Raw genomic sequence first — 144,179 nt, 5'->3', positions numbered from 1 at the left:
AATTGCACATCGCTTGTCCTCTCACGCCACCACATAGTTTGGATCACTTGACAGTGTAAGGTCCAGTCCGGGCATTGATCTCGATCTGCCTCACAAGGACCAGCAGTAACATCTCTTACTCTTCTTTTGAGGATATGACCGTGGCCTCTCTATCACATACTATTTTATTTTTCTTTAAATCTGTGGTATATTTTGAAAGGCATGAGCGTAGCTTACTTCTCTTTCGAGGCGGAAATACCTAAACACTGGCACATAATTAGAACCCCACTTGAGAATGTGGTGAGCGCCCCCTGAGACACCCATATTTCACAGATATTCATCGGGCTTAGGCTCATCTGTATGAGGCCCCACTTAGAGGTTGGGGCCGCAGCGCTGCAGGGACCTGCGTTACGCCCTGCCGTAGCAGTTTTCTCTGCGAGACACATTGGAAAGTGGGTATAGTTTCGTTTTCATTTTCAGTATGCCAACGAATCAGGAGAAAACAAGTTCCGTTTTCAGTTTCAAATGCTGCTTGGACTACTTCCAGCATGTGTTACATACCAACTATTTTCAACTGTGTTTTATTGTACTTTGATGTCATGCATGCAGAGATAACAGCTGTCGTCAGGTTATCTAAAGACTGGATCCCTGCGATGTATAGCGCTACACAGAGACACACACTCATATATACAAAACCTTCTAACTTTTTCTTTTAGCCTCTTTTTGTCATTGAGGGATCATATTTGCTAAGATAACAAGGGGCTAAGAACAACAGCTCCTTCTTTAATGTAGTCAGACAAATTCCAAATTTGTGAGAGCGAGGTGGATGGTGGTTGCAGTTTGCACACCATCGAGTGGCTTCAATAAATCAAACATTTTAATCATGATGATTGTCACGGTGACAATCACCTGTTATGATTACATTTGTGATTTATTGCAGCCACGTAACGGGGCGCAAACCTCAACCACCATCCAACTCGCTCTCGCAAACTGGGGCAATCATCGTCATGATCTCCACTGCGGTGCGCAGTGCCCTGGCAGAACTGTGCCGGCCGGCCCGGGGACTGTTTACATACTTCTACTTTAATCCACGGTCGCGTGGCTGCAATAAGTGAACATTTTTATTCATGATGATTGTCACGGTCACAGTGACAATCATCATTATTAAAAATGTTGATTTATTGCAGTCAGCCATGGCCGCAACGGTGCGCAGCCGCAGCTGTAGTGTTTGCGCCTGTGACGCAACAGGCGTCCTGTCGTGGCGCAAGGGTCAGGTGACCCGCGCACGAGAATAAAAGCTGGCAGCGTGCGTGCGTACACCAGTAGGGCTACGACCACGCGACCAGAGTAACTCACTAGCCCCGGCTCCGAGTGTTATTTACAGGCTCTACTCCGGGGCACGTGTCACACTGTGTTGTGGGCTCCCGCTCAGCGGTAGCAGCCCGGCAACACCACAAAGTGGCGACGAGGGTGGGTGTGCCCGTTCGCACAACGCGCTGGTGAGGCGGCCACGAGCGCTGCCATTGGCTCGCGGCGCTCGTGCCCCAGTGCGCGTGGGTGGCGTCTCGATCCCCGGCGGTGGAACGCGACACCCTCCCGGTGCCGGCGTCACGCATTTGACGGGCAAATCCTATCGGACGCGGAGTGGGTGATCAGCAGAGCGATGCGTCAGCGCCCACGTGGTCGGGGCCTCCCTGCTGGTTTCACATCTAAGCTACCCAGGCCCGGTGGGCCGTGAACACGTGGCGGGCCTGACAGGATCCCCACAGACGGCCGGACACTGCCTGTGAGTACACCCCTGGTTGCAGGGTGGTGGGGAGTGAGGCCTTGGAAGCAGTCTTACCCACAAAGGAGGGACTAATAGTGGGCACACATTGCCCTGTGCAGCAGCACTCAGAACTACCAAGAGGCGGAACAGCAGAGGGGGCGCAGTGTAGCTCATGAGTAAGGGCCCAGCACTGAAGGGGAAGAAGCAGGTGCCCCACTAAGAAGGCCAGCTCACGGACATCCGACCGGCCGGGTCGCACCACACAAAAGAGGGGTGTAGGGATCCTGTGAGCAACGTCGGAGAGGCCAAGAGGGACTGGGAGGACAGGACACGACAGGAAGATGTCTACCGTTCCCCCCATTGAGCCATTTACAGTGGAAGGGCCGCCTTCCTCATTAGCAGCCAGATGGAAGGCCTGGGCAGACCGCCTGCGCATCTTCTTTGAGGCCACCAAGGTCCACAAGTACCAGAAGCGAACAATGCTCATCCATTTGGGAGGCAAAGACATACACAACATCGTAAAAACACTGGCCGAAGCTACCCCCAATACCCACCACACGTTGATACAGTCCCTCAACGAACATTTTGAACCGATGGCCAACCAGGACTATGAATGGTTCATATTCCGGCAAGCGCGCCAGCTCCCGGGAGAGTCATTAGACACGTACCACGCACGATTAAAAAACCTGGTGTCCACGTGTGGGTTTCGCGATGAAAATCAGAGGACAGATAATGCACACGGCCAGACCAGGCGAGTGATTGAGAGGACGTTTGGACTCCTGAAGAGCCGATTCCGGTGCCTGGACAAGACAGGCGGGTCCCTCCCTTATGCCCCGGAGAAGGTCTGCAAAAACTTCTTTGTGTGCTGCATGCTGCACAACATGGAAGTTGAGAAGGCAGTGCCACTCATCCTGGATCCAGATGAGCAGGATCATCCACCCGTGGAGGATCAAGGGCTTGGTCACGAGGCTAGTGATGATGAGGAGGAGGGGGATGATATCCGGAGTCAGCTCATACGCAACTTCTTCTCATAATGGTGAGTCCCTGGCTATGAGTGTGCAAGCTTGTAGCATTGATTGTCATGTGTTGCAATGTGTGTGTCCAGCTGACTGAATGCAAAGTGACTTGGATGTGTGTTCTGATGTGTCACTCGAGTGATGATGTCATGCAACACAGTTTTGCGGAGAGACTTGATTGGCAATTTACATGTGTCCAACATTGTTCATGTTTTGTACACTTCCATGTGTGCGTTGAGAATTGTTTTAGGTGACTTCTCGTGTGTCTGTCATTCCCAGGTATTTTGCACCTGTTGTCTGGTCGTGTCATCGTTGTCCTCCTGCTATTCCTCGTGTGGATTGCAACGTGTGCTGAATCAGCGTTCCATGCACGGACATTTGGAAATGTCAGTTTGGGTAAGTATTGCAGCAAGGCTTTTTGGTGGTGGTACAGGTTGGGAATGTGTGGTGACTGCTTCTGTGCATGTTGTGGTACCATGCATACATGTCTTCTCACCATGGAGCATATGACATGTAGCATCACTCCCATGACATGATAGTCAGCCTTCTTGACAGTCATCTGTAGTGGAATATGGCGTCTGATGAAGGCATCAATGTGTGTGTACCTTGGCTCTGAAACATTGCAGATGCTACGGGTGGACATAGTGGGGGACATCACAACAACATGCTCTATGGGGAATTGCAGCCTCTCCGTGTGCAGCAGGATGTCTTTTGCTCATCCCCTTACCTTGTGTGCCAGTTCATTGGGATTGACATCATCCGTGTTGTGAAGGGGGTGTCCAGCGTATGTCCCACATGTTCTGTCACCTGACCTGTAAGTCTGTTAATATGGAGGCATATCCCTTTGTGTATGTATGTGGAATAAAGGTGTTCAGCACAATCCAAAGTGCCTCTTCTCGGTCACTGCAGATCTTTTACCAGTTTGCAAGCATCATCTATGGCATAATTGACAAAGATTGAGCATATGAGTGTATGTGTACTTTGGCAACATGCAAGCAGTGCTTCATGGCTAATGATCTCTATTGTGCATGAAGTACCTGGTTGTGTATGTATTTGTGCAGGTTGCTGCCCACAACGGGACGTGAATGCCTGTTGATGGTGTGTCTCCTTTGCGCATCTCCGCATTTTGTTGTCTGACACAGTGGCTGTAATTTATGGTGATTGCTCATACACTTTCTGGGAGTGACCCATGAGTGAGCTGACACTCCTTCCTTGACATACACCTGTTGCACTGTGCCTTGCAGACCTCCTTGTCTTTGTGTGTTGATTTTTGCATGATTTCTAACCCCTTCCGCCTGCTGCTGCCTCACCTGCGGCCCCGCCACTCCGAATGCCCTGATTCTGCAACCCCCACACCTCAAAAATGCTCAGCCCTTCCCCCTCCACCCATTTGAAGTGCAGCCAGCAGCTTTTCTCTGCCACTGTAGCCCCAGCGCCATGCCAAAGGCCGGACCGTCTGCGCCTGCAACATGCACAGTGCACGACCCTCTAATCTTTGCATGACCCATGTCACACAACAGGCTCATGCTGCAGCCACTCTCCAAGCAATGTCCTCATGACAATCATCCTCCTGCCATCAGGCGACCCCTAAGCACACACACACACGACACCTTCGCATGCTGAGTGTGCTACTCCAACTGCCTACACAGCGCTGCCCAGCCTACCAGACCCTGTCAGTACAACCAGGTTATGTGCCTCCTACTCCACACCCGCTCCATCCACCAGCACGCCATTGGACTCTGTAACCTCCTCAACACTACAGCCCCACACATCACCCTCATGACAGTAACCTGGACAAAAGCATCCTCAGCACATGACGTCTTCATTGCCATCTCAGACAGATCCAAGATCACCCGCAGGGACGCCAACACCAATCCCGGGGGCTGAATTGCAAATTATTCACAAGTACACCCTCAGAGTCACAAGTCCGGGTTCGCAGCAACTCCCTAGCAACCCTCGGAGTAACACTCATCTACAGATCTGCAGGCCTACATCCACAATTCCGCTACACCATCAACACGTACATCTGCACGCAGGCCCTCACCTCCACAGGCTACATGTGGCTGGGGGCCAGTAACTTCTTGCTGGAGGGGACACACACCACCATCCATCATTGGTCCATCAACATTTGAATCCACGTCTCCAACAAGCAACACAGTGCCACACACCCCGCTACCGATCCCTCAAAGATGCTTGATGTAAGTCGCCACAGACAAGCTGTGTGGGACACTCAAAACAACACCACTGCCACACCCTGCAAACTCACACACTGGATCAGCAACTGATCCAACAATCTTGCCACATTGACGGACTTTCCTGTGAAGCACAACAACAGTTGAGGCACCTGGGACAAGGCAGACCTACTGGACTCCTACAGACCTAGCCGGACTCTTGTGCAAACCTTGCAACACAAAGAGACATAATTTTCCTTACAGCCCTGGAAAACACCACACACAGTCATCACCATATCATCAGCAAGGACAAGTGGAGATCCTTCAGATAGTGGCGAGACACCCAAACACACGACATCAAGGAGCTCATCAGCATTGTGAGTGAACTGACAGCAGATCTCCATCCAAGACACCCCACCCTTGCAAGGCAGATCCCATCCCTTGCAACTTTGTACCACTGCAAGCTCATGGCCATACACAACAGCCTTGGCACACAGAGGCAGACAGCACTATTATTCGCTGGACAAACCCCCCTCAGGTCATGGACTCCCGTCAGCAGCAAGTACACAACCGGGATCATGTGCACCATCCACTCTGGTTCTCCATCAGGCCCCTTCCCACACAACATCTCAACCACATCATTCACCATCCTTGAAGCCCACGTCCTGCGCTTCATGAATGTCTCCTTTGAGTTAGCCACATTCCATTGCTGCAGGAGGCATGCAGAACCCCAGGCCCTTCTTAAACAACAGACGGCAGTACCGCAGGATCTCCTGGTACATCACCCTACTTCCCTACCCGGGAAATGTCACCAGGAAGACACTCAACAAGCAACTGACCAATTTCCTACATGCAACCAGCTCCAGCCAACCGGCACCAGACCGTTTTACACAGTAATCACACCACTGCAACCGTCATCATTGCCACCACCAACGACTACTTTGCCCTGCTCAACAATGGAGAGGCCACCACCCTTGACCTCTCAACGGCATTCTACACCATGTGCTACCACACTGTCAGCTCACACATCTCCAACACTGGTATCCAGAGGAGGGCCCAGGATTCAATCAGGAAGTAGCTCACCAGCAAGGCCCAGGGAGTCTGCCTCCACCCTGCAACCTGTAGTACACTGGGGTCATCTGGCCCATGCCACAGGGCTCTTCTTTCAGCGTGACGATCTTCAATGTCTCCATGACCCCCCTCTCCACCATCACATGCGCACACAACCTCATCATCATCTGGTATGCCATTGACACCCAGCTGCTCCTCAAACTCACCAAAGAGCCAGCCATTGCCAGATCCAAACTTCAAGAAGGCATGAGATCCGTTGATGAATGACTGAACATCAGCCATATGAGGCAGGACTTGGACAGGACAGAGGTCATCATCTGAGGATTGTCCCCTTACGGCTGGGTCAACTGCTTGCGTCCCACTGGTCTGTGCACCGCACCAGCACCCAGTGGCCACGCAGGCAAGCTGGTGTTCATCATGGACCCATCGCTCACAATTAACATGCAACTCACCAACATCTGTACCTCATGCTGCAACACCCTCCACATGCTGCTGATGACCCCCAGATAGATCCACTCCAAGGCAAGACAGACCGTCCCCCTGGTCCAGGACACCAGCCGGCTCAAAGACAGCACCGGCCTCTACAGAGGACAACAGCAAACATACAGGAGAACTTATCCACATCCAGGGTGCATCCGCACACCTCATCTGCAACATCCCCCACCCCAGCCACATCACCGTCCACCTGAGAGAGGTACAATGGCTCACTGTGTGCCACAGGATCACCTTCAGACTCCTCAACCACACTCAGGAGGCAGTCCACAACCCCAGAACCAAACCGACCTTGGACGTGTGTCATCCAACACCCCATTGGCCCTACTCCATGCAGCCCACCTTGCCCTGGCCACCATTCATCACATCCACATAACCTCTGCATGCAGGAGATAGTTCTCCCACCTCGCAAAACAGACCTGGTACTCCCTCCCCGGGCACATCAACATGACCCATGACCTCTACACCTTCATGTAACTCTTCCAAATTGGTCTGTCAGAGCAATATAGCAAGCCCCCCCTCAGCAGCTTGAGGCCATCACGGGTGAGTGTTGGGCTCCATGTCTGTATTTTGTGATACATTGTGAGCCATGTGTGTCCTCGACCGGACTCAGATCCAAGTGTATGGATGGCTGGAGTTAGTTCCACATTCAGGCATACTTTGACATATCCCCACACGTATGCTGTGGACTCATGCTAAATGACTGCAACATGAAATTTCAATTATTAATTCTTTAATTTCGAGCTCTGGGGCGTGATTTGTGCACAGAAAATGGGGAAATGCAGGGACCATAGAATCCAAAGTTCACAGGGGGAGATGGGATCCTTGGCATTTGAAGTCATCAGAGTCCAGCCCACATTGTTTGGCATCATTGGTCAGACTGTGACCAGCAAGTCCATGTGGCAGATGAGGTGATGCTGTCGCACATAAAGGCCAGGTGCCAGGCCAGGTGACCTGGGAGATGTGGATGGCCCGCTGCCTCTCACGGTCTTTTCCGTGGACGACCAACCTTCCTCCGGAAACCCTCAGATGCAGGCCTTGACGATGTTTGGGACGCTCCGTCGGACGAATCCTCCTCCTCCTACCTCCCTGTGGCTGGTGCTGGTCTGCGCCTGGTGTCGCAGGGAGGGTTGTCCATGAATGGCTTATGTCCCTTTGCACCGCCAGGAGCTCAGCCAGTCTTCCCTCCATCCCTCCTTGGTGTTGTTGACTGGCGTGTTGCTCGGCCTGCTGGTTTTTGATCTCTGTGAGGGTCACCACTACCTGGCTGATCTCCCTGGTGTCACGCCGTTATGCCTCCATGATGTTGCGGATGTGTGACATACCGGTCCCTTCAGCTGGCTGGTCAGGTTCTCGCCTCCGCCTGCCTCCACTCCTGCCACACCTGCCCACACGAGCCGGGCCTGCCGTTGTGGGCACATCTGGTCGACGGGACCCCTGAGGCATGGCAGTGGTGGTGTTGTCTGCCTCCTCTTGGGTGCCGGCCGCACCTTGTCCCTCCTGGTCAGACTGGCTCTGTTCACTGCGGGCAGGGCTCCTGGGTGTCTTCTGTGATGTGTCAGGAATGGGGGTGGTGGTTGGCACAGATGTTCCTGAACCAGGTGCTGCAGGGGCTTGGACACCAGAGGGTCCAGGTAGGTCGGGGTCATCCGCGGAGTGTTGAGAGGCGTCGCTGCTGGTGGGATCCGGTTCTTCCCGAGCCTGTGACTGTGATTCTTCTCCCCCATTGTTGGGGGGATGTTCATCACGTTGCCCTGTGTGTGAGAGAGAGACAATGTTAAAGATGTTTCAGGCAACATGCATGTTTCATACACATTCAAGTTGGCACAGTTCCTCCAGGTAGTTGTATGTGCCTAGCATTCTCCTCAATGTTCACTTGTGTATGGGTATGTTGCGGGGGACAGATTGATATGTTCTCCTGAGTCTTTGACATGTCCATTTGTGGCTTGGGTGATTCTTTGGCTATGTATTGGTGTTGTTGTTTTACATGTCCATTGTGGCAGTGGGTAAATCCATTGGCTGTCCTGGTGGTGTCTGCTTGTGTAAGGGGTGTGTGTGACAGGGCCTGCTGATGGGTGTAGTGTGATTTGGCACTGGGGCTCCCAGGTGATGTAGCTGTCCCCCATGGAGCATTCTGCCATGACAGTGCTGTCAGATCAAAAAATGTTGTACGGTGACAGTTTAGCTGCACTAAGGAGGGATTAAAAAACATCATCACTGCCTGTCTGCAGGACCTTACTCCAGCAGCTTGAATAGTGGTTTTAAGAAACTTTTCCGTATGTCGTCTAACTTCGTGCATGTCCATATAATATGGATCAAAGTCTCAGTATCATTCGCACACAGGCGGCACAAGTGATCGAGCCCTCTTCTTTCCCACGGTGGCAGGAACGGATTGATCGGTCCGACTCCCAGCCGCAACTTTAGAAATTTTTCTTTGGTCTCAAGCTTGATTCCAACCTTAAGGTAAGGCTGGGGTTTTAGAGCATCATAGTTGTTAAGCACGGCCCAGCTGTGAGCTCTCTTGGATACCGATTTCTTGTCCTCTATAGCCGATATGAGCTGTGTCGATTTTGTTACAATTTTTTTTAAAGCCAAATGGCCCATTGGGGTGCTCCAGGCATCTGCCAGGCCAAGGGCCTGCATAGAGTTGTGTAGGTAGATATTAACTGATTGTTTTCCAGTGCGGGACAACTCTAGCAAAAGTAGGTTGTTCAAGGACCCTCTTTCACCAGCTCTGATTTTGTGCCAACTCTTTAAGAAAGCTCCCTGCTTTTCTGTTTCTTGTCTCTGGATTCCAAATTCCAGCCTTATTTGGGCTGGTGAAACATATTTGGGGAGCTGAAATATCGCCCGGTAGGAGGTTGCGATTATGCAGTCAAGGGTAGCGGCATCTCTTCCTTTCATGGATTCGCTCCCGTAGGTGATTACTGGTTGTAATTTTGCTCGTAGAACTTTTAAAAGGGGTTCAAGTGTTAAATCCGGCAACAATTTCTTCAGGGGCTTTAATGCCAAACACGTCATTACTCCCTTCCTTCGTAAAGATTCAAGTTGTGGTTTGAAAGTGTTGTTTTTATCTAGGACGCCCAGGTATTTGTACTTGGTCCAGGCATTTGCCTTCCATATACCAACTAAAATTTGACTTCCTGCGGTGGTTTACGCTCATAACTTTTGATTTTTTTTAATTTATTTTTAATACGTTCCGATGTGAAAAACTGTGGGTGACATCTAACAAATGCTGAAGTCCTATCGGAGTTCTGCTGATCAGCACTAGGTCATCAGCGTAAAGTAGATTTGTCAATGCCAATGCTCCTAGCTTCGGGGAGTGTGAGGAGCAAGCATCCAGTTCTGCTGGCAGATCCGCCAGGAAGAGGCTGAAGAGCAAAGGGGCTGAAACGCATCCTTGCTTTAAGCCCTTCCTTGTAGTGATTTTTCTTGAGAGGTGCTTTCCAGCGCCTAATTTAATTCTGACCCATGTGTTGGTGTGCAACTGTACGAGTTGGTCTAGAAGGGTTAGCGGAATCCCCCATTCTTTCAGCTTTAACCAAAGTTTGGAACGATCTACGTGATCGAAGGCCGCGGAGTAGTCGATGACGCAAAGGTATAGGGGATATTTACCTTGCTTCACTGCATCCATGAGCATGGCTAAGGCCATAATATTTGTTATGGTTCCTTGCCCTTGACGAAAACCCGTATGGGTCATTGGTATAATGTTGTTTCTTGTAGACCAGGCGACCAGATCTTTAAGAACTATGCCTGCATAATATTTAACCTCAGTGTCAATCAGGGCTATCAGGCGGTAGTCATTTGGGTCGCATCTCTTTCCTTGCTTGAATATAGGACTAATAATAGAGCCTCGCCATGACTCTGGAATTTCTGTTGTTCTTAGGGCGTGTCCTATTACTGGGACTAGTGCGTTGCTCCAGAAGTCTGGGTTCTGCTTATATAGCATCGGTGGTATGCCATTCGGGCCCGGTGCTCCTGCCCGTCTGCCTCTAGAAATTTGTTTGCATATATCTTTGACCAAGGATTCTTTTTGCAGGTCTTCTAGACAGTTATCGCAGTCCTGGCTTGGCAGAGGAGCTACCTCTTGCTGTGACAGGATCGGTGGTCCAGTGCCCACGCCACATAGGTGCTTTTGGCTTCTGGCCTTTTTCTTGTAACGGCGTGACTCAGAATACCCAGCAGGACTGTTGTTTCAGGTTCTTGGTCGTTAAAATGCTTAGTTAAGTAGTCTACCCAGGTAGCTTCGGTGATATTGGAACTAATACCTTGATGATTTGGGTGCTGCAAGTTGTTGACCGTTTTCCAGAATTTAGCACTGTTTTTCTGATTTGCGTCAAACATAAGTTTTGCCCAGAGATCATTATCTTTTGCTCTCTTGTTCGCCCATCTCCTTCTTTTTAGAGTTGTCCTTAACTCCCGGAGTGTGCCTTGCAGTGTCCGATTGTTTGGGGTTTTACGCAAATGCTTACAAGTTTGATTTATAGTTTGGTTTATTTTTTTAGAGACAGGACTATTATATCCGTCGATTGAAGCAGCTATCACTTTCCCTTGTTTCTGGCTGTTACGTTGTGAATATTTTTCTCCTATAGATTTGGTAAATGATACCCAGCTTACAGGTGGATGAATTGAGTTGGCTTGACATTGATTATAAAGGGCTTGGGCATCTGATGCTCTTTTGTCTATGTTATTAGAGTTGCATCTTATTCTTCTTAAATTGGTCGTTTCCTCCGTCAAGATGGAATTACTGGTTTCTGGGCTTTGGCAAGCTATTGCTAGAAGATTCAACTCTTGTGGAAGATGATCACTAAAATTACTAATACCGATCTTAAAGGTGGCTATTTCATTAAACAGGGACAATGTCATAAAGGTGAAGTCTAGATGTGATGATGTAACAGTAGAGTGGTATGTAGCTGCTGGTGGAATATCGTCTTTAAACCGTCCATTCAGGGCTCTCATATTTAAGTGTTCTAGGCCCCTAAGTAAGTTTGTTGCTGCACTTGGTGGCTTAGTGGGCTTTGTTTGGCATTGTGTTGGTATTCCCCATGCTCTCGAGAGGTCCTGAGTTGAGTCTTCTTCCTTGGTAGTCCCTACGTGGTGCATATTGAAGTCGCCAGCCAGGACTATGAGGTCCGTTGATTCTTCTTCCATTACTCGCTGTAGCTCGAGTAACAGGTCTTTTGCTGCGTTTGATTTTTGTTTCGGATGAACATAAACGTTTATTATTATGATTTCCTGTTTAAGATGATTTAGCGAAAACAATTATGTTTATTCCTTGAATGCTGCTTGGTGGGGTTAAGTGTATGGTAACAGGGAGGAGCTCACCAATTTTAGTTATTGAGGCAGAAAGCTGGAGGCCCCCCGAGCGACGACCAAAGGCTGACATCTTTGCTGCCGGCAATGAGTAGGTGGTATATCCTTGCAGGTCCAGAGGCTTATCCTCCTGGGAGCCCGCCGCACCTTGTCCCTCCTGGTCAGACTGGCTCTGTTCACTACGGGCAGGGCTCCTGGGTGTCTCCTGTGATGTGGCAGGATTGGGGGTGGTGGTTGGCACAGATGTTCCTGAACCAGGTGCTGCAGGGGCTTGGACACCAGAGGGTCCAGGTCGGTCGGGGTCATCCGCGGAGTGTTGAAAGGCGTCGCTGCTGGTGGGATCCGGTTCCTCCCGAGCCTGTGATTCTTCTCCCCCTTTGTTGGGGGGATGTTCATCACGTTGCCCTGTGTGTGAGAGAGAGACAATGTTAAAGATGTTTCAGGCAACATGCATGTTTCATACACATTCAAGTTGGCACAGTTCCTCCAGGTAGTTGTATGTGCCTAGCATTCTCCTCAATGTTCACTTGTGTATGGGTATGTTGCGGGGGACAGATTGATATGTTCTCCTGAGTCTTTGACATGTCCATTTGTGGCTTGGGTGATTCTTCGGCTATGTATTGGTGTTGTTGTGTTACATGTCCATTGTGGCAGTGGGTAAATCCATTGGCTGTCCTGGTGGTGTCTGCTTGTGTAAGGGGTGTGTGTGACAGGGCCTGCTGGTGGATGTAGTGTGATTTGGCACTGGGGCTCCCAGGTGATGTAGCTGTCCCCCATGGAGCATGCTGCCATGAGAGTGAGTGTGAGTTCCTGTCCTAGATACCTGACCTTGTTGTGTTGGTGTTTGTGTTTGCACTGGTCACAGGAGAGCCTTGTGCTGCCTACACCAGGGCCAAGTGTGAGCTATCTTGTCAGTACTTTCCCAATCCCTGTGCATTGCGCATGGTGCATGGGTATGTAGCTGGGCCATATGGGATGAGGGCAATTGTGTCTGATTTGGAATTCAAACATGCGTTTTGGTGCACCCACCCTCCCAGCATACCGGACATCCATTCTTGGGTTGGTGCTTCGTGTAGCATGGGTCATAGCATGGCCTTGCTTTCTCAATGGGGCATACACATGTTATTGGCATTCGTGTTGTTTGTGACTGTGGTTCTGGCGGGTGAGGGCTCGGGGGTAGTTGCGTGCATTTGGTGTAGTTGGGGATGTGGATGCCATTACCCCCATGTTACGTAAGTTGTTTGTGTACTCACCAGGCTCTGGAGGTCCTTGGAGTCCATGTACTCCCACCGGCGGAAGCATGGCCATCACCTTCTCCTCCCAGGGATGGTAATGTACTGGTCTGCGGGGCGCACCACCTCCAGTGATGTTGGTCTGGGTGTGCTCTTCATTCATTTTTCTCTTGACCGCCCTCCGCAGATCGTACCACCTGGCTTGGCATTCATTCCTGGTCCTTCTGATGGGTGCAACATCATTCACCCTCTCGACAATCCTCTGCCACAGGCGTGATTTTTCAGCTATGCTGGTCTGTCTGACCAATGTTCCAAACAGCTGTGGCTCGACTCTGATGACTTCGTTGACAAGGATCTCCAGCTCCTCCCTTGTGAACTTTGGATTCTTGTCGTTGGGCATGGTGTGGGGTGAGGGTGTGGATGGTTGTGAGTGTGTGGGTCTGAATGTGACGGTGTGTGTGTGAATGTGGAGAGGGGGTATGTGTGAAGGGGTGTGTGTGAAGGTGTATATGTTAAGGTGGATGGGTGTAGTGGTTTGTGTGTGCTCTGTAGCAGTAGTGAGTCTGTTGCAAAGGCTCATGGTTTGTGTGTGTGGTCCCTTTTTATTGGTCCATTTGTGGGTGGGGCTCAGTTTGAATTTTTGGTGGATGTGTTATAAGGGGTGGTTGTGAGGTTGCCCCTCTGTTTGCCTGTTTGGATGTGTCCAGGTCAGTCCTTTTCATTTTTTGTGAAGTGTAGACATGTTTTGTGGTGTTGTGCTGTTTTACAGTGTCCGTGGTTCAGTACGGTACAGGGGTACGAGTCGTACAGCCCCACACCTCCATGGTAGTGGATATGAGGTGCATACACGGACATTGCTATGTACAGTGCGTACACCCCATTGCTTCTGTACGGTGCGGGTGCGTAGACCGCCATCGCGTTTGTACGGTGCGTACCCGCAACATCGCGTACCCACAACATCCGCCATACATATGTGATGTTGGGGGTACGCACCGTACATTCGCAATGGGGTACGGTGCGTACATACGCGCTAAGGGTATGCACTGTACATACGCGATGGGGGTACGCACCGTACATTCGCACTGGGGATACGGTGCATACCTACGCGCTGGGGGTACGGTGCGTACCTATGCACGGGGGGTACGGTGCGTACCTACGCGCTGGGGGTACGGTGCGTACCTACTAGCTGGGGGTACGCACCGTACATTCGCATGGGGGTACGGTGCGTACCTACGTGCTGGGGGTACGGTGCGTACCTACGCACTGGGGGTACGGTGCATACCTACGCGCTGGGGATATGCACCATACATTCGCGCTGGGGTACGGTGCGTACAAACTTCGCTACATAGTGGGCAAAGTCATACCCCGTGTACGGGATGTTTTCCATACGAATCGTAAATTGTAACGCCGGTCCGGATCGTACTAGTAAGGTCGGACTTCATTTGTATGATTTGTACGGAGAAGTGTCCGGGTCCGTCTCGTACTAATTTTCCCGCTACGATTCGTACGGATCGGGCCGATCGTATGTACTTTTTCCCGTACGGATCGTACTTCACGGGTCGGACGTGACTTGTACGATTCATACGGAAAAAAATACGGATACGAGTCGTACGGAAAAAAAAAATACAGGATCGGAATCGACCCCTGTATGTTAATATCAAAAAAGGTTTCATTAGAAAAATCTGTTAAAAGAGAGTACAAAATTAAAAGGAACCTTTATATTATAATTTAAAAGACATAAAACTGTTCCGAACATAAAAACACTGCTGATACAATATTGCCAGCCCATTTAAAAACATTATGTGAACTGCGTAATATTATTATTATTTTTTTTTTTTTTAAACCTGTGGTGCGAACCAGTTCAGAGTCTGCTGTAATCGTTAGTAAGTCTCTACTGCTAGCAGCAAAAGCTTTTTCAGTCTCTGTGCTGTCAGATCAAAAACATTTGTAAGGCGACAGTTTAGCTGCACTAAGGAGGGATTAAAACACATCATCACTGCCTGTCTGCAGGACCTTACTCCATGCAGCTTGAATAGTGGTTTTAACAAACTTTTCCGTATGTCGTCTAACTTCTTGCATGTGCATATAATATGGATAAAAGTCTCAATATCATTCGCACACAGGCGGCACAAGTGATCGGGCCCTCTTCTTTTCCATGGTGGCAGGAACGGATTGATCGGTCCGACTCCCAGCCGCAACTTTAGAAATTTTTCTTTGGTCTCAAGCTTGATTCCAACCTTAAGGTAAGGCTGGGGTTTTAGAGCATCATAGTTGTTAAGCACAGCCCAGCTGTGAGCTCTCTTGGATACCGATTTCTTGTCCTCTATAGCCGATATGAGCCGTGTCGATTTTGTTACAATTTTTTTTAAAGCCAAATGGCCCATTGGGGTGCTCCAGGCATCTGCCAGGCCAAGGGCCTGCATAGAGTTCTGTAGGTAGATATTAACTGATTGTTTTCCAGTGCCGGACAACTCTAGCAAAAGTAGGTTGTTCAAGGACCCTCTTTCACCAGCTCTGATTTTGTGCCAACTCTTTAAGAAAGCTCCCTGCCTTTCTGTTTCTTGTCTCTGGATTCCAAATTCCAGCCTTATTTGGGCTGGTGAAACATATTTGGGGAGCTGAAATATCGCCCGGTAGGAGGTTCTGATTATGCACTCAAGGGTAGCGGCATCTCTTCCTTTCATGGATTCGCTCCCGTAGGTGATTACTGGTTGTAATTTTGCTCGTAGAACTTTTAAAAGGGGTTCAAGTGTTAAATCCAGCAACAATTTCTTCAGAGGCTTTAATGCCAAACACGTCATTACTCCCTTCCTTCGTAAAGATTCAAGTTGTGGTTTGAAGGAGTTATTTTTATCTAGGAGTACGCCCAGGTATTTGTACTTGGTCCAGGCATTTGCCTTCCATATACCAACTAAAATTTGACTTCTTGCGGTGGTTTACGCTCATAACTTTTGATTTTTTTAAATTTATTTTTAATACGTTCCGATGTGAAAAACTGTGGGTGACATCTAACGAGTGCTGAAGTCCTATCGGAGTTCTGCTGATCAGCACTAGGTCATCAGCGTAAAGTAGATTTGTCAATGCCGATGCTCCTAGCTTCGGGGAGTGTGAGGAGCAAGCATTCAGTTCTGCTGGCAGGTCCGCCAGGAAGAGGCTGAAGAGCAAAGGGGCTAAAACGCATCCTTGCTTTAAGCCCTTCCTTGTAGTGATTTTTCTTGAGAGGTGCCTTCCAGCGCCTAATTTAATTCTGACCCATGTGTTGGTGTGCAACTGTACGAGTTGGTCTAGAAGGGTTAGCGGAATCCCCCATTCTTTCAGCTTTAACCAAAGTTTGGAACGATCTACGTGATCGAAGGCCGCGGAGCAGTCGATGACGCAAAGGTATAGGGGATATTTACCTTGCTTCGCTGCATCCATGAGCATGGCTAAGGCCATAATATTTGTTATGGTTCCTTGCCCTTGACGAAAACCCGTATGGGTCATTGGTATAATGTTGTTTCTTGTAGACCAGGCGACCAGATCTTTAAGAACTATGCCTGCATAATATTTAGCCTCAGTGTCAATCAGGGCTATCAGGAGGTAGTTATTTGGGTCGCATCTCATTCCTTGCTTGAATATAGGACTTCTAATAGAGCCTCGCCATGACTCTGGAATTTCTGTTGTTCTTAGGGCGTGTCCTATTACTGGGACTAGTGCGTTGCTCCAGAAGTCTGGGTTCTGCTTATATAGCATCGGTGGTATGCCATTCGGGCCCGGTGCTCCTGCCCGTCTGCCTCTAGAAATTTGTTTGCATATATCTTTGACCAAGGATTCTTTTTGCAGGTCTTCTAGACAGTTATCGCAGTCCTGGCTTGGCAGAGGAGCTACCTCTTGCTGTGACAGGATCGGTGGTCCAGTGCCCACGCCACATAGGTGCTTTTGGCTTCTGGCCTTTTTTTCTGTAACGGCGTGACTCAGAATACCCAGCGGGACTGTTGTTTCAGGTTCTTGGTCGTTAAAATGCTTAGTTAAGTAGTCTACCCAGGTAGCTTCGGTGATATTGGAACTAATACCTTGATGATTTGGGTGCAGCAAGTTGTTGACCGTTTTCCAGAATTTAGCACTGTTTTTCTGATTTGCGTCAAACATACGTTTTGCCCAGCGATCATTATCTTTTGCTCTCTTGTTCGCCCAACTCCTTCTTTTTAGAGTTGTCCTTAACTCCTGGAGTGTGCCTTGCAGTGTCCGATTGTTTGGGGTTTTACGCAAATGCTTAAAAGTTTGATTTATAGTTTGGTTTAATTTTTTAGAGACAGGACTATTATATACGTCGATTGAAGCAGCTATCACTTTCCCTTGTTTCTGGCCGTTACGTTGTGAATATTACAGTTGGATGAATTGAGTTGGCTTGACATTGATTATAAAGGGCTTGGGCATCTGCTGCTATTTTGTCTATGTTATTAGAGTTGCATCTTATTCTTCTTAAGTTGGTCGTTTCCTCCGTCAAGATGGAATTACTGGTTTCTGGGCTTTGGCAAGCTATTGCTAGAAGATTCAACTCTTGTGGAAGGTGATCACTAAAATTACTGTTACCGATCTTAAAGGTGGCTATTTTATTAAACAGGGACAATGTCATAAAGGTGAAGTCTAGATGTGATGATGTAACAGTAGAGTGGTATGTAGCTGCTGGTGGAATATCGTCTTTAAACCGTCCATTCAGGGCTCTCATATTTAAGTGTTCTAGGCCCCTAAGTAAGTTTGTTGCTGCACTTGGTGGCTTAGTGGGCTTTGTTTGGCATTGTGTTGGTATTCCCCATGCTCTCGAGAGGTCCTGAGTTGAGGCTTTTTCCTTGGTATTCCCTAAGAGGTGCATATTGAAGTCGCCAGCCAGGACTATGAGGTCCGTTGATTCTTCTTCCATTACTCTCTGTAGCTCGAGTAACAGGTCTTTTGCTGCCTTTGATTTTTGTTTCGGATGAACATAAACGTTTATTATTATGATTTCCTGTTTAAGATGATTTAGCGAAAAAAATTACCTTTATTCCTTGAATGCTGCTAGGTGGGGTTAAGTGTATGGTAACAGGGAGGAGCTCACCAATTTTAGTTATTAAGGCAGAAAGCTGGAGGCCCCCCGAGCGACGACCAAAGGCTGACATCTTTGCTGCCGGCAATGAGTAGGTGGTATATCATTGCAGGTCTAGAGGCTTATCTTCCCAAGTTTCTTGAAGCAAAATAATGTCAAAAGTAGTCAGATAATTTGTGAACTCTTGATCATGCATTTTTGAGGCTAGGCCATTTACATTCCAGACACATATGGCAATTCCATCGCGTTCTATCTGTGTAAGCTGTGCTAAGTCAGTTGCCTGTCATAGTAGGCGTGCTGGTGCAATTTGACGATATGTATCAGTCCAGTTGTTGAACGATGAAGTGGACTGCAAGACTGAAGGACCTTGAGATGATTGCAGTGCAATTTCCAAATTAGCTTCGATTGTTGTGCCTGGTGTGCTGCTTCTTGCTGCTTTCAAAACTGCAAAAGGTGTAGCTATTCCACTGCGGACAGTCCCAAGCAAGAGGAAGAGGAGCTTCACTGAGGTGGAGACAGACCTGGAAGCTTTCTATATTGTTGATCATTACAAGCAGCCTTATGAATTGCACTCTGTTCTCTCTGCTTCTCAAATATTTGTTCTTCATTATGAGAGGCACAGCAATCATGATATTCACTAACATTGTTAAATGTTTTTTGGTGTGTGACTTTCTTTCTTATGTGTGTGAGCTGGGTGGGATTGGTGCCGATGTAATGAGTTTCACGTATTCATAGGTGTGGGGAAGTCCTGCTGTTCACTCTATCCCCCTTGCAGATGTGCTGCACCTGTTTGACACTTTGTAGGAATATGCAATGTATGTTAGTTTTACCTAAAAAATGCTTTGGACAGTTTTAAATGTATATTTAAAAATACAGTGCTATTGCTTGCCTTCATTGATTTCTAGGAGTGTGTGTTACAGTGCCAGTGAATGGCCATGTTCGGACCTTGATGTACTCCAAAGCTCAACCGAAGTTGATTTGAGCCTAATTTGTCAGTAGTTCTTCTGTAGTAGAACTAGGTTTAACTTTTCTAAATAGTAATTGTCTTACACTTTTGTGGATGTGTTTTCATATTTGCACGTCTCTTCCTGAACTCCTTCTGAAATTTCCTTAAACCCCACCAATTCAGTATTAAATAGTTCCCATTTTCCTGATACTCCCAGTTGTCCATTGCTCATTTTCTATAAAAAGAGAGACATCTGTGTGTGGAGATCTCCACAATCATGGTGGAGGATTCTGCGTATAAGAGAGAGGACATGGAGGGTGTGGCGATCTAAGGCCGAAGATTCATGAATAGGACCTGTGAGCAAGGAAAGCAGCATAGAAGTAAATGTCTTTGTGAATCACCTATGTCTTAATACAGATTGTCACCATCACTACCAATATTTTATTGCCAGCAAATCACATATGCAGTGAGGAATGTGCATATATTTTCCCCAGCAAAGGTTTGGGAAGTTCCTGATTTTCTCCCTTGTCAAAGGTAGTACGTTTCCTATTTTATCTTCGCCTGAGCAAAGTGGAAGATCACTTCCACTTTCATTTAACGCAGCCAAGCTGGGAAATGCAGGCCTTTATGTCTTAATTTATAAGGTCACTTTTGCAAATCTTTTCAGAAAACTGGCAACATCAGAATTCTTCAATTTCAATTCCCAATTTCCGTACGCAATGAACAGGAAAAAGAACAGCGTAATATAAGGACAACTATTTTGTCAGTGTTAAATAAGAGTATTAGCAAAATATTGATGGCGCAAGGTCACAGTTTTCTCGAGGAAATAGCAAAATGAAAAAGTTTGCATCCTTGTCGAAGCTGTGAGGTTTTCCATAGACCTCAGCAATGAGTGGTGGAAAACATTGCAGCTTCACACATGCTAGTTTTGTCCCGACTATTGCTGGTGACTATTCCACACCAATATGAGAAATGAGTTATTTCTGTTTGTTTGTTAGTGTCCCATCAGAAATGTCACCTCAACAATTCAGCAGATAGTCACATGAAAACTGGATTGGCTTTTGCCTCAGTGGAGGGACTAAGGAATAATGAGACTAGTGATGCAGTTATGTTATATTATGTTCTGTCATGCTATGTTTTTATATGTTATGTTATTTATGCGTTTTTATATAGTGCAAACTTTACACAAAGGTGTCAGAGCGCTTTACTATAGAACCATTTACATTACATAGGGACTTCAGAACACATGAATTACATAAAAGATACAAACAGCTAAACTCTAAACTCACATAAGAATGGTAGTAACTACATAAGTCTACTACAGATACTAGTGGTTAGAGTTACATATATATAAGTTACAAATTCACTCAAGATTACATACTTGGGGGCATATTATCAAAACAGGCGATAAAATTATCGCTGATTTAGCGGTAGAAAACTGCCGCTAAAACAGCGATAATGGGCTTGATAATATGCTTAATGGAATTCCAATTGAAGCCCATGTTAGATGTCCTTCACATCTAACATGGGCTTCAATTGGAATTCCATAGACCATATTATCAAGCCCATTATCGCCGTTTTAGCGGCAGTTTTCTGCCGCTAAAGCGGCGATAATTTTATCGCCTGTCTTGATAATATGCCCCATCGAAAGGTAGAAGCGATTTGGTTTGGACAAATATATATATTACATATTTACACAGCATGATCTTCTCGCCATTACTGGGGTTCTTGCTTTCAGCCCGGCCTTCAGGGTGTTGTATCACTCACGGGCAGTGATCTTGGGCCTGGAGCGATTCCCGAGCTGGTGATGGCCAGATGTCCTCAACGCTTGCTGCACCATCAGTTGGCTTGTCCCGGCTGCTCACCCTGCCTGTGTCCGATGACGGTGGGGGAAGAAAAAAGAAATCAGGGTGCACCGGTGCACCTTTCAATTCGGCTGCTCTAGGCCTCCTAGCCACCTCAGTTGGGGTGCGAGGGGGTAACCATAATAATAATAAACTCTATATTTTTTTTAAGTTAAACTTACCTGATACTGCCCGCCACCTCCAGCATAGGGCCTTCCTTGTCCCAGCAGACACTGTGACTACGTCACAGACTCCTGAGCGGGAAACATCGTTAACATCGCAGTCAGTACACCGCGATGCTGTTACATCGCGGTCGTTACAACGAACGCGATGTAACCACGCGATGCCATTACAACGCAAGTCTTTACATCGACTTGCTCTAGATGGCGTGCTAACATTACAAATAGTGTAGTTTACTATCCCAACACCTTCCTTACTGTTAAATGGACTGGAGTTGGAATAGTAAATTACGCTTTTCTAATGTTAGCACGCCATCTAGCGCAAGTCGATGTAAAGACTTGCGTTGTAATGGCATAGCGTAGTAACATCGCAGTCGTTGTAACGATTGCGATGTAACTGCACGCGTTGTAATGACTCGCGTTGTTACGTCATACATCCCTCCTGAGCAGGATAGAAAGAAGCTTCGCTCAGGTCAGTGAATCTGTGGGGTTTCTCTAACCTGGTTGTCCAATACAGCTGGGTTATAGAAACCTAAGTGCGCATGTGATTTTTGGTCGGCCTGAGACAGCCGGCCAAAGACACATGAGCATTTAGGGAGTGCAATAGCACTCCTCCTCCTCCTCCCTCCCATGCCTCAGCCCCACCCCTCCCAGCACATGCCAGCTGAGGCAGCGGCTTAAAAATAAAACAGTACTGAAACATTGTTTTATGTTTTTGCTGCTGGCTCTGAGTCAGTGGGGCGACGCTCCTCCGCCATTGCAGAGGAGCCGCCCCGGTTTGCTTGTCTGCATTACTGCGATCACTGTCCGTGGAGCTGCACTCGGGGTCTTTGCCTCTCTCACAGCTGCGATACCTCACACATGCCTTTTGGGCGCTTTGCCCCAGTCCGGCACCTCTGTCCGGCATCAGGACCTGGACTCGGCATAGTGAGCAACGGGGGAGACGGGGACTGCTCTCCACAGCCTCAGCCCCAAATTGTAAAGCACAAGATGCCGGATAGTGGTAGCTGCTGTCTGGTCAGCTGCAGAGCTCAAAGCATTGCGGCCGCCATGGCTGCTGGTGAAGAATGCAAATTAATCAGCTTCTTAATTTGTTTGCAGTTTTGGGTTTCTATTTCAAAAGAGAATGATATCGGATTGGATTGTTTTTCCGTTTTTTCCCTAACATGGACATAATAAAAATACACGCCATGCTATTTAAGAAGATAAAATAAAAACTGTCAATCAACACAATGTTGTGTTATGTTATGCTATGTTATGCGATTTGTAGAGCGCAGTATCGCCCTAGAAGGTATCTGGCCAGGAAACTGTTGTGTTGTCTCGTGTTGAAGGTGGAGAAAATGGGGTCCAAGAAGTGTCCAGAGCCATGGGTGGGTCCCTTCACTTGTTAGGTGAGGCCCAGGTTTCCAAGGTCTTCAATGAGTGCTTTTGATTTGTGGTTGGCGTGATCTTCCAGATTGACGATTAGGTCTCCGAGTAGGATGTAACTTATAGCATTGAGGGAGAGTCATGCAATGAATTCTGTAAAGATATTTGTGAATTTGGTGTGTTCTTGGTGTCTGTTGATGAGAGTGTCATTTAGGGTGAAGTTGGCTGTCAATTGGACCTTGAACCACAGGTGTTCTATGTTGGGGGATGACGTGTCAGTCGAGGTGGTGCAGCTGATGGTGTTCTTGTGGATGATGGTGATTTGCTTCCAGGCTTGTGAAGTCTATCTTTCCTGGTGATCTTGTAGCCGGTAAGAGGGTTTGGGGAGCTGTGATGATGTGAAGTGAAGATGCAGGGTTCAGCCAGATTTGTGTGAGGTTTCCCAGATCTCTGTGGCATGTTTGGTGAGTAAGCAGAAGTGGAGGGCCATGCTTATGAGTGCACAGTGTTGTGTGGGTGGTTGCTGGACTGTGTAAATGTGAGAGAGTTGATTGTTGAGTGCTATTGGTGCGAGTATGGTCAGTGATGGGTGTGGGTAAGCACATGAAAACTTTCAAGAAGCGCAGGAGAACTCTCCTTCAGTGTAGTGTGTTGCAGAGAGCCAGCAGCATGTGGAGCGGCAGCTGGGGTTGAGAGCACGGAGGGTTACAGAAGGTAGCAGCAGGAGGAGGGGGTCCAGGGTTCCTGGTGCTGGGAATGGTCCTGGCATCAACTGGTGCATACAGTTTGTCTTTGGCACACCTTTGGCACTGGATACATATAACCTGCCCTCAGAAAGTTTGCAAACCTTTATCCCACTGTCAGCATCCCCTTTATTTGTAAGAATGGCTCAGGAGCCCGGACTGGTTGTAATGAGAATCAGGTGTTTTCCCAGTGGGCCGGAGGGGTGGGGTCCGGTTTTGTAACTGGGGGCCTGTTTTGAAGCAGTGCTGCAATATCAGCCCCCTGTAACAAAATAGGGAGCAGTACTTCCTCACTAGCACTCCACCCCACCCACCCCGTTCCACCCGCTCCCGGAGCCGGTCGAGCAGCAATCTGCCAGAGTTGGTTGCTGTTCCCAGTCCGGCCATGCCCAGGAGAATTTATTGAATAATCTCTTAACTGAGGAATAGATAACTCACCCAAATTAATCCTTCTATTGCTTTATGCAATGCAAATGTGAAGCACATTTATGTTTTGGTGCTGCACAAAGAACACCAGAAGGAAACAAACACAAATTGCCAACACAGTTTATTCATTCACTATAAGCAGCTGAACATGTCTGTTTAAAAATATTCTCACTTTAAGCCATTTTGGAACTTAGTTACAAATTGATATCGGAAAAAATAAATGCTTGTAAAAAGTAAAATCGAAAATGTTATTTTTCACATTCTTTTGTGACTTTGTTTATTAGTTGTTTTTATAAATTGACCCTTGATCTTTTAAGTGAGAATTAATATAACGGCATGGCATCACTTCTTGTGATGTCACTACGTGTGACGTTGTCGTGATTTGCATATGATAATTAGTCCCCACTATTTTCCTTACGACTTTACCTTACTGTTTTCATCAATTTCAGTGCATGTTTTTTAAAAAACTTTTTCATAGAAAAATAAGATCCTTCTTAATCTAAAGTGCCACAAATCTAAGACAACCCACCACTATGCATGAATATGTAATTGTCTAAGTTGTGTTTTCTACCTTTCTTTAATTGTTAAAGTTTATTCACGGAAAGGAAATAACTTGCTTAAATTGTTAGCAATATAACGCATTTATTTGTCAAAATAAAATCTTAATTGTTTGTAATAAATGCATAACTCAATAAACATGTTCCTTTTAAGTAGGCACACTAAAATGTAGTCTGGAGAACTTATATAAAAATAATTGATAACTTGTGGAACTTGGTAGAGGTGTATGGAAATTCACTAATTAATACTTGATAAACAGAAGAGCTTACAATTGGTTTGAGCGTTTAGAGGAATGTAATTGCTTCCAAAAGGAACTGTGACAAAGCGAGTCTGTTCTGTTGTCATAATGAACCTGTACTAATTTATGATACTGTACCAATAGAGTGCCCATAAGCAGGGCCAGACTGGGAACAGCTACCAGCCGTGGTAGATTGCTGCTTGATCGGCCCTGGGAGCGGGGGTGGCGAGAGGGAGCGCTAGTAAAAAGCACCACTCCCGCTTTTGTTACAGGGGGCTGATATTGCAGGCCCCCAGTGACAAAACTGGCTGCTCCGGACAAAAAAATTACGTGCACACCTCCGGCCCATGGGGAAAAGCCCAGTGCCCGCTATGGCCAGTCTGGCCCTGCCCCTAAGGGGGAGCGGGAGGGGGGCATGGGCCAGAATGCAGCACACATAGAAAGAAGAAATAACAAGGATAAATAAATACATTTCTCCTTGTTATGCCTCACCTCAGGAGGCATAAGGATTTGGTGCTTCCCCAGGTTTACATGATTTTGTAACTCTGGTGCAGCATAAAAATCCTTGAGTGTTGCGTACACCCATTGCAATGCCCATGGAGTGCCTCTCAAGTGCAGAGTAAGGCAATGTAGTGATTTGCGTTGCCTTGCCTTTCTCCGTATCAATGAGGCCATTGAAAAACGTTGCCTCAAAGATATGATTTTGTAATCTGCGCCTCCGGAGCGTCGCAAGTGATGATCCGGCAGCACAGGGGACTCATAAATAAGCCCCCTTGTGTGCAGAAAGAAAGGAGGATTTGATTAAGTCTGGGTTCCTTGGGCATGCTTGAGTAGATACAGCCCCCCCAAGATGAAGGCAGCAGAGTGGGTAAATGGGCGATTGTCACACGCCCATTGCTGCGGCGGAGGCAGTGCAGCAGGAGTGTGGGTGCCTTTAAATGATCGGTTCCTGCTGGTTCCAGGGTCTGGGCGGGTTGGGCTCACCTGGGGAGGCTGGAGCACATCATGTTTCCAGGGTCCCTAAACTTTGAAAAAGCGATGAGGTTGCTGGTAGAGGCTTGGGGAAATGAACGCAAGGGTAGTACTGTCTCTACCTCATGCACAGTCAAGGAGGCGAGGAAGCAGGCAGGGAAAAGGCAGGCTCATAATGAGGGATACTAAAGGCTGGCTCAGAGTGTGAGCAGGGTGACACTCGTCTGGCAGGAGGTGCATGAACAGGGTCATGCTCCACTATGAGGCACGATGATGTCATGACCCTGAAGATTGTGGGTAATGTAGTCCAAAAGCAATCACATACCATTTTAAGCTGCTGCACCCATTCCCCCTGAGAACAGCATGAGAGAAGCACCAAACTCTCTCCCCTCACCTGATTTCTCCTCCCCCTGGAGCTCTACCTCACAGCACCCACAACACAGGACTGCAAGCAGCCAGCAAACATTTATCTTCTCCAAGCAGATGGTAAATGCTTGTGGATTTGGGCCTGTTATGTCTTATAGAAGGGGGGATAGCATCATGTGTGTCCCAGTCCACGTTAGCCCCCATTTCAGGGGGACTAAGGTAATCTCCAGATTCAGTTGTGGGGATAGGAGTCTCCAGCCCTGCGGTGTCCAGGCACCTTCAATCGAGGACTTCCTCATGGCGCCTGATGCGACCGTTTGGCATCTGGTCTTACTTTCTGACTGATTTATATGTTTTTTTTTACAATGTAGTGTACTACGCATCCTTATGCAGCTCCGATCGAGATGCGCACACCCATGGTGGATACATGCTCCAGTAATACATTGCTCGTGTGTTTTCATCAACAGTGCTGGCGCGCGCTCTTCCATTTATGTGCTAATTCACTTGTTGCTCTTTCCCAGGATTGCTGCCTTGGTTGCTAAACGTGCTTTTCAGCGTGATTAGCATTTCGGGCGAATAATGGGCTGAATGCAAATCACATTCCTTTGATTTATTTACATCAGTCCAGCTGTCGGATGCATACATAGTGATACATATTTTCCATGGGGCGTAGACTTGGTTTTGTATCTTTGTTTCTGTCTCTGGAGCTGCAGAATCCATCGGTCTGCTCATCTGTGGCCTCTCTGAACGAAGAGGATTTATGATTCCGTTTGTGTTTTGAAAGACTCATTCAAAGAATGACTTCTCTTGTTCCACCTGTCAACAACACCTTGACCCTGCTTGAGGGTCATGCTCTTACAGGAATGAAGCATTGCTATTTTGGGACTCTTCTTCCTCCTTCATGGTTTGTATTTGGGTTGGAAAGCTCATTGTTTACAGGAGCCTTCATGTGCCAATCCCTGCCTTCGGTCGACGTTGCAACAATATTATTTTTGTAGCTTGCATTAATGAACGAGAATCGCTGGATGAATGCATTGATGAATGTGTAGTGAAATGTGGTAATGGGACTATAACCCATAAAGGACACCCAGTAACAGGGTGACAGTGTAAGACAAAATGGGACTAAAACCCATGTTATGTTATGTTATGTTATCAAGATTTTTAAAGCGCCCTGCTACCCTGAGGTGTCCTGGCGCTATGCACTACCTGCCTGAGAGGACAGTTGAAACAGTGGGCCAAAGAGATCGTATAGGAGAATAAGCAAGTTTTTAAACCCTTCCTAAATGGAAGAAGTTCTGCAGAGTTCCTAAGATGAAGAGGAAGGCTGTTCCAGGCCTTGACGGTGCAATGGCAGAAGCTCCTACCACCCCAGCTGGTTTTTTAGTAGCAGGGGAGGATAGCGAGTTTAGATTGCAGGGAGCACAGGGCTCTCCCAGGCACATACCACTGAATAGAGTGTTTTAAAAAGTCAGGGCCAATGCCATTAAGAGCTTTAAAGACTATACACAAGGCCTTGAACTGAATCCGTGATGCCACAGGTAGCCAGTGAAGGGATCTAAGTCCCGCCCTTACTGAAGTGAACCTGGGTCTACCAGTAAGCATTCTAGCTGCAGCATTCTGCACGGTCTGGAGTCTGGACAGGTGTTTTTTATGGATATTGATATAAAGACTGTTACAATAATCCAGCCGCGACAGAATGAGTGCAGTAACGGCAATTTTCAGGCAGTCTTCTGGGAGGAAAAATTTAACTTTACGTAGGATTTTAAGTGTAAGAAAGCAGGAGGACACAACTCTGCTGACCTGATCCTCGAAAGACAGTTTTGAGTCTATGAGCACTCCGAGATTTTTTGCCTTTGCCACTGGAACAGGGGGCCTTCCCATTGTAGTCAGCCACCAGTCCGGTGTCCAAAGGTTGGCAGTGTCCCAAAAAGTATGACCTCGGTCTTTTCAGCATTAAGTTTGAGGCAATTTGATGCTATCCAGGCAGCAATTGCCTGCATACAATTGCGACACTTAGAGGCAGCCTCAGCCTCTGCCCCCTTTTTGATTGACGTTACAACAAACAAATGATGGACGGAATGCTGACAATGCAGACATTCTCCCCCAGTCAAGAGATCTGGGTTAAATCCATCGTTCTTTTGCCCACTACACCACCCCAGTTTAGACATGGCCATATGCAAATCAGTCTTGACCCTGTGCCTCATGGGAACAGTCCAGCCCGAACTGCCAAGCCATGTCTTCCCTGGACCGGAATCAAGCATCCTAGGACCGGTTTCTGGCTATCAGCCGTCATCAGCCAGGATAGCTTGACTCCAGTGGCATAGTGAGCACGGATCCCACGTCTGGGAATACCCATTCCACTTAGGGCGAAAAGCGTGTTTGTTGTAACGCTTTTTGCCCTAAGCGGGATGGGTATTCCCAGACGTGGGACCCGTGCTCACTGCGCCACTGGAGTCAAGCTATCCTGGCTGATAGCCAGAAACTGGTCCTAGGATGCTAGATTCCGGACCAGGGAAGACATGGCTTGGCAGTTCGGGCTGGACTGTTCCCATGAGGCACAGGGTCAAGACTGATTTGCATATGGCCATGTCTAAACTGGGGTGGCGTGGTGGGCAAAAGAACGATGGATTTAACCCAGATCTCTTGACTGGGGGAGGATGTCTGCATTGTCAGCATTCTGTCCATCATTTGTTTGTTGTAACGCTTTTCGCCCTAAGTGGGATGGGTATTCCCAGACGTGGGACCCGTGCTCACTATGCCACTGGAGTCAAGCTATCCTCGCTGATGACGGCTGATAGCCAGAGACCGGTCCTAGGATGCTAGATTCCGGTCCAGGGAAGACATGGCTTGGCAGTTCGGGCTGGACTGTTCCCATGAGGCACAGGGTCAAGACTGATTTGCATATGGCCATGTCTAAACTGGGGTGGCGTGGTGGGCAAAAGAACGATGGATTTAACCCAGATCTCTTGACTGGGGGAGAATGTCTGCATTGTCAGCATTCCGTCCATCATTTGTTTGTTGTAACGCTTTTCGCCCTAAGTGGGATGGGTATTCCCAGACGTGGGACCCGTGCTCACTACGCCACTGGAGTCAAGCTATCCTGGCTGATGACGGCTGATAGCCAGAAACCGGTCCTAGGATGCTAGATTCCGGTCCAGGGAAGACATGGCTTGGCAGTTCGGGCTGGACTGTTCCCATGAGGCACAGGGTCAAGACTGATTTGCATATGGCCATGTCTAAACTGGGGTGGCGTGGTGGGCAAAAGAACGATGGATTTAACCCAGATCTCTTGACTGGGGGAGAATGTCTGCATTGTCAGCATTCCGTCCATCATTTGTTTGTTGTAACGCTTTTCGCCCTAAGTGGGATGGGTATTCCCAGACGTGGGACCCGTGCTCACTACGCCACTGGAGTCAAGCTATCCTGGCTGATGACGGCTGATAGCCAGAAACCGCTCCTAGGATGCTAGATTCCGGTCCAGGGAAGACATGGCTTGGCAGTTCGGGCTGGACTGTTCCCATGAGGCACAGGGTCAAGACTGATTTGCATATGGCCATGTCTAAACTGGGGTGGCGTGGTGGGCAAAAGAACGATGGATTTAACCCAGATCTCTTGACTAGGGGAGAATGTCTGCATTGTCAGCATTCCGTCCATCATTTGTTTGTTGTAACGCTTTTCGCCCTAAGTGGGATGGGTATTACCAGACGTGGGACCCGTGCTCACTATGCCACTGGAGTCAAGCTATCCTGGCTGATGACGGCTGATAGCCAGAGACCGGTCCTAGGATGCTAGATTACGGTCCAGGGAAGACATGGCTTGGCAGTTCGGGCTGGACTGTTCCCATGAGGCACAGGGTCAAGACTGATTTGCATATGGCCATGTCTAAACTGGGGTGGCGTGGTGGGTAAAAGAACGATGGATTTAACCCAGATCTCTTGACTGGGGAAGAATGTCTGCATTGTCAGCATTCCGTCCATCATTTGTTTGTTGTAACGCTTTTCGCCCTAAGTGGGATGGGTATTCCCAGACGTGGGACCCGTGCTCACTACGACACTGGAAGCAAACTATCATGGCTGATGACGGCTGATAGCCAGAAACCGGTCCTAGGATGCTAGATTCCGGTCCAGGGAAGACATGGCTTAGCAGTTCGGGCTGGACTGTTCCCATGAGGCACTGGGTCAAGACTGATTTGCATATGGCCATGTCTAAACTGGGGTGGCGTGGTGGGCAAAAGAACGATGGATTTAACCCAGATCTCTTGACTGGGGGAGAATGTCTGCATTGTCAGCATTCCGTCCATCATTTGTTTGTTGTAACGCTTTTTGCCCTAAGTGGGATGGGTATTCCCAGACGTGGGAACCGTGCTCACTACGCCACTGGAGTCAAGCTATCCTGGCTGATGATGGCTGATAGCCAGAAACCGGTCCTAGGATGCTAGATTCCGGTCCAGGGAAGACATGGCTTGGCAGTTCGGGCTGGACTGTTCCCATGAGGCACAGGGTCAAGACTGATTTGCATATGGCCATGTCTAAACTGGGGTGGCGTGGTGGGCAAAAGAACGATGGATTTAACCCAGATCTCTTGACTGGGGGAGAATGTCTGCATTGTCAGCATTCCGTCCATCATTTGTTTGTTGTAACGCTTTTCGCCCTAAGTGGGATGGGTATTCCCAGACATGGGACCCGTGCTCACTACGCCACTGGAGTCAAGCTATCCTGGCTGATGATGGCTGATAGCCAGAAACCGGTCCTGGGATGCTAGATTCCGGTCCAGGGAAGACATGGCTTGGCAGTTCGGGCTGGACTGTTCCCATGAGGCACAGGGTCAAGACTGATTTGCATATGGCCATGTCTAAACTGGGGTGGCGTGGTGGGCAAAAGAACGATGGATTTAACCCAGATCTCTTGACTGGGGGAGAATGTCTGCATTGTCAGCATTCCGTCCCTCATTTGTTTGTTGTAACGCTTTTCGCCCTAAGTGGGGTGGGTATTCCCAGACGTGGGACCCGTGCTCACTACGCCACTGGAGTCAAGCTACCCTGGCTGATGACGGCTGATAGCCAGAAACCGGTCCTAGGATGCTAGATTCCGGTCCAGGGAAGACATGGCTTGGCAGTTCGGGCTGGACTGTTCCCATGAGGCACAGGGTCAAGACTGATTTGCATATGGCCATGTCTAAACTGGGGTGGCGTGGTGGGCAAAAGAACGATGGATTTAACCCAGATCTCTTGACTGGGGGAGAATGTCTGCATTGTCAGCATTCCGTCCATCATTTGTTTGTTGTAACGCTTTTCGCCCTAAGTGGGATGGGTATTCCCAGACGTGGGACCCGTGCTCACTACGCCACTGGAGTCAAGCTATCCTGGCTGATGACGGCTGATAGCCAGAGACCGGTCCTAGGATGCTAGATTCCGGTCCAGGGAAGACATAGCTTGGCAGTTCGGGCTGGACTGTTCCCATGAGGCACAGGGTCAAGACTGATTTGCATATGGCCATGTCTAAACTGGGGTGGCGTGGTGGGCAAAAGAACAATGGATTTAACCCAGATCTCTTGACTGGGGGAGAATGTCTGCATTGTCAGCATTCCGTCCATCATTTGTTTGTTGTAACCCTTTTTGATTGACAACACAATTTGCGTGTTGTCGGCATAGGAAGACAGCTGGAATCCAAAAGATTTAAGCAGGATTGCCAGCGGGGTGACATATACATTAAACAGTGTCGGGCTGAGTGACGACCCTTGTGGAACTCCACAAGGAAGAGCAAAGGGCTTAGAGCTGTTTCTGCCGAGGTCCACCATTTGTGATCTGTTAGCTAGGAATGAATTCAGGAGGTCCCAGGCCCTGTCTTTAACCCCGACCGCTGTTAAACGGTCCATCAAAACTTCGTGATGGACCGTATCAAATGCGGCCGAGAGATCCAGCAGGACAAGTATGGCAGCGCCACCCTGATCTAGGGCCTCCCTGATCTCGTCCGTGGATTTTATTAGTGCCAATTCGGTGCTATGTTCGGCACGAAATCCGAATTGCGTGGTGTCTAAAGATGAATTCGATTGCAGGAATAGGCTAAGTTGAACATTCATGGCCCTCTCAATCATCTTACCCGGAAAGGGAAGACGAGAGATGGGCCTATAATTGCTCGGGTCTTTTAAATCTAAATTAGGTTTTTTGAGCAATGGGAGAATCCAAGAAATCTTCCAGAGAGCAGGGAAATGACCAGTTTTAAAAATAGAACGAAACAGTGGGGTGAGGGCTTCCCCAATGATATCCGGGACCAACCTCAGTACTGAGGCTGGGCATGGGTCCAGCGGGGAGCCAGAGCGAATCTCAAAGAAGAGCTTCGTAACTCCAAGCTGATCTAGAGGTGTAAAGTGATCAAAAACGGGGGAGAGTACACTGTGCTCTAGGCGCTCTATTGACACTGCCTTGTTAGTGAGTATGGGCATAAATATAAAGGAAGAAAAAATATTTTCGACCTTTTGTAGAAAAAAGGCAGCCAGAGATTCGCAAAGTTCTACATTACTTTCAATCTTCGGACTAGTGGAGGAGGTTAACAGGGAGATGGTTCTAAACAGCTCTTTGAATGAGGAGCTAGCACCCCTAATCTGTTCCCCAAAGTAGAACTTTTTTGTTTCAAATAGTAATTTTTATATTTAGCCAGGCCTGTCTTATAAGCCTCCCTGCCAGTATTACTGTACTCTAACCTCTATGCTCTTTCCAGCTTTTTACACTCTAATTTTTGTGTTTTTTAAACTTTCGGAGTACCATGGGGCTGTTGGCCGTGCCCGCTTAGCAATACACAGTTTATCTGGCACTAACGTCCTGTAGGCCGAGTCCACCCAATCTGTATAAGTAATTGTGGCTTCCTCTACGTCGGTCACAGGTGCAGGTATGGAGCCCTGTAAGAGATTGCTTAAAGCAAGGTGGTCAATATTTTTCCAGCACTTGATTTTGATAGTTGCTGTATCCAGAAGTTTGTGATTATTAGGTGGAGTTTGTTTAAGTTCAAATAGGACAGCTGCGTGATCAGTCCAGGTGAGAGGTATGGAATTGAAATAGACGAGGTTGGGATAATTGGCGAAAATTCCATCCAATGTATGGCCTGCAGAATGAGTAGAGTCTTCTACTAACTGTTTGAGGTCGCCCCCACTAAATATTTTCTGCGATTTTATGTTGTCAGGGTCATTCAAATCTTCCAGGTGAAAATTAAAATCGCCCATGACTGTGAAGTTCTTATTACACAGTCCTTCCTCTAAAAGTCTGCTGCGTGGTCGGTTCAGCTTCGACTCAGGCGGTAGCGCTGCGCGGTCGCGTCAGCAGGGTGATTTATAAGCCCAGGAAGCAAAGACTAGAACGCTAACAGCCAAGATGGTGGTGCCCCGACAATAGTTCCCCCAATGAGCAGCAATGTAACCAGAAAGTCGGCGCGAAGCCGAAAGTAAAGTGCAAGGTGCCGATTTTAATATATAAAGTACAAGAACAATCACAGTTTAAAATCAAGTAAAAATAAGCAATAGCAGGGAAGTCACCAACCTGGCGAGCATTGAACACAGCTTCGACTCAGGCGGTAGGTACGTGACGTAAGAGAGGGTAGCTACTGTAAATGGGACTGTATCCATAACCTATCCCTAAGCATAGGGATGGTTAACAAATGTAAATGGGACTAACACCCATGCAACGACGAGAAGGGCAAGAAGAATTGGAGAATGGGGCTAGTACCCATTCTCATCCCTAATGTGAGGAAGAGAATGTAACTATTAAACAGGAGGAGGAACCACCCACACAAAAGCTAGGACTACCCAGTTGTAAGGATAAATTGGCTAAATTAAATTAGTGTTCAAGTAAAACCCCTATCGTAATTCCAGTTACAATTTAACTTGTCAAAAGTGTGAGACATGTTTACAACGTCAATAAATTGTTTGCATACAAATAGCATTTTAATAATTATGTAGTCCATAAGCTTAGCTCCATAAATAATAATAGCTTTTCTTGGAGGTGCAATAAAATCATGTTTTGACTTCGCAAAGACTTTTAGGCGTACTAATCACTTAAATAATAACCTATAAACCGGTTCTCTGTGACTCATTTCAAATTTAGCTTGAAATCTGTACTATTTTCAGACTTTCAGATCATCAACATTAAAACCAGAGTCAGAAATTTGGTGAACACCAATGCACAATGAGTCTATGGAGCAAGAAACGAGCTAGGTGAAATAAAGGCACGGTGTAGTTAGTTTGTTCAAATTTCACTGCTTTGTAGCGCGTCTATATCGTGGACATTTCTTGTATCCTTGTTGAAGAGTACACATATAGTCGGGGACTAGAACAACCAAAAAAAACTTTTGGCTCAGTACCTACTATCGTGTATGTCCTTCCGCTATTGGTGTATAGTCTATTAAGTTGAAGAAGCTGGCGAAACAGTATGCGGCAAAGACAAGAGAAAAACTCTGTAGGATAGAAATAGAAAATGCTCCGTAGCATTTCACTCGATGTTGTTCTTGAAAAACACATGGCAGCACGTAATGTATGCTTTGCCGGGTGGCTCCCGGCGCGTCTGTGGTGAACAGAGTCCTGAAGCAGGTAGAGAGGCTGCATAGCAACAAAGACGTCGATTCAAAGTCTCCTCGCGACATCAATGTGATGTAAGAATGCGCGCGCTTTAACCATCTTCTGGCTACTGGCTACTTTCGTCAAACCGCCAAGCAGCAGTTAAACAGCCCAAATCCAGGCAGGTCTCAAAGGAAGAGAATAATAATTGACAGAAAATGTCTCACCTCAGATGACCCGTTTAAACCGCCGGTAGCAAGGCTGAATAACAGACAAGAATTACACCATTTCAAGCAGTTAAACTCACATAATGTAGACGGCATACAAAGGAACATACCACACAAACGTTGTGAGGGCAGTCCACGGAATATTCCACAAGATTCAAAAACCAGAGAGCTGACATGCACAGCGTGAAGATATTCGTCATGACCAAACACTGCAGCCACTAGCGATACAATTCGTCAGGAAAGTCAGCAGAATGTGTAAAGGATCACACAAGGCAAGGAGCGCAATTCACAGCATCAGCCACACAGTTCCCAGTCTGACACCGAAAACTTCCATAATGAGCTCAATGTAATATGCAGACATACCGTTCACGACAATATCCCTTACCACTGTCCGAAAATAATGGAGAGGTAAACAGCTGACAGAGAGAGTTGTAGAAAGCGAAGTACAGTCTGCATTGGTAATCCAAAGTTCATGAAAATGTCAATGAGCGCAGCAAGTTAAGATAGGCTGTGTGATGTGAAGACATTGGTGGTAAAATACAGAGTCAATAGGTAGTAATTCATATGAAACACTGAACGCTTGGGCTAGGGCTGTCCGTTGGTGAGGACACTGGTGGGACTGAAATGCGTAGTGCTGGTGCAGTTCGGACCACTAAATCTCCCCCTGCTTCCACGGATGGAATGATTTCTCAGTCACACGCACATACACACATCACACGCTGGTGGGGCCCATAACACCAACATTCATTCTCTTAAACTATCCGTGCTTACAGAGGGATATCAAATCCCAAACTACAGCTGTTCACTTGGATAGAGGAAACCACATTCTGAATTGCCCTAACAGTTCCTCCATCCGGAGGTCGAATAGATCATTTAGTTGTTATGTAAATTTGATGAAACACTTCACTCTTGATTTACTCAAAAAACATTTCAAAGAAATAATCACCCGACACAGTTCTTAAAATAATGATTTTTCTTTATCTAATTAAAATGCAGGTTAAATCCTAATAATGCAATATTATCTTTTGTCATATTTACCTATTCTGGCTAAATGTCGTTCTCTATGTCAGAACTGGTCCTCAGAAAGTTAATCAAAGTCCTAAAGTCCCGTCTTCTTCCGTCAGCATAAGGATCTCTAGCGAAGAGCAGCATGGAGTGTCGCATAGAGTAGCATCGATCAGCTAGCGGTCTAGGGTAATTTCCCTCTCTAGACTACTAATATTAATACTACAATTTACATATATCAGTAACATTTTCTTTATTCCCAGGCCACTGATTGGCTGAATTCAGATTCGTCTCAATACATTAAGAAACATTCTCAAAATTTCACATGGGGACGAATATCAACTTTTGGTGTATGGGAAAGGCGGTTCCCAGGTCACGAAAGTATCAGTCTATTGGAAATAGGTAGTTCATGTATCCACATTGGCAACAATTGCTTCACGTTCAGGGACATTGGCACCACGCCCAGGGTAGTCTTCATGGGCCTGGTCTGTCGGGTCATGAAAAGGACACGAACGAAGTCAGTGCAGGCGTCTTTCTCCATTGCTCAAAATGATGAAGTCATGTACTTTAGTTAGGTTTCAGTCGGCGACCATCTTTAGGTAGGCCAGAATGGTCAACTTTAAGCAAAGAAACACAAAATCGTAATTAATACATGGAAATGATTAAAACAGTGTTATTTCCTTGCTAATTCCCTTATTTGCATGCATTTATCTAACCATATGCAACATTCAAAGCCGTTAATGCTGGTTTATTTAAGCGCAAATCACATTAACACTGCCAAAACAACACTTATCGTTTTAATATGCGTACAGACTTAGTTCACTTATTATTTTAGCCATGCAGATGCTTTCCCACGTGTATTCTCTTGGTTAATAAGGTTGATTTAATAATATCACATCACTCTATTAATCATTAGAATTAATTATTAGTCCTTTTAATATAAACTTATATAAATGGATTGGGTATATAAAAAGAAAACATTTTACCCGCTCCATCAGTGCTTCATCTTTACTTGTATCGTGTTGTCTTCTTTTCTGTGAGGACATTTTTTCTTTCTTGTAGACGTCTTTGTTTTTCAAAGTAGAACTCCCTTGTTCCTTGTTTGGAGTACTTCCTTTCTTGTGGATACCTGATTCTGTGGTTTGCGGTGGGCTCTGTAGTTGTTTCGATCTTCAGGTCCTCATTTGTTCGCCAGGTCCCTAAAATCCGCTTGTATCAGGTAGGTTCGTCACCAGCTCGTCGCCAAATAAATGTAGTAACGAGGTCCAGGCAGGAAGGATAAAATTCATGAAGCATTATTGAAGATAGTTACATGTAGATAGTTCCAGTACGGCAGGTAGATACGTTATGCAGAGCATGTAGTAAAGCTCTGTAAAGCAACCCCACCAGGAGCAGCCAGCATGATGCTCAGCCCATTCTCAACTGTCACTTCCAACCTCTCAGGCACCCAACATTCCAATCGCATCATCACCCAACATTCTGTGAGCACACACACAAACACACTGGCTGAGAAGGGGATGTAAAAGTATAACAAGAACATGAGTAGGATACTACAGAATGCTAATGCAGTAAAAATGCAGACCAGCAGTGTAAAGACTAAGCCGGTGCATTGTTTTTCTGTTGTTAACTCACACAATTTCTATGCTGGCTTGTGAGTCCGTTTTGTGTTTTGTACCACGGTCTGTCCCTTAAATCTTTCATGATTGGTATTTCTGGTTGGATCACACCTTCTTTCTCTTAGCATATTGTTCACAACTGCACACATCTGTCATGTGCTGTCTTTACTCACCACAGGTCAAACATGCACGAATCTACAAGCCTTAAAACATTTATTGAGTGGTAGGATGAGTGGATGAAGTCGTATAACTCTAGTGAACATACAGAGCCTTTATGTGAAATTGTTTATCATTATCACCTAAACGTGTTTGATTTCTTTTTAGTACAATAATGCACTCAATTGGCATTTGTTTTTGTATTGCACCCACTGTAAATGAAATCCCCTTTACAAACCTGATGGAAAAAACTGTGTGGATATGGAACTCAGTGGTGGAAAACTGGACTTCACTCACCTGTAGCTTTGCTGATATTTTTTTGCATGATATGTTGTAATTTTGCATTGTGAGTTTATTTCCCAAATTTCATATGCCAGCCCATTTATGGGTGTAAACTTCTAAGGAAAGGAAATGCTTCTTTCAATTGTGGGAGTGTAATTTCCACACCAGGTCCCTTACGATTCAACGCTTTTTCCCTTAGACACAGAATGGGTAAAACCTTGTATTACACCAGGACACAGGTTATAAATGTCTTTAGAATGGCTCTTCCGATGACTTTGGGTCTGTCCACCCCTTTTATTTTGCCACTATTCATCCAAGTCTGTATAATTTTTACCTTGAACCTTATCTCACGAGACAGAATGGGACTCTGACTGGAGGTAAGAGGGGGCCATTTTTACTGGACCTGCCTTTGTTGGAGTTAAGTGTCATGCCAGTGGTGGGATGGGGATTTCTGTGTCTATTGTTTCATGCTTCATTGGACTGGTATAAGACATGCTTGAAATGCGCAGATTTCAGTACAGATGTGCAACGTTTCTTTTTTGTAACCTTCATAAAGTTCGATGGAAATCTTTGCAACTCCATGATGAATGCAAAGTTTTCAATTTGTCAGGGGGAAGCACTTTCATCAATGCTGAATAACGGGAGGGTCGCCTTGAAGTTGTAGCTAATAACTTTATTTGGCTAATTCTGAAAAAAAAACACAGAAAGTGGGAAGCTGCTTCTGAAATATTAAAAAACAATAACTCTGACATTCAGTGATGTTTCTCCTTTCGCGTGGAGGCCATGGTTGATTTTCTCATTCTGGTTCTGCCGTGCTTAACGCGGTGGACCCAGACATGGAAAATCTGCATTGCAGGACAGGGCACTTCCGGATGCTCTAAAGGTGGCAGCAATGTGGCAGATAAGCTGCCACCTATGATTGCACTACTTCATCAGACCCGGTGGAGACCCCAAGAGAGCAACAACTGTGAGTTTACTGGGTCTCTGCTCTGACAAATTCAAATGAGTCCCTTGGGGCCTGATTACGAGTGTGGCAGTACGGCACCAGGTCTACCCCGCCACCGTACCACCAATCTCATGGTCTGGCCGCCTGCCAGATTACAAGTGATTCTTGTGTCTGGGGGCTATTTTAAGTTCCCGTGGTGGTGCCTTGAAAATGGGCACTGCCCTGAGAGCTCCAAAAACAGTTCCTGCACGGCTTGGACTGAAAAGTCCATGCCGTACAGAAACTGGGGTGCATGCTCACAGGGGGCACATATTCTGCCCCCTGCATGCACCCTATGGCACAGGGACACAAGGGGGGCCTGTACGGCCTCCTTTGTTTCTTCTCTGCCTCAGTTTTCATGAAGAAAAATCCACCATGAAAACCATAGCGGAGAGGAAACCTGTAATATGCTTGTTGGGACCGCAGCGGTCCCACCAAGCATATTGTGGCCTCCTGACCACCGCATCACTGCTACAGTTCCCTGGTGGCTGCGGCAGAGCAATGGCGGACAACCTCCCTAATTGGAATAGGGCCAGCAGAGAACCGCCATCGCCGCGCCCCCACAAATCTGGCGGTCCATAGACTGCCAGACTTGTAAATAGGCGGAGGCGCTAGGTGGCGCACAGCGGAATGGCTGCCTGTGGGTGAAGCTCCCGCAGCCCAGCGGCAAAATCCTGTTAAAAATCCTGCCTGAGAGTGGCGAATCGCTGCCAAAACGAGCCCTGGTGGGGTCCCGCACTCCGCTGCCGCTGCCGGGGCTTTGCCTTGCCCTGAGTACCGCGGCGAGACCGGACTGAAGAGCTGCTGCTGACCGCGCCGGCTGGCGTGCGCTATCGCCTGGTGCGGTGACTGGGGGACGGCCGCCACGCGAGGGCGGTGCTGCACACGCGATCGGAGGGCCTCACTGCACTACGGCCGCGGAGGACCTTCTGCTGCCTTTGCCCTGGCCTGACCCTTCTACCGCGGCGGCGGTTGCGCTGGGGGCTGGTGGAGGGCGCATGCCTTGACGGGGAGTGCTGCAAACGACCGCGGCGACCACGGCGATCGTCCCCCCCGGCCGTTCCTGGGCGTTGCGGAAACGCGGCGCTGCACAGCCTGCCTGGGCGCTGTGGGGACCCATCCACCCCCGCTGTGGCCCCTCTGCTCCCCCGCTGGATGAGAGAGTTTGGGGCCCGGTGAGACCGGCTTCGCTGGCGGCGGGAGCCTGGGACCGGCTCGGCGTTCCAAACCGGGAGGCCTACGTCTGGGAGCGCGCCGAGGCAGCAGCGAACCTGCAGCGCTCGCCATTGGCCTGGAGGCGCTGGATCCTGCTTCCCTCATCGACCTGGTTTCCTTTGGGGAGCTAAGGCTGCTACGAGTGAGTACCTGGGGGTCCCGGTTCGGGCCCCTCTGCCCCCCCCTGTCTGGCTCGAGACGATTGGTGGCCCGGAGTGAAGGAGATCCTGCTGCCTACTGTCGGAGGGAGTTGTGGCCCCGGGTGATCGAGCGCAGCACTGGGCACTGGACCCGTCCCTGCTGCGTGGTCTCACCCCCGTTGGAGGGGGTTGACAGGTGCTCGTGAGGAGATCACGGGGCGCGTGAGCCCGGATAGCTGGGGCGCTTCTGCCTCTGCGGAGCTGCGTTCCCCCCTTGGTTCCCTCGTGACCCGGCCATCCCGACTATATCCTTACCTTTACTGGGGTCTGTCCGTTGGTGTCGCCATGGGGAAACCGGACAGCCGCCAACCTCGCCTCACCTTCGAGTCGAAAAAGACCACCCGGTCCCAACCGGAAGCCGGCGCGGGGGGCTCGGCACCAGTGGACGCCCAGGCTGGCGACGACGTCAAATCCATCCTGCTGGATATGCGGCAGAGCCTGGCGACCATAGTGGACAAAATGGACTCCATGCAGTCCCGTATGGACTCAATAGTGCACAAGGTGGACAGTCATGGAGAGCGAATCTCAGAAACGGAGCGGCGTGTCTCAGATACCGAAGACCGCACGACACAACTATCGGACACCGTAGCGCGCATGGACAAAGTCCTTCTCGTGATAGCGGCCAAGAATGAGGAATTAGAGGCGCGCAGCAGGAGGAACAATGTTCGCCTACTTGGCATACCGGAGTCGACCCACACAGGCAAGATGGAGGACTATGTGGAGGGCCTACTGCGCGCGGTGGTGGGGACTGACTCCCTCTCCCAGCAGTTCATTGTTGAAAGGGCGCACAGATCGCTGGCTCCGAGGCCACCGCCGGGGGCCCCCCCCCGCCCTATCATCGCCCGTTTGTTAAATTTCCGGGACCGGGATGCGGCGCTCCGAGTGGCGAGGGAGAAGAAGTCCCTCTCGTATGACGGCGTTACCTTTACTATATTCCCAGACTTCACTCCAGTGGTCCAGGAGGAGCGGAAAAAATTCATCCAGGTTAAACAAAAATTGCGAGCTGCTCAAATTGACTATGCGTTGCTCTACCCTGCTCGACTACGCATCACCCACCAGGGGAAGCAAATTTTCTGCACTAAACCCCAGCAAGCTGAGGAATTTTTGAAGCGGGTCAAGAGGCGAGATATGGATGGCCCGGCCTCGCCGGCCGCGGAGTGACAACGCAGGATCGTTGACCTGATGCTTCTGTGGCGGATGATTGACAGTTGGTAAGCTGATGCAGATGTATGCTGCCACGGACCATGATATGGGGACTTAAAGACCTGGCTGCGCTGTGGGTGGGGGGATGTCACCGGGGCCCTACCTCCTTTTACCGCGCACCTGACTCTCAGGACATATCACCTCGCTGGGCACTCCCTGTCCCTGGAGTGGGCTCGGTCCCTGGCCGGGCGCAGTCCTGTGGATCGCGGAGACACGGTGTATCCACCTAGACTGACCTCCGAAGGGTATTACCCCATTGTTTTCCTGTTTAAATGTTAATCCCTAATGGTGTTGGCCATAGAAAGGGTTGGTTTTGGGGTGGGGAGGATGGGGACTGTCCAGATGGCATGATTGGGATGCTGCTGTGGGTGGAGGGCGGAGGGGGGGGTGGGAATTTTTCTTTGCGGTTTGTTAGTGTTAATTGGTGTGTTGAAGTGTTTGCATTATTTCTTCTGCATCCTTTTAGGGGCGGTGGTGACATTGGCTTACTGATTCTGAGCACTGTTAATCCTTATGGGTGATCCACAGACACGCAGGGACTTTACTGGGCAGCTTAATTTTCTGACCTGGAATGTGCGGGGGTTGGGGGACCCCAGAAAGCGTAGACAGATCCTGGCGTACCTAGATAGACATCACATTAATGTGGCCTTCCTACAGGAGACGCACCTGGACCCGTCCAGGCCGTCACTGTTTGCATCTAGGTGGGCCATGCACCGTTCCTTCTCCTCTTATTCCACCTACTCTCGGGGAGTCGCAATTCTTATTAAGAAACATACCCCCTTTGTGTGCCTGGGTGAACTGACTGATAGGGAGGGCAGGTATTGTATTATCTGGGGTCGCATTGGTATGGACACGCTCACACTGGCGTGTTATTATGGCCCCAACTCGGATGATCCGCAGTGCCTTCGGGCGCTCTGGGGGGAGATCCTGGACATAGGCTCCACTCACCTGATTTGGGGAGGAGACTTCAATGTTGCTATTGATCCCATGAGGGACAGGGCAAACCCCAGCCCTCAACACTACTCTCGCTCACAGGCATATGTTCATGACCTTCTTACTGAGCGCCATCTGTTGGATGCATGGCGCTCTAGGCACCCGGCGACAATGGAGGGCACGCACTGGTCGGCCGCACACGCCACATGGGCAAGATTGGATTATTTCTTGATCTCCCCAGGCCTTGCTCCCACGGTCTGTAGGGTGGAACACCTGGCACGCACGTATTCCGACCATGCCCCGGTACTGATGGGTATGGAGCTGGTTGATCTTGCTGGCTCTCCGATGTCCTGGAGATTGCAACCTACTGCCCTGCTGGATGAGGTCTTTCGCTCGGAGATTGCACAGGAAACCGAGAGCTTCTTTCAGCGCAATGGTGGGACGGTGGATAGTGTCGCTGTAGTCTGGGAGGCCTTTAAGGCTACCATCAGGGGACTGTGCATTTCGAAGGGGGTGGGAGTCCTCAGGGACCTCCGTAAGAGCCTTAGCAAACTGGAGATCGCTCTCCGGGCCTTGGAGACCGCCCCTGGGTTCCCCACTGATGCGGAGGCGCAAGCCAAGTTCCGTGATCTCCTGTCTGACTATAAAGCCACCGCGGACAGGGAGGTTCGGTTTAGGGGGAAACACTTCCAAGCACGTAGGTACGGTGAGGGAGAACGGCCGGGTAAATTCCTAGCATGGGCGATACGACCGCCCCGTTTCAACAACCACGTACTGGAGATCCATGGATCTTCGGGGGCGCTCCACAGGGACACCCAGTCTATATTGCAAACGTTTGTTGCCCACTACACTGCATTGTACTCCTCTACCCATGCGCACAAGCCGGAACTGGACAGATATTTTGAGGACATCACACTAGGATGGCTTTCTGATAGACAGCGCCGGTTCCTCATGGCTCCTCTGGGGGTTGACGAAATTCGGGAGGCCATAATGCAGATGGCCTCGGGGAAGGCCCCGGGCCTTGATGGCCTCCCGATAGAGTTCTACAAGTCCTACATTGATATCCTTGCCCCGATTTTGAAAGAGGTGTTTGACGAGGCTCACACCCTGGGGAAGCTCCCCCCCTCCATGAGAGAGGCACTGATTACCTCCCTCTTAAAGCCGGGCAAGCCGGCGACGTCCCCAGACTCGTATCGGCCCCTGTCCCTCCTTAACTGCGATGCAAAGATCCTTGCTAAGACCCTGGCTAATCGCTTGTCGCTCCTCATGGCGGGACTGGTGCTCCCGGATCAATCGGGCTTCATACCCGGAAGGGCGACGTCGCATAACTTGCGTACACTGTTTGCGACCTTGCAGAATGTGGATCCCAGCCTACAGATGGTGGCGGTATTCTTAGATGCTACGAAAGCGTTTGATTCCTTGGAATGGGATTATCTGGTGGCTGCACTGACTCACATGGGTTTTCCCCTGGTGTTCCTGGGCTGGATAGCTATTCTCTATGGAGGTCCGTGCGCCAGGGTCCTGGTCAATGGCAGGGTGTCCGCACCCTTCGGAATTGCACGAGGGACCAGACAGGGGTGTCCACTCTCCCCACTCTTATTCGCACTGGCGCTCGAGCCTCTAGCCTCGCGACTCCGACAGCACCATCAAGACCGCGCGCTGTTCTGTGAGCAGAGACAGATATTGCTGTCGATGTATGCAGACGATATCACTCTGTACGTGCGGGACCCACAAAATAACTTGAACCCTCTCCTCCGGGAATTCTTGAGATATGGGGAAATGTCGGGAGTACAAATCAATTGGTCGAAGTCTCAGATTTTCCATCTTACTGATGGTTCCCAGACCTTCCCGCTCGACTACCCCATAGAATGGAGTGAGTCCGATGTCAAGTACCTAGGCATTAGGATCTCCCGAGACAGGGAGGAGCTTATGCGGATGAACTACGGCACGACGTTGCTGCACATCTCCTCTTGTGTCGACCGCTGGATTGCGCTCCCCCTGTCGATGGCTGGACGAGCAGCCCTGATTAAGATGGTGGTGCTTCCTCGGCTCTTATACTTGTTCATGAATATTCCTTTTCCCCCGAGCAGGCACTTCTTTACTCGTTTGAGATCTGAATTGATACGTTTGGTATGGGGTGGGAAGAGGCCCCGCTTGAGGTGGGCTATGATGACTTCTCCATACTCGTGCGGCGGATTCGATATACCGGACCTGGAACTGTACTATCTCTGCGCTCAAGCGCACTATGCTTACTACTGGTTCCACCCGATCGCTTTTATGCCCCAGCTCGCAGCGGAGGACTGGCTAGCAGCGCCCCTGCCCCTGTCTGGCCTACTGCACAGTGTGCTCCCGTACTCCACTGCCAACTATAATGCTCTGCAGGGCACGGTGAGGGCTTGGCTGGAACTGTCGAAGCGAGTGGGAAGTCCGCTCCTGTACTCCCCTCTTCTCCCGCTTTCTTATCACTCACAGCTTCCTCTTCTCCAAGAGAAACTGTTTCAGGATTTGCTCCGCAAGCTGGGCTTCCATAGATCGGGTGATCTGTTTTCGGACGGGACCTTTCGTGACCAGGGTAGCTTCTTTGACGGTCACACGCCAACCCCCCTGGAGCTTTTCACCTACCTTAGACTGCGGCACGGCATGAAGACCATCTTGCCAGATTTCCCGTCTGAGCCTGACACCATGGCTCCCTTGCACGGGGTCCTTCAGGCCACTTCGCCCTCTCATTTAGTTTCGATACTATATCATGCAGTCCGCTCTGATGCTACACCTGACGTATCCCGGGCACGTGGGGAATGGGAGCGAGAGCTGGGGCTGGACCTCGGGGATGACAGGTGGACCTACTGCTGTTTGCAGACGGCACAGATCTCGGCGAGCAGTAGACACCGCATTATACATTTTAAATTCCTGAACCGTCTCTACTGCACCCCGGCCACCAAATACAGATTTCAGCTCCAGGACTCGGACAACTGTGAGAGATGCCATGCCCCCCAGGCAGACTTCCTACATCTGTCCTGGATATGCCCCACTATCCAGAACTACTGGACGCAGGTGTGCTCCGCCATTTCACAAATGATAGAGCTGCCCTTCGCACCGGACCCCATACAGGCGCTACTGGGATACACCAAGCCTATCCCACGGGTGAGTCGCAAATTCGTTACGACGGCGTTACTGCTGGCGAAGCGACGCGTAGCTTGTCGGTGGGGACGGGGACGGGCTCCGAAATTTAAGGAATGGCTCAGGGACCTGGTGTACTGCCAGGAGCAAGTACTGACATACTCCGAACTGCTCCCTGACCGGTCCCGCCCCGCCGATATCTGGGGACCATTACAAAATTACTTATTGCAGTATCCGGAGGCTCTGACAACAGACGCCCCTTCCCTGACCGATGCTGGCCCGGACCCTACCCTCACTGATGGAAATCCTACATAGGGGAGGCTGTGTGCTACTGTGGACATGTGGGAGGTGGGTTGCGGCTCTGGCGGCCCCTCAGGGCCTTTCCATCAAGATGCTCCAGGGCGCGAGTACTGTCTGTGAGTGTATGTTATACGAGCCCGTTTGACCGAGGGCGCACTGCGGGGGTTGGGTAGCGCATGGCTTGCCTCTGCTTGAAGGGACCCTTACGCCCCTGCCAGGTGTTTATAATGTGTGCTCTGTATACAGGTTGTCAAAACTTACTCTATGGTACACGATTGCTCAATTGTTCCCTGCGACTACAATGGATCTGACGTTAATGCGATATGAGACTTGCACTGTCACCTGACCCTGCTTATGGATGTCCCTTTGATTTTGTATGTATGTATTGTCATGACATAAAACTTTCAATAAACAAAGTTTAAAAAAAAAAAAAGACTTGTAAATAGGCCCCTAGTGTTCTTCTGCACAATGCCACTTATCCATTGAAAAACCTGCAAATGGTAAATTTTGATATAGCACATGAAACAGCTTTGGGAAAACTGAACTTATGACGACATATTATGCATATATTTTCCCCCTGGTTGAATTGGATTAAAGTGAGTGTTATTTCATTCTGCTGCCATTTTCTTTTAACAAAGGGTAAGAAAAATTTTGATCATGTGAAGGTAAAGGAAAACTTAGAAATCTTGGCCAAGTGAAAAATTTAAGTTTACAAATATTTGCTTGCCGAAATAACTTTGTACACCTCTACTTTTAAGTTAGTTGCTGAATTTTTGCTAGTTCACTTGATTCCTGTCTATCTTAGAGGTAGTTGTTACTAACCCTGGGCGTAGTGGGGCTACGCGGTGCATCACGAAGTGGGGTCAAATCTACGCACACTCGCACACTCCGCGTAGCCCCACTACGCACCACCCGCCTCCCTCCCGCCCGCTTTTAAAATGTAGTAAGAATGATCCTAAACTTTTAAAAAACAACCTTAAAGTAATTTAAATAACTTACCTGAGCTGCATTTGTGAGGAAGAAGTCGGCGAGAGAAGGAAGAGGGAACCCCGGGACCCCGCAGCTCAGGTAAGTTATTTAAATTACTTTAAGGTTGTTTTTTAAAAGTTTAGGATCATTCTTACTACATTTTAAAAGTGGGCGGGAGGGAGGCGGGTGGCGGGCAACTCGCTCCGCCGTGGGTGTGCGTAGCCTGCCTGCCCTACGCCTACTTCGCGGATCGCGAAGTAGGCAAAGCTACGCACACTCCACGGCCGGAGCGTAGCACTGCGCCCACCTTTAGTTGCTACTGAGCTGTGTGCATGTGGTCTTTTCGATATTGGCAAGTATGGACATCAGCAGTGGTGACATGTTATCCTTCACCCTGGCCTTGAGGTCAGTCTGGGGCCCTAGAAGAGTCCACGTATCACGGCTCAGGAGAGTGGTGGGGTGGCGAGCACATTCAGCTTTCAATCCTGCCCACTTAGCATTTCATATTTTAAATGTGAAGACGATGGCTCCAGTTAAGTGGTTTAATGGGGAGCATTGCCAGCAGCTAATGAATTGTGCATTACAGTCTGTAGTTCAAAGACACTGCATTTGTCTCACAAATAGCATGACCTCAACGTATTTATCATCATAACTCAGACAGAGAGAGTTTATAAATCTCTCCTGCGTGGACGCAGTGCTGTCTGCAGCGTCGTTCTGCTCTTAACTCCTAGCGCCCTGACTGCCCGGGGCTGGTGTTCTCCTGTCTGTTTGCTGGTGTTTCAACAAGGAGTCGCGAATCAGATTTGTTTACGCACAATGTTTCACAGGGCAATAAAATGGAGTCCAGGCGCGACATCCATCAAAATGTCCGCTTCTGCGGCGCAAGAGTACTCTAGGTTTTGTAATGGAAGGATTCAACAAGTGAGGCAATTTCTCATGATTCTGAAGGCTCGAAGCCTGGAAGTGTCAACATTGACGTCATCACATGCTCTTTTAGGGGCAGATCTACAAGAAACTAAAACAGCGCGGTGCCGCAAGTCATTTTGCAAAGCAGCGCTTGTTAGTTTCGATGCACAGGGATGCGACGTATTTACAATGATATGTCGCATCTCTGTGCTTCCCCCTGCCCTGGCGCACAAACTGCTGCCATGCGCCAGCGCAGGCCCCCTTGCACCATGGTGCAAGGATATCTGCGTCGTGGGGAGATTGTTATTGTGCAGGAAGGTGCCCCTTCCTGCTCAAAAACAATCAATTGACATGATTTCCTCTTCCAATGTGTGCTGTAGAATGCAGCACGCATTGAAAGAGGAAAAAAAAAAACGAGGAGAAATTAAAACGTTTGCCTCGTTGCACCTCACTACGCCACCTATTCTGACGCATTTCCAGATTTACAATTTCTCACAAATGTGGAAATGTATCAGTGGACATGAGTGTTGCATGGTAACACCCACAGCAACACTCATGTCACGCCTCTAACACCCAAAGTGTTGCGTGACCAGGGGCGATATTTACAAGCACAGGTTAAGTCACGCAGGGTGACTTTACCTGTGCATGTAAATGTCACTTAGCAGGCTGCGCCACCGGTGCGTCACGCAACGTGATGCACCGGCGGCGCCAGGAGCTTGTAAATCTGCCCCTATGTGTTTAGCACTACATCCTGTTGTAATACCATGGTGTGGACTGCTCTGGAGCTGTTAAAAAAAATAAAAAATAGTCGAAAAGTGAATTAGTGAAATCAGACTTTTAAATTGTTTCATTTTTATGTTTTTTGTTAAACTGTGGGGTGAATTTGGGTGAAACAAAAAAAAACATTTGTGCTCTGCAAGCAAACAAAATATGTGTAGATTCCTCGTCTGCATACAGAAAATCTCCTTTGTTTAGGCTTTCTGCACATCCCTGGATGGTAAAAAATGGTTCAAAGATGTGTGCGGTGTCCACATCACATAACTCACTTATGGGTTGACAATTGATTACTGTAGTATGCCTTATTTTTAGAGTGTTGTAAATAAAGGATCCCATGAAAATGGCAGATTTGCAACCAGGATTCGCTAATATGTCGTAAGGTCTCAATCAAAATAAAATTCTTCGCCTCTTGGTGTATTAGTTGCTACAGTTCCAGCATGAGCATTGCACATTCATTTTGTAAAACGTGTGGCACAGTAGGGGGTAGTACCTAAATTGTTCTTCTGCATGAGTTACTGCATTTTTCAGCAATGCTGTATTATGTATTGCATAGGGAAATCGTACATGTCACTCTCAGACTTTATACATAGGCCCAGGAGTATTTTGGTGTAATCTCGGAAATTTCCTGCTGTGAAAATGTCACCTAATGTATGAGATTATGCCATTACACCACCTCATGTAAACAAGATGTCCGTTAAGGGGCAAATCCTCGCACGCAAGCATGGAAACATCTTGGAAATAGTCCTTTCTAGGGTGCTTTCCTTTGACTTTTTGCATTTCTCCTTCACTGTTTTCTGATAAACTGGATGCTATCCTTAGGACTGAGCGCGAGTGGCCCTGCCATTCAGTGTCAAAGCTCTGTGCTCGTCATATACATGATTGGCTTATTCAAGTTAGATGTAAGTCCCTTGTCTAGGGATAAGACATATACCCATGGCATGTATTTTTAATGTTCCTCCATGGGCCTGCAGCACGGGTTGTGTATCTACAGAGGTAGCTCATCGATTGTACCACAGGTTTGCCCAGGTGGGGCCTGTGTGCACAGGTTACTGTTACTTGAGTTGGCATTTAAAAAGCTACATGCCAAGGCTCTACAGGTGACAAAGTGTGGTGATGGGAAGAGGTAGGGCATGTGCGTGTGTGCGTCACATGCAAAGGGTCATGAATTGCACCGAGTGGTGTGTTTGCTATGACGGGGCCTGCTTCTTGCATTGGATTAGCATGGGGGAATGTAGTGAAAGGCTATTGAGCAGTATTTCCTTTGGGCAAAATAGTAGCAGCATTGTGTTTGATATCAATGAGTTTGCAATGGCAAATCCTCCCCGGTAGTGCGAGTGGATGTGACATCACATGTGTGGAAATGTCACTTTTGGGAAAGTGGGCATTTCGATGCTCGTGGCTCTGTGTGCCTATCGGCCTGTCTCCAATTCACACAATTCACATCTGGGTGCTAGGGGAACAGCTACATCTTTGCATTCCATATTGAAGGCCATATACTAGGGGCTCAAGGAAGTCTGCGTACCTTTGACTCTGAGGGGCCTTTTTGGGATGGTTACTTGGGGATGGAACTGGCACATATATTTCAAGGTCAGCATGTGCCCGATGGTCATTAGGGTTGGAATGGCTCCAGGAGTCCAAGCCCATGTATCTAGATATTTTCGGTTGTTCTTCCTCAGGCGCTTGACCATTATTTTTTGCGTGTGCTTGTGTTTACGTGAGATAGTTCATTGTTTTTCTTCAACTTTTAAAAGTATTTTGCATCGGTAAATGTTGCCTTATGCTGTTTGAGTTTGGGGTATTTGTAAAGTTTATTTCAAATGCTTCTCATTGTTTACATTTTGCTGTTCTGTTGATTGTTGCTTTTTTCTCATGACATACTAGGCCCTTGGATAGGCCCAGGTACATTATTGGTGTATATTCAGGCAATCCTTTCCCTGCAATCTTACAAGTTTTTGTTGATGGAAGGGAAGACCAGACTCCAGCCATGGCAGGGGAAGCCATGTTCCCTTTGTTTTCCATGCCTCTATTTGATGACGGCCATTTTGTGGACCCTGTGTGTGTGTCTATGTGTGAAAGGTGGCCATTTTGGCTTTGTTCTCCATGCCTCCTTCCTTGCTGGACCATGCCGTGTGGTGAGTGACCAGCATTTTGTTGAGCCAGTGGATGTTTATTCATCAACCTCTCAGAAACATTTAACACCAAAGTCTGCAAATGATTCAACCCAGAGGTCCCAGCACTGGATCTGTTGCCATTGACCATGGCAGTGATAGTTTCAACACCCTGGGTGTTGGAGGATACTTTAGAGTCCAATGTTCAGTATACTGCATCAACATAATTGTGCAGAACTTCCTAAAAAGGAAGCATTGGTCAACAACATACTGGTACCCTATCAACGGTTTTGGACACATTTCAGTTATACTTTCAAAGTATTGAAGCAGTTGATGATCACTCAGCAAACTAATAGAGTTCCTGTAAAATCCAACCTGTTGAAACTCAGCCTTCTACATGTTGCAATGACTACTTGAAAAAAGATGCAAAAAAAACAATTGATGGACGAATGCTGAACAATGCCAAACATTCACCCCCAGTGCCTATTTTAGCAGTACCGGTTTCATGATTAAGTACTACAAAAGAGAGGGGGTTCAACTGCCAAAACCATGAAGATGGAGTTTCTCAAATGGTGACTAGTGGAGTGCCTGATTCTAGTGCTTTGTGGTTTTGAAATAGGAAGACAACTTGGAGAACAGTACCATGAGCCATTATTGAACATGTTGCAGGGACATTTGCAAAATGTGGAACAAACATTTTCCAATGTCAATGAAGAAGCAGATGCTTTGGTCAGCAGATTAATACTTCATCTGAACACAAATCAAAGGCTGCAAAAAGAGATCGTGTCTTCCAAAGAGTACACCAGTGCCACAATACTGGATCCATGGTTCAAAAAGCAATGTCTATTTTCATTTCCTTTTCAACAGTGGGTGTCGCGATCCACAGAACTGGCTTGCCAGATAAGAGAGTGGTCTAGAAGATGAATGATTGCAACTTCGAGGACTTCAACGTTCGGAGAGTGTGGTGTTGATCCAAATTGAGAAGAATGTTGCAACTGTAGCGGCAACACCTACCAGTCACAGCTCCATCGCCTGCTACTAAACTTACGGCATCAACAACTTAATTTTCAGCATTTGAAGTGGGTTGGTTTATGAATATAGTAGGACTAAAATCATCCTTGCCGACACAGGCAACACCAAAACAACAAGTACCAACCACCGTCACCCTTAGGAAGATGGTACAGGATTATTTTGATGATCCAGCAGTGTTCCAACTGGATCAAGACCCATTGATCTATTGGCAAGGGAATTAGGAACTGTGACCAGAGCTCAGTAGGTTGGCAATAAAGTATCTGTCAGGTCCTGTAGCGAGTGTATCTTCGGAGAGTTTTTTAATGTATCTGGGGCAATTGTCACAGTCAGAAGCACCTGTCTCTCTCCTCAAAACATGGAGAGACTGACAATGATTAAATAAAATAAATATTTCATACCCAGATATAGGCTCTTAAAGACACAAACATGATAAAGGGATGTTCATCGGACATCACAATTGTGACAAGTGATCATCCTCCAGATGGCCCACCTGAATTTAAGGATGAACTGTACTTTCCAGATGAAAAAAGAATACATTTTACAATAGAAATGACCTGTATGAAAAAAGAACAGAAATGGAAAAAACATTTCTATTTTTAGATTTTGTGTGCAGCTAATGTAAATTAACTTAAATGGATAAGTGTGCTTACACAGATAAACAATCAAAGAGAATTCAGCCATTTAGCCTGGTGGTGAGTTGTGACAAAGAAAGAAAACAAATTCAACCTGAAAGTCAAGCACAGGCTTTGTAGTGAGTAATCAATGGTATCCAAGTCAGCCATGGATGCCTCCTGACCTTTTCCCGAAAAATGGTCTACCTCTCAAGCGTAACTCTGCATTCCCATTCTCAGCTGTAAACAAAGATGATACGGGCTGCATTACACAGCTTATGCATGTCGCTTTCAAGGGAAAAAGGGTGATTCTGAGGACACCATGCTTGGAACAGGTAACGTGCATCCGTAAATGCCAAATGTTTATTTGTGTGATGGATGTGATGGGCTAAGCTTAGGTAAATTTGGTATCGCATGCTTGGGTTAATATTTGATTCAGTGTGAATGCTAGGAGTGTTACTTGGTTACCATTGCAGTAATTTGCATGCCAGCATCTCTTGATTCTCATGAACCTTCTCTGTTTACCTGGACTAAGACTAAAATTATTTTTATTTTCTTGTTCAACAGGTCTGTCTCTTTTTGGAAGAAGAAATCAATTTGTAAGTCTCCACATCAACATGAAAAAGAAGGAATAAAGCCTATCTACTTCTATGGGAAGTAAGAGGACTCATAAAGGCGTATGCCTGTGGACTGGAAATGGAAAGAGGTGTGTAAGCGATTGCTGTATTATTTGAGATGGGTGAGAACCCATCTAAACAAATAATCACAATTGTTGTCAGGTCTAAGTGCTTATGCTCATGCTGCTATACCATAAAAGAAGTAATGAAAATTACCTCAAAGATGGAAGTTCCTGTTAAGAAAGTAGCCAGTGAGGAGAAAAAGAAGTCTGTTACCAATGCCACCAGGAGGAGCAAGCCCCAATCCATTTTCGTTCAATGCTGCACACGTACTGCACCCTTCAATGGACAGGAAGAAATTGGGAAGAGGAATAGCCCTTGATCGAAAACCACAGCACCACTACCATAACCAAAGCAGATGTGTCTCAGAGCTGCAGTGACTCTAGTCATGGTTGAGAGCAGTGAATCGAAAAATGGTTCAAAGAGCCAATGGAATCATCTTCACAGGAAAATCAAAAGCAACCACATCTGATCGTCCAGAGGTAGGGACAGAGTAGGAATTGAGCTTGATACTGAGTAGGATTTTATGACTGCACTTACTTTGGACACATCAACTCTGTGACCTCCTGCAAGGAAAAGAAAGCACATCCCCCATTTTTTCCAAGCCCCACTTCCTATTATCTTGCCATGGATTGGAGATGTGCTGCTAGAAATGGGGGTCTCTAGTTGGCAGAGTAAGGTACCTTTGTCCAAATGGGATATTTGCTTTCAGTCAGGATAAGGGGATACACACTTCAAATAACCCTGGGTAGCTTGGCACGAGCAGACAGGCTTATCCCAAAGGCAATGTGTAAAGTATTTCTACTCAAAACACACAGTAATACAGTGATAACACAACAAATGGACACCACACCAGTTTAGGAAAAATAAAGTATCTTTATCTAAACTCAACAAGACCAAAACGACAAAAATCCAACAAACATGTAGCAAGAATATGACTTTAAAAGTGTTAAAGCAACTGGATCCATAGAAAACTATGGATGCGTGATTCTACACAAAGTACCTGTAGATGTGTTAAAATTCACAAGGCCAAACAGCCGCAGAGAAGGGAACCATCAAGAAACAAAGTGATGTGTCAGTTCCTGAGTCCTTGGGGAGGTGAGGCAACAGAAGTGATGCATCGAATCCAGACTGTAGGGGGTAGTGATGCATCGACTCCAATACGGTTCTGGTCTGCGGGTGATACGTTGTGATAACTTACCACACAGGTGCAATGCGTGGAAATCCGGGATGTGCTGACGATCAATGGGGTGGCGGCAAGCGGCATTGCGTCGGTTTCTTCAGCCGTGATGCCACGATGTGTCGGTTCTTGCAGCCCCGACAGGTACTGCGTCACCACTGCAGCGGCGCGGCTGTGCATGGAGATTCTTCTCGCAGGGTGGTGCTACTTCAGGAAAAAACTGCAGCAAGAAGGGCGATGCATCGATTTTCTCAGCTCTTCAGGTTTCTTCCAGCTCCTAACAGCAGGAACAACCTGCAGAGGACCAGACTTGGAATAGGCGCCTCCTGGCAGGTCAGAACTCTCAGCAGCAGTGTTCAGGGGAGCTGAGGGTGAAGTCTTTGTGTCCCTGAGACTTCAGAACAGGAGGCCAGCACACACAAGCCCTTGGAGATTGTTCTTCAAGCAGGTTTGCAGCAAATTTCCAGTCTTAGTCCTTTCCTTGGCAGAAACAGCAAGTGAAGGCCAACCCCACACAGCACACAGCAAAGGGGCAGTACTCCTCCTCACAGCTCTTCAGCTCTTCTCCTTGGCAAAGGTTCCTTTTAAGTCCAGAAGTGATCTAAACTTCTGGGGTTTAAGGTCTACTACTTATACCCCATGTTGTCTTAGTTCTCTTTGTGCAAGGGTCTCTGTGCACAGTCCAAACCACTTCCGGGATGCCGATATCACTCAGACAAGAGCGCACACTAATCAGATGCAGGAGACTTGTCATGGATTTCTATGCGTCGACTATCCAGAATTGATACACATTACAGATGTCGTACGCCACATTGCAGGACATATTTTTGTGGCCAGCAACGAAATGGGAGGCCACTTACCCAAAATAGAAGGAAGAGCAATTTGGACAAATTCACAATTTTTAGAATACTTAGAACAAAGACTCTACTACATCTTTATTACTCCTCAATGATACGTTTTGATTCACATTTTTCTGCTATTACTCATGACCACCTGACTGTGAATCTAGCCTTGAAGACGTTACTGCGTGACGAAACACGTGTCAGCTGTTTTTCCTGGTTTTAATACATGCTGCAGTCTACAACCATCTGACTTATGTTTTCAATTTTAAAATTAATAATCATGTGAATATGAAATTTCGAAACTACTCTCTTTTACTATTGTTGGGAGTGCTTTGGTACTGCGATCTTGCGATTCCAAACCAGTTCTGTCCTCACTGGTGCAGTATGACCACAGGGGGTGCAGACAGTATGGTGCAAGGGAGACAGGCCTTATTCAGGTGCAAGGAAAACTCCTCCCACTACTCTAAATGCAGCTAAGGTCTATTCAGCTCATCTCTGAGTCATTCAGGAAGGGCAGGCTTAACTTAACCCCCCCTAGTGGCTGTCTACAGTGAATGCACATCTCCAGCCCCTGTCACTCCAAAACCAGATAGCCAATATACAAACAGGCAGAGGCCCACAATGGTTAAACAAGAAAATGCCCCCTATCTAAAAGTGGCATTTTCAAACACTTAATTTAAAAACCATATTTCCTAAAACATGTGTTATTACATTTTGAGTTCAGAGAGCCTAAACTTTATTTCTCCATCTTGTCTTAATGGTAAGTTATACTTGTAAGATGTTTCAAAGTACCTCCCATTGTATCCTATAGTACAAATAGCTTTGCAATAGTGAAAAACTAAATTGGCAGTATTCCACTATCCGGACATGTCACACACACCAGTACATGTCCTGCCTATTACATACAATGCACCCTGGCCATGAGGGTACCTTGGGCCTACCATAGGGGTGCCTTACATGTAAGAAATGGGAAGGTTAGGGCCTGGCAAATAGGTGCACTTGCCCGGTTGACATGGCAGTTTAAAACTGCACACAGACACTGCAGTGGCAGGTCTGAGATACGTTTTCAGGCCTATTTATGTGGGAGGCACAAACAGTGCTGCAGGCCCACTTGTAGCATTTGATGTGCAGGCCCTGACACATTCAGTGCACTTTACTAGGGACTTACCAGTAAATCAAATATGCCAATCAGGGAGTACCAATTGTAATAACAATTTACACATGGATCACTTACACTTTGACACTGATCAGCAGTGGCAAAGTGCCCAAAGCATCTAAGCAAGCAAAAACGAAAGCCAACACAGCATCACAAATACAGGAGGTAGAGGCAAAAAGTAAGGGGAAACCATGACAAAGATGCCAAGTCTAACACGTGCCATGAGTGACAAAGGAAAAGGCACGTTCCCGAAAGCCTTGGAAGTGAGGAAGATGATGAACTAGTGCATGTTCGTGTAGAGAGTTGCATACAGGAATTGAAGCTCACCTCTGTTCAAAAGGTTCTGAGTCATGTAGAACCTTGAGACCACCGCCTTCTATCTTTTCCAAAGCTGAAAACCTGTAGCAAACATCACCCCCACTGCAGTCACACCCCATCCTTGAGAAAGGCAAACAAAAAACCTAGCTTCATCTCACAATGTTCTTCAGGAATTGGTTTGATAAGAAAGCTTGACTCTTCGGTTTTAGAGCATCTTTAGACTTAGGCCGCAAGGGGAGCACATATCAAAATGCTCACTTTGACAAAGCAGTTTCTTTTGGTAAGCCAGGTGGACATTACATTACTGGGTGCCACTTGTCCCATCTGGAAAATCAATACACCATCATATTGGAAGAGTACCATAAGGAGATAGCTGTGGTGAGTAAGAAGAGGAAGTTGAACTGATAGAAAGAGTTGGTAGTAAACAAGAAGAAGATGTTTTCACAATCCTTGTCAGGTTGAACCACAAAAGTCACTAAATATACCTGTGCTTAACCCTCTGGTAGAGTGGCACAAAGCAGTCAGTCTTAACTTGAAGTGTAAAGTATTTATGCAGTAATCAAACAATAAACAAGTAAAAACATAACACAAGGAAAATCCCACACAAATTTTAATAATAGATTAGTAATATATACAATGACAAACAAATGGCAAAAATTATATCAGTAGACCTGAAGTTATGAATTTTTAAAGCTTAAGATTAGCACCAAAATGTGTTAAGCACCAACCAAGGACATCAGGTTTAGTTTGACCAGGACAAGGGTAAGGTTTAAGGCTGACAGTGATAGAGCACGAGTCGGATACAGGGATCGGGTTTGTCCCATTGAAAAGTTTTACCTTAGGATTTAGTCTCTGGAATGGAAGTCCAAAGCCCTCAGTGGGGCAAGACAGCAGACTGTTGCTGAAGAGGGCTCCACATTGTCGCATAGCCACTGGACGAGGTCTCGGTGAAGATGTTGACTTTTGGTGGGGGAGCTCTGAGCAGGAAAAATTTGAATTTCATCCCCAGAGAACGTCCCCCACCAGCCACATACTTTTTGTGAGTTTGCCTGCTGAAGATTTTTACCTTCGGACTTAGTCACTTCTTTGGAGGTCAGATTCTTTCAGCAGGGCAAAGCTGCATGATGTATCTGAAGAGGACTCCATAAGGCTGTATACCTTCTCGGCGAGGTCCTGCTAGATCAGAATTGCTAATGTGGAGAAGAATGTAGCAGGAACAACCTGAATCTTTAGTCAAACGGTGATGCACCTTTATTGAATAGGTTTGGCAGGTTGTTCCCGGTTCCCCATCTGTTCTCAGAGCAAAACGTTGGCAAAACGTTTCAAAGTCCAAGGTTTCAGGAAATTTCAGTAGAAGTACACCTTGATACCAGTCAAGAGTCCAGGAACTTGGGGACAGCAATTGGGGGTCAAAACTCACTCCCGAAGAGGCTAGCAGCATGGTCCTGGGCAGTTCCAGTTGGAAATGGTCAGCTGGGAATGCAGGAAAAAGGCCTCTTGGAGCTTGCTGTGTCCTTGCAGCCCATAGAGGAGATCAGCCGTATGGTACTAGGAGTTCACTTCTTTGTCCTGGGTACAAGAGGGAGAGCAGGTCCACCTTTCATGCCTCTTCTCGGTTCACAGACAGAGTAACTCCACAGGTCCATAAGTGATCTGAGAAGGGTACTGGAGGTGCCACATTTATGCCCAGTGCCAGCCCGTAGGTAATTGAAACTCCTGGCCACTATCTAACCAATGGGGGTAATGTTTCCAGGTGCAAACCAACCCACTTTTGCAGCGATTCGTCTGTGTTTTACCTTGACCTTTCCACAGTGCCCATCTCTACCAAAAACCAACATGGCAGAAAATGTATTCTCCTATGCAGAGCTTCCAGTACTCAACCAGAGATTTGAGTATGATAATGAGCAAACCCTTCATTGTGGTCACTCTGAGGTAGCACTTATCCCACTAGGATAGGTGCCTGGCTGTCTAGCAAGACAAAAGGGGACATTCCCATATATGACCTACATATGCCTGTGACAGGGTAACCATCCTCTGACCTTAATTAAATTCCTGAGCATAGCCTAGATGACCATCCTGTGTGGCGAAGGGCAACCCCTCTCTCATTGTCTCACATCTGGGAGCCATTTCACACCTAACCAAGGATCTATTAAATTCCTATGTGACAGTGTACACTGGCACAAAGCCACATTTGGCTCAGGTAGGAAAATTTCAACTTTCTAAAAGTGTAATTTTCAAAACAGTAATGTATAGTACACTTGACCATTAAGTTAGATCTTAAATTAAAATTAAAATGACTCCTTAAACCATATTTCTAGTTGCTCCTGAACTGAAATTAATTACTATAAGTTGGTGTCACCCAGTGTTTTCCTATGGGAATCCAGTCTTCAGAATGAAAAAAGACTTTGAAGGTTGTCCACTGTCAGGACATGTAAAATATTAAATATGCATGTACTACTTTTTAAATCCCATGCACCCTGCCTCTTGGGCATTTAAGACCTACCTTAAAAGTCACTTATAGTTATTAAACGAAAAAAGAGAAGGTTTATCCCTGGCAAAAGGAAGGCCAAGAGACATGTTTTACAGTGCTTCTTTATTGGGTGGCATAATGAGTGCTGCAGCCCACTTGCATCATTGAATTTACAGGCCGTAGGCACTTGTAGTACCATATTCTAGAGACTTATAAGTGAGTTAAATATGCCAACTAGGTGTATGCTCATTTTTCCATGCTTACCATTGGTTTGCAAGAGTAAAGCGTGCCAGTAAAAATGGGTTCAGCATAAGGAGGCAAAATCTGAGGGAATTCCATGAAAGAGATGGTCCTCTCCAACAGGGTGAGTTATTTTTGGTAATGCAGACTAGTGGCTGAGTGGCAAATCCTGGACCAATGTCAACTCCATGCCTAATATTGCACCCACCATTCCCGATGGATACAAGATCCTGAGAAAAGACAGACCCACCCGCTCAGTAGGAGGCATCGCCACCGTCCATAAAAGCTCCCTGCGCTTGACAACCACCGACCCGACCCGGATGACACTACGACCCTCATGGAACATCTCCACTTCCAGATCAAGACCAACCCTAAAATGACTTTCTGCGGAGCCCTCATCTGCAGGCCGCCTTGTCCATGCGCTCCTTTCACTGACACCATCACCGACCACATCGCACCCCACAGACTACATACTACTCGGAGACCTAAACTTCCACATGGACAACCACGATGACTCCAACACCACCGCCCTCCTAGAGAACCTCCCCAATATAGGACTGAAGCAACTCGTCACTGTCCCCATGCACACAGCTGGACACACACTCGACCCTGTCTTCGCAGATGGCAACAGCATCTCCTACAGCCACACCACAGAACTCCTCTGGACAGACCACTGCTGAATCCACTTCTCCTTCAGAAAAGCAGCTGTCCACAAGCAGGCCCACTGCTGCCCATGTAGAAGCTGAAACAAAGTCACCAGCATCCCACCACCGACAACGCCAGATGCTAACACCATGACACGCAATCTCCATCTCTGGATCGTGAACTGCGCCGACACCCTTGCTCCCCTCAAAACAGCCACAGGGTGACACATGAAGAAAGCAAGCTGGTTCACCCCTGCACTCCAAGAATCCAAGAGCTCCTGCCGACAACTCAAAAAGATATGGAGGAACAACAAACCCCAGAAATACACAATGCCTACAGAGCAGCCACCACAGTACATCACCACCTCATCCAAGCCAAAAAAAGGACTTCCTCCAAGACAGAATCCTCACCAATGTCCACAATTCCAAAGAACTCTTCTCCATCATCAAAGAATTTGCTAAACCCTGCAGCGTAACAACAGATGTCCCACCCTCCCAAGACATCTGCAACAGACTCAGCACTTTCTTTCACCTCAAGATGAAGATGATCTACGACAACTTCCCCAACCAAGACCTCTGCACCTCCCAAGCTCCCACCCCCAACAACACCACCCAACAGACCCTGCACAGATGAACCACACACACGGCATAAGACACCTTCTAGAGCACCCTCAGACCCCTGCCCACCCCACATCTTCCACAAAGCCACCACAGCCATCGCACCTGAGCTACGCAGGACATTCAACTGCTCCCTTGAAACTGCCACATTCCCCGATGACTGGAAACACACTGAAGTCAACCCCCTCCTGAAGAACCCTCGGCAGACCCTGTTCCCAATTGCAACCAAAGTCATTGAAAAGGCTATCAACACTCAGCTAGCAAACTTCACTGAAGCCAACAACGTACTTGATGCCTCCCTATCTGGATTACGCAGGAACCACAGCACAGAGACCACCCTACTCACTGCCACCGACGACACCCGCTCCCTCCTTGACCAGGGCCAAATGGAAGCCCTCATCCTCCTTGATCTCTAAGCTGCTTTCAACACCGTCATCCCACCACACACTAGCCACCAGACTACAGGACTCCGGCTTTCACAGAAAGGCCCTTGACTGGATATGTTCATTTCTCACAGGCAGAACTCAGCGAGTCAGACTCCCGACTTTCCTCTTGGAATCAACAGAGACCAGATGTGGAGTGTCTCAGGGATCCTCCATCAGCCCCACCCTCTTCAACATCTACATGGCCCCCCTCGCAACCATCTTCAGAAACCACTGGCTCAACATAGTCTCCTACGCTGACGACACACAGCTCATCCTCCTGAAACTCAACTCTCAGAAAACAGAAGTCCTCATCCTTGGCTCCACCCCTTCTGCTTCGGACAACACGTGGTGGCCCCCTGCCCTCGGAAACGACACCAGCCCGACGGACAATGCACAAAACCTCTGCATCATACTAGACTCAGTACTCAAGATGAATCGTCAGATCAACGCCGTATCCTCGGCATGCTTCAACACCCTCCGCATACTTTGAAAAACGTTCAGATGGATCCCACTGAATCCAGAAATACGGTCTTGCATGCCCTCATCAGCAGCAAACTGGACTACGGCAATGCTCTCTATGCTAGAATCAACAAGAAACTACTTCACAAGCTCCAGACTGTCCAGAACACCGCAGTCAGATTAGTCCTAATTATACTCCGCCACCACCACATTACCCAACACCTCCACAATCTCCACTGGCTTCCCATATAAAGAAGAATAACCTTCAAGCTCCTCACCCATGCTTACAAGGCCCTCCACAACATCAGACCAGCATACCTAAATAACCGCCTCTCCTTCCAAGCACCCAAGAGACACCTCTGATCAGCTCACTTCTCTCTGGCCACAATCCCACGTATCTACAAGACCAGAATGGGAGGGAAGTCCTTCTCCCTGGCAGCCAAGGTCTGGAACTACCTTCCCCTCCACCTCTGGCACACCTTCACACTGTCCCAGTTCAGGAAATTCCTAAAGACCTGGCTCTGCGGATGATCCCAGTATGCTACGGAGTCCCCCCCTTAGCGCCTTGAGACCCTCGCAGGGAGTAGCTGCACTTTATAAACCCCTGATTGATTGATTGATTGATTGATTGATTGATTGATTGATTGACTAGCAATGCCGTGATTGGCTGACCAACTCTTGACTGGGAGGTTGCATCCGCCATTTTAAGTATTGTAGAACGGTCCTGGGGTCTTAAAATGTATCTGCAAAATGATTATAAAGAGGTGCCTTTACCCCAACGGTGTGTTAGAGTGTGAGAGGGACCTATGTCGGGTACAAAATTGTTATATTGGTGGGTTTTCCCCTTTGGAATCCACAGATCCCCGCGAGGCTCAGTGCGGACCATGTGCAAATCCGTGATGAATTTGTGAATCTTGGCACACCTTGAAAAAAAAACTTTTTGAGCCACTTGGATACCCACACAGGTACTCCTACACTCATTTAGAGGCCTGCCCAGTTAGTCACTCACCCACTAACAGACCTACACAGGCATTCACACACCCACTCACAGAGTCATATATGCACTCACACACCCACTCACAGACATATGCAGGCATTGACACGCCCACTCACAGACCCACACAGGCATTCACACATCCAGTCATAGATGCTCATGTACCCACTCACAGATCAACACAGACACTCAGACATTTACTTGCAGACATATGCAGGCATTGACACACCAACTCGCAGATCCATGCAGTCACTCACAGACACACTCAGATAACCATGTAGGCATCCACACACCCATTCACAGACTCATGCAGACATTTACACAGTGACTCACAAACCCATTCAGACTCTCATGCACCCACTCACACACCCACTGACAAACCCACTCACACACTCATACTGGGAGTCAAAGACCCACTCAGACACTTACACACCCACTCATAGACCCACTCAGACATTGACACACCCAGTCACAGACCTACTCAGGCACTCTCACACTGACTCACAGACCCACTCAGACACTCAGACACACACTCACAGACGATCCAATCAGACACTGATGCTCCCAGGCACAGATCCAGTTAGACACTCTCACACCCACAATCAGACCCACTCAGACACTCAGACACCCACTCACAGACCCATTCAGATACCGATACATCTAGTCTCAGATCCATTTAGACACTCACATGCCCAATCACACACACACACTCACAGACCCATTCAGACACTGAGACACCCACTCACACACCCACACAGACATTCACACACTCACTCACAGACCCTCACAGACACTCAGACACCCATTCACAGACCTATGCAGGCATTGACACACCAACTCACAGATCCATGCAGGCACTCACAGACCCATTCAGTTAACCATGTAGGCACCCGCAAACCCATTCACAGATTCATGCCGACATTTACACACTGACTCAAAAACCCACTCAGACACTCAAAAAACCCACTCGCACACCCACTGACAAACCCACTCACACACTCATACAGGGAGTCAAAGACCCACCCAGACACTTAAACACCCAGTCACAGCCCCACTCAGACACTCACACACCCACTCACAGACTCACTCAGACACTTATACACTCACTCATAGACCCACTCAGACATTGACACACTCAGTCATAGACCTACTCAGACACTCTCACACTGACTCACAGACCCACTCAGACACCCACTCACAGACCCAATCAGACACTGATGCACCAAGGCACAGATCCAGTTAGACACTCTAACAACCACAATCAGACCGACTCAGACACTGAGACACCCACTCACAGACCCATTCAGATACCGATACACCTAGTCTCAGATCCATTGAGGCACTCACATGCCCAATCACACACTCACAGACCCATTCAGACACAGACATCAACTCACACACCCACACAGACGTTTACACATTCACTTAGAGACCCACTCAGACACTCATGCACCTACTCACAGACCCACTCAGACACTCAAACACTCACTCACAGACCCTCGCATACACTCAGACACCTGTTCACAGACCCACAGAGACTCACACACCCACTCACAGATCCACACTTATACTCACAAACCCAGTCACTGACCCGCACAGACACTTAGAGAACCACTCACAGACCATCACAGACACTCAAACACCCACTCACAGACCCACACACACAATTACACGCCCACTCACAGACCCACTCACACACTCACAGACCCACTCATGGACTTACACATCAGTGATGTCATTTGAGATGTCATCAGTGATATCATCAGTAATGTCGCTGACCATGTCATGAATGATGTACTATGTGATGTCATCAGCAGTGCATTGCGGGTGCGTGAGTTATAGTTAGCTGAACTAACTATAACGGGGGAATTTCTATGGTTTTGTGTGAGAGAAATGTCCAACTAACCATTACGTCCCTGAAACCTAGGGTTTTTTCAGTGAATTTCAAAGGTTTTTTAAATGCTAATTTCTAACTATAACATAGCAGTCGCACTTGAGAGTGGTGGAGAAAGGTGAGCGTGGCCTTCAAACACCTTTTAGCAATCCCACTATGTGGGATTTAGCGGAAGTAACAGGAGGGATAGTTAGCCCCTAACATCAACCTTGGGGGCCAACTACACCTTTTATTACCTCCAGTAAGTCCCACACAGCAGGATTGCTAACTTGTGAAATCAAGCCCCACCCCCTACCTGCAGCACTCTGCAAACGCACGCCCTGGCGTGTTCTAAGTTGGGGGATTAAGTCCCCTTGAATCCTGAAGGTCCCTAGGGGCCAACTAGGCCACCAGGTACCTTCATTAAGAGCCACTGAGCTGCGTTGCAGAGAGGTGTAAAAAGGGGCGTGGCCTCAGACCACCTCTCTGCATCGCAGCTCTGTGGCGCTTACTGGAGGTACCTGGTGGGCTAGCAGGCCCTCAGGGACCCTCAGTATTGAAGGGGAATTAATTCCCCAACTTACAACTCACCAGGGGGCACGTTTGCAGAGTGCTGCAAAGAGGGGGCGTGGCCTCCGGCGCGATGCCAGTCTTTTATTTCTTTTTTTAAGAAGGGGGGCTGTGTGGCCCCCCTTCTTTTTCTAATTTATTGGCCCTGGGGACCCCATCCCCCAGGGCCTGCCCTGTAATTTTTTTTTTTTTTTAAAGAAAAAAATTGGAAGGGAGCCGTGTGGCCCCCCTCCCGAGGCCTTAATCGGCCCCGGGGACCCCAACCCCCGGGGCATGGCCCTTTTTTTTTTGTTTCTTTAGGAGGGGGGCTGCGTTGTCCCCCTCCTCAGGCCACTTATGGCTCCGGGGAACCCATTCCCCGGGGCCGGCCTTTGTTTTTTTTTTGTTTTTTTTTAATATATATTAATAGAAACACCTAGGACATGCTGGACAAACCGTACGTAACTATCACCATGACGATTTGCGTGATATTCATTAAAAGGCGACTATGCATACAATGAATCCACGTGTAATGTATTTACACCGCTAGTGAAGCTCTGACGTGTCTGACACCCTACCGTGCCTAATCCCGGCGCCCCCGCCGGTGGATACTCTCCAAGTAGATACCCTTGTCGCTTATTTATACAAACATGGGTAGCTATTGACGGGCACATTTAATACACACGCACACCAAGCCATTCAAAGGGGATTCGACAAAAATTCGACCAAAACTATGCAAGAAACCCCCCTCACGGTTAATAAAACACACATACACCGCCGGATGTGTGATACTTTTTATTTTACTCTCTGGAAAGGAGACGAAATTCACTTGAGAGTCACAGCGCGATCCTGGCTGAGCCCAATGCTGTGTTACACCCACCAGTGCCCACCGAGTGCCACACACCTCAGTGTTGTATTCCACCAGCTAGTGCGTATGCTATGACATTCTCTAGCCCATGTTCACTGAAACACCACCCCGTGAATGTCATGCCACATTTGCATTTGCACGGGTTATATTGCCCCATCTAACGTGCCTTCCTCAATGCCTATGTTATAACGCACAGCACTATGCCATACATATTACAATCTGGGATCCATATCTTTGCCACAGTGTATATGCAACGTTACACTCCCCAGGTACATATTTTATATTACAACTTTAGAGACTAGTTAGGTTACACAACACTGCCCTGTGCATAATACACTCCAAGGTGCATATCGCATAGCACGCGCTAGTGCTTGTAATATCTCGCACTCTCCAATGAATCTGTCATTGAGCACAATGTATTGCATATTATATTTCACGCCCCGGTTCATCTTATATCACACTTTTTGGTGCATAGTTTATACCATACACGATATCTAGTTTTCATTTTCAATCGTGCTCTCAGGACTATATTCTATACAACACTGCGTTCACCTACCCTTTTCACGAGCATTACATTTTGCGATGGGGGTGGAGGGTCAGGGGGTGTTTCTGCCAAGTGAGCCCGGAGTCACAGTCACAAACGTCCTCTTCTTCCTGAATAAAAGTGAGATTATGCTGTATACTTGTTCATATTTTAAGTAGTTCGCACAGACACACATTTTAAAAACAATAAAGTTCCTAATACCTGCCTTCTCTGAACAGTTAGCTTGCTGCCCCAGCCACCTCCTCCCTATCCTCTGTTGTCTGAATCCATGGACTAGCCTCCTCCCTCCTGCCATGCATGGTCTGATGTGCTGCCACTGCCCTCCATTTAGCCTGATGTACCAGTCCACTCCTCCTGCCCTCCATTGCCCAATACTATGCTCCATCATTGACCCCCTGCTTAGCCTCTATGCTTAGCTTGCTGCCCCTATTCTACTTCCTCCTGCCCTCCGATGTCTTTGTGCATGCCCCTGCTCCATCCTTTTTGTCCACCATGTTCCATGGACCTGCCTACTCTGAGTGCTCTGTTGAGCTGCCACTCCTCTCCCACCTGCCTAGCATTGACAGATGACTGTAACCTGTCCCTGCCACCTCCACCCTGCCTTTCCACATTCCATACCCCTATCCCCTTCCTCCTGTCCTCCATGGTCCATTTTACTGCCACACCCTTCTGCCCTCCCTGGTCTGTTGTGCTGCAACTGCTCCTCCTGCCTGCCCCGCGTGGCCTGTTGTGAGGCCCTTTCCCCTGACTCTCTTGTCTGTGCCCAGGTCCTGACCCTCCCTTCTATCCTCCATGGTCCTTTGTGCATGCCCCTGCACCCTCCTTCTTGCCCATCATAGACGTTGTGCTGCCACTAACCCTCCCGCTTGCCATGCATGGTCTTCTGTGCTGCCACAGCCCCCTACACCTTCGCTGTGTGGTCAGCTAGCTGCCCCTGACTCCCTCCCACCTTCCCTCCATGGTCTGTGTGTATGCCATCATAGTATCACTGTTGCTCTCCATGGTGTGTCTTGCTTCTAGTGCCCATTCTGCCTGACCTCCATGGTCATCTTGCTGCTCCTGCCCTGCTCCCTTGCCCCCAGCCCTCTGTTTCCATGTGCAGACCCCTATTCCCTTCCTCTTGGCTTGTCTGTTCCATTGTAATGCCCCTGATCCGTCCCTCCTGCCCTTTACAGTATGTTATGCTGCAGCTTTCTCTCCTGTATGTCAATTACGGTCAGCTAGCTACCATTGCCTCATTCCCCTCTGTTCTCTGTTGTCCATCTGCATTGTCCTGTCCCCTCCCTATTGCTTTCTATGGATTGTTATGCTGCACTCCCGTCCCGCATGCCCTGTGTGGTATATTGTGCTGCTGCAAACCGTGATGCCTGCCCTGTAGGGTCAGTTTGGTGCACCTCTCAATGTCCCTCCTGTCCTCTGTTATCCGAGTCCATGTCCCTACCCCAATTCCTCCTGCCTTCCATGATCCAATGTACCATACTTGCGAACATTTTGAACTTGGTAAGAGGGAGATTTTGAAAAAAAAAGCTGGGGTATTGATTTTCCCCTTTGAGTTACATTGAAAATGAGGAGATTGTAGACAGGAGACAGATCAAATAAAGCCCATTTGAGCTTAAAAACATTGGATGTTTCCTAGCTGAATCGGGTCTGTTGGCATGTATGGTTGTACTACCACTGCCTCTTCCTTCTGCCCACAATGGTCTATTATATTGCCACAGCCTCTCTTGCCAGTCCTGTATTGTTGGTTTGTTGCCCCTGCTCCCCTTTCCACTGCCCTCCATAGTCTGCTGTGCTGCCACTACCCTTCCTGCCTGCCCAGTGTGGTCAAATTGTTGCCTCTACACCCTCCTACCTGCCTTCAATTTTCAGAGTCCGTGCCCCTGGCCTCTGCCTCTCAACAGTATCCTAATGAAAAACTAGATTGCTAACATTCTATATTTAATACAAAAGTGTGGAACGCCTGACGTCATCTTGATGCAATCAACACTGTAATACCTAGAGCAGTTCCTTTAGAAATTACATATATGAGAGGGTCTTATTTGCATAAAAAGTATGGTTAGTGCTCCAAAAAACTAAAATGAGGGCATATTTTCTGAGTTTTCAAATAGCGACAAAGCACTTTTAAATTATTTGTTATCTTTATGTTTTTTTATCCAGTTGACCACTTGATTAAATGTTGCACTTAGGGGAGAGGATGTGGTGTTACTTCCAGAACTGCAGACTTTGCAACTGGGGAACCAGGTTGAAGTTTCTGCTTCAGCTCGACATTTTGTGATTCTGGTCAAATCACTTAGTCTCCCCATGTCTACAACCAAAATAAATTTGATCTTGTGTGATGTAACCAATGCTCATGTAAAGCACTCCAATACCTGACAAGTCTGCACAATATAAAACTTAAAATGCACACTTCTGTCATTGGGCTGCATGTGGGCTACATCTGGGTGATATTTGTGCTGCATTTAGGCTCTTTTGTGTCTTGGTGGCCATTGTTAAGGCCAACGGCCATAGGATAACGGATCGCCATAGCTGCACTCCGTTAATAATATATATATTTATATTTCACGAATTACAGTTAAGAAAATTAACTATAACTCACACCTCTGCTATGCGCACCCCTGCCATGAACAGTGTTGTCATCAATGCAATGATGTCATGTCAGATGTCAGCAGTGATGTTATCAATTATGTCATAGAACATGTCATGAGTGATGAAATATGGGAGGTAATTAGCAATTTTACATATAAATGGTAATGCCCAAGGCGAAATAGTAAATAAACACACATTCATAATAAACAATAAAGAGGCAGCACAGTAAAAAAAAAACATTAGTCAGTCAGAACAGCTGAAGTGTATGCACTACATACTATCCTTTATCAGTAAATGACGATGAACAGGGTGATTAGCCTGAAATAAATACTATGTAGCACTATTCAGTTCCCATGTCAAATTGGTATGAGGTCCAAAACCATGTATCACACAAAAAAAGAAACACTGTTCTAAATCATTAGCCACTCACGAACCCCCGCATTTTAAACCCTATCGCTTTGTATTTAAGTTTGCTAACCTTGTGCATTTGGGACCCTGCTGCTGATCATGAAAACCAGAAGACTGGAAGAGGCAAGAGAAACAAAGTGATAGCCTGCAAAAGATGAAAGAGCAGCTGTCCACCTTCAAAACAAACTGTCTCACAGTTTCATGTTTGTAGAACGAATGCCAAGAAAATCTGCTCAGCTTCCAAATGTAAAAAAAAAAAGAAAATCCAGTGTTTGTAAAGCGCGAACTACTCACCCCTAAGGGTGCTGGGGCCGTCGAGGAGACTAAGGGGCATATCAGCAACACCCAGCGCTCTTAGCGTGAGGATAATTATCGCCGGGTAATGTGGATTTTTATCGCTGAGATAGCGTGCTATTAGCAACGCTTATCTCCTCAGTGATAAAAATCCTCACACTAACTGCCTAACGTGAGATTATCGCTGGAAACCCAGCGATAATCTCACGCAATGTGGCCTTAGCTTGCTGATAGGGACTCACAAACTTAGCCATGATATCCACCCTCCATAGGATGTCATGGCTAAGTCAGTCCTGAAGCAGGCGTAAGGAAAGTAGCGATAACAGGGGTTATCGCTACATTTCCTGACGCTATGATTCGTGGCGGGGGGTTTGATGATAGGAGAAATGTCGCTTAGCGACATTTCTCCTGTCATGTTAGGTCAGGAACGCTCACTTTGCATCTCATTGGAGATGCAAAGCTGGGCGTTAGGATTCCTGACGCTAAAGCAAGGTTTCACACGTTAGCGTGGCATTGCTAATTAGGCGATAAAATTATCGCCGCTTTTCGGCCGAAAACGGCCGCAATAGCGGTGATCATTTTTTATCGCCTGCTTGTAAATATGCCCCTTAGTGAGTTATTAACCAGAGTCACATGGTGCTGAGCTGAGCCGGCGCCGGGCATGAACCTTGAGCCTTGTGCTCTGGAATCAGCTGCTCTGGCCGCTGTTCCACACCTCTTAGCGTTAGGCCTTTTCAATTCCTTTAAAATGTGTGCATCCTGTGCTCTTGTACTAGAATACCTGGGTCGATTGCTCCAAGCTACGAGGGGCGGGGCCCGGACTTTGGTGATGAGATAGGCAGGCAGATGTCTGGCCAACAGGGACCAGAGCATCCTGATTCCAAAGGCACAATGCATGTACTGGACCCACTCAGGTTCTTCTGGGGATCTCTCCATCTGGCCAGCCCAAATGTCACCTGGGTGCTAGACCTCTGGAACAAAAAGAAATAAACGAGGGTGCCAAGAGTGAGTTCACTCTTCAGACACATGCAACACTACACTCATCTGAAGATATTGGTTCTTTGTTTAGACCCCCCCTCTGGTATTTATGGGGGGGGGGCTTCCATGCACTGTGTGTATGTCTCGTATTCCCTTGGGCTTCCTGGTGGCCTTCAGCTAGATTTGCCTGCAAAGCAAACCTCTGGACACAGGAGTTATTGCCAATGAGGGAACAGTTCACAACTGTGCAGGTCCTTTAATCTTTACACCGGTGACAAGGACCACACCCCTCTCTTCTCTCTACTCCCGACTGATTATGGGGCCAAAGGAGAGAGGAGGGACTGTTCGGATATTGAATTTCTAATGATCTGAATGAAGGAAAGAACCTGGCGCTCGTGCAGTTTAGAAAAAAAATAGCATCCCTTGCTCTGACCCGCTCCCTCCACCAGCAGTATAGTGTGTCAGCTCCGGACCCGCAGACCCCACTCCACGGGTTAGGGCAGGGGTCCCATACCACGTGAGGCACGTTTAACCAATCTTATCTTTTAAGTCGATAACAGTTTCTGGACGTGCGAAGTTGTTGCTTTTTCTGCGGGGGTCAGCCTGTGGCTACAGCAAATACCCTGGTGGGAACTCGGTCCCAGGGTGTGTCATCTCAATCCTCATCCAGCGCCGTAATCTCCATCGTTGCAGAGCCTCGTCAGACCCTGGTGGGACTCCAAGTCCCAGGGTGACTTGCAGTCCAGTCAGATGGCCTCAGGTGTGGGGGAGGAGCCTAACTTGTGCTCAAAAGCGCTGTTGCCTTTTCTGCAGCACGGGACGCGCAAAGTTGTTCCTTTTTCTGCGGGCGTCAGCCTGTGGCTACAGCAAGTACCCTGGTGGGAACTCTGTCCCAGGGTGTGTCATCTCGATCCTCATCCAGCGCCGTAATCTCCATCGTTGCAGAGCCTCGTCAGACCCTGGTGGGACTCCAAGTCCCAGGGTGACTTGCAGTCCAGTCAGACGGCCTCAGGTGTGGGGGAGGAGCCTAACTTGCGCTCAAAAGCGTTGTTGCCTTCTCCGAAGCGCGGGACGCGCGAAGTTGTTCCTTTTTCTGCAGGGGTCAGCCTGTGGCTACAGCAAATACCCTGGTGGGAACTCTGTCCCAGGGTGTATCATCTCAATCATCATCCAGCGCCGTAATCTCCATCGTTACAGAGCCTCGTCAGACCCAGGTGGGACTCAAAGTCCCAGGGTGACTTGCAGTCCAGTCAGACGGCCTCAGGTGTGGGGGAGGAGCCTAACTTGCGCTCGAAAGCGCTGTTGCCTTCTCCGCAGCGCGGGACATGCACAGTTGTTCCTTTTTCTGCAGGGGTCAGCATGTGGCTACAGCAAATACCCTGGTGGGAACTCTGTCCCAGGGTGTGTCATCTCGATCCTTATCCAGCGCCGTAATCTCCATCGTTGCAGAGCCTCGTCAGACCCTGGTGGGACTCCAAGTCCCAGGGTAACTTGCAGTCCATTCAGACGGCCTCAGGTGTGGGGGAGGAGCCTAACTTGCGTTCAAAAGCGATGTTGCCTTCTCCGCAGCGCGGGACGCGCCCGGGCGAAGCCCGGGCCAAGGGCAGGCCCGTCCTTGCCCGTCACAGGCCGGAGGAGGCTGGGCTGGGCCTATCCTCTAACTTCCCACTCTTGGATTTCACAAGTAAGGCATTGCGGTGAGCGCCCTGGATCGACATGTCCCTGGAACTGCGAACGATTGACTATTACATCCCAGGGGGCCCCCACTTTCGAGGTTGTTTGGTATCTCCATTGGTTTTACATCGATAGAGCTCGAAGTTGTGCCAAGCTAGTACATCAATTCCCGTCCCAGTGGGAGAAACCAGGTGCTCCCCTTGCAAACTAGGATATGGGAAAACATACTCCTCCACCCCATAGAATTAGTACTAGACAGAAAACGCAACCCCGCACCCCAATGGAAAAACACACTGCCATAGATAAAATGCTGCAGCAGGCCATTTAGCGAAATCTCACGAACAGAGAGACGCCTATCGATAACGCCAACATTACCCTCTCTTTCGGTAGCCCCGGAAACAGGTACATCTAGGGAAATCCAACAACTAGATGACATATACAATTCCCATGTAACGGCAACTCAGGGCAAAGCAGCGATATAATCAAAGCAAGGGGGAGATCAGGGGGGAGATATCGAAAATAATACGCCTAAGATTAAAAAGAGTCAAATGAAAATCAAAACTGACACAGGCAAAAAATGTTCATGCAGAATCCCGGTCGTATCATCTGGGAGCTCCACCAATGATTGCACATCAGACTTACGCAATAAGGATGGAAGGAATTCCCCTGATTGGGCTATAGAGATGGTAAACAATATCAAAGCCTATATAGACCTAGCAATTTCAAATAGTTTAGACAAAGTGATGAGTAAAATTAACTCACTATCATCACTAGTAGATTCCTGGGGCACTAAACTACCATCCAGTCTCCAAGGGGTCCAGTGTGCTAAAGATATGGCCCTAAGGGTAGTGCCTGAGCAGCCTACTAAAGCAATGACTGTTTCGGCTAATCCATCTATCATTCCCCACCCTCTTTCCGACAGGTCTGGACCATCTACTCCTCTAATGGGAGCCAGCGACTCCCCAAATGGTGAAGATGCGAATAAAGAAAAGGGCCCTGCTAAATGTTCTGCGGGTATACCCAATTGGGAGAAGGATTATAGGCTCCCAAATGAGGGTGGCAAAAAAAGATGTGGAGATTTGCTCCATTTAACTGAATCCCGTCTCCCATGCACAGATATACCACCAGCCTCCTCTTCGTATGTGGTGGTATTATCCGGAGTACCTATTCTACAGACTAGTCAGTGGAGACATACATAGAACTAAGAAATAAAGTATCACATTGGTTAAACAACAACAGACCCCTCCCACCCTGGGTGCACAGTGAAATTATCCACGTGCGTAGGGTTAGCTGGGTAGGTGAGCGGCAGAAAGATATACAGGGGGATTGTATTCTGATTAACTTTAGGGACAGACGAACGGTCCAGCATATCCTAGGATGGTCTACTCTGTTGACAAGTAAAAAAATCCAGACATTACCACTTAGCTATTTCTACCCACAAGGCACCTTTGAAGAGAGGATGAGTTTGATACATAAGAATTGGGAACTAAGGGCCCACCCAGGGGAATCACAGCAAGGTGGCTGGGATAGCGATACTACTACACCATGCTTTAATATTCCTGTAAGTAATAGATACAGCCCCGTTGATCTGGTAGATTGACAAACTCCCACAAACGGTAATGGGGATTGTGCGCCTGATTTACATGCAATAGTCTATGGGGGTGGTGGCTGTAGGTTTAGAAACCACCACTCATCCACAGATAATAACTCAATCACCGCAAAATCTAATATAGGTTCTGTTATGGGGATAAATGAGACTGCCTATACCATTTTACCATTAAGGCAGGGGGGCCTGTCTAAAGATAATCCAGTCAAGATTTTAGTGGAAGAACGTAGGGGCCGGACTCAAAACACAACTAGGAACATCGGAGCATATGGTTTGGGGAAGGAGGGTCTATCAAAGGCCAAACCATTGTGCTTGGGGACACAGCAAGTGAAGTTCCATCTTCAGATCTCTGGATAAAGACCCAGGATTGATTGATTGATGATTGATGGGAAACTTATATAGCGCAGCTATCCCCCGACGGGCATCTTGGCGCTTTAGACTGAAGAACCATACCAGAGAGGACAAGAGAGGAACAGGGGGGAGCGAACCGGGTTAGATTTTGGGATAGAGCCAGGTTTTAAGTCCCTTACGAAATTCAGTTAGAGAGTTACATTGTCTCAGATTCAGAGGAAGCTTGTTCCACATACTGGCAGCTACTATGCTGAAGGCCCTTCCACCTACCCTGGAACGTTTGAATCTCGGGACTGTCAGAAGGCCTGCAGTAGAGGAACGAAGCTGTCTGATTGGCAGATGACGGACAAACTTGTCCTGCATCGGAGCTGGGCCCAGTCCGTGCACTGCTCGGAAGGTCAGACACAGGGACTTGAAAGAGACCCTCTCCTTGACAGGGAGCCAGTGTAGGTCCCTCAGTGCTCCAGTGGCCGACGAACTGCGATGCCGATCGAGCACTAATTTAGCTGCTGCTGACTGTATCCTCTGCAGTCCCTGGAAGATATACTGCGGAGCCCCCAAATAGAGGGAATTGCAGTAATCAAGCCTGCTTAAAACCGTGCTGCGTACTACCATAGCTCGTGACTCCCTAGGAAGTAGGGGTAGAATACTTGCAAGTAGTCGCAGCAGAGCGAAGCAGACTGAGATGGTCTTACTAGCCTGGGATCCCATTTGAAGGTCATCATCAAGGATCACCCCAAGATTGCGTACCTTACTGACCGGTTTTAGGGGATCTTCCTCTGGAGAGAGTCTAAATTCAGGAGGTAGATGTTTTGGAATCCTAGTGGGAGAGCAGAAAACCACCTCAGTTTTACCACTATTGAACTGGAGAGAATTCCTTCTGAGCCAGTCCGTGGTCTGCTTCATGCATTGTAGGAACTGCTCCATAGGTAGTGCATCATCCCCTTCCAAGGAGAAGGCCAGCTGCGTGTCGTCAGCGTAGTTCACCAAGCTGACGCCAAAAGATTTAATTAGAGGGAACAGGGGCCGTAGGTAGATGTTAAAAAGGATGGGACTGATAGCAGATCCCTGCGGCACCCCGTGTGCAACTGGAAACCAACTAGAGGAAAAAGGGGTCATGGTGACTACCTGCTGTCTGCCTTCTAGGTAGGATTGCAGCCATTGCAGCGCTCTTCCTTTGACACCTATCTGCCTTAGTCTCTCCACCAGGACTAGATGGCTCACCGTATCGAATGCTGCCGACATATCGAGAAGCACTAAAATCATGGCATTCCCGTTGTCGGCACGCATTCGAAGATTATCTAACATGGTGACCAGAGCCGTTTCAGTCCCGTGGCCAGGACGAAAGCCAAACTGATCCCTATCAAGCAGGAAATTCTCCTCCAGGAAGCAAGACAGTGTCTTGCTTACCGATTTTTCGAGAATTTTCACCGGGTAGGGCAGGAGTGAAATAGGCCTAAAGTTAGCAGGTACCAAAGGGTCCAGATTAGGTTTCTTAATCAGTGGGGTTACCACTGCTAATTTCAGGCAGTCTGGAACTGATCCAACCATCAGGGACTGATTGCAAATCATTCTCATCCAAGGGAAGGTGTTACGCCCATGCAGTTTCCAGACTTTATGGGGGGAGAGGGTCTAGAGGAGAGCCAGAAGACACACTTTCTATAAGACTATCAAAAGCCTCTTGAGAGAGTGGTTGGAAGCTGTCTAGAGCCGCGGTCAGCAAAGGGTCTACGTCGGCCAGGCTGGCTATTTCCTCAGGGCCTTCCTGAGTAAAGTCCTGTAATGTGTTGACAATGTTAGCAATTTTCTCCTGGAAGAAGGAGGCGATTTCATTGCACAGGGCTTGTGAAGGAGCTACTCTATTGTTCATACAGTCCGGGGAAGAAAGATCGCGGACTATCTTAAAAAGGGCTTTTGTCCCGTTGGAAGCCTGGGTAATGGAGCTCGCGTAGAAATCTGCCTTAGACCTCAAGATCAGGGCTTTGTATTGTAATTGAATCAGACGCAGGGCTCTCTTGTCGTCTTCGGCGTAATTTCTTCTCCATTTCCTCTCTGCTTGCCTTCGGGAGAGTTTAAGTTGATGCAGCTCCTCATTATACCAAGGTGCTGATCTTTTCCTCACCTTCTTTAGTGACTTTATAGGAATGATGTAATCGAGGGTCTTAATGATCTGTGCAGTGAATGATCTATAATTTTCATCCACGGACATGGCAGGGGAGAAGTGGCTGACTTCCGGTGATATAATTAAAGGGTCAGCTTTGGCCAATTTGGCCCACTCTCTATCTTTCCTATAGGAGTACTGCTGGCTGGGCTTGTTCTTCCAGCGGGGCAACACCAAGCTCAAATGTATTAGAGAGTGGTCCGTCCAGTTCAGTGGTGCAATATTTAATATCTTGGTTAAGGCCGGATTGGCAAATACCAGATCCAAAATGTGCCCCTTCTGATGGGTAGGACTGGCCACCAGTTGGTGGAGATTTAAGTTAGAGCAGGTGTGCTGGAGGTCTCTCAGTTGGCTACTGAGGCCTCCATCCTCAGTAAGGTTAAAATCGCCTAGTATGATCATGTTGGTGTGGGCAAGTTTCAAGTTAATGATGGTGTCGGCGAGGAGATGAAATTGTGTGGTCGCACCCGGGGGCCTATAGCAAAGCATCCCCGTAAGTAAGTTCCCACCGGGAGACTGTAGAGAAAAGCCCATACTCTCTATCCCCCCGACCTCGTCAATCTGAAAAGGTCTGAAATCTAGTGTGTCCTTAAATATCATGCCCACACCGCCCCCTCTACCCATGCCTCGGGGTTTGTGAAAGATTTTGTATCCACTGGGACAGGCCCCACTCAAGCCTACAGTGGACTCAGCCGTAGTCCATGTTTCTGTTATGAAGAGGGCGTCTAACTTCAGATCTTCCAGGAGGTCATGGACTTCCGAGGAGTGTTTTACTAGCGACCGGCTATTGATAAGTCCACAAGAGAGGCTATCACCTATTGGGTTGGAGACCTTAGGTAGATTCAATTGCAGTAGTTGTTCTCTGCTGTAGACCAGTCGTCCTGAAGGGCCATTTAAAAGGACAGCGCTTCTGGCGCTGGGAGCGGCCAGGGCGCGGACGGGCGCAGACGGGCTTGCCTCTGGCGCGCCTCCGGCGCGCCATCGGCGCGCCCGCTGCGCGCTTGCATTGTGCGTATTAAATAGGGGACGGAGTGTTCCTGCACAGCTAGCACGTCTCCCAAAATGGCAGCTAGCAGTGGCAGGAGATCGAGTTCCCCACACCCAAGATGGCGCTGCGGGTTGAAAGGGTGATCGTCACGCTAAAAACAGCGTGTGAAGGAAATTCTTTTAATGTGCGGGTAAGCGGAACGTTTATGGCCTGCCTAGTTATAAAATATATAAGGATTTTAGGTTGTCGGAGGGCAAGCTGCGACCAGAGCAGTAAATCAGAATAAAAGTGCAAAGTACACCGGCACCTCACAACACATTAAAAATACAACACAGGTTGCAGCAAGCGCTTTTCCACTCACACGTCACTCTCGTTATTGTTCGTAGTCATCAGGGCTGCGCGCTTGCATTGTGTGTATTAAATAGGGGACGGAGTGTTCCTGCACAGCTAGCACGTCTCCCAAAATGGCAGCTAGCAGTGGCAGGAGATCGAGTTCCCCACACCCAAGATGGCGCTGCGGGTTGAAAGGGTGATCGTCACGCTAAAAACAGCGTGTGAAGGAAATTATAGGATGTTAGCCAGATGGGTAATAATCCTTTTGGAGCTCTATGCTCCCCCATAATCACAGTGCAGGAATTGTCCGGTAAAGTAGGGGGTTGTCTGAAGATTTTATCTTGGAATCTAGCAGGTGTTAAAAACAAATTATCCTGCTCAGACTGGGGAGGTTTTATAGATAATCACGACATCTGCTTCTTTCAGGAGACTTGGGCCACGGAGGAATATCATTGGATGGGATTTGCATCGTTTAACATTCTGGCCACCTCCAGTGGAAGGGGTAGACCGTCGGGCAGCCTAATTATATGGTTGGGCACGCATATTGGGGCGCAAGCTGAGTTAATAACTTTGTCAACGAATGATATTTTATGTGTTTTGTTGACATTTCCCACTAAGCTCAAACTAGCTCTCATTAACATATATTCCAGACCTGTAAGTTATAGACAGGAATCTGTGGTTTTAGACAATCTGGGATGTTTTCTACCAACTCTAGAACCAGATACGATGTTGATTGTAGGGGGCGACTTCAACTGCCAGTTTGAGCCACAAACTGATCTGAATTTAGGTGAGCCCTCAGAAGAAGACCGTTACTGGTCTATACCCGAACCTCAAATTACCCCTATAAAAATCTGGACACCACTGGCCATCCAACTCCACTCATTGACTCTGGCACACTCCCTCAGGGCCTGCAATGGGAGAACAAAATCTGACCAACCGGGCCAGCATACATTCAATAGGGAAGGCCAATCATCCTTGATTGATTATATTTTAGTGGAAACTAAATCCTGGGACAAGGTTCTTGACTTTCAGGTACTTGAGAGACAGGACAGTGATCACAATGCTTTGGTACTGTCCTTGAACCCAGAGAGCATGGGCATTTCTATCCCTCCATCTCCGCCTAGTGTGGGGGATAACCAACAGTTGCTCTCAATCAACGGGCGAAGGGTCAGGTGGTGCCACATACAACAATCGCCAACAAAGCTGGCTAAAGTATATGAGTTGGCGATACCTTTAATAGAGGAAATGGGGAAATTAGGGCAGATGGAGGTCTGGTATGGGACTCAGAAGAGGGCAGCTGAGATCCACGAGCAGTTAGCTGCTAGGCTGATCGAGATAGTCTAGCCAACTGCAACACGCACAGGAGATAAATATGACACCAACTCCTGGTTTAATGCCACCTGCCGCAAAGCAAAGAAGGACCTAATAGCTGCAGTCAAGGTTAAGGATAAAATCTGAATTAAATGTCTCCGGTCAACATACAAAGGGACCCTAAAAAGGGAAAAGAAAAATTGGGAAACTGAGAAGTGGGAGGCACTTAGGATTGCCCTGAAGGACAGAGACTTGAAATTATTTTGGGCTCTAGTAAGTGTGGGAAACAAGGAAGGACAATCGGCCCGGGAGCCCAATGTACCGCCAGAAGCCTGGGAGAGGCATTTTGAGGCCCTCTATGCCGGGGAGGAACTGGTGGGTGCCAATATAGCATTCTTGGATTCTTTGCATGACCCTTACTCAGAAGGATTGTGCGATATTACTCTGACTGAAGTTTGGAATGCTATTAGCAGATTACCCCTTAATAAATCCCCCGGCTTAGATAAACTTCCAGGGGAGCTTTTTCATATGGAACCAAAAATTTGGACTCCCTATTTATGTGCTTTATTTAATGCCATCATGAGGGGTATGGCCCCACCAGATTCCTGGTGTGGGGCCGAGATTGTTCCCATTCACAAAAAAGGCTGCCCACTCTTACCGTCAAACTATAGGCCCATCAGCCTTTTGATATTTCACAAAAACTGATGGGCAGGGTCCTTCTCGATCGTATCCAAAGCTGGATAGAGGAGGAAGGAATCCTGAGCCCCTACCAAGCCGGCTTCAGATCAAGTACCTCAACTGTGGACCAGATATTCAGGCTACAGTTGTTGTTTTGGAAAACAGCTAAGATGGAGGGTGGTAGCCTCTATCTTATTTTTGTCGACCTGAAGTCGGCTTTTGACTTGGTTCCCAGGGGGAAACTCTGGGAAGTTTTAAACGACCTAGGGATTCCGCCCTATCTCCTTAAAGTCCTGGTGAGGTTACACACAGGGACCTACGCGCAAGTAAGATGTGGGAAACATGGGAAATTATCTGCACGCTTCCCTGTTAAAAAGGGGGTACGTCAGGGATGTGTTCTTGCCCCAACCCTATTTTTTCTTTATATCATTGGGCTCATCGACCATCTTAACAACACCAAGGATAATGATGTCCCGAAACTGGGTTTGGGGAAGATTCCCGCGCTGATGTTTGCGGATGACACCCTGCTGCTGTCTAAAACTCCATCCGGCAGCCAACGCATCTTGGATGGTTTCGCCGAGTTCTGTATTAGGCGGGGTTTGGAGATCAATTTAACCAAGACAAAATATATGATCTTCAACCCCCCAAAAATTACTCGACCAAGTCCCTCTCTTGATGGTATGCCCCTAGAAAGGGTGAGGACATTTGACTACTTGGGTATTACCTTATCAGAAGATTTTACATGGGAACCCCAAATGGTCAAGGCCAGACTCAAATTAACACAGACGGTAGGTGGGATAGTGAAATTCCATAGGTCAACCACATATAGATCAGTGGCACCTGCACTAGAAATATACAAAGCCCAGGCAAGAGGAGCCGCTTTATATGGGGCTGAAATGTGGGGACATATGTCTGCTGCCAATTTTACAAAAATAGAGAACAACTTTATGAGACAGATTGTAGGTCTCCCACCCAGTACACCCTTAGTTCCCCTTCGTATGGACCTGGGCTTGCTGCCTATAAATGAAGAAATTGCCCTGAGGCTCATTACATTTTGGCGCAGGGTGTGGATGACCCCAGAACTTTCCGCCTACAGAGACGAGCTGAGGGAGATCCTTATTACTATTAAAACATCAAAAAAGATCCCGTGGTTGTTGTATATTAAGGATCTCTTGGCCAGGCTAGGTAGGCTGGATCTCTGGCTAACCCCAGAGATATCATGCAGATCAATATCTAGACAAGACCAAATGCTCCTCTATAGACAGGTTAACTTGCTGGCTATCCAGGGAAGTGCCATCGGGGGCTCGGTGACTGCCGAGTTTTTGCTAGTTAAGGCTGAATATAGGAAAGAAGAGTTCCTGGACTTGATCTATCCCTTGCAGGCCAGGAAACTCTACATGCAATTTAGAGTGGGGAATCTCCCTCTAAATGCCCTTACTAGCAAATGGGCATTAGGGAATAAGAGGACCTTTCCTGCATGTACCCATAGGGAAGAGTCGGAAACACATGTATTATTCTTCTGCCCGGCATACACCCTCCCACGCAAATGCTGGATAATACCAATATCTCGCAATCTCGGGTTTAAGCTACATTTAGAGGCCTTTAGTATATTAAAATATGATACCCATCCCCCAATAGTTTTTGCTGTTTCCCGATTTTTTAATTCGATGTGGTATCTACGCAGGGGCCTCGTAAAGTGACATGTGAATTTCTGTGCATACTGCGTAAATTTCTAATTTTGACTTAGGTTTTAACTTTTGAGTGTTTTTATCCTATTTTATGACATCTTTTAATTTTGAAACATTTTTTGCTCTCAAGATTTACACGTTGAATATAATGTCTTTTTGACACGAGATGAATTAGCTAAATGAGGCTCCTTTTACATTGTAGATATAGCAAGAGCATGTGCTATAAATGATGGACTCTCTGCATAGTCCATCTTGCAGTATCCTTAGACTTATGTGGTCCTTGGCGTCCTATCATCTATGTATATCACATAGAAATTCTGATAGCATTCATATCTGTGTAACTCTTTCGTAATGAATTTTTACAATTAATTAATGATTACGTTTCTGGTCAACCAAAATTTGCACTATTTTTTATGTAACTGGCGGCAGTCTTTGCTTGTTTGCACTGAAATTGTATATTGTAGTATTTTTTATTCTGTGCTTTTATGGTCTTTAACCGAAATAAAGTTATTTAAGTAAGTTGAATTTATAAAGCCAATGGTTACAACATTAAAAACAAAACTGCAAGTCCCACCATGGAACGTGCTGTTTGTAGATGAAGCCATGAATGGATAAAAGTGTCCCCAGATCGTGTGATAACATGTTTCTGGGGAGGACTGGTGCATAAGGGAAGTGGCAGATGGTGTGCCCATAAAACAGAGCTGCAAGGCAAAATTCATGACCCGAGACCTAAATATAAACACTGAGGTTTACTGCCCTGCAGCGGGGTGCTTAATCCAGAGAGGTTTCATTTAGCGCTCTGTCTCCAAGTTTATGTCTCACTGTAACTTTGTTCATCAGCTTCATAAAGATATAAATGAAAACTCCCTGGGGGCTTCCTTAAACCTTTTTATGATCCCTCTAGAAATGCAATTTCATACCGATGAAGGTGTTGAGAAAGAGATGAGCAAAGAAAGAAGAGTGTTCCAGGAGCGAGGAGATCAAGACTGGGCGAGGATGGGGCAGGATGTGTCTGATGCAAACCCATCAGTGTGTTCAATTTTTAAACTATATCTGGGTGAGCGACCTGTTCCTTAACTGATCGATCCTCAAACCTCTTAGTAAATGCTCTTTTTTATGCCTTTGACATACGGCTGGAGGATAGGATGGCTTTTTTCTCAGCTAAGAATGTTGCTTAAAAAGTAACGTAGACTTTACTTGATATGACGAGAAGCACACATTTCGATCCTAAGAGGGCGCTGGGATTAGACCTCGCTCTCATGGTTCTGCAGTTAGCAACTTTGCAATAAGGCAAGGAAATAGAAAATGCTTCACATTGGACGGATGTTTGAACTTTTTCTGGTTTGATTTTCAAAGCATATTGTGAAAGTATGTTGATGGCCTTTCACTTACAGGTAAATGCAATGAAGCATATGCTGGCTAAGCATGCATGTATTTGATTTCTAAAGAACGTTTTAATGGCATTATACACATCTCTACAATGCTGGAACCTTGCAATGTTTAATCACTCGATAAAAAAGGGTTACACGGTGTAAACGCACTCCTTGTAGGAAGATACCTCACTAGGATTGGAACCTCTAACACATTATTTACACACCCCGACCTATTTATCACTGTATCACTCTAATGAATCTCACTATCATTGGAACCTATGACTAATAGATATATCTTCAATCGGTAAATTAACCTACTAATATTTCTCACTGGGATTAGAATTGGTAGCCTGCAGGATACGCACAGATCTCTGCAGTATGGACAGTTTTTATTTTAATAAATTGATTATTTTGGATTAAAAACGTTTACCACATTGACAAATTGGATTACAGATATATAAGTAATGGAAAGCAAGCTGAATCGATTATCAATGTTTGCTTGCAAATGAAAGATCATGGCACAGCACAATTAGTTGTGCCTGCAGTCTAGATAAAAAAAAAAGTTAAAAACTACAAAGCAATGTCTATCTATTGTATGGAAAAAAACACCACATTACACAAATATGTGGATAGATGATGTGCATTCTTGCCTCCACGCCCAGTGCAGTGCAGCTCAATCCAATATGCTCTTTGGACTCCTATATCCCACCACAAAGGCCAAAAGTGAAACAGGTGAATATCCCCAGCAACTATCATGTCTAAAAAAATGAATTGATTAGGTAGACAAAGAAGGTAAATTATTCTCGGATTGTAATTCAAATGCGTAACCCTCCGGAGCAGGAGAAAGAAGCACTAGCAAAAAGTGATAGGTCTGGTGTTGCTTGCTTTTCCAATGCTTGTTATGTTTACATTTTTCCAAATCTTTTCTACAAAAATCTTTAAAAACGGTCGCCCATGCACGGGCCTACAGAAACATTCAATGATGGTCTGACCATTTATGTGCGTGTAGGCACCCACACACGTCATTAAATGGGAATATAAACAAAACAAATTAAAGAGATTGTGTGTGACGTGGCACAATATAGGTGGCAGCTAAGGCTTCATAATAGTGTTTGGAGAATGGCCAGGCTCTCACAGTAAAAACAATATTGAAACATTGATTTAAAACAACAGTCCCAGGCAGTGCAAGTGTCAGACCCCCTGTGTGCACGGGACCTGCTGGGGATCCTGGCGGTCATTTGCTTCTGATGCTCCAGAGTCCATTCTGCTCGGGCTCTCCAGAACTGAGCCAAGTACAGTCCTTTCTGCACTTAACTCTCAGTGGGAGCGACAGGGACAGGGGCGGCTCCTCCTCTAAGCTGCAGGAGCATCACCCCGCTGCTTTAAGAGCAGTTAAAAGTAAAATGATCATAACATTGTTATTGTCATTTTATTTTTCGGAGCGATGGGCTGGGTTAGGGCGGGGCAGGTGCCACAGGGGGAGGAGTGGTTCATGCCCTTCAGTGCGCATGACGGTTTGGCCGGCCGCCTTGAGCGGGCCAAACAGTCATGCGCACTAAGCTTGCTCTCCACTGGGCTGTACTACACAGCCTGGGTGCAGAACATACCCAGGCTCCCAGTCCTCGTCTGAGCACCAAACCATGACACTCAGATCAATCACAATGCTGCATTGCAGCATTGTGATTGGCTTAGGGGAGCCTCTGTGTTTCAGGTCTTGTCAGGGAAGCAGCGATGAAAGAGAGACGGAGGCGGGCATGAGGAGGTAAGTTCTTTTTCTTTTTTATATTTTGTTGCCCGCCCCTCGCTCCACCACCCCCGTTCCTTGTCAGTTGCCACTGGACAGGGAGCAGTCTCAGGCTTCTAAGGAAGGTAATAGAGGTGGAGTTTAAGCTCAGAACTCAACAATCACCCAACAATGCAATAACTGATTTTTCCAACTCAGTACTTTACTTCAGTATTTCAATATTACACATTTGAAACATAGTACTGCACCGAAGAAGGTCACAGGTACAATTAGCACAGTGGCTCTTGTGCTACCGTGCTTTGGATTCTGCCCCCACTATGCCCCTTCTACCAGGTTTTCCCCCTTTGGTAATTTTAGGCAATGTCTCCCCTGTGGCGTAACATTAGCCCCTGCAACCCCTGCAATGTTGGGGGCGAGGCTCCAGGAGACCCCATCAGCACAGTAAACCGACTGGGTCTGAGACTAAAGTGGTAGGTAGTAGGTCCTCCATGTAATTTGCAAAGGGGGCCCCCTCAAGTTACATTACACCACTGGTTATCCCCTTTAGGTTTTAACTTATATCTTGGGCATATAGCTAGGCTCAGGTACAGGGTAACCCTTAGTTCAGATTATAACACATCATTATTGAACAAGCACACTTTTCAACATGGTCTCTCCACAGTGTGATCAATAGAGTCCTTTGCCTGGCAGCTGGTGGGGACGTGCAACATGCATCTCCCCCTTCTAGAAGGAGATGCACCAGCTGGAGGTACGTCCTGTTTTCCACCAGGAGAATGAAGTAGATAAAAGTCGAGGATAGTGTCCGACATCCTCACAGGGTGGGTTGCTCCAGTCGACAGCAAAGGTTTCTAGTCCATGGTGGACCCTCTTTTATATCTCAGAAAATGTTTAGCAATTTGGCCACCAAGGATCGGAGGGTAGGACAGCATGAGGGCAGCCACAGCATCATCTTCCACTACAGCAGCAGAGTATCTCAGGCAAAGTTCTTGTTTCAAGTGGCTTGGTCAGACACAGTCTCTTCGCAGCGTAATTGCCTCCGGTACAATTCGTAGTTCTGGTGGCGCAGTCTGCCTTGGGCACATTTCATAGTTGCAGTGGCATCGTCCCTTGCGATAGTTACAGCTGCGCACTCCCCCTCGGCACAGTTCACAGTTTTACTGGCAGTATCTGCCTCCGGGACAATTCTTGCATACAGCGATGATCACTGCTGACCATGACTACCACTCACAACTGCACGAAGACACTTCTCAGACGCTCCTCAGGGCACAGAGATTGCTGACCATAGCCTTCCTCCTTACACTGGACCATATACCACTTGGGGTCTTCTGCTTTTGCTGCTCTGAGGGCAGTCACTCTTCCTGAGGAGTTGGCAGGCTCCTTCTCTCTTGCAGCAGATCGGTTGGCTTCAAATGCGGTTAAGGCCAGAGGAACAACTTCCTCCAACAAGGCAAACTTCAGGTGATATCCCTTCACCTCAGGAAAGCTGGCTGTCAGGCCGACTCCAGCTTTGGTTGAACAGTAGTCCTCTGAGTATTCTGCAGAGCACTCCCTTACTTTGTCAAACAAAACTTTGAACTTGAACGACAAATGAGTCAGTGGCTTCCATTGTCAAAGCGTACAGGGATGTTGAATCACTGTGTGCACGTTCATAACTGGTTTGGAGTAGGTCTTATTTCTAGTGTCTTATGTTTCTCCAGACACTGATTTTGTGTAGAGTGATGCTTTTCACAGCAGGGTAGTCTCCAGCCTGGAGCACCCACAACAAACACATAAGGATGTGTGACCTAATAACACCTGGCAATCACGAAAATCTACTATAGAGCAGTGCTACAGAAATACCAATCACCATGCTCTGCTTATAACCTCACAGTTTGCATCACTCATGACATGTTCAATGACATCATTGATGACATCACTGATAACATCTCAAATTGCATTGTTGATGACAACACTGGGCATGGTAGGGGAACAAGTTCAAGTTAGCTCAGTAAACTAAAACTAGTGAACGTATGTTTTTTTAGTTTAAAATGTTACTTTTTACAGACATTTTGACCTAACTATAATGTCATTTTAACTTTTGTTTTTTTCAGTCAAAACACATCATCAAGGAGAGTGCGGGCAGGGAATTGTTTTTTTATTCCCTGCCCGCACTCTCCCAGGCTGGGAACACAACAGTGGCACGAGGGAAGGTGTCCCAGGGACACTGTCTCTCTTCCAGTCATGGGGACAAGGCCCTTGGGATGTTCTAGTGCTCAGGTGTGGGACCCGATGCCCATAAAAACATTAGCACCAGGGGACTTCCAGTGGCTCGAAAAGGGGGGCACATGCCACCCTTTCCATAAATATTGATTCAGTCCTCAGGGATGGAGTTCCTGGGGCCTTCCAATGGGTTGGGGAGTGATGGCCACACACCCCTCGCCTTAAATATCAAATCAGTCTCAGGGGATGGGGTCACCAGGACCTTCTATTAGCTTGGGAAGGGAGGTCTCATACCCCTCTCCAATCATAATGCGTATGTTGACCCTCCGGGTCCTGTCCCAGTCCAGGGGGCTTTAATTTAAAAAAAAATGTAAACTAATCCACGGATCCTCCATGGATCCTCAGTACCATTTAAAAAATAATGTATTTCTCCCCTGGGGGAGTCAGGGCATCTTACCTTGCTCACTATACGTTTAAAAATTTTTTTTAGAACACAGGGACTGAGTCCCTGAGTCCTACAATGGATGCCGCAACATCTTTTTTGATGTTCTGACATCCAATCAGATCTTTAACTTTGATCTGTTGAGTCTGCAGATCCTAATTTTCGTGAAATATTTATGTTTAAACCTGCACACATAGGCTGCACTGGCAGGCCTGAGACGTTTTACAGTACTATTTTTAATGGGTGGCACATGATGTCTATTAGCAGCAAGGCTCTGGGTGCTGGTAGCACCAGTTATTATGGACTTACAGGTAAATTAAATGTGCCAAATAGGTGCAGTCCAATTTTACCATGTTTGAAAGAGAGAGCACAAACACTTTAACATGGGTTAGCAGTGGTTAAGTGCACAGAGTCCTAAAGCCAACAAAAACAAATACAGCAAACGGGGATGGGGGTGAAGGCAAACAGTTTGGGGGAATACCACACCAAGGATGTTAGGTTTAGCATGAGTCCCCTCCACCCCAGCTGAAAGCAGGGAGATCTACCCACTCTCATGGGATTGGAAAGACCATCGGCATTGGCTTTGGCGTGCACCGTTCCAGGGCGAAATTCCACCATGCGCTCCATTCTCTGTAGGGAGATGGACCACCTCAACAGTTTGGGATTCTCATCTCCATCTGCATTACCTAGCTGATAGATATATAGTCTAGCTGAACAAGGAAGTCCCAAACAAATATGGTCTCAAGTTCTTCAGTGCCAGACTACGGAAAATGCTTCCTTTCTGTTGCACTCCACCTCTGTTGCCAGGAAAGCAGCTTATTGCTGATGAAGGCTACAGGCTGGTCCAAGAATGAATCATTTAGGTGTGAAAGCACAGCTCCAATATCATGCTCAGATGTGTCTGCTTGCACATTGAATTCCTTGGTAAAGTAAAGTGCCCCTGAACACTGGTGTTGTGCACATGGTCCCCTTCAAGGTGTTAAAAGCTTTCTGGTATGCTTCTGTCCAGATCACCTACTTGGGCTGCTTCTTGGAAGTCAGTGCTGTTAAGGAAGCAACTATGGTGTCATATTCCTTATCAAATCTCCTGTATAAACGGTGAAGCCCACAAAGGCTCTCTCCTTAGTCTTGGTCTTGGGGGGAGGGGTGGGTTCCCAAGACAGGATAGTCTTAGTCCTCATCTGTAGGGGGTGTACCTTGCCTCCATTGACCTGGTGACCTAAGTAAATCAGAGATCCCTGTCCTATCTGGCACTTACTGGTCTTCATAGTCAGGCCTGCCTTCTGCAGTGCCTGAAGCACTTCCTGAAGGTGGAACAGGGTATTCCCCCAACGGGAGCTGAAGACAACAATGTTGTCTAGATAGGTGGCACTGAAATATTTCAACTTAGTAAGGACCTGGTTGACCAGGCTCTTGTAGGTGGCAGAAGCATTCTTTAACCCAGAGGGCATTACTCGAAACTGGAAGTGGCCCTGTGTGGTGGAGAATGCATACCTCTCCTTAGCCCCCTAGGTTAAGGCAATTTGACAGTACTCTCACGCTAAGTCAAACATACTCAGGAACTTGTCAGCGCCTAACCAATCGATGATCTTATCAGCTCAGGGTTAGGGTGAATGTCATTCTTAGTGCTGAATTGAGCCCCCTATATTCCACATAGAACCAGAGTTCTGGTGCAGCACCAGTAGGGTAGCCTTGAATACCAAAATCATTGGACTGGACCAGAGACTGTTGGAGTGCTCAATTACACTTGGCTCCAGTATTTTCGGCACTTCAACCCTAAAATTGGCCCTCACTTTGTCAGACAGCCTGTAAATATTGTTTTTGGACAGGCATGCTGTCTCCGGCAATACTTTTGTGGGTGCACCAAGTGGTGAGCCCTGAGGAATTTAGAATAGCGAGGAGAAGTGCCCCAGCAAGTGGTGACAGTCCCTCTTTGGCTCAGGAGTTAGGGTAGGGAAGAGAACCACTCCTCCCACTGACTCATTTTGCTCCTTGGAAGATGGAAGGTTAGGCAAAGGCTTGCTCTCCTCTTCCACCCCATCATCCATCAACAGGAGCGTGGTTACTTCACACCTCTCAAACTGGGGCTTGAGGCGGTTTCTATGCAGGACCCTTAAGTAGTTCCTGAATGTTATGAGGTTCACCAAGTATGCAGCCATACCCTTCTGCCCCTTGATCTCATAGGGTTTGGTCTACCAGTCCTTCAAGGCCTGGGGCTCCACCGGCTTGCTAACCCACACCATTTGGCTAGGTTGGTACTCCACTAGAATGGCTTCCCAGTCGTACTAGAGTTTCAACACTTCCTGACTGTCCTCTAGGTCCTCAGTGGCCTCCATCCAGAAGGGCTTCATCTGAAACCTGAGTGCTCACTACAGCTTGAGGAGGCTTCCTGGTAGCTTGCTCACACCACTCATTGAGAAGACTGTGAGATCAATGCACACTGCACATTGTGACTAAACAGAAATTCAAAGGGACTGAACCCCACTCCCTTCTGAGGCACTTCCCTCTAAGCAAAAACAAGAAATGGCAAGAATTCCCACTTATGCCTCATGGGTTCTGGTAGGCCCATCATCATGTCCTTCAGGGTCTTGTTGAATCTTTCAACAAGTCCATTTGTCTGGGGGTGGTATGCTGTGAAGCACTCGTTGGTTACCTCACACTCATCCCACATGGTCTACATGGACTACATGTTTGCAGACATAAAGTTGGTACCTCGGTTTGGCATAACCTTCCTCGAGAACTCCACCAAAGTAAAAATCTCCATTAGTGCCCTGGCCATAGCAGATGCAGTCATTGTCCTCAGGGAAATGGCCCCTGGGTAGCAAGATGCACCAAGCCCAGGATGAATCGGTTGCCAATGACAGTCTTTTTTTTGTGTGCAGATTTATATAGCGTAAACTCGACCCAAAGGTATTGGAGCGCTTTACATGAGCACCAGTTACGTTACACAAGGACACATTCAATTTCTTTTATTTATAGGAACTGGGAGATTAAGTGATTTACTCAGAATCACAGGATGTGGAGATGACCCGAGGCTCGAACCTTGGTTTCTCAGCTCCAAAGTCGGCAGTCTAGCCATCAGACCACATCCTCTCCACATCCTCTCTTGTGGTCCAGAGGCCCAACAATATTAATACCCACCCCCTCAAAGGATTTTCCAAGCATGAGGAGGGGACAAAGGGGGTGTATACTTTGCCCTTGATTCTTGGTGGCCAGGCAGGTGGGGCAGGACGTGCAGAATGCATCTGAGGTCATACTCATCTGGGGCCAATAAAAGTGGGGAACCAACTGCGTAAAGGTTTTGGCTTTACCCAGATGTCCTGCTAGGGGTATGTCATGAGCCAGACCCAGTAGGAACTTCCTGTAGCACTGGAGGACACCTAACATACTGGTTCCTCATGGCTCAGGAACCTAGGGCTCACTATGCAGGAGATCATTGTCCCAATAAACCATGTGATCAACAGAGGTGTCCCAGCTGAGGTAGGCCCCACAAGGGCAGCAATATCCTCTCCAGTAGGTTTCGTGGCATCACCCTCAGGTTCATCCTACTCCTGAACCGTGGGAATCTTAAGGGTGGGTTTCCCACGTCCCCTGCCCTTCCTTTTTGGCAGGTACCTGGGTCATCTTTCCATGCTCCATGTCTTTTTGACTTCCCTTTTGGGCTGCCACAGACAGTGTGGTCAGGCACACACACTAAAACAACCCTAACATCTCCAAGTGGGATCGGAGATCCACCTCTTTCCAGATGGTAAGCTTCATTTAATTGGCAAGAAGACAATTCACAGACATGGATGTACTTGTGGCTTCCCTTAAGCAACCATTCAAATGGAACCAGAGCCACGGAGGAGGGACACTTATGGCTGTTAGCTGACACAACTTGGTGGGTTACATTGGGAATTACCTACTCTGAAAACACAATATAACACCTAACAGTAGTTGTGTTAGCTCCTGTGTCTCTGAGAGCCTCCACCTTCTGCCCGTTGATGAGAACCAACTGCCAATACTTGTTAGCATTGTTTGGCATGGATGCCTTTAGCACAATCTCGCTGTCACCCAGGGACACTAGGGTAAACTTTGAACTACCCCCCATGCTAAACTGGGACAACCTCCACCGTGGACACAACAAATGCTTACTCAGGCCTTCTCACCAGTGAGGGGCTGCTGCCTTTTCGGAAAATTGGGGGGTGATCCTTTGAGTACCCCTACCTCAGGGGAACTCAAAGAACTTATGGGTAAAATGCCCAGAAGGTTTCTTCCCATGGAACCCTCCCTTCTTTTGGTCATGATTGGGCTGGAAATCCTTCCCCTGAAATCTTTTTTGGTGGCTTTTTGAAAACTCAGATGTTTCATCCTTGTCTCCCCCACTTTCTTCTGATTCTGAGGGGTATCCTGTTTATCCTTTTGAGGATTACCCACCTACCACCCAAGGTACTTTCTTGGACACCTCCTTTCCAAGTGCTCTGGGTGAAGTGAGCTTTCTAACAATCAGCTGTTGGCACAGCTCTGCAATGCAAGAGTTGAACATGTTATCTCTCAAAGTAAGACCATACAGACCATCACAATCATTCACTTTATGGCCCATTACCCAACTGCTCAGTGTTTTATTGGAGTCATGTCTGATGTCCACCCAAGACTGGTTAGAGAGTTTGTGGTGGTCCCTGAACCTTAGCTCGTACTTCTCTGGGCTGAGACTAAATTTATTGACAAGAATGTCATTCATGCATACCTCACCTGGTCATCTACCTCTAATGTCAGTAGGGTGTCCTCCCCACCACAGGCTTGCATTTCCAGACACTATCTCCCAAATCTCCCCCTGGGGCCCTATGCATCCTCAAGGCTACCTCATAGGCTAAAAACCATTTGTGAATGTCATCCCCCACCACATAGCTAGGCACCAGGGTGCACATGCATCAAGCAAAGAAATAGCGAGTCGGTATTTGCGAAAAATAAGGACTCGTAAATAAAGACTCGCTATTCCCTATGCATGATGCAAATAGCGGAAAAACACCGAATCGGTTAATATCGCTAACCGCGTTAGCGAAAAAGCACCCAAAACTCGCTATTAGCTGAAAACACTCAATTAGCGATCTCGCAAATAGCGATCTCGCTATTAGCGAGAGCGCTATTTGCGAGATCGCTAATTGCGAGATCGCTAATTGCGAGATCGCTAATTGCGAGAGTCGCACTGGGAACAGCCTGATGACATCAGAACCAGGAAGTAACTCTTCCCGTGGTGCATTCTGTGTGCGGAGGAAGCCAGAGCAGGAAGCTGAGTGCCAGAAAGGAGCTGTGAAGAGGACTATTGAGCATCCAGACCACTGCAAACCAGGGAAATGGCAAATACAGCAGCTGAGGAGGGTGCAGGTGCAAGAAAACGAAAACTGAAGTTCAGTGAGAGGGAACTTAAGTACCTAATTGAGGATGTGGTGAAGAGCCATGACAAGCTCTTCGGGAAGCTCTCCCTTAAAGTCCCAGAGGCAGAGAAAAGATGCCTCTGGAACAAGATAAAGTCAAGGGTCAATGCTGTGGGAGTGACACACCGCAGTATTGATGATCTTAAGAAACGCTGGTACGATTTGCGCAGCCATGCCAAGGAGCGAATTGCCCAGAGGCTGAGGGAGGCTAGGAGCACCGGAGGAGGTCCATCGACAGTCCCGGACAACACAGCCCTGGAGGACCTGGTGGAGGGCACAATCCTGCCTGAAGCTGCTTCGGGGGTCACGCAGTTGGATACATCCGGCGCAGCCTGCAGTACTGAAGGTAAGAGGCACTATGATATACCCATCAATGTACATTATAATAGCGCCCACACAGTAATAAGAAGGCAGGAAGCTGTAACCAACCCCAGTCCACAGTCCATATACAGTCACTGATGCATCCTGGGAGTTGTAGTCCCATGAACCAATTAGTGAGTCACATATCAGTTAGTCTGACCATTGTGCCCAATATGCATTACAGACAGGGAATACAGAGAGTGAGAACGTATGAGCAGACATAAGCACCATGTAGATAAACAGTATCGGATGAAATGGTAATCCTGCACTGTTTCACACCACAGGTGCAGAGGAAGGAGACAGTGAAGGGAGCGAATGCAGGGAGAGTGCCCAGTCCACCGCAGAGCCTGCCTTAGCAAGACCAGACACACCTCCCAGCACATCCCATGCACAGACACGACGCAGGGCTACAGTCCCTCCCATGCAGCCAATGGAGAGCACACCTGCACCTGAAAGGGCAACTGCCGAAGGGCCGCCGCGAATGAGGTCCACCACCACCACCCTGCAGACACCCGTCCCGACGATGCACAGACGCAGGGCAAGGGGCCACACAACTGCGCAGGAGCCATCCACTCCAAATGTCTGGGGACCCGTGGAGCTGCAGATGACAAGAGTGCAGCGCCTGCAGGCACGCCACATGGGATCCATCAGTATGCAAATGGGCAAATTGAACAGGAACCTTGCAACCATGGCAGAGCGCATGAGTGACCTCACTCAAGCAGTTGTGGAGGGCAACAGGGACACCAATGCCACGTTGCTCGAGCTCGTGCGTGTGATGCAGGAGGGGCAGAATACCGACCGGAGGAGGCATCGCCAATTCATGGGGCGCCTAGCTGGATTGGCACGCTCCAACCACAAGCTGAGCAACGCCACTGCACTGCTGTCACGTCGGTTGGTGGCAATGCAGATCGACATGGGGCATTGTTGTGGGGACGTGGCCAGGGCCCTTGGCCAAGTCACAACTGCTGTAGAGCAGATCCAGGCCGGTGTAGGTGGGCTCAGCAATGCCACTGGAGAAGAGGGGAGTGAGGGGGCATCCAGCGTGAGCAGCATGTCTGCGCCAGTCAGCACTGGCAGAAGGTGTAGTGCACGCCGTTCAACACCTCCGATTCCACCAATGGGTGAGGATGGCGCTGCATGAGATAGGCGCCTCGGTGTGCGTGGGAGGAAGCGCTGAGCAGTCACATCCCTCCGGACAATTGCCCATGGTGGCGTAACCATGGTCAGCACATTGGAGTACAATAACTCAATCTACATAGTGCCCCGGTACATGACGTGAATGTATCCTTCGGCTACATGTATGTTTAGACTCACAAGAGTCCATGTGCAAGTGTCAATAAAACTTGCCATGTGATTGATGATCGTTTCTGTCTCATGATTACGTACATTTGAGGATATGTTGGGTGATGTGGGCACGTATCAACTGCCCCTCCGCATAGCTTGCAGGATGCAGGTGTGGTGGGTGTACAGGTGGCTGATTGTCCGCAGTGCCGTGGTCATCTATGGGTATGCGTATCCTGGGAGCTACGATGGGCTACATTGCACATGCTGCCACTATCCAACAGCAGGTCACCGGATGGTCCAGCATCGCATCACCAGGTTTGTGCAGGATGTGCAGCCTACTCTTGACCTATCCAAATGTCCTTTCAATCACATTACCTGTCCTGGTGGGTGCTGCGTTGTACCGCAGCTACAGGTGGGCGCATTGGTTCACCAATGGAGTCATGAAATAGTACCTCACCGCGCATGCACTGTCACCTACAGGGTAGTGTGGAATGTGTATGTGTCAAGTTAGCATTGCCTTTACAGTATGATTTGGTGTGCATGAGTATATTGTCTGACCAAGCAGGTGTCCCTCACCATGTCCCCCCTGGGCAGGCATGTGTGAATGCCAATGTATCGGAAGATGTGTGGATCATTGATGCTCCAAGGAGATTGCGCTGCGATGTCCGACATGATGTCATCCACATTGCACATTGGTTGGACGTTGATGGAGTGATAACAAGTCCGGTTACGGAGGCTCTCCTCATTGCCTGATGGTGGACATATGGGTCGTGTGTGCTATCCAGCCATTCATATCGCAATAGGGAACTGTGCAATCCTATATGAATGGAGTCTGGGTGGATTCCAATCCATTTGGGTTATGGGGAGGCTGCAGTGGTCGTGGGTCTGAGTCATCATGGCAGCCAAGGAGGTCATCTGAACACGTGAGTGGGAGCCTAGTGATACCCCTCCCACTGCTGCCACTACCCCATGGACACCTTTGGATGCAAGTAGGTGCAAGCAACATTGCACCTGGACACGGGGACGGTGTTCATGGGTCCTCTGTGTTTGGCGCAGCATTGTTGCTTCCAATTAGGCTATGTGGTTGAGTTGTATCGCAGCGTTGCTCAAGTACTACTCATATGTGTCCTCTTGGGTGTGTCAAATCTGACTGATGCGCAGGCAGGAGGCCATCTCCTTGACTCTCCTCCTGCCCTGCTGCATGGGTCCTCATCCTCCTATCACACAAGTTGAGTGTCGCCTTTGTGCGCGTCCTGTATGGACTAATTGGTTAGTTGCAATGACCCTCTCCAGCTCCATGTATTGAATTCATAACATTTTTTATAAAAATTATTTACCACCTGCTTATGTTTCTCCTTATTCTGCTCTTGCTAAATAGCGATTTTTGAGAAAATCGCTATTAGCGATTTTTGATGCATCCATTTGCGGGTGGATTCAGCGATTCCTTATTTGCTCCCGCTATTCTGGGTGCCGCTGATTCCGAATCGCTATACCTGGGATCCCGGTATTTGCGATTCGGTAATTTTGCGATTTTTATTGTTTTTGCTTGATGCATGGGGATTCGCTTGCATGCGCTCGCAAATAGCTAATCGCTATTTTTGCAAGCTGCTTTTGGCTTGATGCATGTGCCAGCAGGTCTTTAAGGATGCAGACTTTCCCTTCTCCAACAGATACTGTTTTGTCGCTGCTACCATTAGTTTTGGACTATGTGAGCTTCTTTGCTTTCATGTCAAACTCTTTCAGATTCAATTTCTGTTAAACATCAGGTTACTGGTTGACTGGGGTGTGAGCCCTGGTCAAGCAGAAACCACAATCCTAGTAAGAATAAGGCACAAGCAACCTCAAATTAATCTGTGCTCAATGCCCTGGCAGCTTTGCACAGATCAGTCAGGCTTAACTTAGAGGCAATGTGTGAAATATTTGTGTAAATCTTCAAACAGTAAAACAGTGAAAACATCACGCAAAAAGAACCCACATCAGGTTAAAGAAAACAGAGCTTAATTCAAATAAATAAAACAAGACCAAAATGACAAAAAATTAATATGTAGAACTGGAGTTCTGGAGTTATGAATTTCTAAAGAATAAACTGTAAAAAAGCACCTAAAAGCAGAAAGCGCCAACTGCGTCTATTAGGTCACACTGGACTTGGTCAAAGTCAAAATGTGAGGCCGACTGCAATGGAACACAGGTCGAATACAGTCCCAGATTATTTCTGCTGAAGTTTTACCTTCTACAGTTTTGTGCCAAAAGAACCGTTCGCGTTGAAGTGGGTCGTGAGGAGCAAGGACAGCGTCGGGGTAGCAGTTGGCGTGGTACAAAGAGTGTGGATGGGCAGGCTTGAACTTTGCGTTGGCGGGCCCTCGCAGACTGTGGATGCTGCTGTGTGAAGAAACAGGCTGGCATTGGCTCACTCCAGATTTCGGTGCGAGCAGCGTGGTTCTGGTGTGAATGGGCCCTTTCGTGGTCATAAAGAGCTCAGAAGCTTGATTTCAAGAGCCACATCACGGGTCCAGAACCTGAGAGGTACCACCTAGGGGTCAGGAACTCACTGAAGATGGGTCAAGGAGCCGTTGGGGAGCCTTTTATGTCCCTGAGGCTCAGATTAGGAGGCCAGCAGACTAGCCCTTTAAGTTGCTCTGGGGTACTGGGTTCAAGATGAAGTTGCAAGTCCAGTTCCTCTTCCGCAGGCAAGAGGGCAGCAGGCAGCAGGTCAGCACAGCAGGGTGGCAGTTCCTTTAGAGGAGCAGTCCAGCAAAGTGGCTTTTCTTGTAGCAGCACAGCAGTCCTTCCTGGCAGAGTATCCACAGTTCCAGAAGTGTACTGAAGAGTTGGTGTCTAAAGTCCTTCTTTTATACACATTTGAGCCTTTGAAGTGGGGAGAAGCTTCTAGAGGCATGCCTTTGAGGTTTACAGATATTCTGTCTTCTCTGCCCTGGCTCCAGACTTACTACGGGGGGGTATGCAGCCTTTTGTGTGGAGACAGTACACCGCCTATTCAAGTTTCAGTGGGGCTGTGCCCAGCTCCTCCCTCCCATCCTGCCAGTGATGGCCAATCCAGTCACACCTAAGCTCCCATAGTGTGTGGCTATCTAGGAGTAATAAACAAAGCCCAGCTGCCAACAGCATGCACTCATGTGACCAGAGACAGGCAGCAGGCAGCAAATGGCTATGGCAAGAAAATGCCAACTTTCTAAAAGTGACATTTTTAGAATTGTAATTTAAAATCCGACTTCACCATATGTTAGGATTTCAAATTGGGATTCCAAAGACACCAAACATGAACCAGTCACCTTTTCCTGTTTTATAATTACAGTTATAAAATATACTAAGGTAATTTTAATGTTATTCTATGGAGAAGGTATGCCTTTCAGTAGTGAATAATGAATTTAAAAGTTTTTCACTACAGGCACATGTAAAACTTAAAGGTATATGTCCAAATTTTTAAATACACTGCCCCCCTGACCTTGAGGTTGTCCATGGCTTACCGTAAGGGTGACTTATATGTATTTAAAAGGAAGGTTTGAACCCGGCAAAAGATTTATTTTTCCAGGTCAAAATAACAGTTTAATCAGAACACACAGGCTCTCCAATGGCAGGACTGAGACATGTCTAGAAGGTTACTTAAGTTGGCGGCACAATCAATGCTGTAGGCCTATTAGTAGAATTTATTTAACAGGCCCTGGACACATGTAGTACACTTTACTAGGGACTTATAAGTAGATTAAATATGTCGATTGGGTATAAGCCAGTATTACCATGTTTTAAGCATAGAGCACAAGCAGTGATAATGGTGTGCAGAGTCCTACTGCCAGCAAGTACGAAGTCAGCAAAAACAGGAGGTCTGAAGGCAACATTTTAAGGGGAAACCATGCTAACAAGGCCAGCTCTAAAGCTTCATGACTCCAAAAAAGGTTTCTGCTCTTCCTAAGCTTTGTCAGCATCAGCCTTTTCCTTCTGCAAAGGTTCTCTCGGCCTCATCCTTTCTCCTCCTGTGCCAGTTCATTTTCTTCTAGGGCCCTTTTTCTAGCAGCCAGCTGCAGTTTGAGTTCTCTTTCTGCCCTCCTATCCTCCATTTCCTCAGTAGACAGGTGGCAGTAGGCCACACTGCTGCCTGCCCTGGATCCAGTATGGGGCCTCACTCCAGTGGGCCTTTCTCTCTGCTCTTGGGCCATGGTAAGGAGGCTTCCTTCCTCCTTCTCTATGACAGCCACCTTTTCCTCCTGTTCCAGCACTAGGGATAGCATCTGGTGCGCCACCTCCTAGCCCTGAGGGCTTTCTGGAGCTCCTGTCTCTTAGAGCTCATTTTTACTGGTAGCCCACTCTCCCTGCAAAACCCTTTCAGTTCTGCCACAGTGTTGCTTTCCAGTTTTCTGAGAGCCATCTCCAAGCTTAAAGGCAAGAGTTAAATCTATACCAATTATGTGGGTATTCCATTTGGAGGAAAAACTTAAAATAGCGAATCAAGGAGAATTTATCTTAAAAATCGAATCTGATATCATATTATTGAAATGGGATGTTTGGTTTTAAACTAATTATTGAGTAGCACTGCACAAACCCAAGTTCTGGTTCCCACAGCTGAACACCTATGTAAGAAACTGGGTTATTGGTTGAGGTGGGTGGAAGCCCCTTTCAGGCAACTATCACAGTGCTTGTCAAGGTGAACCACAAAAGTCACAGAATTAACCTGTGTTTAACCCACTGCTAGTTCAGAACAAAAGCAGTCAGGTTTAACTTAGACGCAATGTGTAAAATATGTATACAGCACACAAACAGTGATAAAGTAAAGGTATTGAAAAGCAAAAGGGATCAGAGTGATTGAGCATGGAACAATTGTGTATGAATGCCTAGTGTTATCCCGGCATGATCGAATGCACCTTCCCTTATGGGAAACAGGTTATATCTTGAAGATAGAAACAACCAATGAGGAGATGTGAGGCAGTGGGAGAACAGAAAGAACACTTCGGAGAAGGGTTTTTCTGGTAGTGGAGTAAGGGTTTATAGAACAGATAGATGAATAAGTGACAGAAGAAGGGAGTAGCAAGGTAGGCCTAATCCTGGGTGGGCAGACTAGACAATCAAGTAGAGATGCTGAAGACGAAAGGGAGAGCACATGAGGAATTTAGGATTTAACAGTGGCTAGAGTAGAAAGTTAATTGCTGATGGCAAATAGGGAGGTGGACATGTAGGGGAGGATAGCTGGTAATGGGTTGCTGGAAAGATTAGCAGTAATTGTGAGAGCATTATTATGTGCCACTAGCAGAATGATGTACAGATGTTATCTCAGCATGTTGTAAATAAAAGCAGCTTTTTTCTAATCCTGGGCAGACAACTACGCTACGCTGGCGAAGTTTGCGTGGTTTGTGCTACTTCGCGCTACGCGAATTGCACGTAGCACAGTGCAAAATCGCGTAGCATAGCGTAGTTGCCATTTTTTGCTTGCTCGCGGTCCTCAACGTCAAATTGGCGACCGCGAGCGAGCAAAATGACATCCTGGTGAGACTTTTTCCTCGTTCGCAATCAGCAACATCAAGTTGGCGATCGCGAGCATAAATAAACCTCCCGGCGAGAGTCTCAACGTGTGGAGGTCAGGTTTCTCATTGCGAGTGGTCGCGTATGCTCGCGACCGCTCACGATGAGAAACTACCAGTCCGCATTGAGAAAGCTGCCGCTCGAGTAAAAATCTACTCGAGCGGCCGAAAACGACAGCTCGCACTGTGCAAGATGCCGTTTTCAATGATTGCACAGTGCGGACAAGCATCCGGCACTGTGCAATGATCGCGAACAGCGCACTACGCATTTCGCGTAGTGCTACGCGTATCTCGCGTAGTGCGAAGTGCTCATCGCGCAGCTACGCATAGCGCTACTACGCGAACTACGACCAGGGTTACTTTTTTCACATCAAGCAAGTGATGTGATTTTCCATCCAATTCCCTTAAGGCAAGAAATTCAAGCCTGCTCACAATTAAAGCCCAGAAAGCAGTCTTGAGTTGTTTTCTCAATCCTTGTGATTTAGGGGCTTGCTTATAGTTTGGAGCGCTGGACAGTCTGTCATAAAGGTGGCAGATATCCCATCCACCATGTATCAAGTTTATGATTGCCTATGGCATTTATACAGCAGATGGGATATCCATCACATTTTGACAAAAAGTCCCGTCCACCAAAATTCAAGTACTTCCTATAAAGACTTATTTGCAGTTTACATATACAAATCCCAACATCACACACAGAGCAATTTTAAAGTTTGTTTCTTCTTTACCTTTCATAGGAATCTGCTCTCTGAGGGGCTTATATACAAGCCCCTTGTGCCGCAGGTACGTCACTTTTTGAGACGCACCGGCTGCGCATTTAGCTGCTGCCCCATATGTAAAAGAACACATAAAGACACCCTGTGTGACTTTTCCTGTCCTTGTAAATATAGCCCTTTTTCACGCAACATTTCAAGTGAAAGGGGTGCCATGGGTGTTGCTGAGGGTGTTCCCATGTAACACTCATGGCTTCTGATGCATTCCCTGATGCTACACTCTGCCAGGGGAGGCGTAGGGAGGCACAACGAGGAGAAATGTTTTCATTTCCCCTCGTTTTTTCCTCTTTCTATGCATGCTGCATTCTGCTGCACACATAGAAGGAGGAAATCACCTCTTGTAAATGTTTTTGTGCAGGAAGGTGTTCCTTCCAGCACAAAAACAATCTCCCCTGAAACGCAGACACCCTTGCACGATAATGCCAGGGTGCTTGCGTTGGCGCATGGCAGCCAGTTGTGTGTCAGCGCAGGGGAAAGCACAGGGATGCAACATATTATTGTAAACACGTTGCATCCCTGTGCTTTGAAAGTGACTCAGTGCGGCGCAGCCAAATGGCATGCAGTGCCACGCTGTGTCACTTTCTTGTATATAAGGCCCGTAGTATATTGCAACAGCAACATGTGCCTAGTTCTGACCAAAATTGTCCCTGTGTTTGTTGTGCTACTATGTCTTGCTACTATTCGGGGCTGCAGTGGCAACAGCATACAGTAAATGAATGTCAGGTGAGGTTTTATGGGGTGCTTTTATGAGGCCATTTAAGCTGCTAAAAAGGCATCATTGATCATTTCTGGAAGTGACTTGAGTCCTCTCCAAACGGTGATGTCATCATTTGAAAGCGATCTGTCACTGGGCTGCATTTCAGGCTGAAGATTCATGTTCAGAAGTACCTCCGTCTGCACGAGCCGTGCGCGCGACGACAAAGGCCTTGGGCCATGTGTCTGTTTCCTTCCATGAACAGGAAACATGATTAGGAAACATCACGAGAAAGACAGATGTGTCTGTTCTGAGGTTGGGTTCTGCACCCATATGTCAGAAAACAACTGTATCATTGTGGGTTTACGTTACTGTATGTGACCGTTTGTGACTATGTGTATATCCGCTTCTAAGTTCGTGTCTCAACATTTTGACAGCTGAGAAGCCTAAAGAATAAATAGACTTGATACAAAGACTGTGTTCTCTGCTGTAACCGATATGTCCGGGACCGCCGACCTACCAGGCAGAATGCTGAGGCGGTGCCGAACAATTCCTGGTGCATGGTTGATTCCTGTTGCATGATTGATTCCTGGTGCATGATTGATTCCTGGCACATGATTGGTTCCTGTTGCATGATTGATTTCAGGTACATGGTTGATTTCAGGTACATGATTGATTCCTGGTGCATGATTGATTCCTGGCACATGATTGGTTCCTGTTGCGTGATTGATTTCAGGTACATGGTTAATTCCAGGAACATTGTTGATTCCTGGTGCATGATTGATTCCTGGCACATGATTGGTTCCTGTTGCATGATTGATTTCAGGTACATGGTTGATTCCAGGTACATGATTGATTCCCGGTGCATGATTGATTCCTGGCACATGATTGGTTCCTGTTGCGTGATTGATTTCAGGTACATGATTGATTCCAGGTATATGATTGATCGCTGGTGCATGATTAACCACCTAAAATGAAGAAGAACCAGGACACTTGCAACAAACGGGCATGCTGCGCCTTAATTGACAAGTGATGCACAGTTGTAATTTTATAAACAACACAGTGTGTAAAAGAATACTGTGTAGCAGCTGTTTAATACTGAAGTTCAGAGCAGTATCAGAGAAACAAAATTGGGATGAGAACTATGAGCCTCATTTATGGTTTAGTAAAGAGGGTTGTTATCACAAATCAGCAACTCCTCTCCCCAATCCCTTGGTTCCCTAAATTTATTAAATGGTGCGGGCACCGCCAGCTTTCTGAAGATAGAGACCAAAGGGTAGATTTATGAACTTGTCACGCGCTGCAATTCAGCAAGTCAGCTTGCTGCACTGCACTGCACTGCATGACAGGGAATGGGCAGGAGTGCGCTGTATTTAAGTCGATACGGCGCATTCCTGATTTTTCCCCTGAGCTGGGACCATTTTGGCAGCCTAGCGCCAATGAAAGCACACTTGCACCGTGGTGCAAGGCTGCCTGCATACTGGCAGAACTGTTTTGTGCAAGAAGGCCACATTCCTTCACAAAACAATCCTGAGAGTTATATTCCTTTATCTATATGTACTGCAGAAAGAGTAAGTAACAAGGAGAAATAAAGATATTTCTCCTTGTTACGCCTCTCCTGGGAAGGTCCATCTTTTTTGTGCATTCTCAGGTTTACTAACTCTGCTAAATCTGGGAATGCATCAAAATCCATGGGAATTGAGTGGGAACACCCATGCAACGCCAATAGAAAGCTTACCCAGGGCAGAGTAAGGCAACACATTGGTTTACACTGCGTTGCTTTACTTCATATTTACGGAGCCAGTCAGGTCCACGGAAAGTGGCCTTGTGTGGCTTCAGAAATCTCACTTAAGGGTTGCGTTGGGCATGTACCATGTTGTGTGGTGTTAGAAGGTGGTTCTTACACTATTGGCTGCCCAGACCTTTCGCTTTTTGAGCACCTAATTGTGAGCAATTACTGTGCGGGAGCTTCATAAGTTGGGATGCACCCACAGTGAATTTAGGATGAAAGAGACTGCATGGGGATTTCACTGGTGTCCCCCTGGCTTGACCAGGTCACTGCGCAGCAGCTGGAGTAAAGGACACCGGGCTGGTTACATGCAGACACATGTGTACATGCGTGTGCACACGTTTAGGGGATGCGCAGGGCAGTTTCCTAGCAGACGCAGCCAAGGAGCAGGTGCAGATAGACTGGTGTGGCAGGACTTATGCAGAATGGGGTGGTGACATGGAATAGGCTTTATACAGTGGGAAGAAACACGCCAGGGAAAGTCAGTGTGTTTTACAGTGTGTATTCCTTTATTCTCTTATGGGGATAGGGAGCACATGTGCTAAATTTACTTTCCTAAGGCCTACAGATTCCAGACACACACTAAAGTCCACTGTAACGGATGTGAGAAGAAGTATTCTGCAGAGTCCAAAGTCATATTTGTACTGCTTTTGGGTCATCCAGAAATGTCACATTTCTCTGAGTCAGCCATAACCAGGGCCTGGCTGACTCAGAGATGCAGGATGGATTGATAACCTTTCTTCCACAAGCTAAGGCCTCCTCTCCACGAAGAGAAGATGGGAGGGGCTACGGGCTCATCCATCAGCAGCTATCACTGGGTGCCAGGTACCAGGCTGCACCAAGGAGGGAAGGCAGCGAGGGGGGAAGGGGCTTTTTCAGAGACCATGTGGCCAGAGACCCTGGATGACGCCATTTTGAACAAACCCAGAGACTGGGCAGGAAGGAGGGAGCAGGGGCAGTGAAGTGATGTGTTGCTGTTTGATAGGACAAACAGAGAATTCCTGCCAGCCCCCTACTCAACTTTTAAAAAGTGCTTGCACAGGAAGAGGAGCTCACTCTGGGGAATGGTCTGCTGAGGCAGAAGGTGCTGGAGCCTGGCGCAATGGGCAGTTGGAAAGAGGAACCCCCTGACTGCCCCCAAGATCATGAAAAGTGCCAAGAGAAGAGTCCAGAACCAGTGCGCAGAAGCAGGGGCCTCTGCGCAAGGAGAAGAGAGGCCCAGGAGGAGAGCAGGCGAAAGGCTGGCGCAGGGAGCCAGTGAAGACAGCTCCCTGCTGAGTCCGCCCCACTCAGAGACCCGGAGGGTAAAGGAGAGTGCTCTCAGTGGCTGGGGAGTGCCACCAGGAGCAAGAAGAGCCAAAAATTGTGCAAATCGGCACCCTGGGGGCCAAGATATGCCCCCCAGAAGGTAGGCGACCTTTGACCCCTCAGTAGACTGCTGACGAAGCGCGATGGGCTCCGACGGCAGTCTTCACTATGCCCCCGGGGTGGGTCAGGTCCCGGGGGCTGCCCCCAGCAGAAGGGAAGCTAGGGAGCGCCATCACGCTCCCCGTGAAAATGCCCTGCAAGGGAGCCAGGAGCCTACCCTGGCCCCTGCCGAAGATGGAGGCGGAGGAGCACCCCCCGTGAAGAGGCCTCCGGGGTTCCGGGACCCCATCCCCAGGCCCTGAAGCAAAGCCATGAAGATATACACCTACGGGGTGCCAGGAGCCCAACCTGGCCCCCAGCGAAGAAGGGACAAGACAGGGAGCACAGGCGTGCTCCCTGCGAAGAGGAGGAGGATGGGCCCAGGACCCCATGCCCGGGCCCCGAAGCCAAGCCGGGGAGGCAGTGTTGCGCCACGCCCGTGAAGATGCCCAGGGGCCCGGGAACCCATCCCCGGGCCCCAGAGAGAAGGCGGAGGCCGGGGGAGTGCCACCGCACGCCCCAGAGGACTGAGCGGGCCAGTGCAAGTCTTTGGGTCTGCCCGCTGTAGTGGGCTGACCAGAAATGTGGTGCAGGCTCCCGCGGCAGCACGCGAGGGTGCTGGCCGTGCGGGGAGCTGGCGGGGGCTGCCGGGTGAGGGCTGCCCTCCAACAAAGAGGCATGTGGGGGTCCCGGGTGGGAACGGGACTCCAATCTGGAAGAGAGGAGTTGCAAGGGGCCCGGGTGGGACTGGGCCCCCGAAAACCTGGAGAGCGGCGGGGGGTGCGAGCGCGGCCCTCCCGAGGCAGCGGGGGAGCTGCTAATCAAATATGCAGAGAAAGTAGCACAAAGCACCCCATAATGCCTTGCAAGGCATGGGGAATTCTACTGTTCTTTGGTGGTTGGTGGCCCCCAGAGGAGGGGGCTCACCCTCAATTGTGCTAAGGTGAAGGGGGAGCTGCCGGAGCAATGCAGTCTCCCCCAGCACCAAGAAGATAAGTCTCCCTCCCCCCCCCCCCCCCCCAAATCTCTTGGGGGAAAGGGAGAAATAACCCTTCAAGGGCTCAGCCTGCATTTTAACTATTCCTGGGCTGGAACTTTTGTTCTACAGCTGGAAGAGTAATGAGGAGTGCATCATAGTATGAAAGCCTGAGCTGGGGATGTAAGGAGAAGGGCATCCCCTGGAGGTGAAGAGTTGTTATTGCACCAGAAATGCATTTATTAACAGTTATTTCTTTTGGAGGGACTGAAAGTTACATGTGTAATATGAAGTACATGTGTGAGGTGATCTCATAAGCAAAGTGGGGTTAAGTTGTCACACTTCCCTGCTAGGGTGTCTGGCTGTATATGCGTAATCCTGTGATTTAATCTGTGATGCCTTCAGGGGCTGTAATTGCAATGCGTTCTAATGATACCCAAATGTGATGGGTATTGTCATTCTTAAGTCTTGCTTAAACATGTATTCTTTCTGCTGCGCTTAGGTGAAGAACCCAGACTGCTAGCCCTTAAGATATAGAGGTGAATACTTTATGGTCAGTAGGAAATGCTCAGTCAGGGTTATGTGTCGCCAATGCTTGTTGAGATAATGGGGGGAGTCGCCACTGGGATGGCGCCAGTGTGCAGGGCCCTCACTCCAGGCTATGTTCAAATAACTGCATTTGGGGCAAGATGATGTGCATACATGGGAGTGGTGGTACTAGACCCCACCCCCCCTTGCGGGACGGTGGAGATGTTATGCAATGTCACAAAGTAATTCCAACAGCTTATGTATATTTATAAATTGGTGCATAGTATTGAGTAGTGTGTGTGTTTAATAAATGTACTCTTACTTTTATAAAGCAAAGTACAGACTGGACAATTATTGAGTGTTATTTCTGCGCACCTGCAAATGGTGATTACTAGCCCACACCACCTCCCTTGTGTAAGCCTCAGACTGCTCTGCAACGCTCCCCTCTGAGAGTCAGGCGCTACAATTAGGTGTTTGGTTCCCAGTGAAGGACAAATGTAGTCATGTTATTTGTGCAGGCCTCACAGATGCTGCCTCGTTTTCCAATATGTGGTGCAAATGCAACTCAAGCCAGATGTAGGAGAGTAGGATCTGCACTTATGTTGCCCCCACTTTTTTTCTGATGTTTACACTGGTTTCTGGCTATAGTCTGGCTGGGACCCTGCTAATCAGGGCCCCAGCCTCTCTGTTCTCTCTAAACAACTTGGAGTGCATATTAGATGCACTAGTGATTGGATACTGTGGTACCTTATGAGCCCCTAGTATATGGTACCTTAAGTACCAAGGGCATAGGTACTTCACAGGCCTACCAGGGGCTGAAGCATGTATTATGCCACCCCTGGGAAGCAGACTAAATCTGACACCACAGGCCTGCTACTGCAGCCTGGGTAAGGTAGTGTTAGCACTCCTCACTGAGGTATAGGTTCCCTATATCTCACCATACACACACATATAAACCTATCAGTCAGCCCTAAGGCAGGCCCTATCAATCCTGAGGGCAGGGTGCTTGGTTTCCATGTGAGGGGGTGCCTCTGCCTGAGCAGGGCCCCTCTGCAGCTGGCAGAGTCTATTCTCTGTGGCTGTTTGTGGATGCGGTTAAACCATATACTCTTAAGTATATTATAACCTAGCGGTAAATGCTAACTTTGGGATGGCTGCATCAAAACATGTCGTGTTTGGTGTCAAACGCCTTGGAATCATACCCCCACACCAGTAACTGGTATGGGAGTATGATCCCACCCTTCTAGAGGGATAGACATGTACCTTCTGTGGAAACACAGTAGAATCCTGAAAGAGCCCGGGCATCACAAAATGGATATACTACTCACACTAAATATAGGGTAGCGCTGTTCAAACGTGTAGAAAACAGTACACTAATAAGGGTCCGGCATAACAAATGTGTTGGACGAAAACCCTCACTCACCCAAGGGTGACATGCTTCATCATTGGGTTCCTCCAACACATGGGGACCGCAAGGATCCCCGTGTAGGCTACGACTTTACCCAGAGAGGGAAGGAGCAGGAGTGCAAAGCACGTGTTGGTACTACCAACTCAGTATGGTAAGGAGTGGCAGAGTGCAATAAAACAAACCAGAAAAGTGTGACTAAAAAACTATCTACTTAGGGGCAACATCTTTATTCTTCCTGCATAAGTAGTAGTGTTTTAAAATGCAAGTGAATGTAGGGTTGAAAAAGAATACCCTATCTAATGATCAACATGTTTCTGCCCAGGTGACAGGATTGTTCGAGGCATTCATCAGGATCATAGAGAAAGTCACTCTGCTAATAAGGTGCTTAAAATGTAGTACAATACTTAGGCCTTCCTCTCTTGACCATCAATCGCAGTAACAATCTATGTGATGGATCTGGAGACTCTGTAAAAACAATAGAACCATATCTTAAAGGGATTAGCCGTACACCCAAGTGCACCACAACCCAAATTCAGTGACCAAATAAAAATTCTTACCTATAGCATATAGTTTATGTGTCTACTCAACCATCTGCCGAGTCTCACACCACGTCAAATATGCTATTAGGAGATGTAAATGTTTGTTAAAAACATAACTGTTAAAGTAGACACCAAAGCATTTGGTACATAGACAGATCTAGAATGGATCATTATTACACATATTCTAACTAATAGTATATTGCAATGTCACCCGGTAGTAATCTCATTACAATATGCCAACTCAAATCATGAACCTTCTGTGTTACTATGTATGTGTTCGTAATATGTTCATAATTACATGGGGAACTAGAATACATAGCAGTGGTCCCGTTGGCTCTCAATCTATATGTATAACATTTATAACTTGCAATGTTATTTCGCTCAATTGATGTTCACATCATAGATTCTACTCTTAGTGTGTCGTCAATCTTAAATTTTATGGCCCGCTATTTTAACTTGGTTCCAATTGTGAGCAAAACACTCGATTCTCGGGGTACTTAATATAAGCTAATAACAAACCAAACAAAGGTCTCATATGGAAGAGCGTATTAGCGTTGAAACCGCTTCAATTTCAACAAAGTTAACCAAAGGCTATATGTGGTTTGCTCACCTTCATGACGTTAGGCTTGACTTTGGGAACTCGGAGGGGAGAAACGAATTCAGCGTTCACTCTGTCTATTTATCCGGAAGTCAGTCTGGTATACACGCCGATGTGCGTATTACGTCACACGCGGCGCGTATGCGTCTTGTAGTCATGGTAACTGAGTAAACAACCTCCGTATACTGGTAGCAAATGTAATGTGCGAATAAAACAAGCTGTTTATTAGTCTGTGTATGTGTGGTATATATCTGTCTCTAATTCCTTGGTTCCTGTGAGAGTGTGTATTTATTATTTCTGAACCAACATACCAGTACGTAGTGATCATTACTATATTAAGGAGCGGCAGTTGGCAAAAGAGAGCCTACTCCCTACATAGGGATATTATAAACTCGGGTGGTTATTAAGAATACTCTAACGTTACGCAATCCATATTAGTATTTGGTATTAGATGCAAACATACTAATAATGAAGGTGTATTACGATCACGTGACCTAAGAACCTATGTAAATATAGATGTATTTATATTAGCGAGAAGCCAATGCGCACCAGGGAATATCATCGTTCAAGCCATTTAAATGGCCATCCAATCTAAAGACCCAACGCTGTTCTCTATGGAACAATATAGTCTCTATAGGTCCCATATTCTTGTGATAGTGTGGTTTATCCAATATCACCCAACGTAGATCATGATCAGTGTGGCCAGCATCCAGGAAGTGTCTAGTTAATTTGGTGTTAGATTTCTCACACTTTATCGAACTCTTATGTTCGATAATCCTGGTTTTAGCTTTGCGAGTAGTCATGCCCACGTAATATAAATTGCAGGGGCATGTTATAAGATATACAACTGCCTCAGAATTGCAATTCGTATGACTGGTAAGTACCCAAGGTGTCTTCAGTCCTAGATATAATTGTGTTGTACGTGCAGTCAAAGGGCAGACTACACATGAGCCACATGGAAAATGTCCTTGGACTGGTGTACCTGTGTTTATAGTTCGTAGTTGATTAGTAACATATGCAATTCTCGGCCGAGAGTGCACTAAAATGTTGCCAAGGTTCTTACTACGTTGGAAGGCAAACAATGGTTTTTCACAGGACTTTTTGCCTTTGTTTAAAATATGCCAGTTGGAATTGATTGCTTTCTTAATTGTAGTGCTTAGAAGGCTGAAGGTACTAACACACACCAGGCGATTGGAAATAGGTTTCACATATGTTTCACGAAGTGCCTCCCTATTGTTGTTGATCACTCTCTTATTTGCTTTGCGTATCAACCGTGTGGGGTATTGGCATGTCTGAAGATGTGCACTGAGGTTGGTTGCATGTTTATGATATGTTTTCAATTCAGTGCAATTTCTTCTAAGTCGTAAAAACTGCCCAACAGGGAGGTTATCACGAAGGGTCCGTGGATGGAAGCTATTATAGTTTAATAGCGCATTGCAAGCCATTGGTTTTTGATAGAGTTCTGTACAAATGTTCCCATCACGAGGATACAATCGTAGGTCAAGAAAAGGTAAAGACTTGTTACTTGCTTCCCATGTGAAGTTAAGGTGGATGTTGAGAGAAATAAGCCAGTCAGCAAACTCCAAAAGCGAATTGTGATCACCCTCCCAAATAACTAAAATATCATCAATATACCGCTTCCAAAGCAACAATTTGCTATGGAATGGATTTCCTTCTGGGTATATATGTGTTACCTCGAACCAGTGCATGAACAAATTGGCCATACTGGGAGCACAGGTACTGCCCATAGAAGTGCCCATAACTTGCCAATATAATTGGTCTTCAAAAGAAAAAAAGTTCTCTCTCATAGCAAGATTGGCACACTTCATTACAAAGGCCGTAGGAGTTTGATCACTACGAGGATGATCTTCCAATAAATCATTGATGGTCCGTAAAGTATCTTCTTGGGGAATGTTCGTATAGAGCGCCTCTACATCAAATGAGGCCATCAGGTGTATCGTTGGATCGAATGCCAGAGTAGTCAAAAAGGATAATACATGTTTTGTATCCTGTAAATATGATGGCATCTGAGTTACCAGTGGACAAAGGAACCAATCCACAAATTTTGATAAGGGTTCTAATAAAGAACCAATACCCGAAACAATAGGTCGTCCGGGGGGGGGCCTCTGACTCTTATGTATCTTTGGCAAAATGTAGAGCGCTGGGATCTTAGGATGTTTAGGTGTAAGAAAGTCTGCCTCATTCTTGGTAATCTAACCTGCTTCAACCCCTTCCTGACTAACATCCGAATAGTATTCTGTAATCTGATGGTAGGATCACGTGTGATCGGCTTGTAGTACTTGGTGTTTTGTAACTGTCTTAAGCACTCTGTACGATACGCAGTCGCATCCATCACAACAGTTGCTCCACCCTTGTCTGCTTGTTTGATAACAATGAGAGGATCACTCCCTAGTTGTAGTGCACATAGTTCTTCTGTTTTACTCATATTGAAAAAGGGTGTGGTAGCATGATTTTTTTCAGTATTAAAAGATTGAATTACTGCCTTTTCAAAGGTCGCTACCTCCGAAGGTAATTGTTGTAAAGTAGGAAGAAATGTAGTTTTATTTCCGAGTCCTGTGTTTTTTGAATTTTCTTGTCTAGTATCTTTCATGTCCTCAAAGAAGAAAGAAAGGCAAATCTTGCGGAAAAATGTAAAGAGTTCTTGGTGGGTTTTGAAATCATCGCCCATGTACGTCGTCACAAAGCCTAGTCCTTTGTTCAGTATCGTAGATTCCAAAGGACTAAGTACTTTCTGACTCAAGTTAACTATGAGATCGTTGTTGCACTGGTCGATGCCCCCGTCATACTCCGTGTAATCCGTTGTTCCAGAGTTGGATCCCATTGTACTTGGGGTCTCTGTTCTTGTCGCACCTCTGGTCGACGGTCTCTGTTGTTTCTTCTCCTTCCTCTTCGTCCCCTGCCCTGGCCTAAAAAAGGCCCCTGGAAACCAGGTCCTTGGTAGGGAAATGGTTGGAAGGGTGGTAGTGGAAATTGCCACAGTTGGTGGGGCCACCAAGCATTGTTACGAGGTGTAAAAGACGGATACCCACGCCCTCTCATTTGGCCCGGAAATTGACCAATTTCAGTGTCACTGGAACCCGAATCATCTGTTTGGCTCCAATCGTCTGAATTCGAGGTCCATTCATCTGTGTTCTGCCGCCAACCTCGTGCTCCACGTCTGTTGTTCTTTTTAGTGGGCAGTGAGGTGTATTCATCTGAGGTATATGGATAGATCTTTTCTTGTGTAAATCTGTCCATATCTTTCTTCAACTTATTCACCTTGTATTTGATCAAATCGTCTTTAGTTTCATTCAAGGTCTTGGTAATTTCCTCTAGACGTTTTTTATAAAAGGTGATTTGGGCAGAACATTTAAGTTGATTTTCTAGAGTTTGTATCTCAATTAGCAATAAATCTGATGTTTCTTTTGCTGTGGTGATCAGAAAAATCAGCCAATCTCTCGAGCACTTCCAAGCAATCTGAGACCAATTAATCTTAAAAACTTTATTTTCTAGGAACAGCTTGGGAGCGTTGGACACCACTAAACCTTGAGGTGCGATGTTGGCTCTCAAATATTCTGTAAGGATTGCTGCATGTAAGGCTGTGCGTATCTGTTGCCTCTTGAGATTAGTTAACTTATTCCATTCTTCAGTGAGTGCTAAAGTCTGTGTGATCTGAGTGTCCAAAATACTTGGTGTCTGCAGTATGGCCTGTACCATGTCATCATCAAATGCTAGACCCGTGTTATCTGTCATGGTGTCTGCACTTTACAATTGTCTATAAATAGATAGTGACCCACAGATGGATCGCTGTGCTGATATATATAGTCTCACACAAGAGGGTCCAAGGAAGAATTACGCTACTAGATAGAAAATTCTATCCTATATAACAAAATGGATGCCACCAGCACAGACACTGGGCTGCCCTCCTGCTGCTGACCGAAACTCGCAGTGGAGGAGGCCCAACAATAGGCATCCTGTCACAGGGAGGTGTAACCACCTTCCAGACAGGATTTAGTGTATTGGGGCTGGGTGGGTGCACTCCTAGAGTGCTTGGAAGTCCTGCACTGGGGGAGCAGTAGGCTCCTCTGTGCATATGCCAACTCAAACCAGTTCAGGGGCTACCAGCCCCTACTCTGGCACAAAACTGGACAAAGGGAAGTGGGTGTAATCACCAACTCCCCTGACCCTCCCAGAGGAGTGGTCATAGAGCTAGTCCCTCCCTTTCTTTTAGTATAAGATAGGGAACCCTTGCCATTGCAAACTAGATATCCCTGGACGACGCTCTACAAGAAGAATCCTGGACCTTCGACGTTCCACTACCTTTGGAAGACTGAAGAATCTCCCTTGGAGTCAACGAATGACTCCCCTGCTTGGCAGGCACCAAAACTTTGCATCAACGGTCGCAAACTTTCCCACTCCCGCCGGAGTCCAAAGTCCTTGCAGCCCCAGAAGTAGATTTCCTGACTTATCGATGGCCATTGTGAGTCCCCAGCAAAAATGAAGCGAGTGGACCCCACGAGTGACGAGGAACAGCAATACCCGGGTACCGTGCACTATTGTCGAGTGCAACCCCTTTACGACGTACTATGAACTTGTGCATTAGACCACGTGTGGCCCAAGCCTCCAGCAGAATTTCCACTGAAAATCAGAGGCCTGGGCTCCTGTGAAGTGAATCCTCCTGAGGCATCTTTGTGATCCCTTGCCGGTTGGCTTGTGGGTCCCCTGAAGACTTTTTCATCAAACCAAATGGCTTCCCTGGTTTCTCCAGGCCAGTCCTGACTTACCCTTGCTGGGTGAGTCCCTCAGACCTTGCTGGTCTGCACCGCTGACTTTCTTCACATTCCACGAGACTTGCTGTTGGCAAGGCTTGTTGGCTCCAATCCGGTTGCCAACACCTCAGTAAGCTGCAAACTTCGTGGGACACTCCGAATCCAGCTCCTGGTCATCGTTGATGCCTCGTGGGCCTCGTGGCTGAAGAGTCAAGACACCCGTGATCACCTGAAAACACCCGAATTCTGTGGGCATCCAGCTTCCTGGCCCCGGGTCACTGGCAAGTGACTTTGAACACTGTCTCCACTGCTTTCAGGTCTTCTTTCTTCAGAATCCAGCCTTGGATTCCACCGGACACTTCTCCTGTCTTCACAAGCAGCAAGTCTTCTTTGGCTCCCATTGAAAACGACGCCGCGACCCACACCAAAAGACACCTATGCACCCAGCTTCCCTGGGTGAGGTAACTCGAGTACTCCGGTGCTCCTGTGTGTGTTGGCTCTCGAACTACTTACCCTGTAAGTGACTTTCTTGTAGACTCTCCCGAAGCACCCTAAAACTTTAAAATTCCAAACGCGACTTGCTCCATTGAAGTCTATTGGGATCTGCGGCTTTGTTCTCACACTGCATGCGTCTCCCGTGGGTCCTTTACTTACCTGCCTTGGGTGGATTAGTTAGGCCCGAGCGCTTCTGAAGACCTTAGGCATTCTCCCTTCTCAAGTCGTTCTTCTTATACCTCTTTTTTAGTATATGGTCTGGTACGCCCTGTCGTGGCGCTCACTAGGTCCTCTCCTCGGGATGACGCTGACGTTTAGAGGGTTCCCCCTCCCATCCGTCCCCAGCCCAGATTGCTAAAATGACCCTCGGGCTCGGGAGACAGGTGGGCGAGGGACGGGAAGAGGCTGCAGGGATGGACACCTGAAAGAAGACAAGGAGAGAAGATTTAGATGCCACTCGTTTTCTCCCAAAGGCGCTAGGTCTCCCCACCGGTGTCCCTTGTGTACCTGCCTGGTTGTTACTCTCCCCGCGTTGGGTGTGGCCGGAGTCAGAGGTCTGGTCGAGTGCTTGGTCTCGAGGGACGGGGGTGTCTCCGCCCTCGTGCCGGCGCTCCGACCATGAGGGTCTAGAAGGTGTTGTTGGAGTCCCTTCGTAGGCGCTTCTACTCCAGACCCGGGAATCCGAGGGGTCGAGGAGCGCCTATAGGGAGCTTAACTGGCTGGGAAAGTAGTGCGGAAAAAACAGAGCGGGTAGGAGCCCCCCTCTAACCACTGGCAGTGCTGCCACTCAGACCCAGGAATCCGTGGGGTCGAGGAGCGCCGCGGTAGCGGTCCGGAGGGGTACTGTCTGTTGAGGGTGGAGACAGCAAATGCTCCTGACGGGGAACGGAGGGCACTCGTTACCCCTCCGTGTGATGCGGAGCACACCGGGGCCGTTCCCGGTTAGTCACGGAACGAGGACAAAGCTCTCACCTAGGCTGACGAGATGCGCCCGCGGAGAGGAGGGCGTTTCCGGAGGTGGAGAGCGTAGGACGAGGAACACCAGCTGTTCTATGCTTCAGGAAGCGGGGGGTCGGTGATTCTGGCGAGCCGGGTCGTCCGTAGAACTAAACGCGCGGCAGAGATTTCGGAAGCGGGTCAGGGGCCGTTGGTCTGCATCAGGTTTTGAAGCGAATCATTGGCGCCGCCTCCGTGCTTAGTTCCGGCTTTAACCTGCCGCGCTCCCGGTCACGTGGGGTTACTCGGAACCGCTACACTTGACGGGAGTTGTAGTTTCCGCGAGTTTCTCCCTCGGCTCGCGGTCCGCTCCGTCTTGTCCACGATCATGACAGCACATCCCCCTTCCCACCGCATCCACCCACGGGAGAGGGGCCGGGTTTGTCGGGACAGCGGCGGTGGAAGGCCGCCACTAGGCGATTCGCGTGCACCGCCGTCGCGGGATCCCAAGAGTTCTCCTCAGGACCATACCCCGTCCACGACAGGAGGTACCACAGCTTGCCCCTGATCAGTTTCGAATCGAGGATCTTCTTCACCACGTATTCCTGCTCGTGGTGCACCCAGACAGGGTCAGGGGCCTTGCGGACCGGACAAAAGGAAGGTTTCAGCAGGGAGACGTGAAACACGGGGTGTATGCGCAGGTGGTTGGGCAGCCGCAGTTGCACGACCACGGGGTTCACCTGGCGCACCACTGGATATGGACCGATGTATTTTGGTGTGAAAGAGCTGGGTTTCTTGAATCGTATGTGTCTGGTGGACAACCACACCCTATCCCCCTTTTTGTATTCTGGTGGGGCTCGACGATGCTTATCAGCCTGGGCCTTGTACCGTGTCTTGGCTAAGCGCAAGTTGTCCCTAGCTTGTTTGAGGGATGCGTGGATGGTTTTGATTCTGTCTTGTACCTCGGGAAGGTTGCTACGTGCCCTCGGGAGAAGGAACGGGGGAAACCGGGGGTGGTGCTCTGAAGCGAGAAAAAATGGGGAATGGTGCGTGGAGGAGTGCCTAGAGTTGTTGTACGCTATCTCCGCTACCCAGAGCCAGTCCACCCATGAGTCCTCAGCCTGATCCACGTAACAGCGTAGATACTGCTTCAGGGTTTGGTTCAGTCTCTCCGTTTGGCCGTCCGTTTGGGGATGGAAACTGGTGGACAAAGCGGAGTGAATGCCCAGTTCCTCACACCAGACTCTCCAAAAACGGGCGGTGAATTGCGATCCCATTGTCTGATATTATTCCCAGGGGAAGGCCGTGTAGCCTGACCACGTGGATCAACAGGAGCTTAGCCAGAGCTCCGGCTGTGGGCACTTGCTTGCATGCCATAAAATGTCCCATTTTCGTGAGGTAGTCGATGACGACGACTATGGCCGTACAGCCTTGGTCCGAGGGCAGGCCTACAACGAAGTCAATGGAGATGTTCTCCCACGGATACTTCGGGGTCGGAAGAGGCATCAGGAGGCCTTGCGGTTTGCGATGGTCGGCCTTCATTTGGGCGCAGACAGCGCATTTTCGTACCCAGGTCAGGATATCGGGACGAACAGAAGGCCACCAGCATTGTCTTAACACTAGCTCCAGTGTTTGGGTCCCTCCCATGTGACCGGCACAGGGTGCGTCATGGCACCATTCAAAGATGATTTTGCGAAGCCGAAGAGTAGGGAGCAATACTCGAGAGCCACACATGGGAAGGCCATCGTAGAGGCGCCATTCTTTGTGTCGCTTCAACCATGCTGACCAGGCAAACGTTTGTATCCCTTTCCTGATGTTCTGCAGAAACGACTCGGTCTTCAGACTACCCACCACTTGTTCTGGCGACAGTATCGGTTGGTCGGGGGTCTCGGCCATGAGGTTAGGGACTTCCTGCCGAGACAATGCGTCCGCCTTCCGGTTTTGTGCGCCTGGCCGAAAAGTAACGAGAAAGTGGTACTCCGCAAAAAAGAGCATCCATCTTTTTTGACGGGGCGTGAGATGACGTGCAGAACGGAGGAACTGAAGATTGCGGTGATCAGTGAACACCGTCACCTGATGTTGCGTGCCCAGCAACCAGTGCCGCCACTCCAGGAACGCTTCTCGTATCGCGAGTAATTCCTTTTCGGAGATGGTGTAGTTCAGTTCGGCCGGGCATAGTTTCCGTGACATAAAGGCGACCGGGTGCAGCCGTCCCGTGTCGGGTTGTCGCTGGGACAAGATAGCGCCTACCGCTACGTCGGAGGCATCCGCTTCCACGATAAACGGGAGGTCGGGTTGAGCATGGCGTAAGACGGGAGCGGAGGTGAAGGCTTCCTTGAGCTGTTCAAACGCCGATTGGGCCTCCGGAGACCAGACGAAGGGAACCCCTTTTCGCGTCAATCGGGTGAGGGGGGTTACCAACTGGGAGAAATGGTGGATGAATCTACGGTAGAAGTTCGAGAAGCCGAGAAAGCTTTGGACCTCTTTCACCGACCTTGGCTGGGGCCACTCCGCTACCGCTTGAACTTTGCGATGGGTCATCACCTGCCCTGCAGGGGTCAACATCACGCCAAGGAATTCCACCGATGTTACATGGAACTCGCATTTCGTGAGTTTACAGAATAGCCGATGGTCTTTCAGGGCTTGGAGGACCGACGTCACGTGGTGTATATGGTCATGTAGGTTGGACGAGAATACAAGGATGTCGTCAATATACACCACGACGTACTTATCCAAGAAGTCTCTCAGCACCTCGTTGAGGAAGAACTGGAAGGCAGCCGGGGCGTTACAGAGCCCGAAGGGCATGACCAGGTATTCATATAGTCCGAACCGGGTTTTGAAGGCTGTCTTCCATTCATCCCCACTTCGGATGCGCACTAGGTGGTATGCTCCTCGGAGGTCCAATTTGGTGTAAATGTTCGCTCCCCGTACCTGTTCCAGGAGCACCGGAATCAGTGGAAGTGGGTATTGATTCTTCACGGTCAGCGCATTGAGGGCATGATAGTCTATCCAACAGCGGAGTTCGCCGTTGGTCTTCGGGATAAAGAAGAGAGGGGACGCCGCTGGGGATCTGGATGGTCGGATGAAGCCCAGTTTCAGGAATTCGTCCAGGTAGTCACGGAGGTGTTGGGTTTCTGGGCCCGTGAGGGCGTAGATTCTGCTGCATGGGATGGTAGCCCCCGGTATCAGGTCGATGCGGCAATCATATTGCCGATGGGGAGGTAATTCTTCGGCTCTTTGTTTGTCGAAGACGTCCGAGTATGGGGAGTACCAGTGTGGAAGAGTGGTGTCTTTTTCGGCGGCTGTGGCCACACATTGTGGGGGTGTGACGTTGGTTTCCAGGTGCCCTCTCGACGTCTTGCACTGGCGGCTACAGAAGGCGGAGTTGAACCATATCGAGTTGGTTGCCCACTTTATGAGGGGTTCATGTGTTCTCAACCAGGGCAGCCCCAAGATGAGGTTGCAGCGTGGAGCGTGAATGACGTTGCCGGAGAGCCACTCGCCGTGGTCTTCCCCTATGGTAACCCATAGCGAAGGGGTTTGATGCGTGATGGGACCTGGGTCCAACTCTTTGCCGTCCACCGCATAAACGAGTTCAGGTTGGTCCTTGCGTATCAGCGGTATTTCCAGCCTTTCGGCTTCGGTTCTGTCGATGAAACACCCGGTGGCTCCGGAGTCGACCATGGCGCGAACTAAACGGGGAACGTGGTTCACCTCCACGTACAAGGATACAAAAAAGTGGTTAGGCTCGTTGGTAACGTCGGATTCTGTAGAAGGGATCGTCAGGTGGCTTGAAGTGGTCCCCTCCTGAAACTTCAAGCCCTGGGGTTTCCCGGCGTTTCGTCATTGGTAAGGGTGGCCGCTTGGTTGGGACGAAGGCGTCCGGTCTTGGGACGTACGGGACATTCACGGAGGAAATGACCTTTCTTGCCGCAATAGAGGCAGAGGCCCTGCTTGCGACGATGGTCTCGCTCGCTGAGGGTCAGGGAGGCTCTCACCGTCCCTATGTCCATTGGCTCGGGGCGAGTCGTGCCGGGTTCGGAGGTACGGGGAGTGTCGTACGCTGCAAGGGGTTTTTCCTTGCGCCTGTGGTCCCCTTTACGTTCCCTCATCCGGTATTCCAAGCGGGAGGCCAATTCGATCATGGCCACGCAGGTGCGGGGTTGGGGGTCGATCTGGGCGATCACGTCCTTCAGTTCTTCCGTAAGCCCTCGGTAGAAGATCGCGGCTTGCTTGGCTTCGGGCCAGTCTGTTTCGGCCACCAGGCGTCGAAAGGCGTTGACGTAGCAGAGGAACCCGGTGTTGCCTTGCCGGAGGTCAAGGAGGTCGCCGTCGGTGGAGTAGGTGTCTGCCCGGCGATCAAAGGTCTTTTTGAACTCCATTCGAAAGGAGTCCCAGTCGTACAAGAGGGCGTCATCCCTCCGGACTATCGGAACAGCCCATTGTGCTGCATCCCCGGCCAGGTAGGAGATGAGGAAGGCTACCCTTGCTTGGTTGGTTAGGAAAAGTTTGGGCTTGCACTGAAAGTGCAGAAGTACCTGGGTCAAGAACACCTGCACCTTCTGTAATTCCCCGTGATAACGCTCAGGGGGAGCCAAGGGTACGTGTGCCGGCATCTCTACCACTACTTGGGACATGGGTAAAGGGTGCGTGTTTCCTGCATCAAAGGGGTTTCTCTGAAGGCGGTCAAAACGGGCATGCAACGCTGCTGTTTCCGCCCGAGAGGAGGCCAGCTCCACCTGGACTAAGGCCAGAGCGGCGACCACGTCGTCTAACGTGGCCATCTCTATTTCAGCGTTATCAGGAGGAGGAAAATCCGTGGGCCAATGATTCTGTCGTGGCGCTCACTAGGTCCTCTCCTCGGGATGACGCTGACGTGTAGAGGGTTCCCCCTCCCATCCGTTCCCAGCCCGGATTGCTAAAATGACCCTCGGGCTCGGGAGACAGGTGGGCGAGGGACGGGAAGAGGCTGCAGGGATGGACACCTGAAAGAAGACAAGGAGAGAAGATTTAGATGCCACTCGTTTTCTCCCAAAGGCGCTAGGTCTCCCCACCGGTGTCCCTTGTGTACCTGCCTGGTTGTTACTCTCCCCGCGTTGGGTGTGGCCGGAGTCAGAGGTCTGGTCGAGTGCTTGGTCTCGAGGGACGGGGGTGTCTCCGCCCTCGTGCCGGCGCTCCGGCCGTGAGGGTCTAGAAGGTGTTGTTGGAGTCCCTTCGTAGGCGCTTCTACTCCAGACCCGGGAATCCGAGGGGTCAAGGAGCGCCTATAGGGAGCTTAACTGGCTGGGAAAGTAGTGCGGAAAAAACAGAGCGGGTAGGAGCCCCCCTCTAACCACTGGCAGCGCTGCCACTCAGACCCAGGAATCCGTGGGGTCGAGGAGCGCCGTGGTAGCGGTCCGGAGGGGTACTGTCTGTTGAGGGTGGAGACAGCAAATGCTCCTGACGGGGAACGGAGGCCACTCGTTGTGAGAAGTTGGCCTGATGTATGATGTCACTAGTTCTAGTGTACACCTTATATCAGTCCAAATACCCTTATGGTGATTGGTTGTAAAGTCAACCTTATAGACCAGCTATCCTAGTGGTAGCATGGACAAGAGCAGTCTTAGGCTAAACTCTGAATGGCATGTGAAGCCAGCTGTGATACCATATATAATCCCTTGAATACCAAATGAAAGGACACCACAACAGATATATATATAAAATAAAGTGTATTTATTCTAGTCAAACCCTCAGCACTCTTTATGAGATTAGAGGTAAGTACAACACAGTCTTATTTAAGCATACATTAAGTCACACTGGTAAGTAATACAGTTAGGCCCTAGGGGCCACGCAAACCATATACTAAGTAAGTGGTATAAGAACCACTGTCACGGAAATAGAATAGGCCTAGGCCTAGGGAATCGCTGGGGCTACACTACACTAGCGTTAGTTAGGAAGTGGGAGGCCCACGGGATTCGTGTGCAGAGTGGAAACACTCACGCGTAATGCGTAAAAGTCAATAGCAATAGTACAGTTTAGAAAACGGTAGATTTAGGACACTTCCGGAGTAGCTAGGAAGTTGAGACTTGAAAACTAGACACTAGGATAGTCACTATCCTGATGAGCACCGGAGTACCCAAGTTACCTAGCCCACAGGCTGCGGGTGCATAGGGGTGAAGATGCGTCGTTTTCGTCGTCGACTCCTATGGATGCCTGAAGAAAGATGCTGACAGGCAGTCAGTGAAGAGTGTCCGGTGGATCCCAAGGCTGGGATCAAGAAGAGAGGAAACCTGCAAGCAGAAGGGACAGAGTCAAGGTCACTAGCCAGTGACCACGTGGAACCAGGAAGGAACCAGGCGATGTCGTGAAGATTGCAGGTGAAGGTGAAGCTTGTCGCTGCAGCCAGGAGGACCAGGAAGCGTCGAGGACGACCAGGACCAGGAGGCGAGCTGTCCCACGAAGGCTCTTGCTGTCGGCGGCGTCGAAGTTGGACTAGGACTCACCAAGCCTTGGCAAGCGGAACCCACGAAGAACGGAGGACTTGCTTCTGGTGCAGACCAGGAAGGTCTGGGGTGCTTCTTCTTTGCAGAGAAGCGGGAGCCAGTCTGGAGGAGCCAAACCAGCACAGAAGATTTCAGGGTGCGTCGTCACAAAGGCCACTAGCCAGCGGGCAAGCAACCGGACAGACGCGGCAAGCAGGAAAATGCAGAAGGGCCCCACGCAGGACTCGTGGAGTGTGGGGGGCTGATCTTCGGTGCAGATGGTGCTTGGGGTTGGGGCTTCTCAATCCCCGGTGCACAACTTCGAGGGTACCTCAGAAGCTGCGCTTTAAGTTACTAGCCACTTTTTCCAGGTAGCCGGTCCCACGTCGCTCGTCACCTCCACGGATCTCAGCTTTGCTGTCGATGTGGATCAGGGTCGGAGAAGTCTGGAAGTCAAGGCTCTGGTCGGGCTCTGCAGTCGGTTCCTCGTAGAACGTGGGCAAAGCAAAGGGTAGTCTCTTGATGGTGCCTGTTTGCACAGGGTAGCCACTCCTTGGCTACAAGGGAGATTCTTCAGTCTTCTTCTTTCGTCGAATGTCGAAGGTCCAGAGTTTCTGTTCAAGTTTGCAGGTTCAGGATAATCTAAAGTCTTGAGGCCCAACTCCCACTCTTATACTAATCTGGGGGGCTGGGATACCTGCTAGGTCACGCCTTATGGGTGGGACCTGGGAGGGGGTGGTTACACCCACTTCCCTTTGTCCAGTTTCGCGCCAGAGCTGGGGCTGGAGTGCCCCAGCGCCGGTTTGAACTGGACTATGCAAGGAACACCTTGTGTGCCCCAGGCATGTCTCATTCCTTTCAGCCCACCCTGCCCCAATACACTAAAGGCTGTCTGGGGAGGTGCTAGCACCTCCCCAAGCAGGAAACCTACTGTCCAGGCCTCCCTGGCTGGGATCACTCCCAGCTGCAGGAGGTCAGACTTGTGTCGTGGCAGCAGCATCCATTTTGTGATGCTAAGGCTTTGGTCAGAGGCTAACAGTTGAAGTATGATTTTAACATGTCTTTCCCTCTAGAAGGGGGGAATAATATTCTCATGTCCAGAAATGGCATGGGAGTATTATTCCACAGTGTTAGACACCTTACACGACATGTTTCGATAAAGCCAAACCATAGTTACCATAACCGTCTAAGATTATAAGGCACTTTAAGAGTATATGGTAGGCTATATCATAGAACAGCTATAAGGACAAGGTTCCGAAAGCTGCAGACAGGCTCAGCTCATGCTAGAGCACCATCTCACATGTTACCAAGCACTCTGCCTCCAGGATTGTTAAGGCCTGCCATAGGAGTGACTGATAGGTACACATGTGTCTATATGTAAGTTAGGTATAGGAATACTACACCTAAGCAAGGGGTGATTACACGACCTTGCCCCAGCTGAGTGATCAGCCAGTTGTCAAAATGGAAGGCCAGGCCAGGGGTGGCATAATACATGCTGCAGCCCCTGGTAGGCCTAGGGTACACCTATGCCCTGGGTACCTAGGGTACACTGTACAGGGGCCAATAAGGTGATCCTATCCAAATGGGTTATGCACCTAAAGTACATAGTATTAATTTAGAGAGAGAACAGCAGGGCTGTGGGTCTGATTAGCAGGCCCACAGCCACATCTAAGTCGAAAACCAGTAAAGCAAAAGCAAAAAGTGGGGGTGAACATAGAAAGCAGACCCTACTCTCCTACACAACCCCCCCCCCCCAAACTTAGGGACATTAAACTAACCTTGACCAGTTGAGTCTTCATGTTCTAAGTGGAAATATCTGGAGAGTCCATCTGCATTGGCATGGTCAGTCCCAGGTCTATGTTCCACTGTGAAGTCCATCCCCTGTAGGGAAATGGACCACCTAAGAAGTTTGGGATTTTCACCCTCCATCTGATTTAGCCACAAGAGGGGCTTATGGTCTGTCTGAATCTTGAAGTGAGTGCCAAACAAGTATGGCCTCAGCTTCTTCAGGGCCCAAACCACAGCAAAGGCCTCCCTCTCAATAGTTGACCAACGTTTCTCTCTAGGGGTCAGCCTTCTACTTATAAAAGCAATGGGCTGGTCTTGACCATCTACATTCAGTTGTGAAAGAACAGCTCCCACACCTAACTCAGAAGCATCTGTCTGGACAATGAACTCTTTGGAGTAGTCTGGACTTTTCAGAATAGGTGCACTGCACATGGCCTGCTTCAGGTCATCAAATGCTTTTTGACAGCTTACTGTCCACTGAACTTTCTTTGGCATCTTCTTGGAGGTCAAGTCATTAAGTGGTGTCACTATGGACCCATAGTTCTTAACAAACTTTCTGTAGTACCCAGTCAGGCCCAAGAAAGCTCTGACCTGAGTCTGGGTAGTTGGAGGAGCCCAGTCCTTTATGGTCTGGATCTTGCTCTCCAGTGGTTGAACCTGACCCCCACCAACCAGGTGGCCCAGGTATACAACCTTGCTCTGCCCTATCTGGCACTTAGTGGCCTTGATAGTGAGGCCTGCCTTTTGCAGGGCCTCTAAAACATTCCTCAGGTGGACCAGGTGATCCTCCCAGGTGGAGCTAAAGACAGCAATATCATCAAGATAAGCTGCACAATAATCATCCAACCCAGTAAGGACTTGATTCACCAACCTTTGGAAAGTGGCAGGTGCATTTTTCCAACCAAAGGGCATTACCACAAATTGATAATGTCCTCCTGGGGTCGAGAAAGCAGTTTTGGCCTTTGCACTCTCAGCTAGTCTGATTTGCCAGTAGCCTGCTGTCAGGTCAAATGTGCTCAAAAACTTAGCAGCTGCCAGTCTGTCAATGAGCTCATCTGCCCTAGGTATTGGGTGGGCATCTGTCCTAGTGACAGCATTGAGACCTCTGTAATCCACGCAAAACCTCATCTCTCTCTTACCATCTTGGGTGTGAGGTTTTGGCACAAGAACTACAGGACTAGCCCAAGGGCTCTCTGAAGGTTCAATGACTCCCAGCTCCAACATCTTTTGTACCTCAACTTTTATGCAGTCCCTGACATGGTCAGGTTGCCTGTAGATTTTACTCTTCACAGGCAGACTGTCACCAGTGTCCACCTCATGGGTGCACCAGTTTGTCTGACTTGGGGTCAGAGAGAAAATATGTCTGTAGGATTGCAGAACCTGTCTGCAGTCCTGTTGCTGATGGACAGTGAGGCTGTCAGAAAAGACCACACCATCAACTGAGCCATCATCAGGGTTCTGAGTCAACAGGTCTGGGAGAGGGTCACTCTCTTCCTCCTGCCCCTCATCTGTAGCCATGAGTAGCCCCATGTCTGCCCTGTCAACATATGCCTTCAATCTGTTGACATGAAGCACCCTGTGGGGGCTTCTGGGAGTCCCAAGGTCCACCAAGTAGGTGACTTCTCCCTTTTTCTCAACAATAGTGTGGGGTCCAGACCATTTGTCTTGGAGTGCTGCTGGGGCCACTGGCTCCAACACCCACACTTTCTGTCCTGGCTGGTAAACAGTCAGTACTGCCTTTTGGTCATGCCAAGCTTTTTGGAGTTCTTGGCTTGCCTCAAGGTTTTTAGAAGCCTTCTTCATATACTCTGCCATCCTGGAGCGGAGACCAAGTACATAATCCACTATGTCTAGTTTGGGTTGTCTGAGAGGTCTCTCCCATCCTTCCTTCACCAAACACAGGGGTCCTCTTACAGGATGCCCAAACAAAAGCTCAAAAGGGCTGTAGCCAACCCCCTTTTGTGGGACCTCTCTGTAAGCAAACAGAAGGCAGGGTAAAAGGATGTCCCATCTTCGCCTAAGCTTGTCTGGTAATCCTTTTATCATTCCTTTAGGGTCTTGTTGAATCTCTCAACAAGCCCATTGCACTGTGGGTGATAGGGTGTGGTGAACTTGTAGCTAACACCACACTCCTTCCACATTGCAGTCAAGTATCCTGACATGAAGTTGGTACCTCTGTCAGAAATGACCTCCTTTGGAAAGCCCACTCTGGAGAATACTCCAAGCAGGGCCCTTGCCACAACAGGAGCTGTTGTGGTCCTCAGGGGAATTGCTTCTGGGTACCTGGTGGCATGGTCCACTATCACCAGTATGAATCTGTGCCCAGATGCTGTTTGTGGGTCCATTGGTCCTACAATATCTATGCCCACTCTTTCAAAGGGGACCCCCACCACAGGTAGTGGTATGAGGGGGGCCTTTGTGGTGCCGCCTGATTTGCCACTGGCTTGGCAGGTGACACAGGAGCGACAAAACTCCTTAGTATCTTCTGACATATGGGGCCAGTGAAAGTGAGGGACAAGCCTGTCCCAAGTCTTGTTCTGGCCTAGATGTCCTGCAAGGGGAATATCGTGGGCCAAGGTGAGAAGGAAGCCTCTGAACTTCAGTGGTATGACCAACCTCCTGGATGCACCAGGCTTGGGGTCTCTAGCCTCTGAATACAGTAGCCCTTCATCCCAATACACTCTATGGGTACCTTGAGCATTCCCTGCAGCCTCAGCAGCAGCCAGCTGTCTGAGGGGTTCAAGAGAGGGGCAGTCTAATTGAGCCTGCCTCCGATCTGCCCTGGAAGGTCCCCCTGTCCCAAGAAACTCAACCTGATCAGGTTCAAGTTCTTCTAGGACAGTTCCTTCAGGGCTCTCAGAATCATCCTCCTGGGAGGGCTGATCCACCACCTGAGGCAGGGGGGAAGGCACAGCCTTAACCCTACTGCTCTTTCTCTTGGGTTGTGACTGGTCCATAGTTTCAGGATCCAGCACTTGTTCAGTGGTGCACTTTTTGGCCTGTGACCTGGTCACAGCAAGGACATGTGCATCTATCCCCAGCATTTCTGCATGGGTCCTATACTCCACTTCAGACCAAACTGAAGTTTCAAGATCATTGCCCAGTAAACACTCTACAGGAAGGTCTGAACTAACAACAACTTTCTTGAGGCCAGTTACCCCTCCCCAGGAGAAGTTAACAATAGCCACACTATGGGAGGTAGTGGCATTGCTAGCGTTGGTCACTAGGTAATTCTCACCTAGTATGATCTGTCCAGGGTCCTCAAAAGCAGGTGTCACCATTGTGACACTAGCTCCAGTGTCCCTGTAGGCCTGAGCCATTCTTTGGTTGATAAAAGGAGTCTGTCTGTACTTGCCCAGGTTACTGGGGCCTACAGTAGAGGACAAAGCTAAGTCCCCATCACAGATCAGAACAGCCTGAGTAGGTACTCTGACTAGGCCAGAATCCTCCTCAGTTCCCAGGGTTAACCCTACTACACCCTTTTGCTGGGAACCACCACTTACAGCTGAACTAGGGGGTACAGTTGCCTTAGGGGCAATGGTGGCTGGGGGCTTATCCTTTTTGGTGCACTCACTAAACCAATGTGAGTTGGACTTACAATAGTTGCACCATGGTTTCTTTTGGCCATCTTTCTTTTTATCCTTTTTGGGACCACCCTCCCCCTGAGCCTTTTGGGGGCCTGGTGAAGACTTCTGGTCTTTTTGTTTCTGATCATTACCCTTCTGGTCTGCCTTTTTCTGATCACCGCCCTGGTTCTGGTTTTTCTGCTTAACTCTAGTCCTGACCCATCTATCTGCCTTCTTTCCCAATTCTTGGGGAGAAGTCAGATCAGAATCAATCAGGTGTTGATGCAATAGCTGGTTTTGACAGTTGTTAAGTATTTGTTCTCTCATGATCAAATTATACAATCCTGTATAGTCCTTAACCTTACTTCCCATTAGCCAGCCTTCCAGAGCCTTAGTGGCACAATCTACAAAGTCAGTCCAGTCCTGAGTCTGTGTCTTCTGGGTATCCCTGAACAACAACCTGTATTGTTCAGTGGTTAGGCCAAACCCATCAATCGGAGCACTCTTCAGGACAGTGTAATTATCTGCATCCTCATCACTAACTGTGAGGAGCTTGTCTCTACCTTTCTCAGAGAAGGAGAGCCACAAGATAGCTGCCCACTGACTTTGGGGTACCTGCTGTACTTTGCAAGCTCTCTCCAAAGCAGTTATCCATATGTGGATGTCATCCCCACACTTGTAGGGAGGGACAATCTTGCTCAGGTTTCTATTGTCATAGTGCCTGTCTCTATCCTTAGGGATATTGCTGCCACCAGTGGGTTCTGACCCACTTAACTTTTGTTCTCTAGCCAGAGCAAGCTTCTCCTTGGCAAGGGCAAGTTCTTCCCTCTGAATCCTCAGATTAGCTTCCCTCATTCTGGCTTCATGCTCCTTTCTCTCAGGGGAAGTCATTCCCCTGTGAGAGGAAGCATTAGAGATGTTAGAGACATGGGAGTGGATGGATTCCCTTGAAGGGGATCTGTCCCTCCTGCTTCTCTGTGTAACCCTACTTGGGGGTCTGTATGGGGGACCCCCTGCAAACTCCCATGTAAGCTTAGGTTAGCCTGGCTAAGTCTTCCTACTTGGCCCTGGCTGTCTACCTCTTCATCTGAAGTCCCCTCTGACTCCTCTGTGGTGGGTAGACCCTCCTCTGTACCTAGGGTACCTGCCTGAGATGCCCTAAGAATGTCATACTCCTCTAGGAGTTGTCTTAACTGAAGGAGGGTAGGGTTTGCACCCTGTTTTATTCCTCTGGAGGTACACAAGTGTCTCATCTCCTGGAATGTTAAGGTATCATATCTAGAGGGGGTCTTTTGCAGACCTGATCCTCCTGAGAGAGCATCTACTTGATCTCCTCTCAGAGACATGATCTAGTGAGGGTGTGGTGTGTGCACCTACCTACACTAGTTGTATCTACTAAACCTCTCTAGTAGTTGTAGTCAGGGTGTGTTACTCCCTTCAACCTACAACTACAAAGTCCAGTAGGACTTAAGTATTATAATCTATGTTATATGTACCTAGACAATATCTGTGTGATCTTTCAATTTAGTATCTCAAGATTACAATGGTATTACAACAGCAAGCTCAGATCCCAACCGCTGCTCACCAATGTGAGAAGTTGGCCTGATGTATGATGTCACTAGTTCTAGTGTACACCTTATATGAGTCCAAATACCCTTATGGTGATTGGTTGTAAAGTCAACCTTATAGACCAGCTATCCTAGTGGTAGCATGGACAAGAGCAGTCTTAGGCTAAACTCTGAATGGCATGTGAAGCCAGCTGTGATACCATATATAATCCCTTGAATACCAAATGAAAGGACACCACAACAGATATATATATAAAATAAAGTGTATTTATTCTAGTCAAACCCTCAGCACTCTTTATGAGATTAGAGGTAAGTACAACACAGTCTTATTTAAGCATACATTAAGTCACACAGGTAAGTAATACAGTTAGGCCCTAGGGGCCACGCAAACCATATACTAAGTAAGTGGTATAAGAACCACTGTCACGGAAATAGAATAGGCCTAGGGAATCGCTGGGGCTACACTACACTAGCGTTAGTTAGGAAGTGGGAGGCCCACGGGATTCGTGTGCAGAGTGGAAACACTCACGCGTAATGCGTAAAAGTCAATAGTAATAGTACAGTTTAGAAAACTGTAGATTTAGGACACTTCCGGAGTAGCTAGGAAGTTGAGACTTGAAAACTAGACACTAGGATAGTCACTATCCTGATGAGCACCGGAGTACCCAAGTTACCTAGCCCACAGGCTGCGGGTGCATAGGGGTGAAGATGCGTCGTTTTCGTCGTCGACTCCTATGGATGCCTGAAGAAAGATGCTGACAGGCAGTCAGTGAAGAGTGTCCGGTGGATCCCAAGGCTGGGATCAAGAAGAGAGGAAACCTGCAAGCAGAAGGGACAGAGTCAAGGTCACTAGCCAGTGACCACGTGGAACCAGGAAGGAACCAGGCGATGTCGTGAAGATTGCAGGTGAAGGTGAAGCTTGTCGCTGCAGCCAGGAGGACCAGGAAGCGTCGAGGACGACCAGGACCAGGAGGCGAGCTGTCCCACGAAGGCTCTTGCTGTCGGCGGCGTCGAAGTTGGACTAGGACTCACCAAGCCTTGGCAAGCGGAACCCACGAAGAACGGAGGACTTGCTTCTGGTGCAGACCAGGAAGGTCTGGGGTGCTTCTTCTTTGCAGAGAAGCGGGAGCCAGTCTGGAGGAGCCAAACCAGTGCAGAAGATTTCAGGGTGCGTCGTCACAAAGGCCACTAGCCAGCGGGCAAGCAACCGGACAGACGCGGCAAGCAGGAAAATGCAGAAGGGCCCCACGCAGGACTCGTGGAGTGTGGGGGGCTGATCTTCGGTGCAGATGGTGCTTGGGGTTGGGGCTTCTCAATCCCCGGTGCACAACTTCGAGGGTACCTCAGAAGCTGCGCTTTAAGTTACTAGCCACTTTTTCCAGGTAGCCGGTCCCACGTCGCTCGTCGCCTCCACGGATCTCAGCTTTGCTGTCGATGTGGATCAGGGTCGGAGAAGTCTGGAAGTCAAGGCTCTGGTCGGGCTCTGCAGTCGGTTCCTCGTAGAACGTGGGCAAAGCAAAGGGTAGTCTCTTGATGGTGCCTGTTTGCATAGGGTAGCCACTCCTTGGCTACAAGGGAGATTCTTCAGTCTTCTTCTTTCGTCGAATGTCGAAGGTCCAGAGTTTCTGTTCAAGTTTGCAGGTTCAGGATAATCTAAAGTCTTGAGGCCCAACTCCCACTCTTATACTAATCTGGGGGGCTGGGATACCTGCTAGGTCACGCCTTATGGGTGGGACCTGGGAGGGGGTGGTTACACCCACTTCCCTTTGTCCAGTTTCGCGCCAGAGCTGGGGCTGGAGTGCCCCAGCGCCGGTTTGAACTGGACTATGCAAGGAACACCTTGTGTGCCCCAGGCATGTCTCATTCCTTTCAGCCCACCCTGCCCCAATACACTAAAGGCTGTCTGGGGAGGTGCTAGCACCTCCCCAAGCAGGAAACCTATTGTCCAGGCCTCCCTGGCTGGGATCACTCCCAGCTGCAGGAGGTCAGACTTGTGTCGTGGCAGCAGCATCCATTTTGTGATGCTGAGGCTTTGGTCAGAGGCTAACAGTTGAAGTATGATTTTAACATGTCTTTCCCTCTAGAAGGGGGGAATAATATTCTCATGTCCAGAAATGGCATGGGGGTATTATTCCACAGTGTTAGACACCTTACACGACATGTTTCGATAAAGCCAAACCATAGTTACCATAACCGTCTAAGATTATAAGGCACTTTAAGAGTATATGGTAGGCTATATCATAGAACAGCTATAAGGACAAGGTTCCGAAAGCTGCAGACAGGCTCAGCTCATGCTAGAGCACCATCTCACATGTTACCAAGCACTCTGCCTCCAGGATTGTTAAGGCCTGCCATAGGAGTGACTGATAGGTACACATGTGTCTATATGCAAGTTAGGTATAGGAATACTACACCTAAGCAAGGGGTGATTACACGACCTTGCCCCAGCTGAGTGATCAGCCAGTTGTCAAAATGGAAGGCCAGGCCAGGGGTGGCATAATACATGCTGCAGCCCCTGGTAGGCCTAGGGTACACCTATGCCCTGGGTACCTAGGGTACACTGTACAGGGGCCAATAAGGTGATCCTATCCAAATGGGTTATGCACCTAAAGTACATAGTATTAATTTAGAGAGAGAACAGCAGGGCTGTGGGTCTGATTAGCAGGCCCACAGCCACATCTAAGTCGAAAACCAGTAAAGCAAAAGCAAAAAGTGGGGGTGAACATAGAAAGCAGACCCTACTCTCCTACACTCGTTACCCCTCCGTGTGATGCGGAGCACACCGGGGCGGTTCCCGGTTAGTCACGGAACGAGGACAAAGCTCTCACCTAGGCTGACGAGATGCGCCCGCGGAGAGGAGGGCGTTTCCGGAGGTGGAGAGCGTAGGACGAGGAACGCCCGCTGTTCTATGCTTCAGGAAGCGGGGGTCGGTGATTCTGGCGAGCCGGGTCGTCCGTAGAACTGAACGCGCGGCAGAGATTTCGGAAGCGGGTCAGGGGCCGTTGGTCTGCATCGGGTTTCTGAAGCGAATCATTGGCGCCGCCTCCGTGCTTAGTTCCGGCTTTAACCTGCCGCGCTCCCGGTCACGTGGGGTTACTCGGAACCGCTACACTTGATGGGAGTTGTAGTTTCCGCGAGTTTCTCCCTCGGCTCGCGGTCCGCTCCGTCTTGTCCACGATCATGACACGCCCCTAAGGCCCCAGCCATATAAGTGCTTAATTTGTTGTGAAACATTGATTTGTGCATATGTTCCTGACTTCTAATCTCATAAAGAGATTAGTAGAGTGTGTCTAGAAATAAATACACATATATATCATATATATACCTGTGTGGTGTACTTTCATTTGGTAATTCAAGAGATTATAAGGTAAAACAAGCTGCTTTACATTCCTCTGAGACTTAGCCTGAAGGCTGCTCTCCACAGCTACCACTAAGATAGCTTTCCTTAAAAGGTTGTCTTAAACTTATCTACCATAAGAGTCGAATTGGACTGGTGCAAGGTGGCCACTTTAACTAGTGACCAGCATATGCCAGGCCAACTTCTCACAACAGATCATACATATTGCCCCAAGCCCTCTGTTGGCAATCTCTTCGTGGCACCCAAGTCATGGCAGGCCCGCCAGCTTCACATCTATGAAACCCAACCCTATCTAGGGCAGGGCTTACTCCACTATTTTTCCAGCCCACGACTGTACTGTGTGGCACGGCTGATGCAGGCAAGAAAAAAGAAAAAATGTCCCTGAGGTGCAGGGAGAAAGCGCACTATATCGGAGACGTTGCCTACCTGTTCTGTAGGGAGGAACTCCCTCTTTTGAAGTTTCTTTCTGAAGAACAAAAACATGTGAATCTGCAACAGAATTGCAGCCTGCCTCATATTCATTTTGGCCAAAAGAGCTCACACCACATTGCCAGGAGCACTTCCCACAAAACAATCATTGTCAAATGAGGATCAACCTTTATTTATATCAGGCGATCCTCACACGGACCAGCGGAGGCCCCTTCAACACTAGCAGGGTGTGGACCACCGGCCAGAGTCTAAATTACCCCATATCTTTCACAAGGGACTATTGGTGTTGCAAGGTTATGACCTCCGCCATACTGGCAAAAGACTGCCTGTCAAATTTAAAGATCCCTACCTGATTGGTGGAGATCTTTCTGCTGAGAAAAACACCATCTTCAAGGCAGCTCTCTTCTCAGTAGTGAAGTTGGCCAAGATGGTGCCGTGTATAAAGCACTCAGTTGGGAAACTTGTTTCTGTTCAGAGAAAACAGGTGGGATTTTGTTTTTTCTGAACCTAAAGTACAGCGAGATTTTTCCTTGCATCTGAGGGCAATTTAACATTTACCTTGCCTTTGTGCGACATTCCCAGAAAGATGGACATCAGCAACAAAAATTAGTGAAGTAGTGCTACCCATAATTGGTGGAATGACCAACATTGTGATCTACTTCCCGTGGTGGATGGACCTCTGAGCCAAGGTTACCACATTGGATTTCACAGAATTAAAAAATAGTGGGGAAACTGTAGGTTTGGTGGAGCGGGATGACTGCCTGTTCACAGTATTCCTCTTGATCCACCAAAGCCACATAAGGCTTTATAGCTCCCAGGAGAGTTTAAAAATTGTTGACACCTGGGTGTTAATGATTGCTGGGTATCTGCCATTTTCTGTAAGAATGCCAGTGTTCAATATGACTGTCCTCTGTGGGTGGATCTGATAATTTTATCATCTCAGGGTACCTTTCAAACTTTGGACATCTTTTACTTTCATTATGTTTCTGTATCTGTTGATCAGTGATCATCTAAAAGTATTCATTATATACTGGTGTCTCACTGCCTTGATAGTACTTATTTCTCTGGTTGGCTATTGCTGTGTGGTATGTTCATTGCTTCCTAAAATCTATTTTCCCTTGGAAGTCTAATATCATTCTCTTTTATCAGATGCCCGTTAGAGTCTGGGCAGCTCAAAGGGTTCTTCATCTATGCTGTCACATGGTCTCTGGGTGTCCAACAGTGTTTGCTATCTTTGCTTGTTAGTTTGATATCTTTAATTGTTTGTTGACCTGTGACTCCTAATAATGCTCCTTGTCTTTTGGTGTCTGTAATTCTCTAAGCCTCTGATAGTGTTCATATTTTTATGAATGTGTTTTGGTCTCTTACATCTGATAGGGTACACTATCGCTGGATTGACAACAGTCTTTGTACATGTGATATTATTCATTTTATCTAGTAGTTCATTAGTCTCTAGACAGTTCTCTACCTCTGAGTGTCTTTAGGTGATCTGAAGCCCAATAGTGTTAGTTGTCTCTGGGTGTCTTCTCTCTTTACATATAAGAGTGTTTCGCTTACCACCACTTACTCTTGCCTACCTCTGGCCTGTATGTTTGTGTATGTTCCTGCTACCCCATCACCTACACCAGTGATTTTCACACACCAGACCTATTTTCTCAGTTCCCAGCAGGAACTTCCCTCCACATCCTGCACCCCTGGCCTTTAACCATGAACAAGAAACAGTCAATTAAAGGCAAACATACCAACTCAGTTCAGCACATGAGCCCCCTGTATAATTTGAAAGCAAGCCTTTTGCCCCTCTCAGTTGTGCTAGTAGTGGGTGGGTGAGCTGCTATGCTCCTCAAAGGGCCACTGAACCAAGATGAAAGCCAGTGAAGACAGTCCCAGTAGAATGATTGTCCATCAAGGACATGAGAGGAAATAAAAAACAACACTGTGTGGAATGGTACTCTGATCCTGTAGAGAATTGACACATATCAAAGGATTATTTTTTAAAGGAATATGGATTTCCATCCATACCTCTTAGAAATTCTTGAATAATGTGACTAATATGGAAATTCAAATCCTACAAGCAATCATCCCAATTAAGAAGGAAGGGTGGGGATTCCACAAATCTTTGGTGAATTCTACATAAGACACGGACCCAATTAGCCTTTTTTAGAACCTACTCTGCTCTCACTCCAACAAAACCCATCTTACTAATGGAGACCCCTCTGATAGAATGAACCACAAGCTTTGCAGTTATAGTCCCTAAATCCTGTTTGATTCCTTTCACCCACCAATGCCAGGAATCTGCTGAAGGTAAGAATTGTGGCTTTGCAAAACAGTTGTAAGCCCCTGAAGTCCAAGGCTTCTGTATTACTGTGGTATCCTTCCTTCAGGGTTTCAGAACTCTCCTTCTATAGAGCTCCTTATATTGTTAGAACCTCACGGTTGAGACCTCAGAGTCCATTTAACATACAATACCAGTTTTTGCGATCACATTACAAAAACAGCTGCTGAAAGACCTAATTTCATCTTTTCTGTCACTTGTGAAGAGGCCAAATGCCTAAAAGTTGATAAATGAAATTGTTATGAAAGTTGAAGTAGTCAAGTAAAACTTTATTCGATTGCTTTTTCAGACAATCGTAAAAGTACATAAAAACACACAACTTGTTACACAGCAAATTATAAAAAAGATACAATTATTTTGCAATTAATTATAAAAACATTCAATTAAATGACTAGCCCTAACTTGGTGTAGGCTAGATGGTTATACTGCAATGCGTTTTCTGTACAAAAGTGCTTTTTTTAAGAACATTGCTACCCTCCAGGCTATGTGTCCATTTTCCAGGAATTGTAGTACTGTAAACGCAGGGCGACATTGTCTAATCCCCAAAGATTTTAGAATTGGAACGATCCATGTTTTTCTAAAATCAATATAAAATCTACAAAATAGAACGTGAATGGTGGATTGTTCTGAATGGCACAGTTGCAACACTCGTGACCATTCATTCATTTTTTGAAAACGTATACGTTTGTGAAAGATCCCAAGTCTGAATCTGGTCAGTAAAACCCTGTCATAGCTGTCATAGCCATCCGGTACTATCATTAAATAAGGTTGAATATAAAAAGTGGTTAAAATCGTTTCATTATACTGTACAGTGGGTTTAGTGATCTCTGCAGATACTCTAATTGTATCTAATAGCAGTACGCCCTCTTTTTTAACTCTTTCCTTGCAATGGTCAGCATCGTGCTGGGATCAGTAAAATATTCTAAGTGACTTAGGTCATGCATAAAATCTCGGACATACCTTAACCAGGGGATGGCTAAAGCCCCTTCCAATTTCAGACTAGCCAATAAAATGTGCTAGTTAAGTGTAGTTTTTACCGATGTGCAGATCCTATACCATAAGAGGATAGGCTCCATTTTTATGAGGTCAGCAATGTGTGGTACGCCCATCTTGGAATGGCAGACATACAATGATTTACTGCTTGGTACTGCCAAGATATAACGTAAAACACATTTTCCACTTTTTGTAGGGAGTGTACATCAACAAAACCCCATATCCTGCCCCATATATGGCCGTGGAAATACATTTAGCCTTTTAAATCTGGATGTGCTCAACCGGCGGCCTCCTACCCAGCTTTCATGAGAAATTAGCAAGGGCTGCTGTAGTTTTTTAAAAAGCCAATGGTCGTTCTGACCAAAGAGTGGACCGAGATATGAGAATCTCTTAGTAAACCTTATCGTCTGCTCATCTATATACATTTCCCTACACCTCTGACTGCCTTGACCACACCTCATTATAAAAGTTTTCAACCTAAGGTCAAGGTTGCTCATGAAGGCTGCAAAGCTATTTAGAACCTTTTGCAGTCCCACTTGAGTGAGTGACATCAGAACTGCATCATCTGCATATAGAAGAGCAGGTATTGGGACTCCTGCTATTTGGGGAAGGTCTTGGCAATCTTTGATCAGTCCTTCACCCAGACCATTAATATAAAGGTTGAAAAGAAAGGGGTTAGCACGCAGCCTTGCCAATTCCCCCTCCTTATTGTGAACGGGAAGAGCACTCACCATTGATACCATATCGCACTCTCGCCTTTGCGTCACCGTATATCCATCTAAGGTCAAGGATAATTTGCCATTCCACTTCCATATCCTCGAGGGTCTCCCATAGCTTGCTGTGCATAACATTCCACCCAGGTTTTCAAGAAAGGGGCGGAACAGCTTGCAGCGGTTACCTGAGTTATAAGCGGTTGCCATAGGGTCACTTTTGACTTATATAGGTCTACAGTGAACCCATCCGGCCCAGGGGCCTTGCCACCCCTACTTGCTGACATAGCACAATTTACTTTGTCTAGTGTAAACTGGAGAACTGTATGGTGAGTCAAGGCTGCCAGAGCAACATCCCATAATTTTGAGTATCTGGCGATTCAACTCTCCCCACGCCATTATACACTGAGGAGAAATGCTGGATCCATTGTTCTTCTGTTATGGCTATTTCTATTGTCGGCACTCCTCCAGAGGTCAAAAAGGGTGCTTTCACTGCTTTCCAGAAAGCTGAGCTATCTTTTGATAATGAGGCCTCATGCAAGAAGGCCCATGCTTCATTTCTCAGGGATGCTTTTTGTTCTTTAAGTGCTTGCATATAAGCCCCTCTAGCCTGTCTGATATTGCGTGGATTTCTTGGGTTCCTATGTAATTCATGCTTTAGGTTGGCATATGCTTGTGTGCACTTTGAATCAAACCACCCCTGTTGTTTCCCTTTATTGCTTCTGAGATTTCTTGGAATGAGGGTAAAACACTATCAGGCAAAGCTTTTTCATTCAGACAAACATCAAAAGCTGGTTTGCATTTAGTTATCACTTGTTTTGTGATGTCTAAGGGATCCACCATTTAACAGCACAGAGAGTAACCGTTTGTCCTGTTAATTATTAGATTTTGTAAGACCTGGACAGTTTCATCCCGTTTTCTAGATGATCTTTTCGGCAATAGGACAGAAATGTTCAATGGAAAATTGTCCCTCAGTGAGTTGTCATGTGTGGTAAAATATTGGAGTCCACGTGCATGGCTATTTAACACCAATATGTAGTCTATGGTGGTAAAGATACCTCTACCGTTAAAAGTGCAGCTCATCGGAATAGGCGTAGCACATAACTCATTTGCAAATCCCAAGTCAAGGCCAAACAGCAATTCTTTATACAATTCCCCCAATTTTACATGTTGAAAATGGGTATTACTAATCCCGTCCTCATTAGAACCAATTAGAACCGATACCATAGTCTCAAGTCCCTCCAAGAAATCCTCCTCGTTTGACTGTGGGGGTAGTCTGGCTGTATCATTTGTCTTCAAAGTTAAACAGACCCCTTGTTCACATGTTCTATCACTAGTTGTAGTTTTGCATCTCGTTTCCTTTGGTGATTTTTGTTTTTGTTTCTGGGGCCCCAGTCCCTTTCTTTTGTTGGATGGCGGCTCACTATTACTGCCCTGCCTTGTTTTGTCCTTTTGGCCCATAGTGGTTATATTTATCCTGTTAGCTAACTCATGGTGTGGAGATTTCAGGCTCTGACCCCGATTGTTGTAATTTTCTTACTTGGGGGGTAGGGTCTTGTGAACTATTTACGTGTGCGGACAATTTCTGAGCTATCAGAGGTTCTAGCCAGAGCCGATGCTCTGTTAGCTCAATCTCGTGTATGAGGGCTGACTCCGCGCTCAGAAGAAATGCATCAAGTGTCCCCACAACTCTCGGGGCCCGCTGATCGAGGACAGACTCGCTTTTGCTCATTTTAACACCCCTTAGTAGTAATAAAACAAAATGAAAGCAAGTTGTAAAGTACCTTGTTCAAATGATGCACATAAAGTCTGGAGTCCAGATGTTAACGGGGTGGCCCAGCCCGGCCTCCTCCGATCTCGGACAGGCGCTGATGGGCCCGCCCCTGGGCCATGCTTTGCCCGGGCGTGGCCCAGGCATGCCCATGCACGTCCCGCGCCCGGTTGGAAATGATGCAAGCAGCTTCGGCTGCGAAGGCTCCTGGTGCTCATAGTGCCCCCAAACTGACAGGCTGCAAATGGGCTGGAAGCGGGTCCCGCACTGCGGGAGCCCGCGCTCGGTTTAAATTATGCATGCGGCTCAGGCCGCAAGGGCTCCTGGTGCTCGTAGTGCCCCCAAACTGACAGGCTGCAAATGGGCTGGAAGCGGGTCCCGCACTGCGGGAGCCCGCGCTCGGTTTAAATTATGCATGCGGCTCAGGCCGCAAGGGCTCCTGGTGCTCGTAGTGCCCCCAAACTGACAGGCTGCAAATGGGCTGGAAGCGGGTCCCGCACTGCGGGAGCCCGCGCTCGGTTTAAATTATGCATGCGGCTCAGGCCGCAAAGGCTCCTGGTGCTCGTAGTGCCCCCAAACTAACAGGCTACAAATGGGTTGGAAGCGGGTTTAAGTAGTCATCAGGTAGACAAGTTACATGAGAAATTCTTCAGTGCCATAGACATATAACAGGCCAATCCCCAGTAAATACTTCACGTCTCAAAGGTTCATGTCTATTGGTGCTGATGGTCAGAACCACTTCAAATATTTTACAAAATAGATACTTTTAGGTTACAACAAACTCCTCCTTCCATAATAGCTAAATGAAAATGCTTTACTGTTCTATAGAAAAGTCACACATTGAAAGGAAACAAGGTGAACTGGAGATGTTCAAAACTGTTTAAAATGAATCAGTGTGTCTACCATGGAACCATACAACCCAGTTGTAAATGAAGCCAGTAAGTTGCCTCCTTGTAGTACCTGCAGTCTAGAAGTCATAATGCAGTCTGTAAACTCTGAAACGAAATCTGGGAAGCACCAGGATGTGTGCATGGCCTCCAGGTCACCAGCCAAAGAGCATCCTAGCACAGCAAGAGATGTGATAGGCCCTCTGGACTAGCAGGAAGAGTCTGATTGGTCAAAAAATTGATTGAATAGAGAACGGAAAACTCATTATTGAAATGATTCGAAAAATTGATATGATTCACAAAAGGAGGAAATGTGAACATGAGATCCCAGTTCGAATGCTGTAGAAAAGAATCCATTGTTTGAGACATTTGATCTGGTATCCAGTAGAAAAGAGGAGATGCTGGAGATTTAGTATGTGCATAAATAGATCAATGAGACTGGGATCTTGCATTACTCAGTGGCGGACGGTACAGTACAGTACAGGGGTCGCGGGGTGGAATGGGGTGGTGGCGGGGAGGGGGTTTGTGTCAGATTAAAAAACCTATTTCACTTACCTGATCGCCGCGTCTCCCCCACATTGTCCTTCCGCTCTGGCCAGAAGAAATAAGAACCCAGGCTTCCTAGAGCCAATCACAATGCTGCAATGCAATGTTATGATTGGTCTGAGTGCTGCGGTTCAGAACTCAGACAAGGAAGGGGAGCCTGGGCATGTTCTCCACTCAGGCTGTAATGCAGCCTGGGTGGAGAACATGCAAAGTGCGCATTACGGTTTGGCCAGGTCAAGACGGCCGGTCAAACCATTATGCAGACTTTAGAGTGCAGCAACCACTCCTCCTTCCTCATCACAGGAGTTTGGCCCCGCCCAAAACTGGTAGATACTAAAAGTAAAATGATAATAACTTATTTTATTCTGATTTTATTTTTTCTTTCACACTGCCCTGCGAGCAGTGGGACGACACTCCTCCGCCTTGACGAAGGAGCTGTCACTGGCATTAGTGTGTCTGTGGGGAAATTTGTGGGTGAAGATGCCAGCTACTAAAATCTCAGAGGTGTTGGGTAAATTACACCCACGTAGGGACTGCCAAAAATGGAATCCAACCATTAAAACAGAACTCACAGAACTGATGTTCCACCTTTGACAAAATCAGTGATTGTGATGCTACTAAACAAAGCAACAAACAACCAAAATGTTGTCCATCCTAAGAAATGATGCATTGCTTTCTTTGTCCTTTGACCGAATGCAAATGGCAAAGGGACATGGCCATAATTAAAAAGAAATTCACGTTCAGTGTTAGTTCCTGAGGTCTCCACAGTTCATCCTGAGGCACAACTTTGCAAGACACACTCCAGTCTTAATGGCGTGTGTCAGATTCAATAAAGGGATCATGACTGGCAGTGAAGATGTAACAACTATTCCATACATCTATTCCTATAGTTTGTAGTTAAGGACTATCCCTAATGGTCTGTCATGAATCATGGAAGGAAGAGGAACTGGCAAGAACGGATGATCAGAGGCTGTGGATACCATTTCATAAATGAGACGCAGGAGTTAGGACTTCCAAGTAAAGCAGAGGAAGAAAACTAATCACGCCAATGGAAGGACAGTTTCCCAGATCATGTAAGCAACACAAAGGCTGGAGCAAGTTGCTTTGAATCTGTTGAGTTGCTCGGTTTATTAACTGCTCGGCGTTTCCCTGCACTGTGGTTTTGTTCTTCCCTTTGTTTATTCTCTACCTTCAGATTCATATTTCTTTCTATAGATCTATTCACACCAGGTTCTGCAGTCCAACATAATTAAATGCACCTGCCATTCTTCAGCATCACCTGCTGCTCCTGCACTCGGGAAGGATTTCTGGACGTCCCTGGGCTCATTGTCCGCCCTGCCTATAGAGTATCAGTGAAGAAGGAAGGGGTGCTGATTGTATTCTGTTAAGTGTAGCACAATTTCGAAACATTTACATCGGTCTCCTTTATTCAGCCAGACCATTGTGTTTTGGGTGGTCCCTTTAACAAACTGGAAAGAGAGAACCTGAAAACAGACACATACAATGGGCTGCTAAAAGATGAAGCAGCTGCTTCGGGGTATTTCTCTCTCCTCTGCCCTTTTCCCATTTTTCACTATAGTGGACCAGTAGGGGCAAGATTCCCTGTTCTCCTCTTACACTTCTTGTAGGCGAAGTTTGGTGGATTGCCTCTCAAGGCCTTTTCCTCCACACAGCTCTCTGCAGAGTTGTGATAGTGTGTGAGGCTCAAAGACATGGACTCCAACCCTCATCCCCTCCATGTAATCTCACAGGCTGTAAACCATATTTTAAAAGATTTCGGGCCAGATGTATGACCATTGGCATTAGCGACTCTCAAATTGCAAAAAACTGCTGGTCGCAATTTGCTAGTTGCTAATGCCAATGTAAAACAGTGTCAGAGACACTGTTTGCGATTCCCAATGGGGTCGCAAATTGCATGCTTCATCAATATTCATGAGGCACTCGCAATTTGTGACCCCATTGGCAATGGCTGGCCCTCCCAGGTATGGTGGCTTGCTGGGCTCAGCAGACCTCTATGTCTGGGACAGCTTTTAAATAAAGCATTTTTTAAATGCAGCCTGTTTTCCTGCGAGTGTTTTGCAACCGCAAAACATTCTTAAATTGGGTAGATAGTCGCAATTAGGAAAGGACACCCTTGGAACGCCCCTTCCAAATAGCGAGTCGCAAATCCTATTTAGCGAGTCGCAAATAATTTGCATCTAGCTAAATAGGCTTTGTACATGGCCCATTGGTATTTTTACATGTGCAAACGGGTCACAAACCCATTTGGGCATGCAAAAATGGGTCACACATCTGGCCCTACGAGGTCACTTAGCAAGTGTGGAATTTCTACTTAAAAAAGATCACAGAAATCCCTAAGAGTCAAGTGGCTTTATATGTGGCATGTCCTAGCACTTCTACAGTGTCTGAAGATTTTATTGGGCATAACAAGTATTGGTTTCAGTAAAACCGAGACTGGGTTGTCCAAAAGAACTTCTGGATTTGGCCTGCCAGAAAATTATTCTGGAGATCCTCCATTTTAAGAAATTCATGCCCTTATGCAAGCTGCACTTTCAAATCATGTCCAGGCATTTCCAACAGATGTGAATAAGGTGGTGTTTATTCTCTCCCACCTGACACAAGAAGCCCTCACTTGGGCGACACCTTTAATCAATGGGAATAGACCTCTATTGTTGAACTTCTTGACATTAGTTGAACAATTTACCAAGATACCTGACAGAGCCCAGACCATGCTGCACATTTGGGAAACTGAAAACCGAAAAAGGAAATGGATAGCTGGTTTTGTATAATACCAAGTACCAACAAATGAGAGCTAAAACACATTGCACTCATGAGGCAGCAGCCGCCACCTTTAACAAAGGATTAAGAGAAAAGCTTAAAGATGCAATATCGCTAGTAACAAATCGACCCACAGATCGTGGTGCACTTATAGACCATACCCTTCAGATGGAAGCCAAGTAGAGGGGACTGATAATTCAAAAGAGAACCTATTCCAGATGACGGGTTACCCTGAAACCTGTGAATCCAACACAGAAATAAATGAGCAGTGAAGAGACTAGGCAATTCAGTTCAGTGAAAGGACACTTAAATGCAGAAGAAAGATCCCAACAAAGAAAAGAGAAACACTATTTTACATGGCCACAACAGACATTTGTCAGAAATTATCCTGCGATGCAGGAACACTGTTTGTTACTAAAAGGCCACATTTCCATCTATCGTTACTGATCACTACAACAAATGGCCCTGTTCCGACGACTGCTTTGATTGCTTGTGGAGCTTCGGGTATAGTTATAGACAACACATACCAGTGATATGGAAAACCTTAACAGAGCAGCATTAGGAATTTATGGTACTCATCTAAACTGACACACGATCGTTGACAAATGGAAATGGACCTCTAGAGTCTAGAACCTAGATGTGATCTGTCCACAAATGCTTTAATAGTGTTGGGAACCACTTGGCTCAGAATCCAAAACCCAGAAATCAGATTGCAAAAGGAATATATCCTTTCGAACTCTCAGTATTGAAATCAGAAGTGTTGGCCCTGATTTCCTACATAGTTGAAGCAATCCTTAAATTTTTTTGCAACAAACGGAATTGGAGAAGAAATACCGGTCACATAGGTTTATCAGGATTTTAAGGATTTGTTTACCACCTTATCAAAAATATGATTGCGCCATAGATCTCCGGGCCAGAACACAGATACCACATGGAACAATTTATCTGTTAACTCTCAAGAAAGATGTGGTGTAGAAGGAATATCTTGGTGAAAAAACCTGTCCATGGAGTTCATTATCTTCTGCTGAGACATCAATTGTGTGTACAGACTGTGGTTCAATTACAGAGAACTTGAATACAATAGCTGTTCGTAATAGGTATCCTCTTCTCCTCATTTCAGTACAATTAGATCAAATAAAAACAAATAAAGTTATTCTCAAAACTCGATCTGTGAAGAGTGTATAATTTAATCTGTTTAAGGAAGGGAGATAAATGTAAGACAGCATTTAAATGTAAATGGCTATTACGAATATTAACTTATTATTATTATTATATTTAAATTTATATGGTGCAACAGCTAATCAGAGGTTTCCCGGCGCCTAAGGACCCAAGCAAGAAAGAAAAGAACAGCAAGTCGAGCTCAATGATTGAATAACCACGTTTTGATGCTTTTTAGAAATCTGACATAGTTATGTTCAAAACGGAGTGAGAGTGGAAGTGAATTCCATAGAGAGGGGGCCAAGTGGGCAAAAGACTGACCACCCATACGAGCGATTTTGAACCTAGGGGTCGCAAACTTAGCCTGCTTGGAAGATCTAAGAAGGCGAGTGGGAATGTACTGGTGAACTAAGGTGCTAAGATAGCGAGGAGCACTACCAGCATTGATTCTGTGCATATAGCAAAGGGCTTTAAATTTGGACCGATTTTCAATCTTTAGCCAGTGTATGTCCCGGAGGGTCCCGGTGATGGAGGCCATTTGAGGTAACTGATAAAGGAGTCTGTCCACTGAGTTTTGAACCACTTGCAGCCTATGGATTACCTCCTTGTTGGCACCTAAATATAAAATATTGCCGTAATCCAGTCTGGACACGATCAGGGCTTGAACCACAATCTTTTGAGCCATAGGAGGCAGCATCCATAAGATCATTTTTAACCATTTCAAAATTACAAAGCACATTGAGGCAACCTTGACCGCTTGTTGACGCATAGACAATTGATCATCTATAATAATGCCCAGGTTATGAACAGATTGCGAAGGTTGGGGAAGGGTGCGGCCAATGTTGTGGGCCACTAAGAGCTTTGTTTCCACCAAGAACTAAAAGTTCAGTTTTTCCTCCATTCAGCTTCAATTTGTTTGTGTGCATCCATCCAGCAATGTTTTGTAAGCCTGATTGAAGAGAGGATACCTTAGAGGTGTCTTTCGTAGATAAATAAAAGATACGCTGGGTGTCATCAGCATAAGAATATATCGTTAACCCAGCTTCTTCTGCTAAGGATGCCAGAGGGCTGATGTAAATGTTGAAGAGCAAAGGGCTTAAAATAGAGCCCTGGGGCACTCCATCAGGGGAGACATGAGATCTGGAGTTAGCCGCTGGAGAGAATACCTGAAACGTACGGTTGGTTAGGAAGCTTGCAAGCCATTTCAGTGCAATGCCGCCAATGCCCTTAGAATGTAGAACTTGAAGAAGGGTCTCATGTGACACGGTGTCAAAAGCGGCACTCAAATCTAGTAATATGAGTGCCACAGTGTCACCCTTATCAAGTCACTGGCGGATAGTTTCGGTGACTCCCAAAAGTGTCGATTCAGTAGAAAAACCTGTTCTAAAACCAGATTGGACGGATGCAGAATATTTTGGGAGTTCACAAATTGTGTCAATTGGCGGTTAATATGTTTTTCTAGAATTTTGGAGAATGCGGGGAGCAAAGAAATAGGACGGAAGTTAGAAAGAACTTCCGAATCAGCGTTAGCTTTCTTTAGCAAAGGAAGGATCATAGCATGTTTCCATGTAGCAGGCACTACTGCCTCAGCAAGTTTAAGAATATGGGGGTCCAATTTTTTTAGAACAGAGATTGGAAAGGGATCCTTAGGGGAGCCTGATTTGATACTTTTTAGGATGTCATTAAAAGACACCGTATAAAGAGGTAGCCATCTGTTGAGTATGCTATCAGGATTGTC

General features: G+C 47.7%; 1 long non-coding RNA gene across 1 annotated transcript; it reads right to left on the bottom strand.

The window, feature by feature from the left end:
• Positions 1-35,598: 35,598 nt before the first annotated feature.
• On the bottom strand, positions 35,599-137,289 carry LOC146868626 (uncharacterized). The gene is made up of 3 exons (XR_014966323.1): positions 137,086-137,289; positions 36,504-36,752; positions 35,599-36,134 (listed from the first exon to the last, which is right to left on the bottom strand). It is a non-coding gene; the product is annotated as an uncharacterized LOC146868626 (long non-coding RNA).
• Between the last annotated feature and the right edge of the window lie 6,890 nt (positions 137,290-144,179).

Source organism: Triturus cristatus, chromosome 1_2 (assembly GCF_964204655.1).
Source record: "Triturus cristatus chromosome 1_2, aTriCri1.1, whole genome shotgun sequence".
NCBI classification, from domain to species: domain Eukaryota; kingdom Metazoa; phylum Chordata; class Amphibia; order Caudata; family Salamandridae; genus Triturus; species Triturus cristatus.
This window is presented reverse-complemented; position numbering and strand designations above follow the sequence as displayed.